The sequence below is a fragment of the Talpa europaea genome, assembly GCF_964194135.1.
Source record: "Talpa europaea genome assembly, chromosome: 9".
Taxonomy (NCBI): domain Eukaryota; kingdom Metazoa; phylum Chordata; class Mammalia; order Eulipotyphla; family Talpidae; genus Talpa; species Talpa europaea.
Window position 1 is genome coordinate 74,736,521 of NC_140076.1, and position 121,896 is coordinate 74,858,416.

General features: G+C 50.8%; 1 protein-coding gene across 2 annotated transcripts; it reads right to left on the bottom strand.

Annotated features, from left to right (window-relative positions):
• Positions 1-23,346: 23,346 nt before the first annotated feature.
• KIRREL1 (kirre like nephrin family adhesion molecule 1) lies at positions 23,347-116,553 on the bottom strand (the record flags this gene model as incomplete). Of its 2 annotated transcripts, XM_084243058.1 has the most annotated exons (15): positions 23,347-23,949; positions 24,183-24,260; positions 24,844-24,983; positions 25,131-25,238; positions 26,483-26,681; positions 28,321-28,421; positions 28,498-28,624; positions 29,255-29,382; positions 29,531-29,679; positions 29,820-29,925; positions 30,809-30,959; positions 34,033-34,190; positions 36,060-36,209; positions 38,106-38,255; positions 116,502-116,553. In XM_084243058.1, 15 exons carry the CDS (start codon positions 116,551-116,553, stop codon positions 23,473-23,475), a joined length of 2,274 nt encoding a protein of 757 aa, XP_084099184.1. In that variant the 3' UTR covers positions 23,347-23,472. The 2 variants fall into 2 exon arrangements, with proteins under 2 accessions (XP_084099184.1, XP_084099185.1); XM_084243059.1 differs by lacking the exons at positions 36,060-36,209; positions 38,106-38,255.
• Positions 116,554-121,896: the final 5,343 nt, after the last annotated feature.

Sequence of the window (121,896 nt, forward strand, 5' to 3'; positions counted from 1 at the left end):
TGCCACTAGATCAGGTTATTGAATGCATTGTTAAAGAAGGTGGTAGATTACTATGTCACAAATTTGGTTTTTTGAGTCTTTCAATAACTGTATTTCAGTGAAATTGGTTTCCTCTGTAATTGTATGTACTTTATGCATTTGGAGACACTGTGATGGGTAGCAGATGGGTGTCAGCAACCTGCCAGTGGGGTTCTGAGCTCAGAGGATGGGGGCCCCACCCAAAATGCTCCTCCTGAAGTTGGCCCGCTGCCTGTTACTGTCCAATCCAGCTCTCCGGGGGACAGAAGGACAGTGCAGACAGGGCTGGAGGGGAAGCACCCAACACTTAAGTCCCTCCAAGTGCCAAGACTTGCCATCTCATTGAATTCTCACAAGTATTCAGAGATCAACATATTGTGCATATTTTAAAGAGAAAGAAACAAAAGCTCACAAAAGAAGTGAGAAACAGCCTACCCTGATTCTGGGAGGTCAAAGTCACATTCTGCAGTGGGCCCCCATCCCCCAGCCAGCTGTGTGCCTGGGGACCAAAATCTCAGAGTCCTCCACAGTGAAGATAAAGCCCTATTCCAGGGCGGATCAATGAAAAACTGTGTAAAGAGCTCAGCATGGTGGCTGGGCCGCCTATCAAGTGCCTGTCACTCTGTAGGCGGTATTTGTCTTTAGTGGTTTTAGAAAGCAGGGACTCTAGGCTCTCTCCCCCATCCATCTCCTCTCATCAGAGAGGATCAAGAATTCGGTTTGTTTTCTTTCGTTCTCTGCAGCCATGACTTCTCAGAGGCCAAGTGGACCTCCTCTTCCTCCTCCCCAGCAAGTAACTCAGGCTGAAAAGATGGACGAGTGAGGAAGCCTGGAAGCCAGGCAGCGCAGAGCAACCCTGGGTTCCCTGGTGGAGTCCCCTGTGGGAGCAGGGTGGGAGGGAGGGCGCGGGAGTGGTGGGGGGCGGAGTAGTGGGGGTGGGGGCGGGGTGGGGGTGGGGTGGGGTGGGGTAGGGTGGGGGTGAGGTGAGGTACGGTGGGGGTGGGGTGGGGTGGGGTGGTGGGGCGCTTGCACCTGCCATGTGCCCGCTCATGAGTGTCATTTATTTTCTTGCATGTCGGTGGGGGGGGAGGTAGCGGTGGTCTCACAAGCTGTACCTGACAGATAATTACACAAAGACAAATTGTGCGCGGCCTTATCCTTCTGGTATGGCAACCTCCAGACTCCGTGCTGGGGCATGTGGAGGAGGGGCATGGAACACCGGAGCAGGAGGTGCTGGACCCGCTGACCCATTACTCACCCGCAATCTGGGGTGGACAGTGGAGCCAGGAAGAACTGGGGTGGCTCTGACCGGAGAGAGGAACACTTTTCTGACCTGGGTGGTGACTCCCTAAGAGACGCAGGAAGAGTCGGTGCCCTCTGAGTGCCTGGTCCAAAGCAGATGGTTCTAACAGGCCAGAAATCAGAACCCAGGGCTGCGCTGACCAGATCGGGGCTTCTCTGCTGCGCCCCCTGTAGGAAGAGCCGCGCAGAGCCAGAGGGGTCGCTCTGCGAGCCAAAGGGGATTCCAGTTTCTTCTAGGGGTTTCTCCTCATCTCCCAACAAATCCCTGTTCATACTCTCCCCACTGTCATCTCCCCATTCCTTCCCCTTCTAGTAAAACCTTTGCGATTGCATGACAGGGTGTTTCCTTAACGTTCCCGGGAGAAACCGTGGAAGACAATGTATGCAGCCCACAAGCCTCCTACATTTTTTAAAATTAAAATGGTGGTGATTTTCACCATAATCTCGAATTTATAATTATTTTATGTTGACCAGCATGGAAGCTAATAATAATAAATCAAAGCTGTAAACTTACTAAGATTTTTTTTGGTTTTCTAGGAAAGAAAAACAGACTGCTCGAGCCAGGGATGCTAAGACTTTAGCTTTAAATCCTGCTAAAGCTGAGAGCCTTGACTCCCTCATCAATAAAATGGAAAAAATAGTATCTTCCTCAGAGGGTTCTTGCTTGGTGCAAGGCATGCTGCTTCCTTCAGTTATTTATTCATGGAGCATCTACTGAGCAACAACGCAGTGCCTGGCGCTGGGCATGACGAGGTTAGGTCTGTATCTTCAGGGAAGCAGAATCCAGTATGTGAGACCTTCTAGGCAGACCCAAAGCAGGGTGATTAGTTCCTCAACGGGCAGGGTTAGGGAGTGCTGCCCTGAGGAGGCTTTAGTGATCAGTGGATCAATCCTTCTCTCTTGGGCCACATTCTTTAGCATAGAGCTTGGCCCCCTTGGTTCCTTAAAACAGATTGCTGCCTGCCACACTCCCTCTCCCGCCAGATCTATAGAGTGTCTCTGGGTGTGTTGCTCATCCTTTCCTCCAGCCTTTGCTGAACCTCCAGACGAGATTAGCTATTCCCCCACCCCCATACACTGACCTTTATCTCATAGTGAAATTGCCTGTGGTTGTCTCTGCACCCCCACCTACAGCCAGGCTGCCTTTCCTTCCCCAGCACCACCCCACAAAGGCACAGAGCAGGCACACAACTGTCACCAAGGGGAGCTGGCCTCTCCTCCCCCATCAGGCTAGTCTGTCATTCTCCAGCTCTCCCTCCCCTTTCCACCCTCCTCTTTCATTTGGCTTCTGCTCACCCCCCCACCTCCCACTCTGCCTGCCTCCTCCCTGCTCCTTTGTTCTCTTTCATAAGATCTGTAACTGAGGAAGGTTCCTCCTTGTCAGGTCCATTCATTCTCCTCCTGCCACACTGCCATGCAGCCAGGGCGATTCTGTCTCCCTCAGCCCTGTGCTTCTCCACCTTCCCTTGTTCCTGCCCTCTGTCCCTAGGGCTGGAGCAGGGCTCTGGCAGGTGATCCCCAGTCTCCCCCCCCACACCACCCCTAAAAGCTTAGCAGTAATCACATTCCTGCACAAGTACACCCCTGTCTCCTACACTACCTCACCTGCACACACATCCCCCACCAACATATATGCTTGAGGTGGGAGGGGGTCCCAATGAGGCGCTACTTTTCCTTCCTTGAAAAAATGCAGGGGGTATGGCCTCCCCGGTGGCGCACCTGCGAAGCTGCCCTCAGCCTCTGCAGAGCCGGTTCACGCACAGACCTCTCCTGCCGCGCCCGCTGCTCCCCTCAGCAGTGTGCGTAGGTCCATCTGCCTGCTCTGCTCCCTGCTCTGGCTCTGGTGAATTCTCTCACCATCCCCCACTTCTGACTGTACCCAATGCTTGTATATATCAATAAATAAATCTTTAAAAAAAATGCAGGGGATACCTGAGTGTGAACCCATGACTTCTGGAGGGGGGACTCTACTACTGGACTGGAATTCTGTATAGCAAACCTCTGGAGTCAGGGTCCTCAGAGGACAATAGCAAGGGTCAGATTCCCCCAACACAGCCCTCCCTGCCCTCCAAGTCACATGTCCTCCAGGCTCTTGGACCACAAGTCCCTGGTCAAGCCCTAGCCTGGCCACCTCTCCCAGCCTGCTGGGACCTTCTGCCTCTGCTTGCCACTCCCTCTTAGCTCCTTGCTCCTGGAGAGACTTTTGGTTTCTCCACTCTGAGGACATCACCTCTGAGGGAAGCTGATATTCTGGTCTTCAACCTCACACCCCTTGGGCCTCTAGCCATCCCAGCCCCCACACCCACTTCCTGTGACTACATGTGCAGCTCCATCTAGTCCCCCTACCCAAGATGGCTGCTGCTGCTGCTGCTGCTGCTGCTGCTTCCCTGCCACCTGCTGGATGCTCTCTTCTACTCCTTCAGGTACTCAAGCACGTGCCTTGGGCAGAGGGCCTTCTTGGATCCTTGAGCAGAGGACACTCCTCTGTTGGGATATTCTGGGGTGATCTCTACCCTGCACAGAACACAGATTAACACAGTTTGTAGATTTCTGAGTCTAACCAATGCATCCTCCTTATTTAGCAGATATGAGAACTGAGACTGGAGATGGGAGGTAAGTTATTCAGAGCACACAGCTCTGAAGGTACATGGCTGTGTTCACTCTGCTTGGTGCTCACACAGCAACACAGATGTCTGCCCAGGCACGAGTTTCACTGCCTGGCATGATGGTGTTGACAGTGAGGGCATGAGGGGGATGAGGGCTGGAATAATTCTGCATGGGGACCCCTGGGATAGCCAGCTTCCAGGTTTTTTTCTGGGCAGCATGAAGAAAACTGACAGCTGAGGGGACAAGCAGCTGGATGATCTAGTCACCACTGTCGCCCAGGGATGACTCCAGGAGGTGGCAGCCTGCAGCCTTGTGTTCTATGTGTTCCCCACCTCCACCTCCGGCTTTCTGGCCTTCTCTCTCTCTCTCTCTCTCTCTCTCTCTCTCTCTCTCTCTCTCTCTCTCTCTCTCTCTCTCTCTCTCTCTCTGACACACACACACACACACACACACACACACACCAGCCTTTGGACATCCAGTGGGAAACACCTCTGGCGATGAGGAAGCAATGGACGAGATCTGAGAAGAGATGGATTCTCATTCTTGGAATTAGTCTGGCATCTCATCCCCTGGAAATGCTGGGAAGGGAGCTGGGGATGTCTTCCTATGGACATAGGGACAAAAGTCAGTGTCATCCAGGAGCCAAACAGTGAGGGGAGCAGGGGGAAGAGGGATGGAGAGACGGAGATGGAACTGGAGTTGGTCTGGGGCTGGACGGGGCCAAGTTTCCCTTGCAGGCCTGCCGGGGCGGGAAGGGATGGGGGTTCTCACCATCCCTGTGCCCCCTGCCGCCTCCCTTACCCGGAGTCCCAGCACGTAGAAAGTGATGGAGAGGAAGGGAGGCTGGGAAAGGAGGAAACACTCAGGCTCAAAGAATATAAAGCAGAAAGAGCGGGAAATGAAAGAAACAAAGGAAAACGCTTAAGCAGCAAAGAGGGCAGCACAAAGGAAGGACGCAAGGGCAGAGAAGCGAGGAGCGCGGTCCTGCCGGCGCCGGGCTCGGGGTCCGCGCGGCCACCGGGGGGCGCCGCGCGCGCATCCCTCCCTCTCGCCCGCCAGCTCCGGGCTCCCGGCTCCCGCTCCCCGCGCCTGCGGGGCCCCGCCACACTCCAGCAGAAGCCATTACAGAGAACAAACTACCTTCTTGTCTCCGAGATGGGTCCCCGGGGCGGAAGGCAAATTGCCTGCCTCGTGCATAATAAACCAGGCATGGAGAGCAGCGCGAGGGGCCCGGCCGCCACCGGGAAGGCAGCCCCGCCGCGGCGGGCCTTGGGTGTGCGCTGCCTCCCTGCCGGAGGAGGCCCTGGAGCGGGCGCCCAGGGTGGAAGCGCGCTTCCAGGAGACTCCCAAAATGTCTTAAACTCCGGGTTGCCCCAGCACCCCATCCTGCTTTTTTCTGTGACCTGTTGGCTTCTCCCAGGAAAACCACACCCAGCCTTGACCCTCTGCTTGGCCAGGTGCCCCTTCCGGAATGGTCTCTCCATGTGAAAACGCCTACTGCGTTTCTCAGCCTCAGTCCCTGCTCAGAGGTTGCATTCTCCTCACTTTGAAGTCTCAACAGTTGCGGTCATGGCTTTCTTTTCCTCCTAAGGCAGCACTTTGTTCAAATGCCTGGCATTTGATGATTACATCAGACACACACACACACACACACACTTATTTGGACACAGGTATGCCTCTGCTGTTGGACTGCATGTTTCTAAAGGAAAGAAAGTGTGATTTACTAATCTCCATGTCCAGAGCCTCAGCCTGTGGTCCAATACTGACCAATCGAATGGATGAGTTTAAAAGATGGAGCCAAAGGCCCAGGTCACCAGCTCATCACAGGTTCTTCTCCAAACTCACCATTTGCTTTCTGCAACCCCCTAACTATATGCTGTGTAGGGGGGAGGCATGCTTTAGATGCTTGCTATAGTTGGGCAAAACTCCTCAGGGGAGATAAGCCATCCTGAGGATTTGTATAAGACGATATTGAGGGAGAAAGCCCTATAGATTGATGCCAGGTCCCATCTGCAAGAAGTTCCAGTCTTATGAGGAAATAAACAAGGACACCCAGTTGCCAAGTACACAAAGAGAGAAAAGAAGGGGAGATGCAGCTTCTCCAGAGATAAGCCAACAGTCACAAACTTGTCTGTGACCCTAAGTGCAGGCATGGGGGCACAGGGAAGGAGCACATAGGCGGAGCTCATGATCCATAGGGGACGGAAATGAGAAGCCCTCCACCCCCACTGAGAGGAGGCAAAGTCCCATATAAATTTTGTTGAATGACTGGGAATTAGGAAAAGATAAAGGGGATGCACAAGCAAGCAAGCTATGGCATGGCCCACAACACGGAAACTAAGGAATCTCAAAGGTGCAATCTTAAAACCCTAGGAAGGGATTTGGCACGAGATGAAGCTGGGGTGGGGGGGGCTGATGTCACCTCATGGAGGCCCACAGCCACCTGTCCATGGGCTTAATTTTGGCCTTACCATCACAAGGAACCCAGGAATGATTTCAGGGAGGAGAGTACCATATCAAATTTGCATTTTAGGGGATCATTTCAGCAACAGAGTTAAGTATAGATTACATGGGGTCAGGCTGGAGACAGAAAGATTGGAAAAGAGGCCCTCATATTAGTCCAGGCAACAAATAAAGGAACCAGAACCAAGACAAACACGCTGGGAATGGCAGAGAACTCAGGTCAGAATGTGGGTGAGGAAGCAGAAGCCTCAGGTCTGCATGACTGGTGGGTGGGAGGGGTGAGGGATGGGAGGCAGACAAGCCTGGATCCCAAGGAAGAGGGAGTGGGTTTTATAGATAGAGCATGTTGTATTTGAGGTGCTGAGGGATATAAACATGTGGATCTGCCGCTCAGAAGGAAATTATGCTGGTGAGAAACTTTTGAGAATCAACTACATAACACTGGTGGCTGGGAGACAAAGGAATAGTGGATATCAAGAGTCAAAAGTGTGGATAGAGGGAGAAGAAGGCCCAGGACGCTGGCGATACATTTAGGGACAGGTAGAGAAAGAGGAGCCAGCCTCTGTGAGAAGGAGCCGCCAGAGGGGTGGGGGAAACACGCGGGGTGACACCACAGAGCAAAAAGGAGTTTCAGGAACATTCTTTAGTGATAGACACAGCTAAAGAAAGTGTCAGGAATAAACTTTAATAGGGACAAAAAAGGGTTATTGACTGTCCTGTCTCACTTACCTGTCAGGGTTATCTCCACCTTTCATTGTCTATCAGCTATTTTACAACCCTGTAGGTTGTAGAAAACTGATAGAGCAAATGACTCTTGTCTATAGAAATGCAAAGTGGTGTGTGGTGGAATGTGATAGATTAGTGCCCTGTGGACTAACAGTTGCACATCTATTTGTAAATTCATTTCCAAATTCCTGGCTGTCCTGGGTAAGTGTAGTGTGTTCGAACATATACCGACTTGCCCATTTTACCAATTTGCTCATTAATTAATGGGTTAAATACAATTTTTGACACATTCATTTTACGTTTGTGTGAAAGTCATGATTTAACCGTTGTTTTAAAAAAAATCATCCTCTGGCAGAAGAAAATAACCGTAGGATTGTTTAACCATAGGATAAAATGACTGTAGGATTTGATGGTTGGAGCAAAATCTGCTTGGGAGGCCTGGCAGGGGCAGGGACTAGGTTGTAGTGTGCTGGCAGTGGCAGGTGGGGTGGTGATGAAGGATTTCAAGAAACTTGGTCATGAGGAGACAGATTAGTTCTTGGCTGGGGAAAGTTTGGTGGTTTGTTTTGTTTTGTTTTGTTTTTGTATTTTTAAAGGCCAGTGATTCTATCACATAGATAACTGTGGGCACCAAACATCCTCTTTAAAATGTCAATACCTTAGTGAGCTGTGCTGAGTATAAAATTAATGACTTAATGATGGGGCAGGAAGGGGCTTGTGACACAGCTTGGGGGAAACAGAATTTGGCATAGTGGGGCGGAAGCCTTCGCTGCAAAGGCGTCTCCTCACTTGAATCTTTCAATAAAGTGAGTCAAATCTTTTTTTCTATGATTATGAAGCCCTGAAATGGTCTGACAGATGCCCTGATTCAATGCCAAGTCTCATGGAGGAAACAGGGTGGTGGAAAAGACTTAGAGTAAAAAGACATAAATTCTCAGATTGCCACAGATTTACCATGAATATATTTTTTTAAAGATTTATTTATTTATGCATACAAGAGCTGGGGTACAGGCCAGAGGTGAGGAGGGTGAGAGGATTCACCAGAGACAGAGTGGGGAACAGAATAGACCGAAGTACACTGCTGAGGGTGTTATAGGACAGGGAGAGGGGCAGCCCAAGCCCCGCAAACCTGCCTATTCTAAATGGGTTCTGCCATCCACCACATCAACACAAAAACATGAGACTTTAATGGGAAGGAACTTTAATACAACTAGGAAACAATACAGGTAAGGCAAAGAATCTAGTTTTTAAATGAAGCACCCATCCCCTCGTGGGTAAAAATCCATCCATATGGGATCGGCCCAGAGCAAGGCTCCAAAGCCTGCCACAAGTCTAAAGCATCTTCCAGTGGGGACCCACAGAAAAGGGTCAGAAACAACCAGACAAGCCCAGAAGGAAAAGAGCAAAATCAACATCAAGATAAAGGCTGCCATTGTCACCTCCCCACGGGTCTCACCCACATCTGTGTCACCCAGTCCACGACCAAAAGACAAGCGCAGTTTCTTCACGTGTCTCTAGGCTCCATGAGCCTTCCCCAGGTCTCCTGGCTCCATCTTGCTTCCTTCCTCAGTCTCTTCTGCAGCTTCTCCTCTCCCTGCTCAGCTCCACCCTCCCTTGGGTGGGGCAGGGAACCTCCCCCTTTCCTGGGGACCACTTTGTTACAAGGGGAGCAGCAGGCGAGTCAGGAGAGGTCTGCTGCGCCATGTGGGCTGCTCCCTGGCCGGCCTGGGATCTGAACTCCTGCTGCAGAGGCTTTGGATAGCTTCATAGTGCTGTGCTTAACCCTTCGCCACCAGGGAGGCCCTTACCATGAATATTGTGCTCAAAAGCAATGGATTCTGGATTTTGGTCAGCACATCATTTGGGAGCATGCTCTCCAGAAAGACCCTCTTGCTTAACCAGGCACCACTGAGGTATTTGGCATCCCTCAAAACCTCAGATTCATGGAATTCTCAATGTTAATGTTTAGAAGGAAACTCAGAGATCCCTGCCTCTAAAATGCCATTCTGGCCATATAAGTTTCAAACTCCTGATGTTTGACTGGTGGAAAAAAAAAAAAAAAGGGAAGGTCGACCTTCAGGGGATTCAGCAGATTGACAGACCTGGGATCCCTGGGTCTGACCTGTACAGTCAGCCCCCAGTCTGAACCCCAATGCTAGGCATTTTTCTCCTCAGCTTACCAGAATCACAGTGTTTCTACTCTTGTCTTGTGGCTCCTTTAACCCTGTGAAGCTTTTAATCCAAGAGGAGGGAATCTGTCCAGCATTGGGGGTCTGTGTACTTGTGCAAGAAAGGGGCAACAGTTACACAAAGAGGTGTGCCCCTCCCTGCTCTGCTGAGAGCTGTCCTTTCATAGGGAAATCTGGGACTCCAGCTTCCTTTAGTGGCCTGCAGCCAGGACCTAAGGGACTGGCATAAAAAAAAAATTGTTTTAATAAGTAAAGAGACTGTTAATAGCCCTTTAGATTATTAGAAAGAAAGAGCTGGAGCCCCAGGGACTCCAAGGCCACATGCTTCTCCCATTTATTTGCTGAGCTTTACTCTGAGCTGGCTCATTGGGTGGTGGGGATGCGGTGTGAAGGAATTCCCTTAAAGGCCTAGTTTCAGGGGATTGTTCTTCTGAAGGTTGCAGGTCATCACATGTATGAAAGTACCTAGCACACTTACTTAAAAATATTAGCTTCTTTCCCCAAACTTCAAGAGGTCTCACTGAAGGAAGAGCATTTTAACTATAGGATAGACTATCACAGAGTGCAAGGTCAGCCAAGCTAGAACAGTAAGTGATCACGCAAGGATGGAGAGAATGTGGGCAGGGGCTGGCTAGGGGCGGGACTGGGGAAATGAAAGGAGTGTGGGTTTTTTCTGAGTGGAATAGGAAGCCATAAGGTTGGAAGCAGAGGAGTGATGTGATTTACATTTTTTTTTTGAAGTTTGATCATTGTTTTATTTTTTTTCATATTTCTTTTTTTTTTAATAAATTTTATTTTTATATTCCCCATACAATTGCAACTCCCTTATTTTGACCCGAATCCCGCCCCTCCCCGCCCCCCCACCCCCCATAGAGTGATTTACATTCTTAATGAATTACTCTGGGGCCTCCCCTGGTGGCTCAGCAGTTGAGCTCTGTGCTATGAAGCTGTCTGCCGCTTCTGCAGCGTGGGTTCCAAACGGCTGGCGAGGGTCCCACATGGCAGGGCAGACCTCTCCTGTCTCGCCCGCTGCTCCCCTCAGCAGTGTATTTCGTCAGTCTGCCTGTTCTGTTCCTCGCTCTGTCTCTAGTGAATCCTCTCACCCTCCCGCACATCTGGTCTGTACCCCAGTTCTAGTATAAAATAAATTAATAAATCTTGATTACTCTGAGAGGCCTCTCTGATGGCACAAGGGATTAAGACACAGCACTATGGGGCTTCCCTGGTGGCGCAAGGGGTTAAGACACAACCTATGAAGCTATCTGCAGCCAATGCAGTATGAGTTCAATCCCCGGCCAGGGAGATACCCACATGGTGCAGCAGACCCCTCCTGACTCGCCCACTGCTCCCCTCAGCAGTGTATTTCAGTCGCTCAGCCTGTTCTGCTCCCCACTCTGTCTCTGGTGAATCCTTTCACCTTCTGCACCTCTGGCCTGTACCCCAGTTCTTGTATAAATAAATAAATAAATCCGTTTTGAAAAAAAAACTAAAAGAATTACTCTGAGTGTGTTATTTCAGTTAAAGACTAATTTTCTAGTATTGATGATGAAATGGAGAACAGATTCCCCCACCACCCCCCTCTGGGTAGAGTAATTGTAACAGGGTGGTCCCCAGGAAAGGGGGAGGTTCCCCGCCCCACCCAAGGGAGGGTGGAGCTGAGCAGGAAGAGGAGAAGCAGAAGAAGAGACTGAGGAAGGAAGCAGGATGGAGCCAGGAGACCTGGAGGAGGCACATGGAGCCTAGAGACACGTAAAAAAACTGTGCTTGTCTTTTGGTCCTGGACTGGGTGACACAGATGTGGGTGAGACCCGTGGGGAGGTGACAATGGCAGCTTTTATCTTGATGTTGATTTTGCTCTTTTCCTTCCGGGCTTGTCCGGTTGTTTGTGACCCTTTTCTGTGGGTCCCCACTGGAAGATGCTTTAGACTTTTAGCAGGCTTTGGGGCCTTGCTCTGGGCCAATCCCATATGGATGAACTTTTACCCACGAGGGGATGGGTGCTTCATTTAAAAACTAGATTCTTTGCCTTACCTGTATTGTTTCCTAGTTGTATTAAAGTTCCTTCCCATTAAAGTCTCATGTTTTTGTGTTGATACGGCGGATGGCAGAACCCATTTAGAATAGGCAGGTTTGCGGGGTTTGGGCTGACCTTCTCCCTGTCCTATAACATAACGATTAGGGAATGACTACGAGTGCCTTAGAAGACAGACTCTGGGAGCATAAAGGATGGCTGCAGAGAGACCACTTAGCTGCCATGATCTTTTGGGTAGGGTCCATGGCCCTTGGCCTGGGGAGAGCAAAGGGAGGCACTGCTGAATGGTAGGGCTTGGAACACATGCTCATTTAACATTCAGTTGTGCGGGCTCTTCCTTCAGTTACTTAAGTAGTATCATTATCCCCATTTTATGGATGAGAAAGCTGAGTCTCCCAAGCTCAGTGACTTTTCAAGGTCACATGGTTAACACAGGGCACTTGGACTTAGTTTCCAGCACTGGGCCCCTGTAATGTCAGCATTATTAAAAAAGTCTAAGTTAGGGCCTCCCCGGTGGCGCAGTGGTTGAGCGCTGGGTTGCGAAGCTGCCTGCGGCCTCTGCGGCGCCGGTTCGATCCCCGGCTGCTCCCAGGCCACCGGAGGAGGGTCCCACATGGCGTGCAGACCTCTCCTGCCGCCCGCTGCTCCCCTCAGCAGTGTACTTCAGTCCCTCTGCCTGCTCTGCTCCCCACTCTGGCTCTGGTGAATTCTCTCACCCTCCCGCGCTTCTGACTGTACCCAGTGCATGTATAAGCAAAACAAACAAACAAATATAATAAATAAATAAAAACATGCCTCTATAAAAAAAAAAAAAAAAAGTCTAAGTTGCCCCACCCCATAGAGCGCTCCATTCTTAGGACTCCCCCTCCCCTTCTCTCTCTCCTCCCCCCAGACAAGCAGCGGTATCCTGGAGACCTAGGTGGTGCTGCTGGGGCTGGGAGCCTCTTATTCCATCTTCTGGGGATTTTTGTTGGAGAATGTTGGAGAATCTGGCACCGTCACCCACTGCAGTGGGAAAGAGGGGTGTTTCTAGAGTCACTGGGAGGGCAGGGGCTCCTGCTCCCTCCAGGGGAGGGCCAGAGGCAGCTTCTGTATTTATTGGTGGTAGGAGCCTCAGGGGTTTGAAGTCTCCCTCGGGCTATGAGTGCTATGGCCATGCTGCTGTTTCCTGCCAACTGTTCCAGGCTCAGACAGGCGGAGTGAGCAGCACGAGGAGTCGGGAAACCATATCATAAGAGAAATGGTTTGAAGAATCAGAGATATTTAACTCAGAAAAGAGACTTCTCGGAGGAGACCAGACATCATGCTAACTCCGCTTCAACATCAACAAGGCAGCCTGGGGTTGGGGGTCCTAGGGCCCAGAGGAGCATTCCCAGAGGCGGAATTACAGTCACGAGTGAAAACTGCGCAGAGGCAGATTCTTGCTCAATAGAAGGGAGAAATGTCTTCCAATGAATCCTGCTAAAATAGTAGAAAAGCCTGCTTTTTAAGCAGTAATAATAAATGAGCAATGCCACACATTTACATCAATTAGATTGAACCACATAAAACTGCTGATGATCAACCAGTTCTGACTTACAAAAACAGCAGTTTCAGATGGTTTGACTTAATACGTTTTTCTGTCTCAGAAAAATTTCCAAAGTACGCTGAGTGCCTTAAGTCCTCACAGGGTCTGCTCCTCACACCTGGCCATCAGGATTCCCATCGCTCTCTCTTCCTGCTCTTCCACTCAAGACCCCTTGCTGGTCCTTGAACCCTGGAAACTCATTTCTGCCTCAGGGCCTTTGCAGTTGCTGTTCCCTCCATCTAGAATATTCCTATTCCAGCTTACCTTTTCTTAGTGCCTTTTACTGATCATTCAACCTAAAGTCTAATACCCCCTCCTCTTGGCTCCTCCCTATGGCCCCAACCTGCCTGAATCTCTCTCCAATGCTCACAAGGCTGACATGTGCTTGTTTATAGTCCACCTCCCATTGTAGTGTAAGTGCCAAGAGAGCAGGGACTTTGTGTTGTTCCCTGCTGTGTCCCCGGGGCTTGGAATAGCGCCAGATGTATGGTAAAAGTTCAATACATGTTTTCTTGCATGAATGAAGGAGTGATTTTTGTCAATGAGGAAATGGAGGCCAGGATGGTCAAGGGATTTCCCCAAAGGCACAGAGCTGGTGCCCAGAGAACTGGAAGGAAGTCGCACATTCAGATTCCAGGCTCCAAAAAACGCTGCCCTGCTTTCTGGTTATCTGGTGTCTCGCTGCAGAGCCCATCTGACTCTGTGGTTTTTGGTCCATCCTTGGCCCCAGTGGCCCCAGAGGTGCCTTCATATTTTGAGATTCTATTCCCTATGGTCAAGCCTCTATTTAGCGAGGGTCTGGGAGAAGCAAGGTTCTGGTCCTCCCGCAAACAGGCATGACTGGGAGCTGGTCAAAGAATGTTGACATGATACTGATTGAAAAGAAGTCCCAACCAGTGATTCTTTGGGGGAGGTGGGCCATTAATCTGAGCCTCAAAATATGAAATATTCCCCAGCTTGCAAATGAATGCAGGATGTGTTTGCATAGCGACCACCAAGAGAGCAGTATTATGTGAAGAGGAACAAAAAGACAAAGCTCCTCAGTTCAGTTCTGGGAGTTGATGGCTCTGCTCTCCCCAGGAGGTTGCCTCTGTGCCTCTAATTACAATGAGTTAAGGAAATGGGAAAGTGAGTGCTGCTGAAGTGATCTTTCTCCTCCCCCAGGTTCCTGGTTTGCAAAGAGCTGGTCTTTGGAATTTAGAGCTCTGGGGGCCAGCAAGATAGGCCTATGGTGCCCAGCTGGATAGACACATTCTTCTAATGTTAGGTCCCTGCCAGGGTTGCTGGTTCATATGCACGTGCGCAAGGTGGGGGGTGATTGTGGCAGTGAGGTATGTGGCTGGGATGCTGCAGAAAGTGGGGGTGGGATGCTGCAGTGTGTTAATAGACCAAAGTAATCAACTCACATCTCACTAGCATTTAGCAATTTATAAAGGGCTTTGCACATCTTATCTCACTGAGAGCTTACATTTTACAGATGCCAAGTCTGGTATCTGGTACCTCATAAAGGTGTGTTGACCTGCCCTGAATCAGAATACCAGGATACAGCTTGGGGATTTTAGCCTTGGCCTTCACATTCCACGCTCTTTTCATACTCACACTCCCCCACCCCCACCACCGCAGTTGTTGTATCGTTTGTGAGGCCTCCCAGGAAAGGCAAAGGAAAGGGAAGGGACAAAACACCCACTGCCCCTCTTTGTCCAGGCAAACCAAACACTCATTCACTGAGTACTCATGTGTTAGTATTCTGCTAAACACCTCTTGTGGGATAGGAACTACTGTTAGTCCATTTCACAGAAATGGGAGGTGCAGAGAGGCAAAATAATTTACCCAAGGTCAAGTGGGGGCAAAAGGTGAAACTATGTTAATCAAGATAGAATATGCTCTGGGCCTCTCCGGTGGCGCAGCGGTTGAGCGCTGGGTTGCGAACCTGCCCGCGGCCTCTGCGGCGCTGGTTCGATCCCCGGCTGCTCCCCGGCCACAGGAGGAGGGTCCCACATGGCGCGCAGACCTCTCCTGCCGCCCGCTGCTCCCCTCAGCAGTGTACTTCCGTCCTTCTGCCTGCTCTGCTCCCCGCTCTGGCTCTGGTGAATTCTCTCACCCTCCTGCGCTTCTGACTGTACCCAGTGCATGTATAAACAGAACAAACAAACAAACAAATAAACAAATAAATAAAACATGCCTCTATAAAAAAATAAATAAGAAAAAAAAAAAAAAGATAGAATATGCTCTGCTGCAGGAAAAAAACAACTCTAAAATGTTATTATTTTAACAAAACAAGGATTCATTTCTCTCTCAAACTACAAATTCATCCTGGGTCCGCAAAGGCACCCTGCTTGCATAGTGACTCTGGGACCCAGGCAGAGGGGGCTCCACTATTAGGAAGCTGCACCATCTGGAATAAATGAGCTTCTGTTGCTCCGGTAGACAAAGACAGCACTGGAGGGTCTCACACTAGCAATTAAATGCTATGGTGCGGAAGTGACAAGTCACTTCTGCTGACAGCACACTGGCCCACACTGGTCAGGTCGGCCTTGCCCAATAGCCAGGGCACCAGAAGGAAAGCCCCGCTGTTAGTGAATGCTGGTGATGCCCATCAGCTGGGCAGGCTGACTTGAGAGTCTATGCTTTTAATCACTGAACTGCATGATTTCATCCAGCATGAAGTCCTCTGGGTTAAATTCCCTCTCTGTATTATGTGCACGAGTCCGCTTTCCTTCCCTCCTGCTTTCCTCCATTCCTGCATTCCTCCAGCACCAACTGAGCTACTAAATGCCAGGTGCTCCGTGGGATGAGGATTATCACACAATACATACTCTCAGCCTTCAGGTGGCCTCATTTTAAGAGGAAAGGTGCTCGTGTATCCTACACAAGCCCCTGAGATCCAAGCAGATCATTATAAATGAGAGGCATGGGATCTGGCTCATCTATCCTGAACCTCACAGGAGGGAAAGTGATTGAGTAGTGAGGCAGACAAGGCTTCCTGGAGATGGCCTTTGAGCTGGGTCCTGAAGATACGTAAAATTTGGAAATGAGAAGGTAAAGAGGCATGGGTATTATAGGTAGAGAAAAGAGCTTGGACGAAAGCACAGAGGCAGGAAAAGTCAGGGACATACCTCAAATAAGGCTTTATTCCTTTTGATTGTGTTGAAAGGTCAGGTAAGTGAAAGACCTGGTGCACAAGGGATTAAGACGCAACCTATGAAGCTATCCACAGCCACTGCAGCACAAGTTTGATCCCTGGCCAGGGAGCTACACACATGGTGCAGCAGACCTCTCCTGCTCCCCTCAGCAGTGCTTTCAGTCTGTCTGCCTGTTCTGTTCCCCACTCTGTCTCTGTACCCTACACCTCTGGCCTGTACCCCAGTTCTGGTATGCATAAATAAATAAATCTTTTTAAAAAAAAATGGATCCTCTGGGAAGGTGCCTCAGGGCAGATCATGGAGGACTCTGAAAGCCACACTTTGGAGCAAGTTGGTGATGGAAGCAGAAGCTCCTGCTTCCAGGCAGAGCACCTCCCAAGAAGGCCTCTTACAGTTCAGCACAGCTTGGTGATATAGGGCTGCTTTTATTACTGTCCTTAGGCTGCAGGTGACTTAAAGAAGGAGGGTAGTCCCTTGTCTTAGGAAGTGGCCTAATAACAGGGATAGGTTCCTGTTGTCTGTCATGTGACTGGAGAAGAGGGTGGGTCCCCGCCCTTGGAGCCTCTTGTGGTGTCCTGTTAGGCTCAAAGTGCCTGCTGGCTCTGCTAATGTGGAGATGAATAAAACGTATCCCATGTGCACACAAAGCAAACAAGTACCCCAACTTATAATACTTGGCCTAACAAAATTCTCCTGGGCGCCCACAAGTATACAACCTTGCCTCCTCTATTTTCTTTCATTCTATACTGCCTGTGTCTGCATCCTAGCATGCCACTTTTTGAAAAAATAGATTTATTTATTTATGCATTCAAGAGCTGGGGTACAGGTCAAGAGGTGCGGGAAGTGAGAGGATTCACCAGAGACAGAGTGGGGAACAGAACAGGCAGATTGAATGAAAGACAATGCTGAGGGGAGCAGCAGGCGAGACAGGAAAGGTCTGCTGTGCCATGTATGTTGCTCCCTGGCTGGCAGGGATCGAACTCATGCTGCAGAGGCTGTGCATTGCCTCATAGTGCTGTGCTTAATCCCTTGAGCCACCAGGGAGGCCTTAAAATGCTACTTGTGACCTGTTCCAGTTCAAGTTACCTGGCTGCAGTCTTGAGTGTCACCCTGGCCCCAGGCTTCTCATTGACACCTAGGCTGGACTCACCTGGGACTCTCAGTCCTGGCTGTTCCGCTGCTTCCCCTCCACTGCTTCTGCATACCCTGGCACAACTCCTGGCTGTGAGCTCCTTCATGGAAACAGGCTGCGTTATCTTTAGTGTTTTTTTGCCAGTGTCCTGTGTCCCTAGCATACAAAAAGTGCCCATGGGTGGTTTTACTTTGCTCTGTTGTTAAATGGATGAGAAAAACAATGAACCTTTGTATTTCTCTAGTTTTTCCACTTTCAAAAACATTATCTGTGGGCCTCTCTGGTGGCGCAAGACGTTAAGCACCACACTATGAAGCAATCCACAGCCTCTGCAGCATGAGTTTGATCCCTGGCCACCCAGGGAGAAACCCACATGGCTCAGCAGAACTCTCCTGTCTCGCCCGCTGCTCCCCTCAGCAGTGTATTTCGGTCAGTCTGCCTATTCTGTTCCCCACTCTGTCTCTGGTGGATCCTCTCACCCCCCACATCTCTGGCCTCTACCCCAGCTCTTGTATGCATAAATAAATAAATCTAAAAAAAAAAAAAAAAACACAACACATTATGGTAACAATTTCAGTTGGCCTTAAATACCCCTGTGCAAGGAGCAGTGAAATCCTTGCAAAGGCTAGTAAACTTGTAGAAGATGGGGTTTCTGAGCAGGCAGTGTGTGCGCATGGGTGTGCGTGTGTGTGAACACCTGCACCATTTGGTTTTCTATTTTCTTTCACTACAAATTGAAAGGCTTGGGGCCTCCCCGGTGGCGCAGCGATTGAGCGCTGGGTTGCGAAGCTGCCCGCGGCCTCTGCAGCGCCGGTTCAATCCCCGGCTGCTCCCCGGCCAACGGAGGAGGGTCCCACATGGTGCGCAGACCTCTCCTGCTGCCCGCTGCTCCCCTCAGCAGTGTACTTCGGTCCTTCTGCCTGCTCTGCTCCCCGCTCTGGCTCTGGTGAATTCTCTCACCCTCCCGCGCTTCTGATTGTACCCAGTGCATGTATAAACAAAACAAACAAATAAACAAATAAAATGCCTCTGTTTAAAAAAAAAAAAAATTGAAAGGCTTGGAGACCTGGTAACTTCACTTTTTACCCAAACCACCGCATTTTAATAAATGAAACCAATCCTACTTCTGTTCCCACTACCAATTCCTTTGGGATCTGGATCTTTCTCACCCCACAGGCAGACTTGGCACAGAACATTGGCTGCTGTGCTCCCCAGAGCATGCAGCCTCTGGCTGTTTGTCCCTGAACTGGCCTCAGGTTTCTGTAACAGACACAGGCTGGTTAATAAAAGGCATTTGCCCTACAGCTGGAGGTGACATAGTCTCTGCAATCTCGACAAAAAAATACTCTTATCTTTTCCCCCAAATCTGGACCACATCAGGCAAACTTTTAAGTAACCACAGCTGCTCATACATGAAATGACACAAAACATGGTACTTTTTAAAACATTTATATTTATATATATAAAAAAATTAAATATATATAATATATAGTGTGTTTGAGACTAAAAATATAGTACATAATATTTAAAAAAAAGGAAAATGAAAAAGGTAGAATAGGAAAAGGTGTGAGGGACACACAGATACACATTGCTAAAAATCTACCATGGTTTGTCCTAAAAATAATATTTTTTTCCCTTCTCTTAATTATCATCATGGACCCATCTATTAGTGGGGTTTGGATGGAGAAAATTCAACTGGAGCCAGAAATGGAGGTTGTCATCCCAAAAATGGTCAGGGTAGAAAATGTGACTGGGGAGCCCTGGGCCTCTTTCTGGTGAACCTAGAGGCAGCCAAGTCTTGTGTGTCACTATTGCTGACAAGATCATATGGAGTTTGATTGTATTGGCAATTTGGCTGCTCTCTCTCCCAGAATTAGGGGTCTTCCCAGGGGCAGCATTTGAAGGTCTCCAGAAGTAAATAGATTAGCCCATGACCCTCCAACCCTTGAAAAGGCAGGTTTAGGGCCAGGAGACTGGCAAGAATGATATTCTATGCAAATTGAGGCTTTTTTTTTTTTTTTTTTTTTTTTTAAGGGCAGACTCTATCTGATCTACCCAGTATGGCCTGTGACTTCTGCGCAGCAATTTCTCCAGGGACAGGGCCTGGAGCTCCCTCACAGTGATGTAAAAAAATGGGATCCACCCCACTTCCCCTCATCTCCCAAACCATGAGTTCTTCCCTCTTCTCCACCAGCCCTGAGGCCAAATGCCAGGACCAGGAGATCAAGGTGAGGCCAATGCTTTTCAGAAACAGGCTGGCCTCCAGGACAGGGGAATGATACCATGGAAGGTTGGGGGGGAGGGTGGCATGGGGAGGAAAGGAGAAGGAAATGGGATACTTAAATGCTAATTTTATAGCTTCTTCACAAAAATAAATGCATTTCCAATTACATCCCTTGGTCTGTGCACTTTGGTGCTGCGTTACCGCCTCCTCCCAGGGTCAGGAGCATCACTAATGCCTTTCAGATGACTCCCTCAACATACAGATCGGCCCACAGAGACACGGAGCAGTGCCCTGACTCAGGACGCACAGCACTAAATGGTGGAAAGCCAGGGTTTCTGAGACTGGCATGGCCTTGGGAGTAGAGCAGAAGGGTCAGGGACAGATGTCCACAGGGCAGTGAGGCATATTTTAAGTCAGTTCAGTCCAACTGGGGTCTTAACTTTAGTGGGTTTTCCTGCAAACCTGAATGGTCCACATTGCTATATGTGGGTCAAGTACCCAAGACCTTAATTCCATTTGAAGGAGCTAGGACTGTGCCCTTAATTCCATTTGAAGGGCCCTGACAGAGTGCCCATGGTTAATGAGGGTGCAGGAGGCCAGAGACTCCAGGTATGTGCTCCATCTTCAGAGCAGGAAGGTCACCCCACAACCATGAGGGAAGCAGCACTGCTGGGACAGGGAGGGCTCAGTGCCTGGACCTGGGGTCAGGCTAACCTTGCTCAGCCCAAGCTGGAATAGTAAGCACAGCAGTACACCTGTCCCTGCCCACCCTCCTTTCAGACTTGTGTTTGGCGTCATGCAAACTATGGCTGGACTTGGAGGGGTCCAGCTTAAGGGTGCAGACTGGACCTACCGTGAGGAAAGAGATGGCTCATCCAGAAGCACAAGAACTCCAAGAAAGATCCAAAGTTTGTCAAAATGGCTGTGCCCTCTTCCCTTTGCAGCTGCCCTTTAGACCCACCCCTTCACAGAGGAGTGAGCTGCTCAGTACATGGGGCCTGTCCCTGGGAATGCTGCAGGGTACCAAGTAGGTGGCTACTCCCATTTCTCCTCATAGAGGAAACTGCTGGGGCCCGGTCACGCAGTGGAGACTCATGCACCCTACCCTGGCACAGACACCTTTCAGAAATGTCATGATTCTGAGTGGGGAGCAGTAGTTACTGAAAGGCCAAAGAATCAACCCATAGTAATTTCACACTGAGGTTTAGGGTGTGCTTCTGGTTACTGTTTGGAATCAAGAGGCTCCAAGATGAAATTCATCCATGACTTCCCTATGAGGTGGTGGAGGCCATGGTGAAAGATTCAAGAGAAGAAACTTTCAACTCCCTCATACCTCACTCTGCTCACTTATGTTCCCAACTCCCAGCCAGGCATGACCAGGCCCCTCCACTCACCAAATGAATGCAGCAATAACATAGTAATTCTAGATTTGTGTGACCCACCCCACGCATCTTGCAGGCCAGAGAACTGGGGGCAGTGAAAGTGAAGAGGTCAGGCCAAAACCACCTGGTAAACAGCAGCTTACACTGGATCTCAGGACTCCCAGCTCAACTCCTAAAGCAAACCGTAAGCATCATCAAAGGCAACCAGGGTCTCCAAGGCAACCACATCGAGCATGAAGACCTTTCTGGAAGATTCTGGCCTTAGCAGAGATCTAGGTCCAAGGCCACCTGCCACTCCCCAGGTTCCGTGTGGCCCAACAGGCAGGTCCCAACTCAGATTCAGGTCAGAACACAGTGCAGGCTGCAGAGACCATGGTGGCTGCTGCCTCCGTGCTCTGCCTGGCGCCTGCATGACATCACCAGGCCCAGGCTATGTGTGAAGAAACAGTAAGTACAGTAGCTCTGCATTAAGATTCCCAAAACTAATGGTTCCTGTGGCATTGGCTGGGTTACCTTGTGACCTTGGGCCCCTCCTCTCCAACATTTCAACAGAACAGCCCCAATACTATAACCAAAAAGGAAGAAAGAAAAAGGAGAGAATGTGAGAATGTGGCCAGATCCTAAACAAAAATGAATGTTTTTGGAAAATTCCTATTTTAAAAGCCACCATCTTTAGATCTTATCTGTTTGGGTTACTCCTGGCTTCTGGTCTCTGTGAAAATAATCAAAATCTATCTGCACTGGTACCTACATTGTGAACAAGACTTCTTACTAAGCTCACAGAAAGAGAACTCAGCAGGAAGGTGTCAGCTAACAGGGGTGCAATATGAGGCCCGGCCGGTGGTGTCAGACCTTAGAAAGGGTTGCAGCAGGTGCAGGGCCACCGTGAGGCTGCAACAGAGCTTTCTTCCTGGGTACTGGTGGTCCTTACCAGAGAGGACAGTGGGAATGTCACCCCACGGGCCCATCGCGAGGGGGAAGATGCCCATGGCTGATGAGCATGTAACTCGTTAAAGCGAACATGACTAATGACTGGTGACCACGGGAAAGGGCAAAGCACGTTCTGGGAATCGCATGGAGGCCCCGCTCCAGCAGCTGAGCTGGTTCAGAAAAGGGAGCGTGGGCTTCAGACTCTGCTGCTTGGGAAGCGGAGCCCACAGCAGGGCAAGTGCCAGTTCTCTTTGGTCAGAAGGTGCTGGCTGAGCATGGCCATGTGGAATGTGTGTATGTGCGTGGGGGGAGCAGCCGCAGCTGCCGTGCCTTCTGTACACCTCACCTGGCCGCCTTCCTCTTACCAGGCCCCCTTACCCATCTGGCCCCTAAACCTTGCAACCCTTGACAGTGTGTCTGGGACTCACAAGTGCCCACTCTGCACAGCTGCCCACACAGGGCCGGTCAACAGAAGTTGGACACTCAAGGCACTGAGTGGAAGAAGGAATCTGATTGGGGGAAAAAAAAAAAAAAAAAAGACACTGAACAACTCAAACCTGTCTAGCAAACATCTCCGACGGCCCCTGCTAGGTGGCCTCCATGCAGCTGATGGACCCAAGAGTAGGGCAGCAGAGTCTGGGGGCCAGGCCCCCTCCCTAAATCCTCAGAGCCCATGGGGTGACAGGTCTCACCACCTAAATGTTTAAATGTGGATTCAAAGTGCTTGGAGGCTGAAGAATAATGGAAGGTGTTAGGAATCGGGTAAGAGAAGACAGGTGATCCTTTCCTTTCCACAGATTTGCATTTGGTTGGGGGGGATTTTTTTTTTTCTTTTTTCCAAATGAGGTTTTCAATGTTTTTCACTGTCTTTGAGAAATAGCCTATAGCACCCTCACCCTCACCCCTCCCAGGCAGGCTTGAGTGAAAGCCAGGGAGTGGGGCGGATCAGGGAGAGGAGAGAGCTTGGGTGGGGTCCCTCTGGTACGGGTTCTGGAAACCACTGTGCAGCATCCTGCTGTCTTGCTGGTGAACAGGGACATGGCTCCTGATCTTTCCTCACCACAGCGCCCCAACTTATCTGGGGCAGCGTGAAGGGGAAGGAAAGGAGGCAGCACGACCAGAGATACCTGGCTCCCCCAGCACGTGAGGGACAGGAGCCCATGGTGGGCAGCCAGGATGACCGGCACGTTAACCCAAGCTGAATGGAGCTTGGCTCTGGCCTCAGTGCTGCCTTAGACAGCTGAAATAAAGCCAGGGTCGCTCTGCAGTCCCAAAGAGGGAGACACACCTAGAGCATGAATTAGTCGGCCAAAGGCCTGCCGGGCCTTCCTGCTTCCATCTGTCTGTGCCAGAGCCACCACACACCGTCCGTCCCCCAGGCCCGAGCCCACACATCTCGCACCACCCCTTGTCCACTTACAGGAGACCAGAGGGGTGGGGTAGAAAGGGAATGCTAAAAATTGCCCCCTCTGCTCTCCACAACCTTCGCCTCCTGTCCCCATGCCGGGCCAGGTGACAACACAGGTCAGAAGAGACACATCCTCCCGAAGAAGAGGGAAGGGCAGGCCCAGGAGGTGGGGTGCACACACAGCACCATCCTCAGGAAGGGGTGTTTCCGGGAGACCTGCTCCCCACCTGCCACAGCAGGACGAGGAAGGCTGGTCCAGGGCAGGAGTGAGGAGCAATGCCCCTGAATATCAGGGAAAGCTGTGAGAGCCTTCTCCTCTGCCCGCAGAGATGCCCGTCCAGGCTCGGCCCTACACGTGAGTCTGCATGCGCTGCTGGAACCGCTGGCCGTAGTCCGAGTGCTGGGAGGTGTAAGAGAACCGTGTGGCTGTGGCATACTTGCCGATGGGGTCATAAGCCTCATAAGGGGTCCGCTCCAGGCCGGAGGGCGGGGCCTGGGGGTAGCCCAGTCGGTAGGTGGGGTACCCTGCTGCCCCGGGGAAGGGATGGGAGTTGAACTTCTCATAGTTCTCGTAGGACAGCTGGCTGGTGGTGTCAGCGCCAGCTGGGGCAGCAGGACCGGGGGGTGTGGGCTCAGGGCCGTAGTCAGAGGCCGGGGCCCGGCTGTAGGTGTTGAGCTGGGCGTAGCCGCTGGAGTGGGAGAGACGGGAGGAGGGGCGGCCGTCGAAGCGGGCAGGGCCGGGGGCACGGTAGTCAGCATAGAGCACTGCCCTGGAAGACGGGCGGTCCTCGTGGGCACGCACATTGTAGTAGCCATTGGTGGGGTCCTGGACGACATGAGAAAAGAGGATGAGGAAGGAGCCCCCGGGGGATGTGCCACGTCTCATCATGGCCCACGGGGCCTCTTCCCCTGGCCCTGGTCTGTCTTCCAGCCAGTGCCTCTCCACCTCCTCTGTTCCTTCACTAAACCTCCCGTCCCTTCCTCCCCAAACTGCCTTCTTCTCCACCCTGCGGGCCATGGGAACCCCATTTTCCTGCCAGCCCTGCTTCCCCTTCCCACCTTCATCTCATACTCCTCCCGCGTGTCGATGGTATCACAGCGCAGGTCCTGCTTCAGGTCGACATCATCCTTAAAGGACTGCAGAGCAGCAGGAGTAGAGAATCAGGAGACAGCCTGCCTGTTTCCCTGCCAGCCCCGGCCTAGCCCGGAGGCAGTGGGTCAAGGGCAGGCTTGATTTCTGTCCTGTCCCTGCAGGGGCTGTGGGATGTGGTGGGAATAGGCCAGAGATTTGGCTCCAGCCCCAGTTTTGCTGCTGATGTGCAATGTGGCCTTGCTGTGCTGCTGGCCCTCTGGGGCTATGTGTCCTCATCATAGTGGAGAGGCACCAGAAAACTTCTAGGGGTTTCCAGCATTGACTCGGTAGGGAAAGCATGGGGTGAAGGAAGATTATGGGAACCCTCCCACCCTCCTATCCTTTGCTGGAGGAGAAACTGAGTGATAAGTTGGGGTGCAAGTGTGTGCACACATGTGAGACTGCACATGTGGTACACGTGTGTGAGGGCGAGCACATGCACGAGATGGTACATGCATGCATGCATGAGTGTGTGCTGTGCACCTGTGTGTGCACGTGTGTGTAAGGACCATGGGAGGCTGACAGAGGGAGGAGAGTGACAGTAATTGAGGACAGGGGTGAGGTGAGCCAGGACGACAGGACACTCACTGAGTAGATGGCCTTCATGACTCGGGTGGCTGTGGAGACGCTGGCAGTGTCGTCTTCCCGGTCAGAGTGCATGGTTAGCGGCTCTCGGTTCACTGTCTCCACCTTGATGTCCAGCTTCCTCAGGGTGACATCCTTGCGGCCTGGCACAGGGAAGCAGCCTGGACGTTTGTGCCAGCCCTGTGGTGGCTGCTTCTGGACCCACTGGGGCTTGGGAGCGCACCTGACCAACCCCCAGCCTCCCCAGTCACTACTGTGGGGATCCTGGAAGGAGAGGGTGCCGTACTTACTGCCTTTGCGGCGCCGGTAGAGGAAGAACACCAGGGCGATGAAGAAGAAGATGAGCAGAATGCCCGCACCGATGGTGGCCCCGGCGATGATACCCACAGGTAACACCTCTTCAGAGGAGAGGAGGAAAGGGGCAGGGGTGAGGATGGAGTCACGCGTGGACCTGAGCTCAGTGCTGACACTTAGGCCACCACCAGCTCTTCTGGCCTCCCTGGACTGTGTAAGGGCCATGTTTCAGCGGAGCTGCGGCCAGTGCTGGGTCAGGCCAGAGCTGGGTGTGAAAGGACGGGCTGCCCTGCGTTTGGTTCAGGCCCGAGTTTCAGCCTGATTAGAGCTGGGGTCATGGTCACGAGTCTTCCCTGCAGCCAGAGCATAACTGGACTTGCCTTGGTGGTCTGTGGTCCCTTCCCAGCCCCTCCTGCCTGCGAGGCTAGACTTCTTCCTCAGCTTCTCTGAGGTCTACTGGCTCCACAACCTTTCTGCCACCTGTGTCCCAACCCTTTTCACAGCCTTCCCCATCTACAACCATGTGCCTTCCCTGTCTGCATCTACCCACTCAGGCCTCAAACAGTCCTCCCAAGCGGCCCCTGCTCCCCAGAAGAGAAGCACTGAAAACCTGCCTCCAGCTTCCTCTCTTCCTGGCAGTGCTCCTTGAGCAGATCCACACAAGCCTCTTCCTTCCAGAAAGCCTCTCCCGCAGCGTCCTGCCTTACTCTGCTCTTCCCACCACCCCCCTGCTGGCATTCTCAACTAAGACTGAATGGATGATGGATCCCAGTTATTTGTCCCTTCTCCCTGGTCAAATGGCTTTTCTAAAAAAAAAAAAAAAAAAGCATGTCTCTTCCTCTTATCAGACTTGGGAAGCGGAAGGTGTGGGCGCTCTTATCAGGCTGGAGGGGCCTGAGGGAGGGCACGTGTCTCCCCTACTAGACTAAGGAGCTGTGAAGAGGTGGGGGAGCCAAGACTTACTGGGCGCTGGCTGTACGCCAGGTGTTCTATAAATATTCTCTCGTTTAATCGTCACAAAGCCCAGAAAGGCGGGTGGCGCTCCTCCCTTTCACAGACCGTTTGACTTGTCTCCACGTGAAGCTACTGCTGCCACTCTGAGTGTCCCCACTAAGCTGCCCGTCCTTAGGGGGCAAGGACTACGTGGTGTCCCTGCAGCCTGTGCGCAGGCCAAGTCAGAGCAGATGATCTGTAAACGTCTAGAACAGTGAGCGGGTTTCCCCAGCTCAGCACCAAGGCCAGGCACTGGTGGGAGCTGGTGGGAGCTGCCTCGTGTGAGCTCTGCCCCAGGAGAGGGGAGCAGCACCCCACTGCTCTGTACCCCGTTACATGGCGGTGCACCCGTCACCTCGCTCTTCCAGCTGGATGATGGCCGTGCCTGGCCCAAAGCTGTTCCAGGCAGTGCAGTTGTAGTGGGTCTGGAAGTCGGCCTCCATGACGTTGTTGATTGTGAGCGTGGACAGCACCCCACTGCCCGAGTTAGTCCTCTCCACTGTGTAGCGTTCCAGGGTCCCCACCTCCAGGAAGTTCTCTTTCCATGCCCAGGCCTGGAGAGGGGAGGAGGAAGGGGTAAGGAAAGGGCAGGCCTCACCTTCATGGCACCCTTGCCTGAGCCCAGACTGAAACAGACCAACAGTCACAACTACTGCCAAAACCTTGGCACTCAACTTCCAGTCTAGCAGAAGCAGTGGCTCCCAAATGTCTAAGGACATTCTATAAAATATAGATTCTCAGGACTTATCTCCTAAAAATAAAAGAAGTGGGGGCCTCCCTGGTGGCGCAAGGGGTTGAGCACCACACTATGAAGCAATCTGCAGCCTCTCAAGCATGAGTTCGATTCCTGGCCGGCCAGGGAGCAACCCACATGGCATAGCAGACCTCTCCTGTCTCCCCGCTGCTCCCCTCAGCAGTGTACTTCGGTCAGTCTGCCTATTTTGCTCCCCACTCTGTCTCTGGTGAATCCTTTCACCCCCTGCGTCTCTGGCCTGTACCCCAGCTCTTGTATGCATAAATGAATAAATCTTAAAAAAAAAAAAAAAAGAAGTGCAGGAATCTCTGTTTTTATAATGATCCAGTGTGACTGATCAGCTGTGGCTGCAGCTGATCCAATGATTCCACATTTGGGAACCCTGGGTGAGGGAGAAAAAGCCCTGGACAGGCAGTTAAATATGTAAGGGCTTGCCTGCGAGTCCCTGTGTGGTACGTACGTCCTCCCCTCTCCGGACCTCTGTTAAATGAAAGGATGAGGCTTGAACTATATGGTGCTCAGGGCCCCTCCAGCATGGACGGGCTGAGATTCTGACTAAACATAACTCAGTCTTCAGCCTGACCTCTCGCCAACCCACAGATGCCCACCTGGCCCACTTGCTGTATGCTCTTGCCACAGGTATACCACAGGCTCGATCACCCTGACTTCCCAGGCTGGCATCCCCCTCTTTGTGCCCCCTCCCTCAGAGTGGAGCCCAAGGGAGGGGAGCAGCTGAGAACTGGCTCTAGTCCAGGGATCAATCCTCCCAGTCCTGCGAGGAGAGGCCCCCGGGAGCCCATCTGCCTGCTGCCTGGGCGGCCGTGGTAATGAAGTGTCCCTGGGCAGCCCTGGAGTTAGCCAAATGGTCATTAAATGTGATGAGGGGTTTGACGGTTAATGGCCACGGAAGGAATTAATAGCTCATGGTGTGGGGGAGAGGAGAAAGGAGGGGGGAGGAGGATGGTGAGGGGACTGGCAGAGGAGGTGGGAGAAAGGAGAGAAGTGTGGACTGGGTGGAGCAAGTTGGGGGGAGCGGGAAGAGGAAAGACCTAGAAAAGATTAGGAGACTGGGGAAAGGGAAGGAAGATGATCGAGAAGAGGGAGCAAGAGTGTCAGCCAAGGGGAGCCAACAATGAATTGGGGGGGCTCGGCCAGCCCCCTACAGCTGTGGCTGCAACCACCTTCCAGCAACCTGTGAGGCACACCCACTTCATGGGTGAGGAAAAGCTACTTTGCTCAGGGTCACAAGATAAGTAAGGGAGGAGGTGGCATTTGAGCAGGGAGGGGACAGAGGGATAAAAAAGTCAAAGGAAGAGAGAAGTGTCAAAAAAAGAAAGGGACAGCAGATGGACGGGAGGTAGAGAGAGCAGGTGGAGTGCAGCTGGGTGGAGAAGCGGGCGGCCAGGGCCCCCAGACCCCAGGTCCGCGTCTGCACTCACGATGCGGTCCGGGGGTGGCGTGCTCCCGATGAAACACTCCACCTTGCCTCCATCACCCCTCACAGCATACTGCACCGCCTCGCTGGAGATGATGGGGGGCCCTGCGAGCAGAAGACACAGTCGGGGCCAGTTGGAGCCACACACCCACCCTGCCCCAGCCCCTCTCAGGACACTCACCGTTCACGTAAAGTGGCACCTCCCGCTCAGCCACCCCAATCCGAGGCACGATGGCCCGGCAGGTGTAGGTGCCCGCGTCTGCCTGGGTCACCGACTTCAACAGCAGCTGGTTACTGTTACTCAGGACCTGGGCAGAGAGAGCAGCCTCGGGTGGGGAGCCAGGAGGCCTGGGCCCCTAGGTCCGTGTGGGCCCCACACCGGAGGCATTGGAAAGAAAGCAGGAAGGGCCACAGTGAATTCCCGGAAGGGAAACAGGCCCCAAGTCTGTGTGGTCAACCCCATTTAAACCACCACCTTTGAGAGAGTGGGCAGAGATGATGGTGGCCAGGGAAGCAGGTAAAACTGCAGCGACACCTTCTGATGCTCTGTTCTAGAACTTTCCTTGCCAAAGAAGCTAGCTCTAAAACCCCTCCTCCCATGGTTTTGGCCTGAACTAGCTAAGGGACTTCTGTATCCAGCTGCAGAATTCACAGTTCTCTAGTGAACCCCTGCCTCTCCAGCAGGAAGCACTCCTGAGGGGTCTCCTGCCCCTGCAGCTGCTCAGCCTCCAGCCGCTGCCCTCCTCCCACCCACAGCTTGCCCCCCCCCAACCACCACTGGACTGGCCACTGGAGGGGTGACTGCAAGCACTGTTTCTCTTCAAATCCCAAGACACTACAAACATCCCAGGTTCAACTTGAAGAAAGCCATGCCCTCCCCTGCCACCTGCCCCCAGGGGCCATGCTCCCAGCACACAGGACGCGCAGAAGTGACTTACCATGTTTGAGTCCTTTTTGGTCCAGGTGAGGGTAAGGGGGGGATTTCCAACCCAGACACAGGTGAGGGTCACATCAGAGCCAATGTCTGTGGTCGTGGGTTTGGGATCAACCACGATCCGAGGAGCAACTGTGGTGGAAGGGAACAAATAGCTGGCGTCTGCAGGCATGGGGTTCAGTCTGCCGCCTCCCTTCCTCCTGCTCTGCGCTCCTGCCTACCCGCGGTGCCCGGCCCCCCACAGGTCCTGCGCGGCCAGCCCAGCCCTGGCAGAACTCACAGTGCACGTTCACTAAGGTGCTGACGTTGGTGCTCCCCACTTTGTTGTGGACCTCACAGGACACAGGCTCCGTGAAGAAGGAATAATCAACATTGGTCTCGTAGCGACTCTCATGGGCATCTTCAATCAAGAAGCCCCCTTTGGCCCACCTGGGGGAGGGGCAACACAGAGGGGCTCAGGCCTGACCCCTCCCCGCAGGCAGCGGCACTGCCCGCCCTGGACCCGCGGTGCTCCTGACTCCAGGGCCTCTTCTGTGTCTCTCCAGGGTGCTCCCCACCCCACCCCGCACCTGTAGCCCAGGATTTCGGGGTTGGCCGTGGCCTGGCACGTGAAGACGACACGCTCGCCCTCCTGCACCGTCTGTGGCTCAATGGACAAGGTCACCGTAGGAGGGTCTGCAAAGCAGGGACAGTAAGTCAGGGGCTTTTCTATCCCTCGAGTTTCTTTTTCTCTCATTTTCTCTTTCTTTTTCTCTCCAGTCACTGCCCTCACCACTGTGCGGTGATCTGGGAATTTGAGTTCGCGTGCACCAGCTCCGACAAATCAGCCCTCTTCCTGCCTTCTACCCTGGAGAGCCTCTAGGGGGCGCGCTCGGGTGAAGACCCAGGAAGAAGCCGAGGGAGTTACCAGTGGGTGTGATGCCCCACTGCGGCCACTAGGCGTCAGTGTGGGCTCGCTTGGTTCACTGAAGGACCGGGTGGGGCATCGCCCACCTTCCTTAGGTGGAGGGGATTTATTCAGCACCTACCAGTAGCAAACTATTCACTCCATGCTCTTACACTGTGTCTCATTTAATAAAGCAGGTACAGCGCCACCCCCCTTATCTGGAGACTTTGGAGCTAGTTGTCTTTCAGAATTTGGATTCCCCCCCCCCAAATTTTAGAAAGGTAACGGTGTGCATAGACTGTTTACTATGTAAAAAAGACCCCCGGCAACACCCCAGAGTTACCCACATTAACACACTCGCAGAGAAACGTGACTAGTTACAGTAAGTGGGCTAAATAAAAACTCCAAGAGCCTTGGTTCAAGTTTCGCCTCCAAATAGCGTCAGGTTTCAAATTTTGGATAGTGGTAAGTCCTGCAAATTTTATTTTCTGCAAGTATATAGAATTGCAAACTGAGGCTCAGAGAGATGAAGTCGTTGCCCAAAATCACATGCTGGCTTTCATGTGCCGGAGCTGCTGAAGCCTCGGGGAGACTCTTCCGTGCTTCTCAAAGGTGCTGTGGTGCTGCCCACCCTTCCACCACCCCTCAGCTCCTCCCCAGGCCCCTGCTCACGGTGGACATCCAGCTCAATGGACGTCTCCTTGCCAGTCGGGATGGCCTCATTCACGCTGCGACACGTGAAGACACGCCCGATGTCCAGGTCTGTGGGGTTGATGAGCAGCTGGCTGACAGTGGTCTCCCTCTTCCCATCCTTCAGCAGTTCCTGTGGGGGCGAGGATGGGGCACAGGTCAAGTTAAAAGCTTCTACTCTGCTGTCAGATTTACTGGACTTGCACTGAAGGACACTTTTTTTTAAGGATTTATTTATTTATGCATACAAGAACCGAGGTACAAGCCAGAGGTGCGGGAGCTGTGAGAGGATTCACCAGAGGCAGAGTGGGGAGCAGAACAAGCAGACTGACTGAAATACACTGCTGAGGGGAGCAGCAGGCTAGACAGAAGAGGTCTGCCGTGCCATGTGGTAGCTCCCTGGTTGGGGATCAAACTCATGCTGCAGTGGCTACAGATAGCTTCATAGTGCTGAGTCTTAACTCTTTGTGCCACCAGGGAGGCCCTGAAGGGCACTTTTGTAACAGGGTGGTCCCCAGGAAAGGGGGAGGTTCCCTGCCCCACCCAAGGGAGGGTGGAGCTGAGCAGGAAGAGGAGAAGCAGAAGAAGAGACTGAGGAAGGAAGCAGGATGGAGCCAGGAGACCTGGAGGAGGCGCATGGAGCCTAGAGATATGTGAAGAAACTGCGCTTGTCTTTTGGTCGTGGACTGGGTGACACAGATGTGGGTGAGACCCGTGGGGAGGTGACAATGGCAGCTTTTATCTTGATGTTGATTTTGCTCTTTTCCTTCTGGGCTTGTCTGATTGTTTCTGACCCTTTGCTGTGGGTCCCCACTGGAAGGTGCTTTAGACTCGTGACAGGCTTTGGGGCCTTGCTCTGGGCCAATCCCATTTGGATGGACTTTTACCCACGAGGGGACACAACAGATTTGGCGACCACGAAGATTTAGGACAGGGAGAGGGTCAGCCCAAACCCTGCAAACCTGCCTATTCTAAATGGGTTCTGCCATCCGCCGCATCAGCACAAAACATAGGAGACTTTAATGGGAAGGAACTGTAATACAACTAGGAAACAATACAGGTAAGGCAAAGAGTCTAGTTTCTAAGTGAAGCACCCAAAGTTACCCGTCCCCGTGGGTAAAAGTCCATCCAAATGGGATTGGCCCAGAACAAGGCCCCAAAGCCTGCCACAAGTCTAAAGCATCTTCCAGTGGGGACCCACAGCAAAGGGTCAGAAATAACCAGACAAGCCCGGAAGGAAAAGAGCAAAATCAACATCAAGATAAAAGCTGCCATTGTCACCTCCCCACGGGTCTCACCCACATCTGTGTCACCCAGTCCACGACCAAAAGACAAGCGCAGTTTCTTCACATATCTCTAGGCTCCATGCGCCTCCTCCAGGTCTCCTGGCTCCATCCTGCTTCCTTCCTCAGTCTCTTCTTCTGCTTCTCCTCTTCCTGCTCAGCTCCACCCTCCCTTGGGTGGGGCAGGGAACCTCCCCCTTTCCTGGGGACCACCCTGTTACACTTTGACCTGATAATCAGCCCCTCCCCTTGCCCAGCCTCTTCCCCAGATTTGGTTTTGTTTTTAATAGACCTTATTTTTTAGAGAAGTTTTAAGTTTGCAGAAAAATTGAGTAGAAAATAGAGTTTCTGTATGCTCTCCCCACCCCTAGCACTTCCGTACTATTAATCAACTTGATGTGTTAGTGTGATGCATGGGTTACAAACAATGAACCAATATCAGCACATTATTATAACAAAAGTCCACAGTTTACATCAGAGTCCACTCTCTGTGTTTTCCAGTTTTCCCCCAAGGTTTTGAGTCTCATTCCTGGAATTATCTGGGTCCAGATCAAGTCCCTCCTCTTCTGGAGAGTCTGCCTTGGCCTCTCAGCCCTCAGGACTCTTCCAGCCTGGACATGCCCAAGGTCAGAGGGTCTTCATGCCCAGCCTAAATCTCTTGGGCACCTGTGTCAGAATGCCAGTGTTGAGTCTCCCCTGCTAGACCATAAATCCTTGAAGGCAGAGAAGGGACCCAGTATCAAAGTCTCACACTGGCTTAGTGGTAGCCAACCTGAGGCCCCAAATATAGTCAAAGGAGCCATTGAACTATTTCCGAATTGCAAACTGACTAAGGAAACTCATCCTAATAACCAAAATAAGGCCCACAATGTGACAGCAATACACAGGTGCCTGCTAGATTGGGATGTACTGGCTCGATGCAGTACGCTGCTCCCTTGTGCTGCTTCAAAGCCCCATCATCTTTACTGAATATAAAAAGGGGGGTGGATAACAAATGGCCACTAACAAGTCAGCTTGTTTGGTTTAGCCAAAATATTGCAAAACATGCAACCCTAGAGAAAAAAATAACAGCTTTCTAGGTGTGAAAAGGGTAAAGCACCACCGAGGCCAAATTCTTATTTCTCAAATGGTGACACTAAAGCCACAGAGAAGTGCACTGTTCAAGGTCACACAGCATGTCAAGGACAGATTTAATCTCTGAGATTGCAGCCTGTGATCACAGGTGAGCCATTGCTCTCCCTACAGGTGAGCAGCTCTCTGCAACACCTGGCAAGAGGCTGGGTACACACATACGTTTGCTCACACTAGCAGATGGAACCCGAACAGGAGAGCTGAATTCTAATTCTAGGTCCACCGTCAACTTCACACATGACCCTGGGCAGATCACTTGATGTCTTTCTCAGCACAGGTTCCTCATCTGTAAAATGTACACAGTGCTCCTTGCCTCACTGACAGCTGGGACAATGTGCCCTGTAGAGAGAGGGCGCAGTCTGACTCAGGTGTCAACCCCAGCTCTGCTCCGTGCCAGCTGTGTGACCTCAGGCAAACACTCACCTCTCTGACCGTCAGCTCCCTCTGTAAGTCAGAAATAACTTCTGCCTTATGAAACTCTGATGGGAATTGAGACTGTCCATGCAGAGCTTAGGATGCATAGTGCATACTGTAGAAGCTTAATCAATGCTGCTATTAGCAGTATTATTCTTAGACTCTGCTCGGCTACTAAATGGCACTGTGAATGTGGGAACTCATTTCTTTTCTCTAGGCCTCAATTTTAGCAAATTGTATAAGGTGAGGACTAGACCAGATGACTTCTAAGGCCCCTTGTCACATCTGCTTCCCTGAGCTCATGGCTAAACACAAGTGGGAAAGAAAAGGAAACTTGGGGTGAGGCCCAAGAGAAGCTTGAGGAGAGGTGGACCTCACCGTGCTGGCCACAGCGCCCTCCTGCTGTGTCCCGTCCCGGAACCAGATGATGGTGGCAGCAGGCTTGGCATTGAAGGCTCGGCAGGTGAGGTTGTGGGGGGTGCCGGCCTGCAGCAGAATTACAGGCCCATCATCAATCCTGGTGTCTTCTGGGGGGACTGAGGGGGAAAAGCAGAACAAAGTCAGTCCAACTGCCCCGAAGACCAAAACCCCTGCCCCTAATGGCACCCCTTCTTTTGCTTCTGCACCCCTTGGCAGGGTGGGTCACCCTGACCCCCTAACTTACAATCACTATATCCATTGCTCCTGTGGTGGCTTCCCCCAAGGTCTGTAGCTGGCATGGCTTCCCAGCCCCCATCCATCATTTTCCCAGCCTGTCCCATTTAACTTGTGCTATCACCCATCATTGCTCAAGGCTGGCCGATGCAGCTAGGAAAGGGCTAGGCATCTCAGGGCTTGAGTGCAGCTCAAGGGACCACGGGACAGGAAGTGGCTCCTCCAGGCTCTTGACACTCCCCTCCCTCAGCAACTTCTGCCCGGGGCAGCCACATAGGTGGGTAGGTGACAGCACTCTCACGTGGACTCACTGAGGCCAAGTTATTTTTCTCTAGAGAGCAGCTTCCTTCCTCAAACACCTTCGATGGCCATTGAGTGCCATCATGTCTAGGCATCTGCGCATCCCAAACCTACATCCTGCTTCTGCTAGTTCTTCCTATGCTGTCCTCACCAGGGAGGAAAAACAAGTCCGCCACAGGCCTCGAGTCCTGGTCCTCGAGGGCCATTGACACCACAGAACTGGGTGTCCAATCTGTACTCATTTTGGCACCGCACATTTTCCCAGACCTTCACAGTGTACAGATCCCCGCTCAGAGAGTGGCAAGGGGCAGCTGCTAGAAACGACTGGCACCATTATGCCACATTGCCAGTGAGAAAACTGACATCCAGGGTCGTGACTTCTTCAGGAGATGGTGCCCGAACAGTCAGATTGCCTGACTCCCAGTCCAGGCCTCTTCCAGACACTTGTCACATTCTCTGCTCCCCTCCTCACCCCCCAAAAAACTTGTATCCATGTGCATCTCAGCTCCTAGCTCCTCTCCACATCCCTCCCATGGATATGTCCCACTTCCGTGGACCAGGTTTGGGGAGGAAAAAGAGAGAGGACAGGACAGGTCAAATGGCGGCAGAAAGAAAGGGAGAGTTGATGACAAAAGGCTAGAGAGAGGTCCATAAGCAGACAGGCCCAGGGAGAGTAGCAGAGCTTGAGGGAGCCAGAAAGACTAATGGAGCCAGAGGTGCCAACGGATGAGGGGCATGGAAGAGGTAGGAGAGTTGAGGAGCAGGACCGAGTTGAGGAGCATGCCTCAGGTCTCACCGCTGCTCTGTACCCCCAGGCAATTCTCTCGCTGTGCCAGTGGCCCCAGGTGGTACCACATAGCCGTATCTGCTCTGTGCCTGTGGGCAGCAGCCTGGAGCTTGACCTCCAGCCTGGACCGCACCCACACCCCTAAATCCCCCAGGTCTCAGCCCTTGAGGCCCTTCCTTCCAGTCCTGCTCCTCTGTTCCCAAGGTGAATCCCAGGAGGAGGGGAGCTGATGAGGGAGGAAAGGAGGCAGCAAAGGGGAGTGCGTGAGGAGCAAAAGGGGCAATGTCTGGGCCTCAGGACAGCTGTGGGGGAAGAGGCTGAGAAAGTGGGGGACCAGGTCCCCATCATGTCAACTCCCTTCCACTCTGGGGGAGCTGTGTGTCCAGAAGGCAGAGCCCAGTCTTTGGCGCAAAGAGGATGCCAGCCCTCACACAGCCCACCAACCCACCACTTAATGCCCATGAGTCTGCTCTGCTCCCTTCTCTCTGGACTTGGCTTTGGAAGAAGGTTATAAAAAGGTATTAGGAGGGAAAACTGAGGAGACAGAGGGATTAGTGGGCCCTGAAAAAGAGAGGGAGAATAAAAGAGGTAACTGGAGAAAGAGAGGGCTGCCAGGTGCTGGAGAGAGCCAGGAAGGAGGGTGCCCTCTGGGCTGGGTCATTACTGAGTACTGTGAGCTTCGCTCTCCGGGAGCGCAGGGCAGCCTCCGTGGCCTGGCACTCGTAGGAGGCATCGTCAGAGAGCTCGGCGTCCGTGATCTCCAGGTTGTATTGCCCGGCATCCGCAGAGCCCACGACCCGGTACCTTGGCCAGGCTGCAGAGACAGAAAGTGGAGCTGCCCTCATCTTAGAATCAGCCCCCAGGGCACATCCTCTCCCCACTTCTCAGCCTCGCAGGCAGCACTCACTCCTCCCTCCACCCTGTTCTGGGACCCCACGGGCAGTCCCAGGTACAGACCCTCCGGTGTCACAGCCTCCTTCTGTGAGGCTGGGAGCCTTACAGCTGGAGGGAGGAGCGAGTGGTGGTGGGGGGCAGGGGGAAATAAACAAGAGCAGATGAAATCGCCAAAGCTGTTTGCAGACAAATGTCTCTCATAATAATAGGAAAGAAGGGAGGGGGGAGGCAGACAGCAGGGAGGAAAGGAGAGGGAGAGAGAGGGAGGGTGTGTGGGTGCTAGAAAATATAGGGCATGCAGCACAGACGGTGAGCTCATGGGCCAGAGGGAGCTGGGGGCAGGCCACAGGGCTCTCCCTCACCAAGGGCAGAATGGACGAGTGGGGTCCTGCCAGCTCTCTGCCAGCTCCCTTAACCCTGTCTCATGAAAGCCATGTCGTGGCAGGGGGCCCTCTGAGCCCCCAAGTCAGTTTCCAGAGCCCTCCTTCCTCCAGGCTCTCTGCAACCCTCACACCCCTGCACTCCTACTCCTTCCCCACCATCCGTTCCCTCCCATTACCTCCCTCTGTCCAAAGGCTATCGATTCTTCTCACTCCATATCTATTGATTGCTCTCTCTCCTAGTTTCTTTCTCTTTCTATCAATAGACCCACCAGATTCATCTCTTTCCTTTACCCAGATTATACAGACAAATTCCCTCTACTTGTACTAAGATATGGAAATAGCAAATAATCTAACCTCCCACCCACCCTGGACAATAAGAATAAAAATATATAATCCTTCCTGTACTTCAATCATGCTCCTGTTCTACAGTGAACAATGTGTTTTTACAAAGTGTATTCTTTTATTTGGTCCACAACTCACAACGCCACTTGCAGGCAGGCAGGCCGGTGTCTGTAACACACGAGTCAACCAAGGCCCCGCGGGTGAAGTGGCTTTCCTGAGGTCACCCCTGGTAGGTAGGGGGGCAGGGCTAGACCTCAGGTGTCCTAACTCATCCACTCTGCCAGGTGCCCTTTCCAAAAAGTATCTTTACTTGTTTGGGAACATAGGAGATTGGGTTTTTGTTGTCCTTTTTTTTTTAAGGACTCACTTCTGCACTGGCTACATAGTGTTTCACAGAGGCCTGTTAAATGAATTAATAAATAAGTGCCCTGGCTGATACTAAAAGGAGTTCTTGGCTTCTGAGCAGATATGGCCTGGGCAGGGGCAGGAAAGGCTGGAGCAAGGCCAGCAGGCATGAAACCCGGTAACACAGAAGGGGCTGTGCTCTCCTGTTCTTTCAGGAGACCCCTCTCCCAGCACCCCCTGTGTCGCCTGTCTGCCTGCAGCTCCTCTCCTGGTATGTCTGTCTGTTTGAAGGTCTCTTGTGTGAAGGTCTCTTATTTTCCCTGGATTTCTTTTTTTTTTTTTTTTAAATTTTATTGTTATATTCCCCATACAATTGCAGCCCCCCCATTCTGACCCCAATCCCTCCCCTCCCGCCCCCGCCCCCCTAAAAGTGTCTCTGGTTCATAGTTTTTTGTTCATTTTGATTTTCACTTTCTTATAGTTATTCATTTTCCTGGTTTTCCCTGGATTTCTTAAGTGTTCTGTTGCCTTCCTTGAGCCAGTCCATGGTCAGGAGGAAAGGCAGAGGTATGGGGTGGGGGGTGGGGGGAAGCAGTGGAGATATTGAACACATACAATGGGAGAGGCTGGAGCGCAGGGAAGGAGTGTGAGAAGTACAGGGGTGTTGAGTGTGGGGTGGATGCCATAGGCAAGGGGAGCAAAGATGGGACAGTCTGCATGCTGGGCTGGCTCGGCGCCCTACTCACCTTTGAGGCCCTGACCCATGCCCAGCGCCAGCCCATCCTTGGTCCATTGCACGATCCCCGAATAGTTGAGGAGCACACAGGGGAGCACGGCCCGCTGCCCAGCCACCACAGTCTGGTCGGCTGGCTCCTGGCTGAAGCGCGTCTGGGTCCCTGGCAAAGCCAAAGCGGCACTGGGTAAGATGAGTGAGGAAGAAGCTGTGCAGGGAAATCACCCTTCCAGGCTCCCACTCCCACCCTGCAACAGGCCAAAGAGACAGCCCAGGGCTGGAAAGGTAAGCTCTCCAGTCTCGGCCTACTTCGGCCCCTTCCTCAGGATGTCACTGCTCCATCTTGACTCATTTCTCCCCCATGGCCAGGGAGGAGCCTCTGGAACAGAAGTGCTTAGCAATCACTGGCAGTGTGTGGCGTCAAACAAAAGCCTTAGAGACTCCTCTAGTCCAGCCATCCTATTTTACAGATGGGGACAGTGAGGCTAAGGGCGCAGAGTGAGTTAGGGGATTGGAACCTGCAGCTCAGCACTCCAGGTCCTGGGTTGCTCCTCTGCCTCTGTGTAACAGGTGAAGCATCCGTAACAAGCCCTCCGGTGGGTCAAACCCCTGCATTCCTGGGACACAAATACACCAGGCCCCGACTTGGACATGTGCTATAGTAGCCAGCATGTGGTAACACACGCTTGCAACTGTGCCAGGGACAGTCCCCAGGAACACACACAGTGAGTGCAGATTCTATGAGCAGGCACGTCCGCACGTCCACGGGGCAGCTGCCTGGGGGGTGATGGTGCACTCCACACAACATAGCTCTGACCCACTTCCCGCCACATTGGCCCTGTTCTGTGTGTTCGCCCCTTGCTCCCTGTGCTGGGGGCAGAAGGGCACACCCCCACACAGGCTCAACCCCACACAGTGGGAGCAGAGAGCCACATGACTTTGTTCCACTCTCCCTCCGGCTGTGGGAGCTACACATGGCTGCCCGGCTGGCAGCTCAGCTTGGCCAGGAGCGTTTGATTAGAGAACTGCAGAGTAATTGCCTTTAATTGTGGAGCCTAAATGGAGCAGGGAATTGGATTGTGGGTTTCTTCTCCCCCACCGCTCACACCCACCCACTCCAACCAACAGTGGTTGGGGGGTGGTAGGACAGGCCTGTGGCCATAAGTATCCTCTTCCTGGGTAGAGAGGGAGATGGAGCAGATGGGGGACAGCGAAGGAAGAGGTCTGGGGCTTCCTAGGCATGTCCCCGATCTGTCACACCACTGCAATCCAAATTGGCTTTTTCTAGAACTCAGGGGATTCCTCCCCCTTCCTTCTCTCTATAGCCCCTATGTCTTTGCAGATACCACAATCCCCAAATCCAGCCCCTCCCCTTTTAAAAGGATTTATTTATCGGGCTTCCCCGGTGGCGCAGCGGTTGAGCGCTGGGTTGCAAAGCTGCCCGCAGCCTCTGCAGCGCCGGTTGGATCCCTGGCTGCCGGGCGAGGGTCCCACATGGCGCGCAGACCTCTCCTGCTGCCCGCTGCTTCCCTCGGCAGTGTACTTCGTCAGTCTGCCTGCTCTGCTTTCCACTCTGACTCTGGTGAATTCTCTTGCCCTCCCGCGCTTCTGACTGTACCCAGTGCTTGTATAAATAAATAAATAAATCTTAAAAAAAAAAAAAGACAGATAAATAAATTTCATCTTAAAAAAAAGATTTATTTATCTATGCATACAAGAACTGGGGTACAGTCCAGAGGTACAGGGGCAGAGTGAGAGGATTCACCAGAGGCAGAGTAGGGAGCAAAACAGGTAGATCCGGGCCTCCCCGGTGGCGCAGCGGTTGAGCGCTGGGTTGCGAACCTGCCGAAGCCTCTGCGGCGCCGGTTCGATCCCCGGCTGCTCCCCAACCACCAGTGGAGGGTCCCACATGGCGCGCAGACCTCTCCTGCCGCCCGCTGCTCCCCTCAGCAGTGTACTTCGGTCCTTCTGCCTGCTCTGCTCCCCGCTCTGGCTCTGGTGAATTCTCTCACCCTCCCGTGCTTCTGACTGTACCCAGTGCATGTATAAACAAAACAAACAAACAAACAAACAAATAAAGAAAGAAAGAAAACATGCCTCTATTAAAAAAAAAAAAAAAACAAAACAGGTAGATCCACTGAAATATACTCCTGAGGGAAGCAGTGGGCAAGACAGGAGAGGTCTGCTGTGCTATGTGGGTAGCTCCCTGGCCAGGCCGAACTCATGCTGCAGTGGCTGGAAATAGCTTGATAGCGCTGAGATTTAACCTCTGCACCACCAGAGAGGCCCAAATCCAAACCTTTTCAAACTCAACTTTCCAAAATTTCTTGCATTCCCCATCATTTCTGTGTGTAAAACCAAGGGGAATTTGTGCATCCTCTTCCAAGATCCTCCCGTCGAAGCCAACAGAAGCAAAGACCTAGTCTCATTCCCTTATCATCTTTTTCCTGCAGCTCCATTTTACTACCTCTTCCAGTAAGCCCTCCTAGATTGATCCCTTTAGCTCCTTGTTTGCTGTCATTCAATCCTGCTGTCACAGCTCGGCCCATGCAATTGCCTGTCCCAAGCTATCAGTCAATGCCCACCTTTCTGTCTATCGTGGGGTGGGGGCAGCAGGTGGGAAGGTGCACGTGCCCTATTGTTACACCAGAATGAGAGCCGCTGCTGAAAGGCCAAGAGCCAGGCTGCCTCCTTCCTGTCACTCACCCTGTATATCTGACATCCACATTGGTGGCTGCATATAAAGGGGGTCAAGAAGGAGGGGTCAGGCTGGGAGTGGACTGATGGCTAGCATAAGGTCTACTACAAAGAGGCAGCCTCTTTTTGTTTAGAGTGCCAGTTCAGCTCTCTGCGTCTGAACTGTCAAGAAGTTAGAACAGCACCCCCACTTCTTGAGCTGCTCCCCAACTCTGCTGACCTGACAGCCCATCCATGCCTTCTAAAGAAGCAAAGGATAAGTTTCCTCCATACTTCCAGGGACTAGGGTGGCAGGTGCTGAGATCCTGGGGGAGGAGGTGGGTCAGGTGAGCAGCCAGCATTATTAATTCAGGCATTGTCCTCATTATTATTCAAATTTATTCATATCCTTGCGCATTTCTCTAGTGCAGATACATGCTGCAAACTCCACACTCACGGTTCTCCTTCCCATGGCCCCCTGAGCCCAAGTCAAGGGCTTGGGAGTGAAGTGGCCTATGAACCCTATCTCAGGGAGGGAATTTAGATTCACAGCTTTCCTGCTGCGTGAGGGCCTGAACTCCCGATCTCGTGTGGCAATCTGGGGAGCACAGTGAGACCTTGGTTCCTTCTCAAGGAGGCAGCTCACCCTGCAGCAGGACCCACGTGGGAAGCTCTTATAGTCGGGTCAGAGGGGCTCGTGCTAGAGGGGGGAGCCATGTGACCTTGGGAGTGTGGCTTCCCCTTCTAGGCCTCCTTCATTCACCTGTACAATGACAAGTCTGGACCAAAAACTGCAAAGGTCCTTTTCAAGAGCGCAGGTTTAGGAGACAGACAGTTCTGCAGAGCCCCTTGCCGCTTCCTACCAGGGGACGGCCAAATGACTTGCTCTCCAAACCTCATTTCATCACTGGTGAACTGGGGGTGATGAGACCCACTCCTGGACTGCTGTGACCGTTAATAGGATGAAGTGTCTGACCTGCCTAGGATGTCCTCTGGCACGTGCCCACTAAATGGTAGCTTAAGGCCCTTATTTACCCTGGGCAGTTAGATAATTAGAGGGGTGATTGGAAGCCTGAGCAGGGCTGTGATAATCAAGGTGGTATCTGTCATCTTAGGGATTTGGAGGTAAAATTCCCTCTTGGTTTAGGTCTGGTTGAAACAATTTAGACTGGAGATAGGGGGATGGAAGCCTGAAGAGAATTCAGAGAGGAGGGGAAGGGAGGGGGTCTCTGGAATTTAACAGGATAAAAAGGTAGCCCTGAGCCTGTGGAAGTCACAGGCAGTGTTTCCTGGCTACCTAAACAGTCCCTGCAGTCAGGCCAGTGCATGAGGTAGAGTCCAGAAAGCCCACCTCTGCTCCCCACCTGGCTGGCTGGTAGGGGAACGCCCCACGCCTGCCTCACCAAGGCCCATCCTCTGCGCACACACTGCAAGCTCAGCCCCAACTTTCCCTGGGTGGGACGCTGCTCCCTCCACTCCTGGGGATCAAGTGTCATCTCCTTTGTGAAGTCTTCCATGACTTGCCAGCAGGCCCACAGAGACCTGAGTAACTCACTCCTCATCACCTCTGCTATAGTCCATCCATACTGCACTGCCCTCCTGCCCAGGGGAAGCCCTCAGTCTGGACTGTTTCACTTAGCCCCAGCCGCTCACCTCGCACTGGGCCTGACCTCCAGGCACAGAGGTGTTCCCAATAAGTCTGTTGATCAGTGGAGTGAGGAGGCAAATGCTGGAGAGAACAGTCGCGCCTTGTGAACCCCATCAAGGACAGCGGCCCAGCACCCACTCTGACTCCACAGGGCAGAAACAGGGTCAGGAGAAGTTTCCCCGGCAGTGAAAGAATTACAGTCCTGGGGGCCCTGAAGCCAAGCTGGGAAGAGTGGGGGAACAGAACTCTGGAAGGTTCTGGTGAAAAGATGGGTGTGGGTAATGAGGAGATGAGGGTCTGTGAGGGAAAAGTGAACAGTTGGGGCAAGCACGAGACAGGGCACAACAGGAAGGGCAGAGGTGTCCTGGTGGTGCTGCAGCCACAAAGGGGCTACTGGGGTGCTGGGCATGTCTTGAGAGGCACCAAGAACCACCAACAGCCAAACAAGGATGTGCACAAACCCCAGACCACACACTTGCAGGGGCACAGAGTGGCGCCTGCACCTGAATCCAGCTTCCAGGAAATCAAACCAGTGCCAAAGAGAAATGCAAGGGCTGGCTTGCTGGGGGTGAGGCTGAGGAGCAGGGTAGGAGGGGAACCAGGATGGACCTGACCACAGGGATATGAAAACAGACCGGCCTCCTGCAGCCGTGTCAACTGCAGGTCATTGGCCACCTGGCAGCTCCTGTCCACAGGGAGTGCGAATCCCTTGAGCATTTTAAAGCAAGGTCCCCCTTGCTTTGATCCCGCCCTGCTGTCTCCAGACACCATCCAGATGTGGGGACTCTCAGGCAGTCACTGGAAAGACAGCAGAGGAGTCTGCTGCACAGGAGCACACAGGGGCTCACACTCACACCGATGGGGCCTGGCAGAGGCTGCGTGTGACAGAGACAAAGACAGACACCCACACAAAGGTTGGGGTAGGGGGGAGAATGGGAGTGGAGGCAAAGCAAGGTGGGGAAAGGAGATCTTGGTTAGAAAGAGGACACGGTAGAAAAAAAATACAGGCTGGAGGAGGAGTTTCAAGGAAAATCACCAGGAAAGCTTTGACACAAAGCCCCTGAGTCCTAGAGACCCAAGTGGGGGCACAAAGGCAGGGAACTTGAGGGTGGCTGGGAGGAGACCAGACGAAGAGAGCAGGGCAGGTCAGGTACATGGTGGCCCTGGTGGGTGTCTGCGCCTACCTCTTACTGGGTTCTCTCCCTTAGACATGTTGCCAAGAAGCTGGGGGTCTCAGATCAGTTACCCCTCCCCCATGTTAGAAGCAGTCTTTCCCACCAGGAGAAGAGAGTCCTAGGAGGCCCAGTCAAGGCTCACAGGCAGGTGAATAGTTGAAGAGAGTGGGAGATGGAGCCAGACAGAGCCTGAGGGCCAGGGGAGCACAGAGGGATGGGGAAATTAGAGCAACAGGAGATACCTCAGGGACTCTGCTCCCTGCACAGGGGAGGAGAAGCTAGAACTGGGAAACCCAAATTTCCCACAACTTCCAGCCCCCACCCCAAAACGCCACACTCCTGGAGGTTCTGACTTGGAATAGTGCCTCCCCTATTCCTCCTCCTCATTGCTGGGGCCTAGGTTATCGCGCTTCTCACAGTCAGCCGTGGATTAAACGTTACTTGTGTGTGCCCGCTTCTCCCACTCTCCTGCGAGCCCCTGGAGAACAGAGATGCTTTGATTTACCTTTTTTGTCCATTCAATCCCAACAACATTCATTAATAATAATAGCTGTAACTATAAGATGCCAACTATATGCCGGCACTAAGGCAGAGAACTTATAGATGTTGTTTTTAGCATTATACTCTGCTGCACAGGGGTGGTTATTATCTTCACTTTATAGAAAAGAGAAACAGGGAAGACTCTGTGTATAAGGCACGGGCATGAGGCGGCAGAGGAGGAGCGCACTGAGACGCTGAGCAGCGCACCACACCGCGGGAACACCCGCGCATCTTCCCAGGGAACTAACTCGCCGGTCCCGCCCTGGGGAGCACGGAGGGTGCTCCCATGCTCTGTGCCATCCCCACTTTCCACCGCAGACTTCCTGCCATCCTCACCATGTCACCTGCTGAGTAGGAGTGCTCCCTGGACCCGGGCTGGTGGGTGCCCAGGAGCCGCGCAGGACTGGCCCGGCAGGCTGCCCCCACAACAGTGGAAATCTTGATGGGAAGATCCTCACGTGGAAGGATAGTGGAACCCAAGTCTGGGCCGACCATCCACAGCATCCAGAGAAGTCCCAGTGATGCACAAAATGCCAACCTTTAAGCCACCAATGCCCACCAGTAGGAGGATAAAAGGGCCGGTCCCTGTGTCCAGCACATCACCCAGGCCTGTTCTCTTAATGGACCCAACAACCCAGTGAGATGGGACCAGCCATGAGCAGTGTCCCCATCATACAGCTGGTGAGTATGGGACCCAGTAGGCAAAGAGAAGGACCAGAACACCTGACTCCCCCAGATGCCGTCTCAAAAGTCCAGAGACAGCTGTCCCCACCTCGCATTACTCCCGGTCACCGTGCAAACTGTCCCCCCGCTCCCAGTGCCTCTTCGTCTCCCTGGACACTATGTCCTCACGAGGACATGGTTCCCCTTTTCTCAGCATCCCATCTCCTCAATCCTGTCATTCTGGGATGACACTGCCTCCCAGCTCTGTTCTCCACCGGCCTCTTCCATCCTCAAGCCCAGCAGTGGGGTCTCAGTTAGGCCAGGAGGGGCCACCTGTCCCAGTCTGTGTGTGAACACATCTCCTGTCCCCCCGGGTCTGTTCCTGGGGCTTCCAGGCTCCCCCACAAAGGTGTGGAAAGGACAGAGATATTGAACCCCATTTTAAACTAAGAACTGTTGTAGAGCAACCCCGATACAAAACGGGGTGCCTGACTGTGGGTCCTCACCCGCGCGCTTAAAAGGACTTATCAATGCTCTACTGCAGGCACACGTGAAAGGTTAATAAAAGGTTTATTGACAAGGGAAGGGCAAATGAGGAAATGTACAGCTCTGGGAGAAAAGTGGGAGACAAAGTTTTAAATGAGTCCTACCCGATCCGCCGATCAGGAATCCCAAAATGGCGCTCTGAGAGCTGGCCGCCAGCCAGGAGCGGTGAAGCCGGGAGGCGAGCGATCGCGAGCCAGAGAGAGCCCAAGGCCCACGTGTTTGGTTTTTTATATCCAACCTGGCTGCCCACTCCACCCTCAGGTCCCGGCACCCTCCCCTTGGTGGTGATGGGATTTGTCTTCCCCAATGTCCTGATGGTTTTAGTCTGGAGTAGGGGTGGAGTCCACAAAGCCTGTATGGGATTAACTCAGGACATCACTTCCCCCTAACAGAACTAGAAAGTGGCCTCCTCATGGATCAGAGAGAGGTTGAGAATGCTTCCAGGGCTCTCACATACATGTTGCATACTGCTTATGAGTCACATGCACTGCACACAAGCAGACATGTTCATCGGTGTGCACGCACGCACGCACGCACGCACGCACACACATCCCTCTTTCATCCAAGGCATGTTTCCTCACTCTGTGTCTGGGCACAGGAGCCCTGGAGACATCCAGTTGGTTCCCAGAGCCCTGCCAGCCAGGCCACGCAGGAATCAGGAGTGGGGCCAGGGAAGCCAGGCGGCAGGAGAGGGGGTGCGGGGTTGGGTCCTGTCTCCCTGGATTTATCAAACGAGCAGTAATGAACCCCCTGGGCTGCAGCAGTCCCCAGGCTCTCCACTCCAGCTCACTGCTGGTTCAAAGGGAAGCCTTTGATTCGCACCGACAGCTCTCAGATGGAACTAAATCTCTCCACACTCCACTCTTCTTCTGCCACTCTCCCTCCCTTTCTCTGCTCTCACATCTTCTGTCTCCCTCCTCCAAGACCCCCACCCCCACCCCCAACACACACACTCCAGCCATTCCCTTCCTGTTCTATGAAAATTACAACAGCCAGAGAGGCCCTCCCTTTGGATTATCTCACCAAGAAAAGAGGATTGCAATTCTCTGGGCTGGGCCAGCAGAGGGGAAAGGAGAAAAGAAAGAGATTTGTACTTCAGATAGTGGAGGAGTGAAGACCTGGGAGAAGGGAGGAAGGAGGTGGAGGCAGGGTGGGCAGAGGGGAGTGCTGGCCAGGGCAGGCAGAGCAGAACAGGCAGGAGAGAAGGCAAAACCTGCTGTGGGTAGAGGGGTACAGAGGTAGAGAAGGAAGGGGGCTCTTAGACCAGAGGCTCCCAGGAGGGCTGCATGAGTCAGTCCCATTGCCTGAATTTTGCCTTATAGAGTCCAGGCCCAAATCAGAAAAACATCAAAATCATGCGACTTCAGAGGCTGTAACCCATTCCTGTGACAGGTAATCAGGTATGACTAAGAGTGAAATCAGGTGATGTGGAATCAGATGAAACCCCCCCCCAACCCCCGACAAGTTTCCAAACATTTGAATTATCTTCCCCATATTCCTGCTCACCAGCAATTATGATATCAAAACACTGCCTACATGTCACAGTTTGAAGTGAACAAGACATAGTGAGCAGTAGGGACTTCAGATGCCTTCACTCAATCAACCCACCGACCTTCACCACCTCCCCTTTTTGGTCTATCTGATCGCAGGAAGCCAAAGTCAAGACAGAAGAACCAGTCTCTCCTCCCTCCCCTACCCTGCTGGGCAGAGCCAACCTCATGTCTATTTCCAGGGCTGGGAAGGGAGGGGGTAACCTGGGAAGGAGGGAGTCTTTCCAGGACCAGATGGGATTTCACAAGTGGCTACAACCTGGCTTGGTGTCGCTCCATGGGCAGAGCATGGAGGCTGGCTGCGGGACTGGCTGGTGCTCACAGTGACAAGCATGTGGCTTTATTGGTCAGGGCTAGTGGATTAGTCACCAAGAGAGGCAGAACAGAACCCTGAGTGAGGCAAGGCGGATGAGCCTAGCGCTGCCTGCCAGAGAGGATATGCATGGGCCAGGAGCCGGGAGATGTGGACTCATCTGCTCCTGACGCTCTAAGTCACTAGCTGTGTGACTTGAGGGAGATCACCTCACTTCTCTGGATCTCAGCTCCCTTAAATGGCAAAGAGGGAACTGAATAACCGGACCCCAAGGGCCTTTCCAGCTCTGATGTTCTAGGATCCCCATGCATCTCCTGCAGCCTCAGCCACACCTTGCTGGCCCTTCTAAGGTCAGCCTGTGTCCTGACCCTGTCAGTCTGCGAAGGAGAACTGGTCTACCAGGTCATCCTGGCATTCCTCCAGCAGGGTGTAGAGGGAGGCCTGCAGGCTGGGACACTATGACACAGGCTGAGAGGACCCAGCTTAGGGGAAGAAAGGTCACTGCTGTGCTATTATTATTATTATTATTTGCTTTTCCCTGTAAGAAACTTCCAATAGGTTCATGGTCTTAAAAAGAGAGAAGGCAAGCAATTCTGGTTGCTGAAGTGACCTATCAGTCCAGCCCCATTCACAAGGATTTGGAACTCCTGAACTAAAGAAAGTAGGCAGGCATGACTGAATACTCTCCCGGTGCCCCATTTGGACCTCCAGAACCATACCCCACTCCCTGCTGTCTGCCAGCCCCACAGCATCTGGGCCAGATCTGACCTGACAACTCCATGCAAATGTGCCCTGGCAGGGGACTGTGATGCTATATAAAGGCAGGACAATGGCATGGGAGTCCAAGTGGCGTTGGCTGTCACAGGTATGACAGGCAGGAGCAGAAAGGGGGGCTGTCAGCTCTGGTGGATATTCAGCTGAAAATATGAATTTCAATTTGGCTTCAGTGGGCAAAGGAAAGGTGGTGGGCAGAGAGAAGAGCAGGTGGCAAGCAAGGACTGAGTTTAGCTAGGAGACAGAGGACAAGAGGAAAGACAGAAAAAGACAAAGAGAAGAGAAAGCAGAAGCTAGGACTCTCACAAAACCAGAGAAGGCTGGAGCAGGCGCAGGAGCTGGGGTGTGGGAAGGGGGTCTTCTACCCAACCCCATTCCAGGCTCAAACCTGCCTTACCCAACCTACTGATGGATGGGAGTGCCAGTTCTGCAGCAGTCCCCAGTCCACAGAGTGGGTGGAAAAGAAACAGAGACACAGGCAGTGACAGCGATGGTCTGTGGGCAAAGAGGGCTGCAGAGGGCAGGAAGAGAGAGTCATGGGCAGAACAGAGCAGACAGGTGAAATGAGAGTTGGTGGCAGGTAGAGTGAGAAGAGGCTGCAAAAGACTGTTTTAAGGTAAAGTCAGGAGGGAAGAAGCTGAGGTGGCAATGAAAGAGACAGAACAAGGCAGGCAGAAAAGGAAAAGAGAACGAACTACATCAGAAAGAGAATCTGCATGTCCGAGACAGAAGGACCTCAATGGCCAGGCCCATACTATCCTGAGGCACTTGGGGTGGGCATGTCTCCAAATTCCTGGTGGCTTCTGAGCCAGTCTCCCAGCTGCGGAAGGCTCCCTCCTCCAGGGCTAGGGCATACCCCCGAACTGCGCTTTCAGCACTGCTGGTGGGGGCACCCCGGGCGGGCTAGGAGCTGCACGGCAGAGCCTCCTTCACTAAGGAAAAGAGGGCCAAGGGCAGCAAGAGGAGTCGTGGAGAAGGCTGGGAAGACGGATTCAAAATGAGAAATGAGAATCAAGAAAAAAAAGTAATGAGACCATCTGGGAGAGGAAAATGAGAATGAAGATAAGGACAGTGGAGCAAGAGGAAGGAAACTGGAGAAGGTGGAGGAAGGGGGAGATGGCAGGGCCGGGCGCGGCGGGCAGTGTGGACGGGGATGGTCTGGTGGATTACCACCCTCTGGCCTCATCTGCAGGTCTTGAGCATTTAGGTCAAAGAAAAGGAGTGAAATCCTTAAGAAATGGAAGGGATTTTTGAAAGGCTGAACCAAGGATAGCGTGGAGGAGAAGGAGGTGGGCTTTCTCTGAGGTTATTCAGGAGGCTGAGGGCAGGGCCCTGGGCGCTTCCTAGACAAGCAGAGCCCCAGAAACTGCTGTCTCTCCACCTCCTTCCAAAGCCAACCCTGGCCCCAGACAGCAGGTGTCCCTGAGGGGGAGCAGTGAGTTACCTGAGTTACCCTTTCATCTCTGCTGCATGTCTTTCTCTGTGCAGACAGGTCTGTCCTAGGGTGCAACCCCATTCCCATCTTTTACACTGACCCTCTCTCTTGCCCCCCTCATGCAGATAAAAGGGCAGCTCCCCACCCCCACAGCAGTGCAAATGCTTCAGAGAGCCTCTCTTGTGACATTCTAATCCCACCATAAGAACTTGGCTGCAGAGTGCACTCTCAGCAGTCAGGAGGGCCCTCCTGAGCACCCTGGCCCTCGAAGCCAGGAAGCCATGCTGGCCTGGCCCACTCTCTCCATAGCAGCCTCCCGGCACTTCTGGGAGCAGTCTTTGGAATAACTTAGAAATCCAGAAAGTTGAAGGCTGGGGCTGCAGGAAGAAGGGCATTCTCCCCTTTACCCAGAAACCAAAGAGCAAGCAGGAAATCCTTGTGATACCAGGCATGGGCTCTTACTTAATGACATTTCTTCATTTCTAAGTTTAATGGGCTTTATCACATTTCTGTATCCCTCCTCCCTGTCCCTAAAAATTAAAAAAAAAAAAAAAAAAAAAAGGTCAGCCGATCCAGGTGTTTGACCTCCATCTCCTTCCAGAGCCAGGATTTTTTTTTTTTAGCATTTCCAGGTGCCCATCTAACTTGGTGAAGCTAGGTGAGCAGCATGTACAGCAAAGCACTGAGGAACACACCCTACTTTGTCCCCAGGTCCCCCTCAGCGCCTCTGAGGAGGTCTGACTTGGCAGACACAGCACAGGTGTATCCCAAGCCACACGGTAAAGGCTGGGACTCCCAGGGTGCAATTGCTTTATTTCTGTAAGAACTTGCTAACAGCACATGACAGTGAGTTCCCTGTCACTAGAGGTGTTCAAGGTCAAGGCTGGATGACAACCTGACAGCAATCGGTAACATTCCTCTCAATTCTGGTGCTTTATGATTCTATTCACACAACTCATGTATTATCTTCTTACATTGGACACACACCTATCAATTTGTAACAGTTCAGTCAAGGTGGGCTGAAATGGTTTGTAGTATCAAAGTTTAAAGGAAGAAATTCTGAACAGAGCATCTGCAGGGAAAAGAACAGGCCAAAAATTGGTCTAGGGTGGAAGTCACGGTATAAGTAACACTTCTGTCCCACAGCAAATTAACCATAAAATCTCAACAAGATAGAGATGGGACCTGACCACATTATGTTGACTTAGGCCTATAGGTTAGTCTGTAGTGATGTGTTGTCTCTTGTCCGAACTTCTTTTAATGAGACTAGATTGCAAACTTCTTGAGGCACTAAATGTACTGTCTTAGTTATGCTTCTTCCAAAACCACTAGGACAAGTGTTTTGCACATAATAGGTGCTCCATAAATGTTTGTTGTGATTATCTGAAGTAATGATTAATGAATAAAGTACCCGCCCCCCCACCCCGAGAAAGTGAATTCAATTCAATAATCGTTCATATAACACATTTGTTCAGTGCCTACTGCACACAAGGCATTGTCCTGGGCTCTGGATCGCAAAGGGCACAGGATGCATGTGTCTTGCCATCGCCCAGCTTACCATCCCAAGGACACGCCCAAGAGACCAGCAATACAGTGTAACGAATATCATGGTGCAGCAGCCTGGGGGACATACCTAAGATCAATGAATAAATAAATTGCCTTTTTTTCCCATAAGTCTGACTTGTGTCTGGCCTTCCCCAGGGTGAGACCCACGTCTGGCTGGGCTCTGTTGCTCTCGCTATCTGCCGATTAGGCACTGGAGGCCTAGCTTGTCACAGAGTGGATATTCAATAAATACATATGGACTCACTGGAATGGCATTGAATCCTGAAGGATTTCAACAGCCAGAGAACTGGTGAGAAGGGCAATCCAGACAAAGGGAACCATGCGAGCCAAGACATGGAGACATCAAAGGCCAGTGAGCTATTAGTTGGAAGTGGCTGGAATTCTGGCACGTAAAGACATTGGGACCAGGGACTTAACTCTAAAAATTAAACACTCTTCTCTTCTGGGTATACCTCAGTTTGTCTCTGCCCTCTGGAAACTCCTAAGCCATGGAGAGCTACTGGACACAAAGAAGGAGGTTCTGATTCAGAAGGACAAAAGTGGAAGCCATGGCTCATGCAAGCTGCACAGACCAGGGTCACCCTGGAAAGGCTCAGCCTGGGGAGACTCAGGACTTGGTGCCGCGTGGCAGTATGAGGGTGTGAGTGGCTTGAGAGTGTGTGGTGGGGGCACCGCGTCCTTGCTTGCACTGGCATGTCTAGTGAGTCTATGTGTTATTGCACGTCTATACACAAGTGTTGATGCGCAGCTGCCAAAAGGAAGAACAGGGCACTTTCTGCCTATAAGTAGGACATTCTAGGCTTTCCAATTAATCTCCATTAAAAAGATTTCCCCCGCAAAGGCACTTCTAGAGGACCCAAGTCGGGGTCGCCTGGATCAATCCTGCATAAAGTAAAAGCAGCTCCCACCGGCTGCTGAATCGATCCATCTAACTTGGTTCATTTTACACGTGCAAGGGGCATGGAATGTTAATTTGCTGCGGGGAGCTGAGGGAGCCTGGAAATGGAGTCTCGGTAATTAAAAGCTGTAGGAGCAGGGTCTCAATATGGCAGCAGCATCACAGGGGAGAGGGGACCCAGAAGTAGGTCTTTGGGGTTGATGATGCTGGGGCCAAGAGCTGGGAACTCTGGTTTTTGTCTGCTGCTGACTTTTCCTGTTCTACCTGACACAGTTTGCCGGTCACTTGGAACACAAATGCCCCAAGAAAAGGGGAAGCCCAGGGAGACCAAAACCATTCATCTTAGCATTCTCAGAAGTTTATAGGACATCGATGGGGGACCTGGTGGTGGGGGTGACCAGTCACGAGCCATGGCTAGGGTCCAGGGAGACACCTTCTCTTCAAGGCCATGCATATTGATGACTCCTGGGACCCGAAAGATTGAGAAAGCCAGGTCGGCTGTGTGGCCTTCTATCCATGAAGGAGACAGTATTTAGCAGAAAGGGGCGAGCAACCTCTGTGTACACAGGCCAGGTATCTCGTTGTCTTCTAGCAGGCTAGCCCCATCCAGGGTGTGCTATGCACCCTTCAAGTCCCCCTCGTCCAGTCAGGAGGCTGTAAAGAAGGTTTCGTTTTCCTATCACATCCAATCAGCCCATTCCATCCTGTGCCCTCATCAAGTTTCTCACACATGTCTCTTCAACTTTTCTACTCACCCCAAATTTCGCTTATCTGCTCTACTCACATGTCTCTTTTTGCCCTGCATCCTGTGTCTGCTTGGACACCAGTGGGGGAGCCATCAAAGGCCCTGATCAAAGGCCTCCTGTGTCACTGGAGCTTCACAAGAGGCTACATGAAGTGGAGGGCTAGGGGCGTGTGGCTGAGATGCTATGAGCATCGGGTTTAGGGGAGACCTTGGACAGAGCAGCCGGCCTCTCCCCTCCGGGCCTGTCTGCATCTCTGATTCTTTCCTTCCCTTTGTGATCTCCCTGTGTTGCCTCCCTGGGGGATGGATGGGGGTGGGTCTCTCCTTCTTCCACTGCTGTTGTCCCTGGTCTCTGCAATAACCTAATGATTTCTCATTTAGCTGCCCAGCCCTCCATGGGGAGAGGCTCCCTTTGATTGCTTGTGACACCAATCTCACAACAAATTTAGCACCTCGTTTCCTGGATGAGCCAATATTCCCCCTCGATTATCTTCCTGCGAGGGGGAGAGGGCGCTGTGCATTCCAAAGAGCAGCTTAGGCCTTCCGGATATCAGAGCCAATCAAGCTCACCGTCCTCTGAAAGATGGATGGGCTGGGTGGGAGGAGGTTCTCCTGGGAGTGCAGGAGAGCTCTGAGGAAGGAGAAGGCAGGAAGGAAGGGCCGGGGGCAGGGAGCCAGGAGCAAGCCCTCAGCAGGCCGGTATGCAGCTTCTCAGAAATGAAGGTGGGCAGGAGAGCAGTCTGACCTTTGCTCAGATGATGCTAGAACTTCCTTCCCAAGCCACTCCTGAAAGCCGGGCATTTCACTGACTCACCCCTAAACCCTTAGCATGGGACTAATGGCGGGAGGAAAGGGACGACCCTGGAGTCCCCCTGGAATGAGACAAGAGCATGCAAGAGCCCCTCAGTGCTGCGTCTCCACTCCAGCATTTCCTGACACCTGGCTGCTCAGGGAAGTACTTTTCCTAACAAAACCACTTGCTCCCGGCTGGGTTTCCAGAAGGTGCAGGGATCCTTTGAGAGATCTGCCCTACATGACTGATGAGGAAAGATGAAAAGAAATTTCTCCAGCCCTAGAGGCAAGTGAGTTGGAGGGTTGGGGCGGGAGGTTCTCTGAAGGGAGTTAACAGAGGAGGAAGGGCAGCAATAAGAGCAGCAGGGGACTTCTGAGGGGCCCTGGAAAATGGATCAAAGGAGGACAGAGGGAGTGATAAGGAAATGTTGCTTAAAGGCAAGAGGGGAGCAAGGAGAGGCCAGAGAACACTGAGAATGCCACTGAAGACAGAGTATGTGTAGGATGGAAGTGTGACAGTCTGGGCCCGTGGGGGGGTGGGGGGCGTGGTGCAAATGGCTCACCTGCGAGTGACTACAGACAAGGGAAGCTGGAGAAAGAAGGGCCAGGTCAGTGCTGAGAAGAGGGGTCACCAGGTTTTGTCTCAGGAATGTGGTGGCAGAAGAGCCACTGGAGGGGGAAGGGGCTGGAGGAGCAGCAGGAGAGGAAGGGGAAGGGGCTGATCACTCCCAGGGTGGCAGATGGTTGCTGTCATTAAACGGATTCCAGCAAGTCCAGGAAGCCTTAGACAGCAGGGAAGAGCTTGGGGACCCAGGGGGAGTTGGCGGCAGTGGGGGGGGGGGGATAGAAGAGCAGAGCTTGGGAGAAGGAATTTACACAGACGTTGCACACCAATCTGGATGGTTACACATGAGCTAACCCTTATTCCTACTTCAACCTGACCCCAAAGAGTAACCCTAAATCAGCCTCAACCCCAACAACAGTTCCAAACCAAACCTAATGATAACCATCCTCCAAACCTAACTAGAACATGAGCTTCCTGAAGGCAAAGAATTTTACATTTCCAGTATCTATGTGCTCTGCAGAAGTGATCAATAGTTGTTTACTGATTAAGCAGGAGCCCAAAACTTTTAGCTACTTTTAACTGGATGTGTTTCAAGCCTGACACTTGCCCTAGCACCCTCACCCTATTACCCAATGTCACACTGTGTAGGTCTACCCCAAGCCCCAGCTCTGACTATGTCCCCGACTAGGATTTTACTTTACTAGCTCTAATCTCACATTTTTTTTCTGCCTCCACACCCTGCATAGATGTGGAGATAGGTGTGGATAGACGTCCAGTTAAAATTCATCTAGACAAACAAAAAAGAGGCAAACAAAAGTCATCAAAGACATCAACTCAGCTAGGAGGCCAGATCAAGTGGAATGTCAGCCCCTGAATTTTTGTACTCATTATGGACGCCTGCTTCTCTTTAACCAGAAGCCCAGAGCTTTCTGGCCCTTTGTTCTACCTTTTAGCCCAGTGACCCTAGAAACTGGAATTGAACAAGGCAGTGAGTTTCAGGACAAAAGGAATTTGATGTCTGGGACACCAGGAAGGGTGAAGTAGGGCTTAAGAGGCACATTTATGCAGAGAGGAATGTGACAGAATAAATGAATGGCCTCTGGTTCAAGAGAGAGAATCTGAATCTATTCCCACTCCCAGGTCTGACCTGGGACTACTTGTCCAGACACAGGTGCAGGAACCCTGTGGAAAGCGCCATGGGAGGGGAGGAACATGAAGGCGCTGAGCTTCTCTGCAGCTCTCCCTCCTCCCTTCCAGGAGCCACACTCTCCACACCTCCCAGGGTCCACGGCTGCAGTGCTGGGAAGAAGAGTCGAGTGTTCTGTTCTTGCTGCAGCCAAATCTGATTATTGGGACATTGTGATGGATGAGCTGGGTTTGGACCCCCAGCTCAGGGAGTGGGATGATGTAGTTAGCCTGTCACTCCTGCCCCAGGGGATGAAGCATTGGGTCCCAGATGCCACCCGAAATGTGCATCCCTCAGGGATGTCTCCCCAACTAGGATTCCTGAGAGACTGCAAATCCGTCTCCAACCATATCTTGATCTAGAGACCTTTGAACACTGAAGCCACTTGCACAAGCCCCCTGAGTTTGGCTGAAAGCAGAATCAGGCACCCAGGTGTGAGCACCCCAGCCCTGGTCAGGACCCCACCACTGGCCAGCTGCCACATCTGCAGGGGGCACTTTGAAGGAGGGGTGCAAAGCCTGCCTCTGCTTGGCTAGGGGCCTCCAGACATTTCTTAGTGACAGCCATGAGCCTTGGAAGCCTGGGGCAGGGCAGGGAGGGAGGAGGAAGAGAAACAGCACAGAATAATAATGAAGGATTTTTAATAACTCGTCAGCTATGGTGTCAGCTGAACAGCAGTGGCAGCGCAACCCGTTGGGAAAACTTTGTGAGGAATTGTCTTCCTAGGAAGTGAGAGGAGTCAGAAGGGCTGAGGGTGAGGGGAAGCATCCTCCTCATCCCTGACACCGCCAAACTTTAGTTAGCATCTGGCCTGTGGGACAGGGTAAAGTGCAACCAGAATCACAGAGGGCCCAGCAGGCCCAGCCCCCTTGGACTTGTGCTCTGGGCCAGAACCGCCCAAGGCCACAGCCCCACCTGGGGACAGGAGCCAGCTATGAGGACATTACCAAGCATGGGCAGACCTCCTCCAGAGAGACAGAGCCCCCAACTGGCTCTACGAAATCAATCAACTGGAAGGCAATTATATGCTTATCAAAAGACCTCTTCTCTTTACCTAATAATTCACCAAGGAATTGTTTGAAGTAGAAGTGTCATCAAAGAATGTTATAGAGGAAAGCCCTGGGTGACTGACCTTTGCAACATCCTCATTTTTCAGGTGAGGACAGTGAGGTCCGAAGATGCTGCAAAGACAGTTAGTAGCAGAGCAGGATTCCCAGATACTAGAAATCCAGGGATCCAGAAAATAACTATGATTTTACAAAGATAGAATTTCCTTATACTTTTCAGGGGGTCAACCTTATACTTTTCAGGGGGCCTGGTACTCCAGTGTGTCAAGGCAGTGGTGCTTTGGGTGAGAGCAATGGGGAACTTGGGGCAACCCATGATAAACATTATAGGTCTTCTCCTTTCCTCAGATCACTCTGGGAGGACTTCCTGGAAGTGGTGGCTGTGGGCTGGAATATGGAGAGATTCTCCAAGACTATTCTGTGATAGATGGAAAATGGCTCAGTGATATGGACAGAGGGGAGTATTCTAAGTCTGTGAAAAGCCCTGGAGAGAAATGAAAAGATGGGGGAACTTATACTCATGTGTGAAAGGCACACATGTTGTGGTGGTGGGGTCTGACCAATTCCAGGTCTCAGAAGGTCAAGGACCCTAAAGCTTAGTGGCTCGGAGCAGACCAGCAAAGACAAGGCAGTGTCTGCAAGAGTGAGCTAGCTAGGCCCCCTGGAAATTCTGATAGCCAGCAGAGAGCAGTCTGTCTCCCCTCCAGCCCCAAATAGAGCAAAGATGGCCTCGCCCCCATTACCTTCACTTCCCCACAGTGCTGAGGGTAGGGATTTACACCTCCATCCCACCCATTCTCAAAAACCCCAGTGGCATCCCCTCTGCATCCCAGACCCTGGCACTTAGCTAGGATTTGATGAATGAATGAAGAAGTACTGGGGACTTCCTAGGAGAAGAAAAAGGAAGGAGAAATGTAGGCCTGTTAAAAGAGGGTGGAAACTAGCAAGGGGAGGCACCTCCATACTCTGGCAGAAGGCCAAGACTGAATGACCTCTTTGCTGTTTCAGAACGAGAAGCTAAGGCCCACGGAGCAGGCCTGTACTGCAGATGAGAGTCCTGAAGTGGAACCCGGCAGCCGGCCCCACAGCCCTGAGCTTGGCTGCCAGCCCCCCTGCCCAGCAGCCGCTCTGGAAGATGTAAAGTGCTATCTAAACGTGATGCATTATTAACACTTTAGAAATCATATTTCACAGCCGCCTGGCTGGAGCTGGGAAATGAATTCTTCCTCCTGCTCTCCGGCAGGGGAATTATTGTTGGAGTTGAATGTGACAGCAGTGACATGTGACCAGGGCCCAGAGCGGGTGGTTCAAGGTGGAGGCCACGGGCACCCACCCGGGGCAGGTCCTGGGTGCTCGTTCTCTGTCAGAAGCTTTGAATCAAACACCCTGACCACACCCAACAAGGCCACCAAGCCAACCACTGCATCTCCCACCTCATGGTGATCAAACTTCAGGAGTTTCCAGAAGAAGGCAGTGGAGCCTGTGCTCTAAGCCCCCTGGCCCCTCTAAGCACCTCCTCAGGTGAAGAACCTGGTGCTGCTCTGGTGAAGAGTTACCAAGGGTGGAGGGCACCCGTCTGATGGAGGAGGCAAATCCTCAGGACAGAGTCAAAGACATAAGATCTGAATGGATGACAGGCCCCACGTGGGGAACTCCCCAGGACAGCAGTGGACAGAGCAGGCTGGGAGGCACGATGAAAGGTTGGGATGAGTGGCCTGGCTGGGGAGAGGCATCCAGCCAGGCCCACTGGCAGAATTGGAAGGTGTTGACAAAAGGGCTAGTTTTGCCCTATAGGGCTGGCAGGAAAGAATGGAGCAGGACTGGGCAGGAGGAGTAGATTCCTGCAGAATGGAGGAACCGACACAGACTGCTAAGCTGCATCCTGTCCTTATTGGAGAATCACCAGCCATGGCAGGAAGGAGCAGAATGGAGAGTTAGAAGGAGGTGAGGGAGAGCCCTGCCTGCAAAGACCAGGAGCTGTTTGTCAGTAAGAAATGAGAGGCCTCTGTGGTAGGTGTGGAAGAAGGGAAGCTGCCAAAGTCGCCGCAGCCCCCACCCTGGGACCTACCCAGGCCTTCCTTGAGGGTGCTGGGCTTCCGTCTGTGTGCTCTGTTGGCGGTGCAGGCGCCTTGTAATTAGGCATGGGCAACAGATGAACCAATTTTCAATTAAAACCTTATCTGCAGGGCGCACAGATATAAAGGCGGGTAGGTTTGATTCTCTTCTAAGCCAGCCTTCAATATTTGCAGTGCCTGGAAGGAGACGCAGGGAGGGCGCCCAGGCAGCACTGGTAACATATAAATTCTGCTCATAATTACATGACTTTCAACACCACGAGATGCCAATAAAGTATTTGCAAGACACACAAATTAACGGTGTGTTGGCATTCCTCAGCCTGTTAGACGACCAGGGCACAGGGAGGGGGTCTGTCTACTAGGCTGGGGGAGCTGGGAGAGCCGAGGATGTCGATGGAGCGCAAGTACCCATATTCAGGTCCTCCGGACCTGCCAGTTTATCTCTGTCAGGGGTACAGAAGGAAAGGACTTCAGTTGTGTTTCTTCCAGAAGGCAGTGGAGGAGAGCCCGAGGGGACAGGGAGAGTGGAGAGTGAACAGCTGTTGGTGACACAGCAAATGTCAACTCTAAGATGCAGGAGGCTCCCCTCCTCCCCCCAGAAGGCCAATGGTAGGCTAGGCACACTGGCTGCACTGCCAGGGAGACAGTGGCAGGTCAGGGGTGAGTGGCAAGTGCTTAGTGCTCAAGCTCAATCAGGTGCCAGCCTGCTTGCATTAATGGGAAAACAGGGATACTGGTTGGCCCAAGAAAGAGGCAGCAAGGAAGGCAGGGAGCTGCTTGCCGATGCCAGGGAGGGCTCTCTCAGAGCAGGTTCCCATGCTCCCCTGTCGCCCCACCTCCACACGCCACAGCACCCCAGCACAGGAGTAGACATTCAATAAAATATTGTTGAACTGAACAGCATCTAGGAAGACAGATGATGAGGAATTCTAACAGTCATTTTGTTGGGGGCAGATTTTAGTAGTGGGGGGCAAAAACATGTAAGCTGGAAGTCAGGAGAACTGGAGCGTTGAGCTCCTGCTTTCCCTTTACTGTCAGGGCCTCAGATGAGCAGGCCTGCCAGCCGGGCTTTTCAGACTGGACAGAGGATCTGCAGGACGCACGCCTCCAGGTCTCGGCTGTGTAGCTCTCTGAGTACAGGGGCCTGGCTGCCTTGAGAAATGTCAGGATGGCTTCCTGGCACTGGCTTGGTGCCCAACACGCTGTTTGGGATAATCAAAAATTAAATAATAAGGGCCTCCCTGGTGGCGCAGGGATTAAAATCTCAGTGCTATCAAGCTATTGGCAGGCACTGTGGCATGAGTTAGATCCCCGGCCGGGGAGCTACTCACATGGTGCAGCAGACCTCCCCTGTCTTGCCCGCTGCTCCCCTCAGCAGTGTATTTCATCAGTCTGCCTGTTCTGCTCCCCACTCTGTCTCTAGTGAGTCCTCTCACCCCCTGCACATCTGACATACACCCCAGTTCTTCTATGCATAAATACATGAAATAAATCTTAAAAAGAAATTAGATAATAGTAACAATGACGCATCCAGAAACATCCATGGACAACTTGTTGGCAAGAAATATTTTTATAACTTATGTGGAAGAGTTTCTGCCAAGTTGAAGCTGTCTCCCTCTGGTCCCCTCTCAGCTCTAGTCCATTCCTACCAACTTTCTTGTTCAGCTGTGGTTCCACGGAGAATGCTGAAACCTCAACAATTGATTTGGTTCAATTCTATTGTATTTTAATCGGCAAGCAAGTATTGGGGGCCTACTGTGTGCCAGTTTATGCAAAGGCCACAGAGAGAAGGGAACTAGCAAGGCAAAACCTTGCCCTGGAGGTGTTTATAATAAATAGCTTTAGTTAAGTATAAGGCTCAGGCCAATCACTAGTTTGGTACTTAGTAGAGAAATGATTAATTCCAATAGTGGGAAAAAAGGAGAGAGCAAATCAGAGAAGGCTCTGTGCTGGGACAAAATTAAGCCTCAAACCAGTTATGGAAGCAAAGAGATCCTGACACAAGAACAGTAAGGACAAAGGTAAGGATGTGTTTGGTGTGGCTGGGGAGCAGTCTGGCGTGGCTGGGTCACTGTGTGTTGTGGAAAGACAGGGTTGTGAGGATTAAAAGTGATAATCCTCTTAAGCACACTTGCAAGCTACATGTGCAGGGCAATTATCAGGTGCTGCATTATTATTGTTATGGCACCAGGAAGCGTAAGTAGACCGGGATCAGATTGTGGCAGGTCTTGAATGCGGTTCATCTTCTCATTCACTCCACGTTTAAAGTGCGTTTACCCTGTATGTATCAGGCTACGAAGCTGGTGCTGGAGACTGGAAGAAGAAACCTGCAAGTCTCCTGTTCTGAAGGAATTTAGAGAGAAGTACAGACTTGAACATATAAATGCAGCACGGGGTTATAGATGCAATGATGAGAGTCTGGAAGGGCTATCACGTGATGCACAAAGAAAGAAACAGTCAATTTGGCTGCAGGGGTTGGAGGTCAGGAGGACTTCGTACAGAGGATAACACTTAGACAAAGATGTGAAAAATGGGATGTGCTCACCAAGAAGATGGGGGGGGGTGCGTTAGGGATGTGGGGGGAAGAGTTTCCCAGCAGAATATAAATGTGAGTAAAGGCTCAGAGGCATAGATTTTTGGTGGACTGTGCATCTGCAGCTAGTTCTGAGGAGGCAGGGACAGGGAGAAAAAGAAAGTAGAAATGGGCCCACAGGCTGGGGCCAGATTATGTAGAGTTTTACATAGTGGATCAAGAGTTTGGATTTTATCACAGTGGTTGAGAAGATTGAATAAAGAATTAGACAGACTACTCTGCCAGCAATTGGAGAGGGTGGGCCCAGCAGGGAGCTGCATCACTGCTCCTAGAGAGAAATTATAAAGATGTAAAACTAAGACAATGGATAAAGAGAAATGGAATAGATATGAGATTTATGAGTGAGGCAGAATCAACAGGATTTAATAGCTGGAAGGATGTGGAAGCTGAGGGGAAGGGGGATTGTTGCCAGCTTAGGTAACAGACAACGGGTGAAGGCAATTATGGGAATCCTGGAGAAGGAGGGTGTGGAGGGCTCCGCAGCCTCCAAGGTCATTCTAAGCCTTCCAAGGTCATTCTGAGGAGCATGACTATCCTGTAGGTGATGGCAGGAGTCTCTGAAGGTGGATTTTAGGAAAATGACTCTTGTACCCATTCTATGGGAGAAGAAAAGAAAATGAGTTAGGAGAAAGGAGAGAGCAACAGGGAGGAGAGAGGGTACCCATTTCCTGTGTCCTTACAGAGAAGAAAAAAGCAGAAGTCAAGTAGAGAGGCAGGGCCTCTGGGGTTGTTGTGGCCATGCGTTGCTTGTTGGCAGTATTGACAGTTGTGAGGATGAAATGAGATATACACATAGCAAACACTTTAAAACATTAGCCACTGCTATTATTTCATTTCATTATTTCATGATATCACCTCCGTCATCCGGGGTCCTTGCTATGGAACCATGAAACCAATAACATTAACAGCCGCCACCTGTGACTACAGGTGACGAATGCTGGAAAGAGGAGCTGGGGTAGGGTCCCCAGGTCTCCTCTGCTTCAGGAGAGGCCACAGGAAGGAAAGGCCCTTCCAGACAGAAGGAACAATAGGGGCATAGCAGCAGCAGGAAGACAAGAAGCATCGAGTACGTGAGCAAACCTTGTAACTGTACTGTGCTGCCTGTGAGTCCCTGGCCTTCCAGTGGCTGGGACCTCCCCACCTGCACTCAGGATAGCTGGGGTCCTTCCTGAACACTGAAGGCTGAGGGGAGGGGGTCTTTGTACTGAGCAGTGGTGAACATAGAGGTTTGTTCTTCCCAGAAAGGCTTATCTGAAGCAGGAGAAGGAAAAGGTACATATGAAGGAGGACATTCTACTCTCAAATTTTCAAGAAAAGGTAAGATTTTTTTTTTAATTTTTTTTTTTTAATAGAGGCATGCTTTATTTACTTGTTTGCTGGTTTGTTTGCTTGTTTTGTTTATACATGCACTGGGTACAGTCAGAAGTGCGGGAGGGAGGGTGAGAGAATTCACCAGAGCCAGAGCGGGGAGCAGAGCAGGCAGAAGGACCGAAGTACACTGCTGAGGGGAGCAGCGGGCGGCAGGAGAGGTCTGCGCGCCATGTGGGACCCTCCTCCGTTGGCCGGGGAGCAGCCGGGGATTGAACCGGCGCCGCAGAGGCCGCGCGCAGTTTCGCAACCCAGCGCTCAACCGCTGCGCCACCGAGGAGGCCCAAGGTAAGATTTTTGAAATGTGCAGATAGTAAGACCAGGAAGGATCAAATGGATGGCAGCTATCTGACTGCTTCCTTCAGAATGGTGGGATTTTAGAGCCAGAAGAAACCCAGAAGAGATGATCTACTCCAATCCTCTTATTTCACGGAGGCCCAAAGGGGTGAGGCGAATTCTCCAAAGTCACAGAGCTGCTCCACAGCAAAGCCAGATGCATAACTCTGGCCTCTCTGCAATCCTCATCAGGTGGCATCTCCGCCCCCAGTGGCCCCAGTCCCTGTCCTAAAGGGCCCTTAAACACGGAACACTTTACTGCAATGCTGAGTGGCCTTCAAGATTAAGTGACTCCTTACTTTAATAAGCAACACTCTCTCATTTTTGCTAGCTTCCAAGTTCTCTATCTGGTGTCTCTGCCTCTTGGGGAACCCTGGCATGCAGGCACTTGAGATGCTTCCTCTGGTCATCAGGGGGCCACTGGCATGAGGGGTGCTACTGCCTCGGGTGCCACACTTGCTGGAGGTGCAGCAGCCCTGGGACCCGGGAATTCTGGCCAAATATTCTACATATTCACTTCAACCACGTTCCCCATGCATACACACACAGAGAGCCTTTTCCCCCACAACCTCTACCTCCAGACACAGAAACTTCACCTCCAGAAACCTGAAAAATTGCCAAGTCCTTGGACTTCATCCAGGAGTTTCCAGGAATTGTCAGCCACCACTCGAGACCAGTTCAGCCCCTGACAGCAGTGTGCTCTGGCTCGGATGGCCTACTCCTGCTAATTGGACTGGTGACCTTTCCATGAGCAGTTAGAGGTCACTGATCGCCTTAGTCCTCTGCCCACTGGCCAGGCACTCATCCTGGACCCTTTCCTCTCTTGCCTCATGCAGGTACCACAGAACATCCCTCCAAAATGTGTCTCGATCTGCCTCTCCCCTTGCACGCCTTCTCCCTTGGTGAAATCTTGCTTATCACTCCCTGGACCAGGGCAATAACTTCCTAATTGGGGCCTCCCCGGTGGCGCAGGTGGTTGAGCCCCGCACTATGAAGCTGTCCGCAGCCTCAGCAGTGCGGGCTTGATCCCGGCCGGCCAGCAAGCGAGAATCCCACATGGCACGGCAGATCTCTCCTGTCTCGACCCCTGCTCTCCTCAGCAGTGCATTTCTTTTTTCTTTTTTTTTTAAAGATTTATTTATTTATTTATACAAGCACTGGGTACAGTCAGAAGCGCGGGACAGTGAGAGAATTCACCAGAGCCAGAGCAGGGAACAGAACAGGCAGACTGACAAAGAAATACACTGCTGAGGGGAGCAGCGGGCATGGCAGGAGAGGTCTGTCGCGCCATGTGGGACCCGCGCCGGTGGCCAGGGATAGAACCGGTGCTGCAGAGGCTGCGGGCAGCTTCGCAGCCCAGCACTCAACCACTGTGCTACCAGGGGAGGCCCTCAGCAGTGTATTTCTTCAGTCTGTCTATTCTGTTCCCAGCTCTGTCTCCAGTGAATCCTCTCACCCTCCCGCACATCTGGCCTGTACACCGGTTCTTGTGCAAAAATAAATAAATCTTTAAAAAAAGATAAATTCCTAATTGGTTCCCTACCTCCAGCCTGGTCCCCTTAAATCCATTCTCCACAGTTCCCAGTATGATCTTTCTAAATTACAAGTCTACTATCACCACCCTGCGTAAAACCCTGCAGTGGCTCCCCACTGACTTCAGAAGAAGTTCAAATTGGGTTAGGTCCTGTCCAACCTTGTTCCCTCTTTAGCATCACCTCTGTTCTCTCCAAAGTGTCCTTTGCCTTTCAGTAACTCCAGTGTCAGAGGTTTTTGCACATTCCAAACTGCATCCTATTTCAGTGCTCCTTTCTCTGCCACCTGGCTCACTGCTCTTGAGCCATCAAGACACAGTTTAAGGTTAGGATCCAGGAGTCTTCCTTAACCCACCAGCCTGGACCAAGGCCCTAGCCCAAGTTCACATGACATGTGCACCCTGATTCTGTGAAGCACTGAACTAGAAGCTCCTCAAGGATAGATGCTGTTCTTTTTAAATTCATATTTATGTTTATCAAGGATGTCAAAATCTACTTTAGTAGCATCTTAACTAACATCATTGAAATGAACTGAACCCAGAGTTAATTTTCTCCTCCTTTCACCTCCCACACTGCTTTGTCCCGCAAATATTTTATTCATTCTGCCTCCTCACTTGCTGAATCAAGGTTTTCTTTTCAAATGTAACCTAAATGCTCCCTCTTCCAGGAAGCCTTCCCTGATAAGCCATCAGATTTCTTCTCCTCTAGATATCTCCAAGTTCAGTTTGCATCTCTAACTTGCCTTCCACTTAGTATCTCTAACTTGCCTTCCACTCCTCTCTGAAAATTAAGCTTTATTTCTATTAAATTGAACTGCTCATTCAGTCTCAAATGCGTCCAATGCTTTGTACTCATCGGGTCCACATCATACTGTTTCCTCCCTCCAGCTGTGGGTGAGGACTGTTGTGTGGGTGGCAGCATCCAGCACAGAGTTTACTGTAACCTGTGCTCACTGCAGTGCAAGGTCCCATGTGGAACTGCTGACTTGTATGTCGATGCTATTTTTGTACGTGTGCAAAAGTGTGTTCCTTCTCCCTTCGTAGGTGTTTCGCTACACCTCCCTGTGTCCTGATTTGGATGACCTCTCTAAGATCCCTTCCTGCTTTGGTGTTGTGTGATTCTGTAGCTGTGAGTTTATTGAGGGCAGGAACTAAACCTATTTCTTTCCCATTAGCTTCAGCTCAGGGAGGCTCAAAAACTCCCATGAACAAAGGCCTTCCCTAGACTGTGTATCTCTCCTCCTTTTTCCTGGGAAGCGGGGCAGACAGCACAGCAGCTAAAGGTATTGACTAGGTAGCCACCCAGTTACTCAACCAGAGCAACCTGCTGTACTCCTCTGAGGTACCTCAGTTTCCTCATTTGTAAAATGAAGCTAATATTAGTATTTCTTCATAGGGAGTGAGCCCAAGGTGAGTCAGTGTTGCTATTATCATCATTACTATCATTGCTCTACCCTTTTTCCTTCCATCCTTGTTATTTACAGCGTTTGGATTTCTCTCCCTCTTTACATCAGAGGAGCCCAGACTGCTAGTCCAGGAAGTTCGAGCAGTCTCAGTTTTAAGCTACTCCTGTGTCCAGAGATTTCCTGGAATGAGATACAAGGCTGAGAAAAAGGGGAAGGTCAGAGAGGAAAGGAACAGAGCTGTGCCAGGTAAAGGACAGGAAACTGGCTTAATCGGAGCAGATTATTTTGTGGGAATCAGACTGGGGAAAGCTCCAGGGGAAGGGGTTTGGGGTATGAAATATTTACAAGAGACCCAGTCTTGGCCCCAAATCACTTTCCAGCACTTTGCTGCTTGGGAAGGGTGTGTGCATTGGACAGGGGACCGATGAACTTGGCTCTGGCCCCAGCTCTGTCTGTATAATAATTACGTGACCTTAAGCATGGCTTGCTGCCCTGAGCCTCGTGAACCCAGCTATAAAACGGGGCGAACAGACTGATCCTGGCAGGGCTGTTGTGAGGATTAAATGTGCTCTGTAAATGATAAAGCACCACCCATCTATCAACCATCATTTTTATTAAGGTTGTATCTACATGGTTCAGTCATCCAGAAAATGTACCTGATAACTGAGGTTCGAGTACCTTTTTAAGCCTCATTTATTTAGGCCAAATAGATTTTCAGTTATCAGAAGGTAGAATATCCTAGCGGGCGTTTATGGCTCCCCTGCCCAGTCTGACCTTTGCCTGAACCCCATCGCCATCCGTCCCCTCCCCAGTTAGACAGGCCCTTGTCAGCACTTCGAGCACAGTCATGTGTCCCACTGCCCTCCTCCCGGGGCCAGAGCGGCTGAGTCTTCATCAGGACTTTGTCCTGGTGCTGGGCTAGTGCTGGTCACATCAGAGGCAGTCAGCATGGATTTCTTGAATGAGTACATAAATGGACACATGTGAGAATGGAATTCTTATTTAGGCTGTGCTATGATTCTCCTCTTTGTAGCTCCTAATCATTGGTGCTAGTTCTTATCTCTGGAGTCTCATAAAATGAATCTAATTCTCCTCCATATGACAGTCCTTTAAGTATGTGAGGAGAGTTATGACATGCCCCCAGAGTCTCTTTTTTTCATGGCCAAACATGCCCAGTTTCTTAAACTGCTATTTCCTCTCTAGGGGCATCCGCATACAAATGGGCTAGATTTTCTCTCCTTTAAAAAAAAAAATAACAAAACAAAACAATGCTATCTTGATCCTGTCTCCAGGTACTGCCCCATTTCTCTGCTCTCCTTTATGGCAAAACTACTCAAGTATAGTTGTATACAGAATTCTCCTCCCATCCGCTCCTGAATTCACACCAGAACTGTTGTAGTCAAGTTGACCTCCAAGCTGCAAAATCCATCGTGAATCCTCATTTCAGTCCTTGTCTTGCCTGTTACCCCTGACCACATCGACCCTTGACCATTGCCTCCCCAGGCTGGCAGGACCCAGTTTTCCGGGTACCCTCCTATTGTCCTGCCCTGTCCATAGTGTCCTTGGTGGTTGCTCCCCATCTTCGGGTTAGTGTGATCCAAGGTCCCAGGGTCCCATCCTTAGTTCTTATCTCTCTCTGCGCACTCCCTCTGTGAACTCATCCATTCACAAGGTTTGAAATACCACCTCCACACTGATGTTCTAGCCCAGCCCAGATCTCCCAGAAGCTCCAGTCACATCCACCAAATCGCTTATGTGGCATCATCAGTTGGGTGTCTAATTGGCATCACTTACTAACACGTCCAAAACTGAGGTCCTGATCATCTAACCCCAAACCTGATCTCCGCTGACAATGACCTCCAGGTCCTTCCTCAAGACTGAACTTCAAAGTCCCCTCTACTCTTCTTTCTCTCTTAGCCTGCATCGATCCTATCAGTATATCCTGGTAATTCTAATTCCAAAATAATTCCGTAAGTGGACTGCTTTGCATGGCCTCATTGGTGCCCCGTTGGCCATGCCATCATCTTGTGACTGGATTACTGCAGTGGCTGCCTAATGGGTCCCCCAGCCTTTCTTCACAGTTTGTTCTTAACACATCAGTCAATGGGATTCTGTTAAAACAGACACTACATCATATCACTCATCTGCTCCAAGCCTACCACTGACTTCCCATTCCACTCAAAGTGAAAGCTCAAGGCCTAGTTATCCCATCAAGGTCCTATTCCTACAAGTGAGTCTTTGTTCTGGCTTCCTAAGGCCAACTTTCTGAGCGCTTGGGATTCCCCCGATAAGGAGTGTCTCTGTTATTCCTGTTCAGCCCTCTGACCACATCTGGGTTTACGCTAATGAGACATGGACTTTGATGGGGGAGTCTCTTGCTGGAAAGTCCTGATTAGAGGGTTGGGGCTTTGGGCCAGAATGACCTTTTTGCTTCCAGGGAGAGGAGAGGAGCCAGAGCCTGAGTTCAATATCAGGGCCAATGACTCAATATTGAAACCCCTGTAACACTGGATACTCACTGAGGGTCAGGGGAGCTTCTGGTAAGTAAGCGTCCCTCCTTACTATGTCTCTTTCCTCCTTCAGAGAGTTTCTCACGTATCACCTTCTAAGTAAGTTTTGCCCCAATCGTAATACTTAAAACTGCACTCTGTGCCACCACATTGGGACTCCCTTTCTCTTGCTTTATTATTCCCCACAGTATGTACCCAACTAACCATATATGTACTTATTAAGTTACTATTGTCTTTCTCCCTGACATGAGCCTGATAAGACTCACATTTTGCTCGTGCATTGTCCTCAACTCTTGGAAAAAGTACCTGGCACTTTAAAAATACTGTGTGAATAAATGAATGTTATGGTTTCTAAAAGTGTTACCACTGTCCTCCTTTCTGGAAGTCCAGCTGGTCCATTTCCCATTAAAGTGGACACCCAAGAAGGATGGGAGCTCGTCTGGCCTGGGCCTTGAGCACTGAGAGGACAGTCCCTGGAGGAGCAGGGCTGGATGTTTCCTTTCAATGGAGGCTGCAGGACAGTCACCTCCACTCCGACACATGGCTGCCTTTTTCAGATATAACGCTCCCACACGTGGCGCTAGTCGGACCTTGCTGGTTTGCGCAAAGGCCTTGTTTGCATGTGTGCTTAGCATGTGGCTAAGTCCTGGGCACTGACCTGGCATCCGGCTCACACCTGCTGAGTGAAGGGATGTGCACAATCTCAAGCTTCTTGCTTTGTGAAATTGTGTCAATGAATTCTTGACGCCTACCTTTATGACGCATGATTATTAATTAACCCCATTTCACAGATGGGAATGTGGAGGCCCAGAGAAATTAAGTAATTTGCCTAATGTCACAACACTGGTAATTTGCAGAGTTGGATAGAAAAATAAGTCTAATCACTAGGTTCTTTGGCAACAAAGGGCATGAACCCCACCACAATGCTGTGCTGCCTCGGGGGTAATGTGCCTATGGGCAAGTGACCCCACTGACCCTCAGTTTCTTCATCTATACAATATGACTACAAACATTAGCTAAACTGAAGTATGCACATTGGTCAGCTTTACTGAATACCACCTAGATGTGGCTATTGTGATAATTATGATTATAAGGTGACATAAGGTTGCTTAAACCTTTTTGTCATCCACACCATGGCTGTCCATCACCTTAAGCTAGTTGGTAGTAGTGCCCTCCCCTGGGAGAGTACAGCTACCAGTCAGCACCTCCGGGGTTCCCAGGAGCCCCAGGCCCTCTTCATCCCCATGCTGGTGTTGGTGGGACTGCAGGGAGAGCAGGGGAGGGCGCCTCACCCCGACACTGCCACCCGCCACCCACCACCCTGCCGTGCCTCCTCACTGCCTCTTCAGAGGCACATTTTATGCTCTGTTTCCTACTCTCCCCATCTGCAGGGACCCAGAAAAGCAGAGCCTCCCTCACATCCCTGGGACTTAATAGTTTTGGGGTACCCAGGTTAGGGGAAGACAATGGATGAAGAGAAAAGGCACTGTACTTGGGGAGCCCTGTCCAACTTCCTGAAGCTGCCCCTAAGGCTCCCCTGAACTATCAGTGTTCCCAGACACAGAGGCCTTTATCCCCTGAAAGGGAGCACTCAGGCAGAAAGACAAAGGCCATATCTGATCCCGACTGGGGAGGAGGCCTCCGGTGGGGGAGGGGAGGAGCACAGAAGGGGCCAGGCCGAAGGTGGAGGTGGATGGAAGCAGGACCGACCGAGGTGGGCAGCCTGGAGTCCTGTGCTTGTCCTCTCCCCATAAGAGAGAGGAGATGCCACTGTATCACTATTTTTATTTTTAAGGAGCTTTCCATCCACTCTTCTCCAGTGTGGACTTGAAGACCCACTCTGCAGGCAGCTTCCTCCTCTCTCCTCATCAGCCACCTCCTCGTGATGGGTGTTGAAGTACCTGCCACACACCCAACAAGCCTCAGGCACAGCCTACTGGTCAGTACGCACCGAGGGGGACGGGGCAGGGCCAGCGCCAGACTGCCTGGTCAGTGGCACCTGATCTGTCTGCATGTATTGTCTCTCCTACAAAACTGGGGAGAATTCCTGCAGGGACTTCAGTCTGCGAGGGCTAAGGAGGTGGTGTGCACGCGGAAAGCACAGAGCGCAACGCCTTCACCTAATGAGCACTCAGCAAACACTCGCCACTTTTACAGTGGAGCTTCGCAGACGATCGAGCGCCTTCCTTTCCAGAGTCTCACCTCATCTTAGAACAGCTCTTAGGAGGGACTAACATCCCACACTGCTTAAGTGGAAACTGAGGTTCTGGTAACAGATGAGACAAGGGCACAGTCAAAGATGGAAATACTCTTGACTATCCCAGTTGCCTCCTAATGAACAGGTACAAGGGTCCCCACAGCATGCCCCGACACCCAGGTTTTGTCTCCCTTACCTGCATGTTCACCTGGAAACCTTACTCAGTCACCTTCTCTCTGACTCAAGCACACGCCCACACCCACACCCACACACACACACACACACACACACACACACACACACACGGGGCTGTAAGGGCCACACCACCACCCTTTTTCCAGGCGTTGCTCTGTGCGCTGGCTTGTGAGGAGCTCTCCTCCCCCAGCCTTGCCCCTTGCCAACCCTGCCACCAGGTACTCCAGGAGAGGCTGGGCACTGCAACAAATTTTCTGAGCTCTATGAAGGCTCTTGAACTTTGTTCCCCAGAAAGAAGCTCCGACCACATCAACTAGCCAACCTCCTCCCCTCTCCAGCTCTCCAGAGCCCTTTCCTTCCACTCTTCCTCACCACGCCGGCAGCTAACACCCTAACATCAGTCTCGGGGTTTTACAAAATCACTACCCCCATTATCCCACCACACAATGGAGGGCAGATTTGCTTACCGTCACAAACACACTAGTAGGTCATGTTGCTGAGACTGGAATCTGGTTCTGGGAGAGGTTCACGCAAGGAAGAGGAAGTAGTAAGGGAGCCCAGGGCACGGAGAAGATCATGCCCTTCCTGGGGCTGGGCTCGAAGACAGGAGAGTGAGTCTCAGGCAGCAGAGGGGCCAACCCAAGCCCCCAGTACCTGCCCAAGGCCTATCTCCCCCAGAAGAGACCCCTCAGCTCTGCAGTCACTCCCACATGGGCACTACCTCCATCCCCAGCCCCTTATAAGTCTTCTAATCCTTCCCCAGGGGATTGCTCTCTGAAGGTCCTGGACCCCTTCCTTCCTCTCAATCCTTACCTCAGTTTGATCATCAATTCCAACTTGGGACTACTTTTTTGAGTTAAATGCCTCTTCTCCTGAATTGTTTCTCCCTTGGTCCTAATTGGTATTACCTCTCCCCAGGACAATTCCAATACCAGGACCACCTTACATCGCTGTCTGTGTGAATGGCATACTGGGGACGGTGCAGCATGAGGCAGACCATGTTCATGGCCTCTTTGATCAGCTGGCCTCCCTCAGGCCTCCCTAGGACCTGTGCTGCTCTCACATAATTCTTACCACAGCTTATTGTGTTCTCTATTTATCTGTCTCCCTCCGGAATTTTATTTAATTCATCTTTGTATCTCAATGCTCATCTGGCTCATAATAGCTGTTCAATAAACGTCAGTTGAATGGCTGTCTGTAGTCTCTCCCTGACCCACACTCACCTGCTGTTCCTCCCCTCCCCTCCTCCCATACTCTGCCTGACTACTATCCCAAAACAGATCAGCGCATGTCTTTCACTGCTTAAAAATTTCTACTATATCCCTGCTGTTTACAATAAAATCTTGAGCTGGCCCCTGAGACTCCATACCAGATCTCTACCCTCCTCTCCACCTATCCCATCAACTGCCCCACACTCAAGTCCTTCCTAGGCTCGGGGGTTAAGAAATTGCTTCTTCTTACTTACTGTTCTCCATCTTCACCTGGACAAATGTTCTCTGTGCTGTAAGATCAAGTTCAACAACCACCTCCACTGAGAAGCCCTCCCTCCTAACAGCCCAAAGTGAGAGGGTCTTCTTATAGTCTCTCAGGGGCCAACATTTACAGAGTGCTGCCAAGGTATTATCTAGTTTAATTCTGCCTCACAATATCCTAGAAGACAGGCATTATCATTCCACTAGTGGAACAGGTGCAAGTAGATTACAAAACTAGTAAAAGATGGAGTAAGGACTGAAACCGGGTCTGTCTAAGTCTCGGCTCGATCTTCTCCATTTCACTGCCTGCCTCCTACCTCTCTTATGGGGCCTCCTTGCTGTGCTTCGCGGCACTTATCGGTTCACATGTCCGTTTCCCATTAGGTATATGGTTAGGGGTTGGCTCTCGCTAATATACTTACATTCCTGGAGACCAAGTCCAGGAATGGGCTCACAGAAGTCCCTCAATAAACACAGTTAACTGAACAGATAAGTGAATCAATAAGCAAATGAATGAACAAACAAACAGAGGGTTACATCACTCCCCCAGGCCCGAGCAGCAATGTAACTGTCCAGAGGAAAAAAGCACAGGGGAGATCCAGGCTCACGGCCTGAGCAGAACCCCTGGTGCATCAGCTGTCTCTTCCTTTGCGTTATAAGCAAATCAACAGCCCTCAAGGAGATGGCATGGTTGCCAAAAAACAAAGCACCAAACACATCAAAACAAACCAAAAAACATAACAACAACACCCAGAGGTGACAAACTCAGCTCCCTATAAAGAGCAAGACAGACACATCCTTTGCCTTTAGGGACCTCCCTCTGAGACGACGCACCAACACAGGTAGCAACATTGAGGCCATTTGGAAAGCTTAGAAATAGAAAATCAATATGTGGCCAGACCACAGCTACATCACAGGCCCGTTAGAAGACACCAAGGGGTGGGAGGCAAGGGACAACTGTGCTCAACCCACACCCCCTCCAGACAGTGGGTGTGTGAACAGTCTGAGTGGCTGGAGGAAAGCAGCATGATGAGCTGGCGTGGGGTTTGGGGCACAAGTTCCAGGCATATGGCGTACGAGGCCCTCGTGGCCCCAGTCACCGGGCTCCACACACGCTTGGCCCTGGCTGTTCTCTGTCCTCCAGTCTACATTTCAGGCCAATGTTGCTAATTGTTTTCTCCACCAGCCAACTGGTAGGACAAGGGGCTATAAATGAAGAACACTGCCTGTGCCATGTGCCCAGCAATTTTACTATTAGCAATTTGATACAGAAAACTAAAATGGTGACAGAAGTGTAGTGTCAGGAAAGGGAAGTCTACTTCCAAGTGATTTTCCCTTTTAATGCTGAGCAGTCAGGGCTCATCTTGGTGGAAAACTCCACCGCCAGCAAGGCCAGGCAGGCTAAGTCTGGGGGCAGGAGGTAATGGAATGGCAGGGCCTCAGTGTGGGAAGGGACAATGGAGAGCACCTTGTCCAGCCTCCCTGAGAATCAGATCCACAGTCCAGAGGGCCCTGCATGTGGTCACCAGGTTCCTTCTGAATCCTCCCAGGTTGGGGAACTTTCTGCTTCAGGAAGCAGCCTGTTTCATTGGCTGGACAGCTATGGCTTCCTTTTAGTCTTCTGTGTCTTACCTCTCTGTAATATCCGTCATCCCTCAGAGCTCAAAACTTGGAGCAAGGAGACACTCGTGAGCACCTACACTCCACTACTATACTTTACTATTCTAGATTATGAAGTTACAGCTCCAAGAAAAGTCAAACCCTTGAGATGCTTCTATCTGGTGGACTGGCCATGACTTCTTGCATTCAACACAGCATCTCTCCCTCTGTTTTCAGTTTCAGTTTATGAGGTCATGGAGGGCTGAGAGCAGTCTCTCCTACTCTACACCAGGAAGCACTCCTCAAAAGAGGAACAGCATGTTTTGAAAGGATTGGCAGATGTCAGTCTTTTTTTGGGTCACCCTGTTGTATTTCCAGCATCATAACACGCATTCTGAGTGGGCACGTTCTTGTTGCTTTACTTGTCTTCTTCCTGCTCCCACCATTGACCAGCCCTCTGCAGCCACCGAGTGCAGAGACTTTTTTATTACTGCCGATCACCAGGGCCTAGAACAGTGCCTGGTATACAATAGTGACTCAGTAAGTATTAGTTGATTTAATGGCTCAAGCAATCAATATACAAGACTTAATTCACATGTGGAAGAACCGATGGGACCTCCATGTAGACATATCCTTCAAATGTCAACACCTGCCAGAGGAAGAAATAGCTGGCCTCCACCCATCGGCCAGGCAGATGGGTGGCAGGCCCAGGAGAGCCTCCCAGGAAGGTTTTAGGCACAGAGCCAGTCCTCGACTCAAGCGGAGCTGCCGACAGCTGGCGTGCAGGTCCTGCCTGGTGTCTAGCTGACACAGCCAGGGACTGTTTGCCAGGGAGGGGCCAGGAGTGAGCCACAGGGAGTCAATCAGCCAGGCACCCAGGCTCAGCCCTGAGGGCAGAAATATGCTCAGGGCCCAAGGAGCAATGTGGGGAGAAAAGAAGTGAGGTTCTTCCTTGCTCTGGAGACCATGTTTCTAGGGCGCTCAGGACAACAAGCAAAAGTCAGTTACCTGGGAACCCAAAGTGAGGCCACAAGAGCCCAGATTCAACTGCAGGGGCAGCAGTCCTGTGAGTGTGGTCAGAGAATGCTGCCTAGGGGAGGAGGTACAGCCAGAGTTAGGTAGGAGAACAGAGATTTGCTTGCTACCAATTTAAAATCATGCTCATTTATTGAACACTTAAGTGTGCCAGGCACTCTGCTAACCACTTAGACACCAATTCATTTATGCTCGCACTCTCCAGAGAGTACATATGGCAAACCCCTTACACAGAGGGAGAAACAGAAGCTTAGAAAGATGAAGTAACTTGATTTTGTCCAATATTAGTGGATGCACCAGGATTTGAACCCAAATGTCAAGGAAGCCAATTCGAATTTGCTGCTGTGTGGCATTAGTGGGTGTTCAAGACATGAGTGGGTCCCTGGCATCAGTGGATCCTCTTGGATTTATTTACCATAGCCAACGACAACTGTACTAGGCCCTATAAAAATTCAAGACTCACAAAATTCACTGTGGATTTGCCAAGGCCGCTGAGACACACATGCAGCCCACCGACCTTCACTGCCCTCTGGCAATTCCCCTGCTCTTGTTTGACCACCCTCACTGGTCTGCTCTTCCGGCCTTTCTTCTCAAACCAGCTTACTCTCTACCCCAAATAGCCTCTTCCCCCACTTCAATCCTTAGATCAGGCCACATGAGTGCCACCAAAAGACCTCTGACATCATGGCCAGCGGGCTGATGGAGGCTGCACCAGGCTCTGTGGGCAGTCTGTTCCTCCATCCGGCCACCCTCTTACATGGGTACCCCCAGAAAACTCACTATCGTCATTCCACGACCCCTTTTGCTCTCCCTCTCACCATACTGGCCCAAGCCTAGAGAGGTCCAGCAGCCCCTCTGATTATTCTCATTCTCTGTGTCCCTTGTTATGGGCTTAATTGTGTACCCTCACCTTTCCCAGGTTGAGCCCTAACCTCCAGCACCTCAGAATGTGTCTGTATCTGGACACAGGACTTTGAAGAGGTGATTAAGTTAAAGTGAGGCCACCTGTCTCCCTCCGGCGGCCACCAATCTGACTGGTGTGCCTGTGAGAAGAGGAAGCTTGGACAAGCAGCACAGACACCTGGGTGGACATACGAAGGTGAGGACAGAGAAGAGGCAGCCACCCGTGACACCCTGAGCTCGGACTTCCAGCTTCCAGGCTATGAGAAAATAATTTCAGTTGCTTAAGCCACCCAGTCCATGACATTTTGCTATGGCAATCTTAGCAAACTAATGCACCCCTTACCGTTTATAAATACAGGCCCCCTACACACTGCTCGGGTACCTGAGCGTGAAGCATGTCCATCATGCTGTGCTCTGCGCATCTGTCATCCTAACACAGCTCCCTAAGCCACCTTAACTGCCCACCACTGTCCCCAACACCTTCACCTGATGTGTTCGCTCAGCTCTACAACTTTCCCACAGAGTCCATGCCAATGAATCAAACCAGACAAAAAGTATGGAACAAATGAATGAAAAAAATAAACACTTTGAAATGCCGTACTCATTGTGTGCTCCAGGGAGCACCATTTGCATTGAAGTGTGTGTTACCTACACCCCTCTGAACTTTCAGTGCCATGGCCAAAAGATCCTTCTCTATCAAAAACCAACCAACCAATCACAGTGCTTGTGGATGGCCCCCAGAATCCCTTAGCTTTACCTGTTGGTTTTAGGGAAGTGTCTCTCCACACCTTGATTCTCTGCATTTGTTGAGGATGGAGGACTGATAGTAAACCCTGCCTGCTCTGGGAAATACCAGATTCCCTTGACTCTGTGCAGTTATGTGAGGCTTTGTAGATTTCTGGGGGACTTTGGGGTGGGAAAATGTCTTTGTAAGGCCAAAGGCATGTTCCTCTCAAATTAATGCACGGCTGCTACTAGGGCACAGCCCGTAGTTAAAGTCATCCAAATACCCAGTTACTGTTATTAGCCACTTGGCTTCAGTCTCCAGTGGCAGGGACATGGCCTGTCTCCTTCATCATTGGCCTTGAGAGACTGTGGACTGGTAAAAAGAGCCAGAACTTTGGAGTCAAACAGCTCTGGTTTGATTCCCAGCTCCACAGCCCTCTCTTTGAGTCTTAGCACCTCATCCAGAAAATAGGGTTAATAATTCTTATTTAATACGGCTCTGTGAGAATTAAATTAAATGGGTCAACAGTAAGTAGAGTATCTAGCAGTGTCTAGAGCAGAGTAGGCACTCAGTATGTATCAATTCTCTCCCCACTGATTTCCCTCCTTCCTTGTGTCTACCCTCCTAGTGTAAAGGCCAGGGTCTTCTTTTCTACCTCCAGATGCCCTTGACCCTCCATTGATGGAAGGAGGATGCCAGAGACAGAGCTGACCTCTCTGCAGGCCTTGCTGTTGGTATCCATGAGTGCAGCTGCACATGGGCAATGCAGGGGGCATCTGGACCTCCCTCTCTGATGCTCACTGCCCAGGGCCCCAGTCCCAAGGGGGCTGTCCTAAACAGGTTTCCTTTCAAAAGAAAAAAGGAAACTGACCAATGGTAAGTAATTGATCCCTTTTAAGAAGCAGGGAGGGAGCCTGAAGAGCTGCCCAACCAGGAGGCAGAGGAGATGGCTCCTACCAATTACTGCTTCATTCCCAGATTCTAAGATATACTACACACCCAAAGAAGAAGAAGAAAAGGATGCAAGAAAAACAAAACAATGGCAAAAATAAAGACAAACACATACGTATAGTTCAATGTGAATGTTAGGTAGAAAATACACACTAGAAAGGATACAAATGTAGGATTTCCCTAGTGTACCTCAATTTCTTTAATGAAAAACTAACATCTGGCAGGATGAGAAACAAATGTGTGATTTGGAGTAATAACTGAGTAGCCCCACATTATCTAAAAATGTGTCTACTCTGACTACTTAACTTATGGATCATCCATAAGGATCCTTGATCCCTGCTGGCTGGGTAAGTGACAACAGATCTAAGATAATAAGCAAGAAATAATACCCCTTGCATTTGATGAACAGTTTTATAAATCACAAATCATTTTTATATTTGTTTTAATTTTTGGACCATAAGAACTCAATCCTAGGAAACTGGGTCTGAGAGAGGTTCAGTGACTTCCCGAAGGTCTTACAGTCCTTCAGAGGAGACTATGGATTTGAACCCATTACAGGGCAGGGAGAGGGGCATCCCAGAACTCTCCAACCTGTCTGCTCTAAATAGGTTTTGTCATTTGTCGCATTAAGACAAAACATATAGACCTCTAATGGAAAGGAATTTTAAGACAGTGTACAATACAGAAAAGACAAAGAATATAGTTTTTAAATCAAGCCCCCAAAGTTTTACCCATTTCCTTGTGGGTAAAAGTCCACCCAAGTGGAATTGGCCCAAAGCAAGGCCCGAAAGTCTGCCACAAGCCTAAAGCACCTTCTGGTGGGAACCATAAAGAAGGGTCAAAGACAGTCAGACAGGTCCGGGAGGAAAAGAGAAAAATTAAAATCAAGATAAAAGCTACCATTGTTAACTGCCCCACAGATCTCTCACCCACATCTGTTTTAACCAGTTTAGGATCAAGAAGCAAGTGCAGGTTTTTTACGTGTCTCTCTGCTCACGTGCCTCCTCCAGGTCCCCTTTTTGTTTTCTATCCTGTTTTCTTTTTTTTTTTTTCCCTGTCTTTTTTATTTTTTTAGCTTCCTGTCCTCTCCGCTCAGCTCCCCTCCCTTGGGTGGGGCAGGGAACCTGGAACCTCCCCTTTTCTTGGGGACCACCCTGTTAGAAACCATGTGACTTGACACTAATATGTGCACTTTTCACTAAATCACGAGAGGAACATAACATCGTGTATTTGTGGCTGACATACACAAAGTAAAATGTCCAGGTAGCTCAGTAACAGATTCGACAACAACTTACTTCTATCTCGGGCATTGCCCAGGATACGGTTAGAGCTTGGGTGTCAGGGATGAAGAATGCCAAGTTCTTGGATAGGAAGTAGAATGGACATTGGGAAGGAGGATCTATGGGAAACTGAGGCATCAAGATCAAAGAGGATAAGAAAAACATATTCTGTCTCTGAAGTGTTAGCTCCATGGTGCCTAGTGACACCATTTGTCAAGGGCCAAACAAGAGAAAATGGGTTCATTCTGTAGCAATAGGCTTTGAGACAAGGATCAAACAGCGTTCTGATTGGGGAGATGGTGGGGATGAATAATCAAATGAGGTGCAAAGTAGGGAAGAGAAGGTGCCAGGGAGCATTGACACCAAAAGCTCACCATCTGGGCGAGAAGTGTGTGTGTGTGTGTGTGTGTGTGTGTGTGAGAGAGAGAGAGAGAGAGGGAGAGAGAGAGAGAGAGAGAGAGAGAGAGAGAGAGAGAGAGATGGTCCATGAGAAGTGGCCTCTCTCCTATATACAGGGGAGTCACAGGAATAGCAATGGGATTCCTCCTCTCAAGGAGCGGGAATCCCCAACCCTGCACTGGGGATGACTTATAAAGAGACGGGGACAAGAAGTAAGGATGCTTTTTGGGGGCTCTTACTCCTCAGAACAGACTGATCTTAAGTTAAAGAGTCATCCAGAGTTCAGCTCTGCTCAGACTTACTGGGAGGACTTTGAGTGGACTTCCTTTTCCACATTCCATTGTCTGCATCTGGTTCCTAGGGAAAATAATTTTTGAATTCTGCCTTCAACACCCTTCTGACACCTACTAATCCCAGAGACAATGAGATGAATTCCCAATTCCCTTAAGCCTATGGCAACAAATCCAACTCAATACGTTCATTTGGGCACTATGTGCCAGGCGTGGGGGCGCTAAGGGGCTATTAGCTTCCCTCGCGTACCCAGTCCGGAGCTACACTACCTCATCTGCCTGCTTATGGCCTATACTTCCTGCTTTGTCCAAAAGACGCAGACTGCACCCCACCCGCCCCAGAATCTCCAGGCCTCTGTGTAAGTCCCCTTCCCATGGGGAGAAAATCCTGCCCCTGACTTCTCCATCCTGCTCGTTTCCCAGCTGATCCCAGTCCCCCAGCTCCCATCACATACCAAGTGATAGTTTTGCTCTATTTTGTTCTCATTTGTCTATTTTTAAAAGACTTTTCAGGTTTCTGAAATCTCTCCCCAATCAGAGGAATTAGTCTCAAAAAACAACTAATTCCTTCCCTTCTGGTTCTTACCACTCTGCCCACAGGGGGCGATCAGTACCAGGAATTCACTACCAGGCAACAAAGTGTTTCCAGATGTTGCCCAGACACTCAGGCACAACAGATATTTATTAAGTACCTACTGCATACCCCTGGGACTTTTTAGTGTTGTATATTCTATTGTCTGATGGGAAACTGATGGCTCTGAAAGATGCACTGACTCACCCACAATGAGTGGCAGAGGGGACTAGGCATAGTCTCTTAGGTATAATCCCCTCTCAGCCCTAGAGACAAAAGCATCAAAGTACCCATCGGGCAGTCCAGACCAGTTTTCAGAACAAGAATGGAGAGGGTGAGGGCGGGAGGGATAAAGGGAAAGGAATAGAAGGCAGAGGGGGTAGGAGGACACAGGTATCTGACATCAGAGAAGTGGTGCTACAACCAAAGGGACCTTTCCTACTTATTATTCTATATTAGGGAAGACATCCTACCGTTTGTTTCCCATTACCGCCTCAATTCCCTTCTCGTTTGGGGGACCTGGAGCACAAAGCTGGCTTGTTGATTGGTTTGAGCTTAATTCATTTGTGTAATATCCTTGTTCAGAACGATGTCTAATTAACACTTTTGTTGGGGGGAATAAAACCTCCATAATCATTAATGAATGGGGGAGGTGTGGGGAGCTTTCCCAGGCTGCAGCCTCCATCCTACCAGGCTGTTTGCTGGCTCCATCTTACAGATGTCTTAATGAGACACGTCTTAATAATGGGATTAGCGCTCACTTTGGACTGGGACAAGCAGATGGAGCTGAAATTTAATAACAAATGCTCAAAGCCACATGAGCCAGCACTCACACCTGGTCCTGGGGACCTTGATTCTGAGCACCAAATCCAGAGAGGGGCACAGGACCAGACCTCCACCCGACGGGACTCTGCATTCTGTGGGATGAAATCCCCAATCCTACTCTACTTTCTGGTTTCCCACCCTCTTCAGGCCTCTTAGATTTGCTTATAGTTTCATAGATTGCAAAATGACTTTATAAGTACTAGTTGACAATTCCTTGGGAACACAATACCAACTCCCTTTAATAGGTGAGCAAAGTGAAGCTCAGAGAAATGGAGGGACTTGGCAAAGGCCACAAATCTAAACATGTGATGGCCCAGAGCAGACAACACAGATCTTCTGAGTCCAAAACCCTGCACTTGTGGGGGCAGGCTTGGCATGCTTGTCCATCACCGGAAAGTGCAGTTGTCCTCCAGAGCGTCCCATAAAATCCTGCTGAGGACAGAAAGAAGGCACCCAGATGTCTGAGCTTCTAGTGTGGAGAAACCATAAAAACTTCCTTGGGACATTCTGAACAGTGTGAGTTGGTGAGGGATCAGTAGCTTTCTTAAGATTCTCAAAAGCATGGGTACTCCCTGGTGGCGCAAGGGGTTAAGCATTGCACTATGGAGCAATCCGCAGCCTCTGCAGCATGATCCCAGCCTCTGCAGTTCGATCCCAGGCCAGAGAGAAAACCACATGGCACAGCAGACGTCTTCTGTACCGCCCGCTGCTCCCCTCAGCAGTGTATTTCCATCAGTCTGTCTGTTCTGTTCCCCACTGTCTTTGGTGGATCCTCTCACCCCCTGCATTTCTGGCCTGTACCCCAGTCCTTGTATACATAAATAAATAAATCTTTTAAAAAAAAAAGATTCTCAAAAGCATCTATGGCCCCAAGTTCACAAGATTCAGCAATTTTGGGCCCCTCATTGACCATGTCTTCTAGTGTAAAAAATATGAAATATGACAAGCTGGGCTGCTAATAGAAGATCCCACCTCTTTCATCTGGGCAATTTTATAGGTCAAGTGTTTAACCTCTCTGGACTTCAGTTTTAATTCCAAAAAAAAAAAAAAACAGGGCTAATTAAACCCTGTCTCGCGGGCCTCCCCGGTGGCGCAGCGGTTGAGCGCTGGGTTGCGAAGCTGCCCGCAGCCTCTGCAGCACCGGTTCAATCCCCGGCTGCTCCCCGGCCACCGGAGGAGGGTCCCGCAGGGCGCGCAGACCTCTCCTGCCGCCCGCTGCTCCCCTCAGCAGTGTACTTCGGTCCTTCTGCCTGCTCTGCTCCCGGCTCTGGCTCTGGTGAATTCTCTCACCCTCCCACGCTCCTGACTGTACCCAGTGCTTGTATAAATAAATAAATAAATCTTAAAAAAAAAAACAAAAAAAAAAAACCCTGTCTCGCTTACGACACAGATTGTGTTGAAGGCCAGAATACAAGAGAAGAGAAATGGTGGCTAGAAGACACAACTACATTGAGATTTTTACTGTTTATCCTGTACGTTTTTGGATTTTACACCCTGTGCATTATCTACTAAAAAAGAAATTTTAAATTGAACAAAAATCCTGTCATTAAGTTATAGAGTGCTTTATCACACAATGTCACGTGTTCTCTCCACAACCCTGCAGGGCAGAGATAATTTTCCCAATGGCATACGAGGCAACTGGGGTTCAGCAAGCTCAGATAAGTTGCCCAATGTCATTAAATATTAGCGGGTCTTTGTATCTCTCTCTCCCCTTCACCCTATATCATAGGTGTTCATTCCATCTTCTAAAAGCTCCGTGTAAGGTGATAAACTTGATGTATATTGGAGAAGAGTCAGTTTCTTGTTATTGCTACAGGAAGGCAAAAAGTTTCCCCATCATTATCTAAATATAGGACTCCCATAGCTACTTGCTTTCCAGCCAACCCAATTGTGCACTGGCAGTCAGAGAATATAGAATACACACACACAGGCTTTGTTGGAGCGGGAGAAGAGTGAATTGGGATGGCGATTGGAAACACACCCCGTGGTCTGGCACAGTGGAGCTCTGCCGAGGCAGCTTGGCAACTTGTTCATTTTGTCCCACCCTAGAAGGCACTTATCCTCGCCTTGCAGTCTTGTAAATACTTTGCTGTCGATTCACGTTATTGTTTTCATTCTGCTGCCTACATGCCCTGAACAGGCTTATCCATGTCAGCTCCCTGGCTTAGACTGCAGCCCCCAGAGGGCAGGGGCTGGGCCATACGTGTCTCCTTATGCTGCATCTGCCAGGTGCGATTATGTGCTTAATAAAGGTTTGAGTAGATGACCACGAGATAAAGGTCATTTATTCCAACTTAAAGAGAAATGAGGCCTCAGGGTAGGGTGATTTCTACCAGACAGGGCTGTGGGGTAGAATACACCGAAGACCTAGGAAGACCTGTAGCCGCTTCACCTGGCTCGAAGAGAGGATTAGCCCCTCTCAGTGTCAGTTTATACACCCACAAGATGGAGGCAATAATGTCTGCTTCATGTTATTATAATGAAAATGAAAAAGTGTTTGTGAAATTTCAGTAAAATGAAAAATGCTCTGTCTGTAACTTAGGAAGAAATGAAGAAAAAATTCACAACTGAGCAAAGCCCTAAGGAACCGGAGCGTCGTGTTTTTCACACTGAAACACCTGTGCTTTCTAGCAGTCATAGGACCTGTCTTGTCCCCTGGACTCCTGGACCAGGCAGCAGGCCTGACACATCGCTGGCAAGTGGGATGAGTACTACAGAGATCCTTGCAAAAACCCTGGTGCCACAATGAAACTTGGATTTGCACCTGCCTTTAGGAACAGTTAAGGAAAAAAGTAGCCCAAATTCTCCCTAACTTTCATTTTTGTTGCATTAACCCATCCCTAGCCATTCTGAGTGGGCAACAACACACCTCTACACATGCCCCAACACTAGGGAAGGTTTCTTCAGGTAACAGAGAAAATAGTGCAAAAGACTATGTAGCAGTATCCCCAGGACCAGATGCGGAGGGGACCCTTGGCAGCACAGGCAGCTCATGGCCCACCGTTCCCACAGGAGCCAGAGCTGGTTTTGTAGGAGGTGGAGGTCAAGGACATTCCAGGCAGTGACAGCAGCACATTCCAAGCCTGGAGGCAAGAGTGAGCAGGCCCTACACAAGGACTTGGCAGATGAGGGTGGGGTGGTCAGCAAGGTGCTATGTTGGACAGTGGGGAGAGTAGCAGCTTGAGTAAAACCGCATGGGCTATGGTGGAGGGAGGTGGGTGTTGGTCCTTTTTGAAGTGGTCTCTGCATTAGCATTCCTTCACTGGGGTGCCCCTGCCCTCCCCTAAGACTGAACTCCTATCCATTCCCCCTGACTGCCAGGGCCTCCCAGAACACCCTGACAAGTGATTTGCTCTTGCTCTGAGCTTTCCAGCTCTGCTGCTCACATGGCAATTTAGCATCTGCTGCCTTGCTCTGAGTGAGTCACAGTGAAGACCTACTATGTGTAAGTACTTTCTGTTGACATAGCCCTCCCCATAGGCCTGTGTTCCGTAAACTTTCCCCATTTCTGAGAAGGGCCTTAGAGCAACATGACCCCCAGGCCAGACTAGCTGACTCCAGTCCTCACCACTGCCATGCCTTGGCCATGAGACTTTGACAAGTCACTTACCTTCCCTGTGCTTCAGATTCATCTTCTGTGAGATGGGGTGAAAAAATACTCATTTGGTAGAATGGTTGTGAAGACCATGAGCAAGAGCATAAACACAGTCGGGTCACCGAAGGGTGCCTGGCACATGGCGGGTGCAGACTGACGTTCAGCATCTGCCCAAGAACTGCTGTGCAGCGCTAGGATTATAACCATGCGTGTCTGACTCCAAAGTCCATGCTCCTTCCACTTGCCCAGTGTTTCACTCGCTGGGATTTCTCCGAGTACACTGCCCCCATGGCTCCCACATAAGCTGCTCGAGGGACAGCACAGTCTCCCATTCACCCAGCATCCTCCATGACACCCAGGGGGTGTCCCCTCAGTGTGAGCCCAGATAAGCAGGTCCAGGGTATTTGGACACAAGAATCAGCTCCTAGGACCCAGCAGAATAGGGAGGCTAAGCCCTCGGCACCTCGAGTTTCACTTGCCCCTGGCTTGCTTTCTGTGCCTTTGAGATTTGGAGGTGAAGCATCAGTACAAGACAGTAATACTGGGTGGGGGAAGGCCCATGAGACGCTAGGGAGAGGAGCCTGCTGCCTGCAGCTCCCTCCTCCTCCCCCTCCTCAGGAGACCTCTGGCTCGAGGGGCTTCCTCAAGAGGAGTGGTGCTGAATGCCAAGTGAAATAGGTGTGCCGCCTCCCACCACCCCACCCCCCTGGCAGTGTGCTGGCCACCAGTGTGAGGAAGCCTGGAGGGGGCAGGGAGGGGCCCCATGTGCCAGGGCGCCAGCTCAGCACCCTGACCTGACCCAGCCTCACCCCCACGGCTCCCACCTCACTCCCCCCTGCCATCCTGCTTGGTGAGGGCATTTCTGCAGGCCTCCTGACCTCCTTCTGTCCAGGAGGATGGAAGCATAATTAGCAGCGCTTCTGCTGGGGAGTGGGAGAGGCAAGAGACTCATTAAGCCAGTCATGCGTGCCTCTCCTGCCACAGCCTCCCTGGTACAGGCCTTTTCTGCCTGCCCTCTCCTCTATCTGCTCTGCTGTCTCCTGTCCTTCCCCCACATCCTGCGGGCCCCTCCTGTTCCCTAGTTCTCTCCTTTTTCTCTCTTGGCTGTATCTCTTCCCCCTTCCTCTGGCCGTTTATCCTCTCCCTTCCAGGTGTCTCTCTGGAGGTTTTTCCCTCCGGTCTCCCTTCCTCCTTTCTCCCACATCACCTGTTCTCTATCCTTCCCATCTCTCTCCTCAACTTCCTAGTCAGACACTCTCTCAGCCTCCATCCTTGGCCCTGTTGTCCTCTGGTCCTGCCCTAGGACTCTCATTTCCTGACTTTTTTTGCTCTTCCTTACACCTCTTTCTTCTATTCTCTTAGTTTCTTCACAGCTCCCCTTTCTTTGTCTCTTTCCCCTATTCCTTCATCCTGGTTCCTGGCCTCCCTTATGCTCCCCCTCTCCCACTGGGTGCCTCCATCACACTGAAAAGAAATGTATCCTCTGAGGAATTTGCTGTATTCCGTCCCTTTCCTGGTGGGAGACAAGAATGGGGGAATCCTGGGGATGGGGGGTGGAGAGCATCCTTTTGACTTTTCTTACCCTAAGTACCTGCTGCCATCAAAACCCAAACAAGAAACCCAGCGTTTCTTGAGGGGAAGAGACCTGAGACTGCCCGTCCACACAGAGAGTCCTTCACAAAGGGCCACGCTCAGTGAGGAGCTGCCCTGGGTCGCCTGGGTCCAGGGAGCCTGCCAGGCACCCTGGGCTGCTCACAGCGGCTGCTGAGCAAATCGGAAGTGGGATCTCTTTTTTTGGTTTGCTTTCCTCAACTTAGGACAAGCAGCTCCAAAAACCTTTGAGGATTTACTGGCTTGGTTTTGCCTCACCACCCTCTCTCCTTCTAAAAATGCAGTTAAATGCTGCCTTCAACTCATGTCAGGGCGGGTCCTATGGAGCGTGGGGGACACCGGCCTGGTCTTAGCGAAAACATCCAGGATCCCTTTGCCAGGTCTCTGCCAGATCTCTGCTCCAAGTTCCCCCTGCAAATAGTTATGCTTTCAGTTACGATCTATAACTGGCTCCAAGGCCTTTGCACCCTCATCCTCCCTGTCTGCCAATTCCTATACTAGTTGGTCACAGTGCCATTCAAAACCCTTGTCTCCATTTTCTGCCTCTCCACTGATTTCCACCTCTCTTTTCCCAGATACTATACCACAGGGATGCCCTTCCCAGAAGAGAAACTTAATATTTCCTTCCTATTTTTCAAACACTGAAACTATACTTATTCCAGGAAGACTTCCTGATTGATTCCATATTAAAGAATGGAAGAGACCTAAGAAATTATTTAACCACACTTCAATTTAGACCTAGGACACTGAATGCCACATCAGCTAAATGATTTCCCTGGCACTTACACAGTGTTAATGGCAACAATGGAAGAAGACACTGAAGTCCCCTAACTCCTCCTCTTGTGCTCTTTCCACAGTAACAAACCAAACTTCTTTCAAATCAGAGAAGTGAGAGTTGCTGGTCTGATCTGGAGGTCGGGGGATTTCCATAACTATGCTGCAGGTTCTCTATCCCAAAATACCTTTCCCTGTAGTTAGTCTCTTTGCTATGTCTGAGGTGGGTATTGCTGGTCTTCAACAAAAATTTACTCCTGAAAGGGAAGTAGCCATGTTGTATTTATCTGTTTCCTTAGTGCCTAGCAGTGCCTGGTGCTCAATAAATGCTTGCTGAATTGAAACCAACTGAATGAAAACAAACTATTGACCATCTAAAACTGCGCCCTCACCATCAATAAGAGGGTGATGCAGGGTTCTGTAGACCAGATTGATAAAGAACAATTTGGCCCATTTGATGAAACTCTCTCCTCAGATCCACAAAGGACAACAGGGCAGTAAAATCATCACTGAGGGGCACAACCTATCCTTTTTTTTAAAATTTTCTTCTAAAGATGTACTTTATTTTATGCATACAAGAGTTGGGGCACAGGTCAGAGGTGTGGGGGGTGAGAGGATTCACCAGAGACACAGTGGGGAACAGAACAGGTGGATTGACTGAAATACACTGCTGAGGGGAGCAGCAGGTGAGTCAGGAGAGGCCTGCTGCACCATGTGGGGTGCTCCCTGGCCGGCCGGGGGATCAAACTTGTGCTGCAGAGGCTGTGGATAGCTTCATAGGTTGTGTCTTAACTCCTTGCACCACCAGCAAGGCCCCCAACCTACCCTTTTTGTCCTTTTCAAGACCAAATAGAGGGCCTCCCCGGTGGCGCAGCGGTTGAGCGCTGGGTTGCAAAGCTGCCCACAGCCTCTGCAGTGCCAGTTCGATCCCCGGCTGCTCCCCGGCCACTGGAGGAGGGTCCCGCATGGCGCGCAGACCTCTCCTGCTGCCCGCTGCTCCCCTCAGCAGTGTACTTTGGTCCTTCTGCCTGCTCTGCTCCCCGCTCTGGCAGTGGTGAATTCTCTCACCCTCCTGCGCTTCTGACTATACCCAGTGCTTGTATAAATAAATAGATAAATAAATAAACAAATAAATAAACAGATAAATAGATAAATCAATCAATCAATCAATCAATCAATCAATCTTAAGGGAAAAAAAAGACCAAATGGAAAGGTTGAGCATTTTAGGCCAGGAACTTTACAATTACTAGGCCCACTTCCTGGCTGGAGGCCCACCTGTGGAGAGGACAGTGTAGAGACTGCATGGGCTCCAGAATGAACTCTGGGAGACCACTGCAGGCCTTGACACTGGGTGGGGTGATCACGCCTGGCTCCTCCCTGTTCCTCCCGGAACAAATCTTAGGTAACAAATCTCAGGTCTCGCCTTGCCTTTGGCACCCACACTGGGTATAAGCAGATACGAGTCTAGGGAGGAAGGAGCAGGCTGGAAACAGCCTGGGGCACTTTAGCAGAGGATCTCAGAAGTCCCTTCAATCTTTAGAGGAATACAGATGTGGAGGGCAAGAGAAGAGCTAGGGGAGCAGCACTTGCCTGGAGACTCCCACGCTCCCTTCCTTCCAATTAAGTCACTGATGCCACCTGCGCCAAAGGCTGTGTGGGAAGTTCAAACCCCAGGGCCTGGGCTTCCCGTAGCTGGCAAAGCATAGGGGGAGAGTCCTGATTTCTGCCAGTAGGGACTGTACATCATCTGTATCAATAGAAATCCTATCAGGGGTGTGTTAAGGTCATTTTATACCCAGAGGAATCCCTCTTAGGCACTAGAAACAAAGGCAATAAGGAAACTGAGGCTGAGGAATCCGGTGGTCTTAGCAATAGTAGAAAAACACTGGAAAGGGAGGGGGTCTCATCCTTAATCTGGTCTTCAGTTTCCTAACTCACTGAATAGATTACCTCTTGGTGGAATAATGGCCTCTCAGGTCCTTCCACAGCTGACATCCCAGAACATAGTTGTGTGTCCGGTACCAGCTGAATGACTGAACAGATAAAATTCAGACTCCCTTCCTCCAGATATTTACGTTTACCACACCACTAATGTCCCACTGGTCTCATCTGGATAATATGGTCCCTTTTGCTTCCTCCTTTGCTTTTTGCCCTTCCCACCTCCACCTGCTCAGAAATCTAAAGGCTGCCTCCCAAACTTCATTATGTTGACTGTCTTCTCCAAAATCCACAATCACTGCCCTCCTGAGAAGCAGGTGTGCAAGGCTTTATAGCTGCCCACCAAGTCCCACCCCTGACCGCACCCACCCAAACACCTGGGGTGGTTTCTTTCTTCCCCTGAGATCCCCTCCTACTGAGCCCTGTACCAGACTTACCTCTTTAGGGAAGTCTGGCCAAACCAACACTGGCTATAACCACATCTGGTATTATTTCCTGTCCCTTCAGTATTTAACAACTGAGGTTGCATTATATTTATCCACAGTTAAATATATACATATGTATATCCTGATAAGTACAGGCACAATTTACCCCTGAAACCTTATAAGAGAACAGAAGGGACTAAGGAAAACCCTTTCATAAAATCCACCACAGCAGCCACACCCACACAAGCTCTGGGGACCTATTCACTTCAGCAGGTAAGGGAAGAAGGTTAAAAATATAAGCAGTTTATATATAAAACAGAAAGAGCTACAGCTAAAAAAAAAGTCTTGGCTTTTACCTCACCCCATCCCTTCCTGCTAGAGGCAACTGAGAGCCAGACTCGTGGAAGCCACACAGCTCCTTCAGCAGTCAGGGAGACAGAGATGGGGCAGCACCCCTCGTCCTAATCCCCCAATCAGCTGAGTTAGCAAAACCAAGGAGTCATTCTGGCATCAGGCATTGGCTAAAATCTGTTCTACTGGTAGAGAGTCTGCCAGGTGTGGTGAAGACACGTTGGGGTCACCCAGAAGGAGTTCTGACAAAAAAAAACGGGACACATGGGTCTGAAGAAGAACCAACATGATTTTAAAATCCCACCCCAAGAAAAAGTTTAACAGCCCCAGAATAAAGGCCAGGATACAGTGTCTTTGACTGAATTGAGGTTTTGGTGGACACACGTCCTGGAAGCCAGCCCACACTGGCCATTTTTAGGTTGCTGCTGAGGGCAGGACCCCGGTGCCCTGTGCTCTGTGCAGCTCCCCTGGATGCTCCGCAATGAGAACTAGAGAGCTGGGACCCCTGCCCCCTCCTCCAGCCCAATAAACCCAACTGCCCTGTAAGGGGTCCCATGGCCACCCCAGTTATGATGAACATACTCACAGCTCAGTTATCCACAGTGCAGAGGGAGAACAGCGGTGTGGATAATGCAAGCCATTTCTTTTTGGCTTTGGAAGGCATGATAATGAATTTTTAGCAACACCTAATTATGTTCTACTGAAGATAATATTAAAAAAGTGTTTGCATTCTCTGAGTACATATTAAGTAATAGTGTGAGGAGCAGACGTGGTTGACTGGAAGAGGAGGCAAACTTCAAATTAAACACTCATAATAGGGACCTGCCAAGTGGACAATCCACACTGAAATAACTAGGATAGCCACTTAACAGCGTGTGTGTGTGTGTGTGTGTGTGTGTGTGTGTGTGTGTGTGTGTGGTAAGCATTGTGCTATGTGCTGGGCAAAGAGGTAAGAGAGGGAAGTCAGACAGGGACACATCCGCTGTCCTCAAAGTGTGTTAGGCTATGAGAGGCAGAGGCAAACAGCTATGATTAAGACAGACTATCAGGGCCTCCCTGGTGGTGCAGGGGTTAAAGACAGTGCTATCAAGCTGTAGCCAGCCACTGCAGCACTAGTTTGATCCAGCCCTCCAGGGAGCAACCCGCAGCAGACCCCTCCTGTCCCGCCCGCTGCTCCCCTCAGCCGTGTATTTCAGTAGATCTGCCTGTTCGGCTCCTCTGGCCTATACCACAGTCCTTGTATGCATAAATAAATAATTCTTTAAAAAAAAAAGACAGAATATAAGTGGCACTGTGACATTCAAGCAATTTGCTTTGGAGGGGAGTAAAGAAGACTCCTGCGTAAGAGAAGCATATCCTGAAGGCACATCCAGATTTCCGAGGGCAAAGGATGGAGGCTCACCAGGGGGAGAAGAGAAGTGCCTTCAGGAAAGACTGAGGTGAGAGGGCGAGAGCACGGGCTTTCCGCTCCCACCCAGCTCTGAGAGGAGAGGGCAGAATGGGGGAGTCGCACTGGAGTCTCTCACTGGAGCAAAAGGAACCCACTGTAAGCCCCAAGACCCCTTCAGATGTGCTCCCCGTTCCACATCTTTTATTTCAACAAGCCGTTTCTTGCTCAGGTTCTCATAAAGTGAGTTGCTTTCCACTGGTTATTCCTCAGAGCTTAAAAAAAAAAAAATTCACCCTGGGAAAAATTCCTGTCCCAGTCCTCAGCAGTCTATTTTCGACCTCAAACTTACTCCATGCAGAGCCAGTTTCCCTGGGATTCCCAGACCTGGGACTTTTTCACAAAGGACTGTTATGCTTGGGGTCTCTCTCTCAGCTAGCAGTCCCTCTAAATCCTTCTAATTTGCTGCTGCTTTAAAACAGCAAGGGAGAAAAGATGGAGAGAAGCCTGCTCTCTTGCTGACTCTCTGCCTCTTTCCCTTGCTCTGCGGTTAGGCTCAGCAATGATCCTACAAGCCTGGAATTTGAGGAATTTCCTGCCCCATGCTCCCTGGAAGAGCTGAGCGAGACCTAGCAATTAGGCCTGGAGTTTCCACTCCTGCCTCTCCCTACTGGAGAGCAGTGCCCCAAGTGAACTGCTCGCTCTGAGGGGACAGGGTGGCCCTAACATTCCAAGTCATCCCCAAAAAGTCCTCCCCACCCTCCACCTCCACCCCAACCACAAAGAGCCTCTGCCAGAACGCTCCACACATCCTTTCCTTTGCCCACCTCGGATTGTAGTATTACTAATACAGGACATACATGCAGTGAATTCATTCCTGAATCCATCTTGTTCTGCAGTTATCCTAGGATAATTCAGTGTTTTTTGTCTGTTTTCCTTTCCCCCCAACACACGAGTCAATGTGCTTCTCAGCTCTTTATTCCCTGTCCCTCTGGTCTTTTCCTCTCCCTCCTGCCCGCTTCTCTTGCTCTCACTCTTTGCTTCCGTGTTCATTATGTACTGACTTGCCCGCTCTGTGCCTTGTCTGGTCTGACTACAGGCTGAGGGTTTTAGACCTGTTCCCGGCAGCACGTCTCTCTCTGGGACCATGTAGTGCCAGGAGGGGCACAGTGCTGGTTCTATGATATGAGCAGACCAGGTAAAGGAGAGTCTTGGAGCCCTTCCGTGGCTTTCTCAGGCTTTTATTGAGCTTTTACATGTACTGCAGCAACCAGGTATATGGCAGGCAGGGGTGCGGGGTGGGGGTGGGGGAGCCAGGAGGCCAGCAGGCCTCCAAGCCCCCAAGTCCCAGGCAAGTCTTCACTCTGGGCTTCTTTGTCCCCTTCTCTCTCTCCTGCCTTTTCTGCTTCTGCTTCTCTTGGTGACTATCTCAACACTGCTGCCATGGCCCACACAACACAGCTTATTACAATATAACAACTGCAGGTACCCCATAAGGCAGGGCAATCTTAATGGCAGGAAGGCAGAAAAGCTTGAAAACCATTTACCCTACAGATTGCTAGAAGGCAGGCCTGGCAGTCTAGGCCTCTATTTCCTTGGTGTAGGCCAGAGATGTGGAGACAGGAATGGGGAAAGATGCTCCCAAGCCATCTGAATGAACCTTATGTAACTTCATTGCAGCAGCAGCCAAAACAGCAGAAGCAAATTTCTCTTCCTAATTATGTTTTGTTCAGGCTAATATTAAAATTGGTTCATATTCCCTGGTCACACATCAATCGATGGCTGGATACCAGGTGCTGGGCCAAAAGCAGTCAGGGATTTAAACACTCTCCACTAATAGTTCTCAAGCTGGCCCACCCCCTGCCCATCAGTGCAGCCCAACCTCCCAAGGCAGGCAGTTACAGGGACTTAATGAGAGATGGGTCCTGTCCCCTTGTTATTCCATGTCCCTTCGTGTCTGATGTTCAATGTTGTGCTGCCTTCCTCATTCTAGTTGTGCCATTTTGACACCCCTTCAATGTTGTGCTGCCTTCCTCATTCTAGTTATGCCATTTTGACACCCCTTCAGTAATACCCCACATCACCCTTTGCTTTTCCCTCATCCTCAAATCAAAAGGCATTTCAAAACCCTTGAGAAGATACTATAGGGGAACCTTGCTCCCCAACCGCTTCTCCACCGCTTAACACACACCCTCTCACATTCTGACCCCAGGTGGGTACCCATCTTTCTCCTTCCTGGTCTCATGGCAATACCGTTATGTGGCCTCCTGTTTGTACCTGGTCTCTTTAGAGGGTGTCACTAGGGTTACCATCACCAGCCATACCAAAGCCTCCAAGGCCCCCCATGTACTTCAAGTCTGCATTTGAATCTCTGGAAACTTAAGCCCTGACCAGTGCAGTGCCCTGGGGCCCAAGGTCTCAAGGCTAAGGCCTTCCATGCCATCACCCAGCTCTGACTCTTGATAATTCTGACCCTGGGTAAAATTAAACTGATCATTTCCCGCTTCCCTTCCCCCTCCTCCTTCCCACATTCTCAGCATATTCTATAAGCCTCAAAAGGAGAAGATTCTCTGGTTAAAAAGGAAATCAAAGCTATTCCAACACTTCAATGGGAATGTTCACTATCTCCAGATTTCCTTCAACTCTCAAGATACTTGCCTTTTGAGGTTGAGAGTTGCTATTTGCCAGTTCCCTCCTCCTCCCCCTTCACATTCCCTTCAAACAAAGCTTTTCTGTCAGGTTTTTGACCCTGATGAAGATTTTTAAACTGGAGCCCTTTTTTCCCCTTTTTCCCCTTCCTCTCTGATTCTGAAGGATCTTTTGTCTTCTGAGCAAAAGAACTGAGAGGTTGGGAGGGCTGCACCCCCACCACCATAAGTAATTGGGGAAGAATTTTTTTTTAAAAATCCTGGAGGATGTTAGTTAGGGAGAAAAAAAAAAAACCAATATGGAGCGATATTCTTTCTCAAAAATTTTGAAAAAAAAAAAAGAGAAAGACCTTGAAAATTATGAAAGCAACAAAAAAAGGACCTTGAAAGAGATGGAGAGGTGACAGAGATAACGAGGGAGTGCTGAGAGAAAGACCTTGAGAAATGCAGGAGCAGGAGGAAAGGGGAGAAGAGGAAATGAAAAGGGCGCACATGGAGAGGAGATGCACATTACTCAGGCTATGCACCCACCAAGCAGTTTCTCCAGCTGAGAGATGAGAGAAAGAACCCAACCCTGCCTTGAAACAATAGAGCTCTCCTCTCTGCAATCCACCGTGCCTTACAGCACCTAGCCACAGTAAATGCTCAATAAATACTGAACAAAACAGGCTGTCTAGAGTTGTTGCATATTTTTTCTTTTCCCTCTAGTACCAAATAAAAGGTTGGGTGAAAAGGAATAGACAGAAAAGAAACAAGAGTAGGCCAACTTCACCTGATCTAGGTGGGGCTGTGCAAGGCTCACAAAACGGGGTCATACTTGGTCAACTTCTTTTCTTGTCTCAGAACTCATCCAGCAAAGCTATCAGCTCTCATTACTCGCAGCACATAGGTTTCTCACTTTGGAGATTATCCCTGGAAAAATCTTAATCCCAGGCAGGTTGGTTCCCTTTGCCACCCAGAAGGTTCTGGTTGTCAGTCTTGGTGTGAGCAGGGAATTAGAAACTCATTTAAATAGCAGTCCAAGTCAACTCTAATAAGCAAAGCAAATCTGATCACTATCATCATCATTATCACTACGATGCATTCCAAAGTTTAAAATAAACAGATTTTAAAAAATCAGTGGTTGTGTTATCCATGTCCAGGTTTCCCGCCTCCTGGGTTCAGTGGGGAGTTAACTACATTTGCAGACAGTCTTTCATCTGGGGGCCTTAAAGAGCACTCTACAGCCTCTGGTCCATCTTTATAGCACCTCTAAGAGGAAGATTAGAGTCAACTAATATTATTTGTTACTTAAAATAGTAACTGACATTTTTAGTAGCTGCTTATTATTTACCAGACAGCATGGTATATGGTTTATATATCTCTACTTATTTAATTAATTTATTTGTTACATAAAAAAGGCAGCATACAGAGGCACATTCAGTCATGACAGAAAATATAAATTAAGAAATTAGGCCATCGGTGGGGATGAAGATGATTAAGCAAGTAGGGAAAGAGATTAAGAACAGGAGAAATAAAGGGAGGGTGAGGTAAAGTTAATATACTAAATATATGCTAAAAGTTGTTGAATGCCTCATCTGGGATGAAATGCAAGGTAAGCTTTGAGTTTCTAAGCAGCCAGTGCAAAGAAGAAAAATTCAAAATTAGTGACATAATTTAAACCATGGTTTAGGAAAAGTAGCACTACAGAACTTTCTTCATGGATCCACATAAAATGACCCTGAGATGCGTAGTATCGCGTTCCTGGGCGATATCCCTACCATAAATACACTAAGGAGTTTCATGGGGTAGAACATTCCCAAAGCAGTTCTTTGAGGGGCTGAAACCATTGCTGTCTCCGACAATCTGGTTTAGCCAAAGGATAAAATTCAGAGTAAGTGGAGGAAAAACGGACTAGAGGTGGGGGATAACAGCTTTGGGGGGAGAGGGGGGTGGGGGCGCTCCTGAGATAGACTAAGACTCCAGCAACTTTGCTATTTTAGCCTTCAGTTCAGAGCTGCTTCCAGAGATGAGAGGAAGAAAAGAACACCAAGTATTCTCTGATATTCACAGTTTCTTAGGAGGCATCTGAAGTGGGGGATTGGGGACATGGGGGACAGGGCTCAAAGATGATTTCCCTGATATGGGGCAAGAGGCCAGCTAGCTGGCCATCCTAATGTCCCAAGTGAGAGAGAGGTGATGAGAGCAGTCATTTAAAAAAAAACTGGCTTTAAAAAAATTCTGCAGGGCCTCCCCTGGTGGCGCAGGCGGTTGAGCGTCCCGCTGTGAAGCTGTCCGCAGCCTCTGCAGCGAGGGTTCAATCCTGGCTGGCCGGCGAGGGTCTTACAAGGCACGGCAGACCTCTCCTGTCACAGGTCAGATGCGTGGGAGGGTGAGAGGATTCACCAGAGACAGAGCGGGGAACAGAACAGGCAGACTGACAAAATACACTGCTGAGGGGAGCAGCGGGCGAGACAGGAGAGGTCTGTCGCGCCATGTGAGACCCTCGCTGGCCGGCTGGGATTGAAACAGTGCTGCAGAGGCTGCGGACAGCTTCACAGTGTGGTGGTCAACCGCCTGCACCACCAGGGAGGTCCTGCACCCTGGTTCTTGTATAAATAAATAAATATTTTTTAAAAAATAAAAATTAAAAAATTAAAAATTCTGCAGAGTATACCTAACCCAAAAAACATCAGCTTAGCTTTTGGGGATTGGGAAGATTAAGCTTGCTAGAAAAATCCTCAGGAACACTCAGAGAGGAATTAGAGGTGACATTAAATACAGATAAGTGACCCTAGGCAAAGCCCTCAGACATCAGAACGCACCTCTCCTCTAGAGGAAGGACCCGGTCCCCCAGCATTTCAGGGCCCTGGAAGGCCACAGCACACAAGAGGCCTGTCTATTTGTGACATCGGCATCTACCTTTTGATATCATGCAAGGGGGAAAAGCCCACAAACTAATTAACCACCTAGTAATGCAGTGTCCAGAAGTTCTTCTGCTTATATGACTAAAGTCTTTTTTTTTTTTTTTTTTTTTTTTTTGGTTGTTTCCTACAAAGACTATTTTTCCTCATAGGGAAGGAGAGAGAGCTTGTCCAGCCGTGGTCTGGGAAGCTGGGACTGGAGTGAGCACGGCAGTCCTGTAAAAGGAAGAAGATTGCAGGGCGGGCTGGTGCTCCCAGGCTGCTTCTTTGAAATCCTCTTGGTGAGTGAGGACAAGGAGCAAAAAGGGGGAGAAGGGGAGAGGTGGGAGCAGGCTGGAAGCTCAGGCCAAGTCCCTGACAATGGGCAGGAGTATGGAACCTGCAGCCTGTTACTTAATTATCTCTGAATGGTTTTTGTTCCTGGCTTTAAACATTTACCCCTATTGGGTTTTCACGGCTTCACAAGCTCTCTATCTCCTTTTCTTTGCCGTTGTCATGGCAACAACTCCAGGCAGTACAACTGCTCTCTGATTTTAAATAAAAGTTGAGGTCTTTCTCTCTCTCTCTCTCTCTCTCCCCCCCTTTTTTTCTCTTTTACTAGGGATGGATGAGGCTTCTCTCCTCCCTCCCTCTGCCCTGCAGTTCCCCACCAACCCCCAGTGCATTCTCCTCACCAACACCTCATCCTCGCCCTTCCTCCTTCCACCTGTCTCTGCTCTAAGCCCTCTTCCATATCTTTGGCCTTCCAAGCTGTCCCTAATCCCCTGGTTGCCATGACAGCAGGACTAGGCCCCTTAGGAGGAGTGGGGACAGAGGTTGAGGAGAAGGGCATGTCTGGAGGTATGGGAGCCGTTCACGCAATATTCTTTGGGGACCACCAATTTCCTCTCTGGGCTTCCATCCCTCTAGGGATTAGCAGGCATTCGATTCCTCATCTCACCCCATCTCCATACAAAGTGGAATGGTCTGAGGAGGCAAGTGAGGCTGGGATGGGGGCGCAGCGGTTTAGGTGGAATTTCAGTTCTAGTGTCTGCTGGGGGGGGGTGGGGAGTCACCGCCTACCTACCCTTCACAGTTTGGTTTTCAGTGGTTAACTTTCAGTTTGTGTTAAATCTGTGATTTTCAAATTGTAGTCTAAAGCCCTTTGAGAAGTTTCAGTACTATTGCTGGAGGGGGTGGAGGGAGAAAAGAGAAAAGGGGGCCTCAGCAGGCACCTGAGACCCCAAACAGACAGTCCTGCTGTCTGGCACTGCAGGGGTCTGCTTTCATGTGTCAGGGAAAGCTGTGGCAGGTCTTGCAGCCATTCTTATCATGAACTGTGGATGTTTCTAGAGGAAATCAGTCTCATCCACCCCACCCCCTTGTTGCCAGCCAGCTCGTGCTCTGGCTCCAACCTTGTACACATGGGCAAATCATGGATTAGGTGGGAACTCAATCATTTCTGAAACGGGCTAGAGAATGAAATACTTTATGTCCCCTAACTCAACTCAACAACATAAACCCTTCTTAGTTTCATGGGAAATGGGTCACTGTTGAAAAAAAGGGAGAAATCGACAATACAGTGACATTTTAGAAATAACTATGGATTGGGAGATATAGACTTGATTTCTAGGTCCACTTCTTCCTCTGGCTAGCTCAGTGGTTCTCATCATCACACTTGCTTCTAGTGAGTAGAGGCTGAGGAAGCTGCTAAACATCCTACAGTGTGAAGAATAGCATCCACAGTGAAGGGTTAGCTGTGTCTGTCTTGAGTTGATCACATTCTGAGTCCAATTTCCTCATTCACATATTATGGCCAAGTCATTCATATAATGCACATTTCCTGAGTCCTCAGCTAGGCACTGCTGTAGGCATGGGGTAGGCGGGAGGGAGGTAGATGTAGAGAATTCCTTACCTCCAAGAACTTTATATTAACTTATATTCACAACTCCCAGGGAAAGGGGGGATATTTGGGAAAGGGAAAATTTGGGGGGGGCAGACCAGGATTTATGAATTCCATGTTATATCATAATTAGTAAAACAAACTTGCAGAAAATCACATACAAAGTCAGGAAGGAAACTGGAATCTGGACCCCAACTACGTCTGACTACAAACCCCAGGATCGATTCATTACTCCACACCACAAAACACAGCATTCAATTTAATAGTAAGGGCTTGAAGCAACTCAGATGCCTTGCCAAGCATTCTTCACAGATTATTTAGTGCCATCTTTACCATCACCTTATGAAGCAAATGCCACTGTTCGTCCATAAGCAGGTAAAGTGACTTCGATGTGGTCTGGATTCATACCTGAGCAGTCTGACTCCAGATCTTGCTCTTTTACCCAATAACTGAAGAGCACTTTGGGGTTCAGTCATCACTACTGAGCTCCTTGTTTGACAGCTGAATAAACCAAGGTCTAAATGTTTGTTATCTTGCCGGGGACAGGGAGTTATAAGAAACAAAGTCTGTAGGTCCAAAAATTAAAGTTGGAGGGAGAAAGGGAGGGGCAGTAGAGAAACAGCTGGTGGTCATGAGAATGAAGAGAACAGCCTCCAGATGGAGAAAGAGAAATAGAGAACTCAAGGTTGGGGGCACGCTGATGTGGGGGCTCTGAAAGAAAATGTATAGGTGTGGAGAAGCCCCAGCTAGGTAAAGAGGAGGCTTCTGAGGTGGCTCCTGAGAATGGCTCCCGGTCATGTCCTCACACTGTCTTTCAGGTCCTTCCTGCCTTCTCCACTTCACCTCCTCCACCTCATAGTTAATCACCTCTCCCAGGTGGGCACTCCTGATTCATTCCCTCACATCAGAACCCACCCTGTCACCCAGGAGGAGAAAAGGGAAAGGGCGGGAGCCCTCTCACCCGGTCCCTCACTCACAGGAACCAGTTTCTGGGGGCATCTCCAGATGCTTTTCTTGACAACCAGCCTCAGCCCTGAGGGAGGGGCAGGAAGACCACCCATGTCCGTCCTCCAGGCCCTGGAGGGACAATCTTCAACTACCCAACACAGAACACCCTGCAGAGTGGGCCCGGGACCTGTGGATCCTTCCAGGCTGCCCAGTTCCTCCTGGAGGATCTTCCAGGCTGAGACCATCTCTTTAAATCCATTTTACAATGAGGAAAACAGGCTCAGAAACCTCTCTGAGGGCCCGACCCTCACTAAGGAGGCCCAGGCATGACTTGTGAAAGAGGCTGGGGTTTGTTTTGTTATTTTTGTTTTGTTTTTAACAAAACAGAACTCAGGGCCTTGGGGAACTTGCAATCTGGTAGAAAACCAAAAGGTCAATGCTTTAAAATGGAGTGTAAACTGAGCCTGTGAGGTGAGATAAAGGGGAGGGTTGTCCAGGAAGGGCCTGGGAGGAGGGACGCCCCAGAGCACTGGCTGGGAGGTGAGGGAAGCTGGGAGGTGAGGGAGGATGTAGAGGGCTCACGGCTCACACAGCCAGGCTCTATCTGTGCAGACTGGATTCCTGAGCCAGGCTCCTGGTGCAGGGCCCTGGTTTGCATTTTTTCCCTTCCCCCACAGTACAGCTCTGGTTGGCCTCTGAGATGATTAAAACCAAAAGAATTTTAAATGTCTGGAATTCACTTTTCACCACTGATGCTTTTGCTTATTTTCTCTCTCTCTCTCCCCTCCCTTCTTATGATTTCTCCTCTAGGGACAGCTCTGCATTTGCTTCACTTCTCTCTTCTGGCCCAGTTTGCTCTGAGATGATTCCCAGTACCCACCAGTCCACTTTGTTTTCATTTGGGGGAGGGGGGGGATGGGGTGTCTCAGGCTAAAGGGAGGGAGGAGGGAAGGGTGGAGGGACCTTGATCTTGCTGGTGAAAGTTCCCAGAAAAAGAAAGAAGAAATAGCTTTCAGGGAAAAAAGATCTGCCAAATGTTTATGTTCCCACAAGACTCCACAAAACCTTTTCATAGACCAGAGCTAAAGTTCAGGGTAAAGCCATGTTTCTTCAGGGAGAAATGCTATCAACACATGCACACAAACCCCACACCCTTGGTCCGGGCTCCCTACCTTCCTAGAGCAAGCTGGACCCTCCCCAGGACAGCAGGCTATGGGGGATGGAGGTGGGGAACGGGACATTTCTGCCCTCATCACCGCTAGTCAGACCAGATCTGAAAATGTATAAACATTTACACACACACAGCACCCCCCCCCACACACACACACCCCGCCCCCATAGCTTCTGAGCACATAATGTTGTCCCAGGCACCCTGCCGCTGGCCTCTGAACTCAGTAAACCAAATGGAGAGAGCGAGAGACACATTCAAGAGGAACCAGTCCTTTTCCTGAGGACTGAGGCAGAAAACTGCAGCCAGAGAGAATTTTGGGGATTAGCCTTCTCATTTTAAAACAAGGAAACAGACTCTGGTCACTACAAAAGGCCACTCCATTAGAGGCGCATGTGGGACTGAAGTCTACAGCCAGCTCGCAGTCCAGTGCTCTTGCCATATTACCTTGTGAACACAGACTTTTCTATTGTAATGCCCAGGAAACCAGAAGCTGAGTCAGAAATTGCTCGCCACGTGAGACTTGACACATTTAACCCTTTGGCATGCGCAGTGGACAGTCTGAGGTCTGTAGATCAGCCCTGCCTGGAGCTGGATGACAATAAGGCCTGAGCTGGAAGAAGCCTGGGCTGGAAAAAACAGCTTGTGAAAAGAAAGATGGCACAGGACAGAGTGGCTGAGGCTGTCCAGGCTTCACTCAACCACATGGCCCAGCAGTAGCACAGGTAGAAATTTGGTGCCCGCCCTTACTGAGGAAGCTGAACAAAGGGACGGACCCCCCTCCTGCACCAGCTTTGTAAAAAACTGACTCTTTTTATGGCTTCTAGTGAGTATAGGCTAGGAGTCCTGGTTCCTGTGCCTGCTCTCATGCCCTCCCTCACTTCCCCCTTTGGTGCTGGCCTTTGCTCAGTGGTCACAAGCTTTACCACCAACTAGACAGACCCAGATTTCATTGGTGTGGCTTAAGCAAATTACCTAATCTCCTAGAGGCACAGTTTTTCTCATCTCTAAAATGGGAGTGAGGAACCAGTAGAGGAGGTCGGTTGGACAGTGGTGAAGGGTAACCAGACCTTCGGTGGTGGGTGGGCTGTGGTTTGTGTATTTATTGAGGTGTGAAGCTGGACTCCTGAAACTTAGATACTATTGTAAACCAATGGTATAGCAATAAAAAATTAAAATAAATACACAATTAAATAATGGAGGGTGATGAGCAAATTATGAAACATGGGGCACCTTACCTGTGCCACAGTGTACATATGAATAAATGTCACGCCTTCCCTCTCCATCGTCCTGTCAATGACCGATCATTCCCCTAGTTCATTTCCATGGGTTTAAGCCCCAGGATGTGAGCCCTGCTCTCGCTTAAATGGAAAAATTCACATGTCAAGAGCTAGGTCCCAATTAGATAGGAGCCCCGCCCTTCCTTCCCGATCCTGCCTTTCCCACCCCAGCCACCTCACTTCCCTTACATGTTCGAATGAACTTCACTTGGACCAGCTCTTGCTCATCACCAAGTTCTCTGCCACATAGACCTTGTTGTGGCCCATCCCAGTCCTAGGCACCCCGGAGAGCTGGAGATGTGAGCTCAGTCTTGGTACCCAGGCAGGCCTCCTCGTCCCTGGCAGGGCCCTTGTGTCTGCTGGCAGACTAGGGGTTCTGGCTCCTGTGCTCCACTCAAGACTCCCTATATCCGCCATTGGCGTTGCCACTGTGTCATTTCTTGCCTCCTGGGTCTCACCCACCCACTGCCCACTGCCCCCCTCCCCCAGCATCTCCCTTCCCACTCTCCCCTCTCTCCTTCTTCCTCCCTGCCCCCTCTGCTGCGGGCTTGGAGCAGGAGGTTATGAAAATGAGCTGCGTGCCCAGGAGACTGTAATTATCTGCTAAGTGTGAAAGCCAGAGTGATTAATTAAGAGATAATAAAAAGAAAAGGAGGGCGAGAGGGGGGCCTCACGGCTTTGCTTTGATGATAGAACCTGAGGTGAGCCAGGCAATTAGGGGAATCTTTATCGAGAGTTAGCTATAATCCACAAATTATCAAGCACCAAATGCTCTGGAGCAGGGCGCATCTCACTCCCGTGGAGGGACAGAGCGACAGACAGGGAAGGACAGGAGGAAGAAGAAGCCAGGGAGCACCGGCTGGGGGCAGGGAGCATCAGGGTCCTGGTTCTGTGGTGAGGGCTGCAGATTGACCTGCAAGAGTCCATCAGGCAGCAGGACCCCAGACTGTGGCTGCCAGTGAAAACAGGTAGCTGCCGGCGGCACCCCCCCCCCCCAAATGAAAGCTGCCCTGCAGGCAGGCTCCACATAGGAGGCAACTCGAAACACCCTCACTAACCATCTCCTCCAAGACAGAAGCCATTTTTATTTTCCTCATCCCCCCAGAATCGACTTGCATTCCCCCTGGACTCCTGGGAACAGGATCTACTTTAACACCCAGCCTCTCCCGAGGTGCATGGCTGCCTGTGCGCGTGGGAGGGTGTCACGCGGCCGGTGTGAATGCTGCAGGGACCACAACTTGACACGGTGATACCACAGCTCTGGGCTCCTAGGGCTCCAGCCCACACAGCTGCGGGCAGCCCACCTCCACAGGCCCCCACTCTTCTTCCCAACATCCCCCAAGGGTGTTCTCTTCTGTCTTCTTTTTCACTGGCTCTTACAATCTCAGTCCTCCCAGCCCAGTTCCATAGTCCCTCCTGTCCTTTCCAAGGAGCCCTCCTTAACTGATGCGCCCGCTTTGGTATTTCATTCCATTTTCTCCTGTGCACATGAGCAAGGTGCAGAAATCCCCTTTATTTAGATGATCTTTGTGAGTGTTGAGACTGAGGAAAATAGGACCCGATGTCCCCCTTAAAATTAGCCATCCTATAGCACAAACTGGGTTTCCTCTCTTTAGAGTCCAGAGCTGGCACTTATTATCCATGGGCCAATGTCCATGGGAAGTGCACACATGCCTTCCTCAGTCAGGAACTCTCCAAAGGCAATGCCCCACCCCTTCTTTTTCTGGCACATTGATGCTACTGGTGGACTTCCCTGTCCACCGAGGCAAGGCTGCATGGAGGTCATCCGTGGGGTCCCAAAAGGAACATTCTCCTCCAGTGCTAGAACAGACCCTGACTTGGAGTAGGCCCACTTCTGCCACCCCCTTTTTCCACCCTGCTTCCTAGGGATATCTGGTTCAGCCTCTCAGTCTTCCAGTGGCAGGGGTGGGGAAGTAGGGTCCTCAGCCATCAGCCGAGATGGAGGGAAGTACACTCCAGCCCTCCAGCACCCTGGAAAGAGGAACCGGGTAGGATGTAGGGTCCCAGCAGGTTCCTGGGTCACTATCCTTCTGCCTGACCAGAGACATCAGGAGAGCGGCCCTGGTGGTTTGCTGGGAAACAAGTCTGATCCCCGAAGAGACAATCTGCTCTGGTTCACCTGGGGCTTCAGAGAAGTCTCCCCTATGGCCTCATTGGACTTGATTCTCTGTTACAAGAAGCCTAGCCTTGAAGTGAGAGAAAATGTTATTTATACATAGAGAATACCAGAGTTTCAGTCCCTCATAAGACCTTATTTCATGTGGGAAGGGGAAAGTTTCATGTCAGACACAAAGTAGAACTTCCTGATTGCCAGGGATTGTTAAACATTAAAGAGAGTGAGCAGAGAGAAGGAGGAAAACTCCTTTCTCTTCAGAAAAAGAACAAACTCTAATGTGTTTGATCAGAGAGGTATTTTGAGAGTGCCCAGTTGTTGGGTTTCTTACAGAATTACCTCTCCATTTTCATCCTTGACCCCAGGTTCCAGGTCCTAGGAAGCCCAGTCTGGTGAATCCACCTCCTTCTTTAATTACCCTGAAATCCCTGAGGAGTTATGTGTGGGGTTTGCATTCATCCCCATATGCTCATGCAGGTGGCTGACCATGTCAGCTGTCTGGGGAGAGGAAAGGATGAGGGAAATTCATAGGAGACCCATCTTGTTTCTCCTAGAGGTTAGAACCCTCTAGATTGAAGGGATCTGAAGGACTGAAACTGAAGGACTGACTCAGGAGAACTCGGAAAACCCAGGTTCTTTCTGGCAGTGCCTCTTTCTCTACAGCCTGGGGCTCTGCTTCAGACCAAGAAGGGAGGAGAGAGTGAGTTAGGTGTGTGTGGCTGAAAAACCATTATGTCCATGGGAGTGTGAGAAACTGATCTGTCCACAGATGGCCCTCTTGCTCCAAATCAATCCTCCTGCCAAGCCTACGTCCCACCTTCCTTCCAAGATCACACAATTTGCTCATGGCCAAAATTTCATGTCAAAGCTAACAGGGTCAGGCCCTGATTAGGTGCTAGGTCAAAATATTTCCCCCTAAATTTCCATCAAATAAGAGGTGGGTTATGAAGACCTTATTCATTAAAAAAAAAAAAAAAAAAAAGAGTGGAAATGACCGACTGACTCAGGCATGGGGGAGTTTCCACCAACATATTAGCTGGTTGCTTTTCAACTTTGCAGCTGGCAGCTGTTGGCATGAGTGGAGACTTGGTGAGGTGGAGTGGGTGGTTGGGAGCTTGTGAGGTGGCAGGAAGGAGGCTGGGCAGGTCTTGGGTAGAAGATCAGCAGGCTGGCAAGCATGGCACCCTCTCCCGTTCCACAGCCCGCTCGCCTAAAACCAGCTCATCAGTGCTCCAAATCAGTGCTCCAATGGTCTCTGTTACACAACTAAGCTAGCTAAAGAGTTCAATGAATTCTGTTTTCTCTTGCTTTCCATTAGTATGTCGAAGATTTACTTCCATGGAGGAAAGTACCTTCAACACTTCAAAGTGTGGTTTGAGGAGCAGCAGCAGCAGCATCACTGGGGAGCTTCACCCAACCTCAGACCTTCTGAGTCCAAATCTGTGCTTGAACAAGATCCCCATGTACTATGAGCAGGTTAACATGTGGAAATCCGTGTTCTAACGCTCTGACTTGAGGCTTCTGGAGATGGGGGTTAAAATAGCCAATCTTCTGTGCGCTGTCCTGGAAGTGCTTTTCCAGGATTTAAAGTCCAGGTGAGTGGTCACTCTCACTGCAGTTGACAGAGGAGGAAGCCAAGACTCACAAAGATGGTGAGGCCCCTCAACTCGCACATTCAGGACTCAGACCTAATGCCAAACCACGTGCTTCCCGTTATGCTGTGCTGCCACTCCAGAGACCATAAATTCAGGATCTCCAAAGCCACCGGTCACCTCCCTCTGAGTAGTGAAGAGACTTATATCTTTAGACGATTATTTGTTCTTCACTCATCCTACTGTCTGCCTTCTCAGACCTCTGTTCGCCTGAGCTGTAAAAAGCAGGCTCTGAGCAATATTAGTAATATCTATGATTTATTGAATACTGATTGTGCCCCAGATTCTGTTCCAGACTTCAGGTTCCTTCATTCAGTCCTCTTAGCAAACTCTCTGAGGTAGGGATTACTGTCTCCATTTTACAGATGAGAAAACTGATGGTTGATTGAAATGACTTGGTCAAGAACACACAGGCAGCAGTCCTTCTGGGCAAGGGGCTGATTTTGCCACAGGCCCTGTGGTAAGGAGGTCCTAGGGCACGTGTGGGGTCACCCAATGCTGGAGTTGGATTAAAAGAGGTCAGTCTTATGACATGACCCTGGTATGAAACCAAAGGCAATGTGCACAAGCAAAATCCCTGAGACACAAGCTTCACAGGCTCCCCTCTTAATTTTCTGCATAGATGAAGAGCAGCAGTAGTGTAGATAATCCGGAAGTCATTTCAACTTGGCTTTGCAATGCATTCAATCTTTTTTCTTTTTTTTTGCAAAGTCAGATTTTCCTTTCTAATTGTGTTTGGCTCAAACTGACATTAAAATGAGTTTGCATTCTCACTTCACCTGCTAGCAGGTGAGAAGAGACTTCCCAGGAGTGTGCAGGGCGTCAGGAACATCGGTCTTGAATCAAACATCCACACACAGCTGACCCCAGTGCCTGATGGAAAACTAATGGCACCAGTGGCAGCAGTCACCCAGAGTGTGTGCGGGAGAGGTGGGCAAAGAGATGCAGACAGCACCCTTGGGAGCCCCCCACCACACCCCATCTCTCTCCACAGTGAGGTCCAGCTGGTATATTTCCAGGGCTGAGGCACAGAGCAGCAAGTCAACCTTTCAGGATTTGGGATTAAAATCCAGGCATCCCATTGTCCAAATGAAAGTTCTGATGACTAGGGTGTCAAGATGAAGAAAATCCCAACTTTTCTCAGGGGCTTCACCTAGCCAGCCTGCCCATCCCTGGGTTTCTGCTCCTTTGAAAGTTCTTCTCCCTCTCCAGTTGTCTTTCTCTATCCCTCTCTCTCTTTCTCTCCCCCACCTCCCAATTCCCCCCATCTCAGCTCCTTTTCCTTTTAATAACCTCCCAGTTAAGTGAATCGAATGGGAAGAAGCAGTTAAAAGCACCTCCTGGCTTGACAATGCTGGGTAATGGAGCGAGCAGGGCCCCAGGCTGTTCCTGGGAGAATTCAGGAAGGAGGGGAAAAGAAAAAAAGAAAACCTCAGCTAAGCTGATTACAAGGACAAAGTTAATTTAGAAATCAGCTCCGTGGGGTGGAAGTAGGGGAGGCAAGGAGGGAACTGGACACAAGAGGTTGGGAGATTTGGGGAAAGTGTGCTTTATATAAACTGCCTTTGTTCCTGGAAATCATAATCCTTGGGAGGGACATCAGCTTGCTCCTTCTGCTCCTTCAGATTCCTCAGCTCCTTCCATCCGGAGCAGGGGGCACAATCAGGGATTGTCCAGAGTCTGGAGATCTTGAGCTGCCTGCATTCCAGAGGCTCCAGAGGCAGCCCAGAGCCTCGCATCTGTGGCGGCCCCTCCCCCTCTCGGACAGTTAGATGTGAGCATTTTTCACATACCTCTCTCACAACCTTTATCTTATAGTATTGTCAATATGTGTTTATAAAACCATCTCCCACACCAGCTGAGAGAGCTCAAGGACAGGGACTCGATTTCACCTACATTTTCACTCCGGGTCCCCAGTGGAGTGTCCAGCCCATGTCCACCATTACAAACACACTTGTCTAGTTGGACACAGGCTCTCCCCGCTGCTGGGAATGCTCTTCAAAGGTTTCCATTAGAAAAACCAGAACTTACTTCCTTACAGGGGTTTTAAAAATCTCTAGCTAAGCCCCCAAGTGTTCATACATCTAATGCCACTGACCCCGCAGGGACCTACTCTGGACTGGCCCTCCGCTGCAGCCAGCTGCTCCCCCTAGATTCTGGGCCATGAGGTCCTGGCTTGGGTCCCATGGGAACAGGTGACAAAAGCTTAGACCCTGCTCAGGTGTCCACAAGGCTATAGGACTCTCCTCTGGGTCATCAACATTCAACTCTGCCTCCAGGCATCTTTATCTTATACTTGAGGGTTCACAGACAAAAAAGATTTCTCATCATTCTAAAGCCTCCCAAACAGGGTCTCAGGTCTGAGACTTCCCAAGGATATTTCTCTAAGGTTTTCTACTCATTGCTGCCTGCTCAAACCCTGATTATCTGTTTATCCCCTACCTTCCACCTCACCTCCTTTCTTAATTGAAGTGGTTGAAAATCTCTACAGCAGCTCTAGCAGATGACGTGTTTAAGAGGGGAGGGTTTGATGAGGAATGAGGTAGGGATCATACCATTATTTAACACAGTCTTTACTCAAAAGAAAACCCAGAAATCCCTGACTCCCCACTTATTCCAGACAGGACAGTGTCTGGCCTGGCTTTTCAAGGTCTTCTGGGGTCTGGGCCCAGTCTACTAGTCTGAGTCACTTCATGTATTTTCCCCCAACCCAAATCCTCAGCACCAACCAGCCCTAGTGGCTCGTGTGCATTCTGCAGCCACACCTTGGCTCAGGAAGTTGGGTCAGTCGGGTAATATTCTCTCTTCCTGCCACATCCACATCCTGTCCATCCTTCGACCCACTTCCTCCTTGGAGTCTTTCCTGGCCTCCTGGGCCCGCAGCAATGTCCCCCGTCCTGAACTCTCCAGCCCAGATATGTACACCAATATCTTGGAACCAATTACAACTTGCCTGGCATTGCTGGGAATCTTTGCACATGTACATCTTAGCCTCTCGGAGAAGAGGAACTGTATAATGTTTTTGTTTGTTTTTTTATTCCCTATAATATCCACCACTATGTTTGTATATAGTACTATGTATTTACTGATTTGAAAATAAATTAATTCTCCCTATTATATGGGAGAAGAAACTAATGTCTACTAACATTAAGTTATATACACTTAAATTCCAAAGTGCTACCCTTGAAGACAGGGATGGCATTTCATTTGTTTTGCAATGCCCGTGGATGGCACATAATGAACACATGGCATGTCTCTGCAGGATGAAGGAACCAAGTCCTTGCTTTTCCCACTTCTCCAGTGAGGATGGGCCTTTCCCACTGCTTTAGTAGACGGCAAGGTACAGAGAAGAAAAGCATCAGATGGCCCAGCCCAGAAGGCTCTCTGATTCCTAACTGGTCTGAGGTGGAACAGTTCTGTGGGCACAGAGCATCAGAAACTCAGATTCCTATGGTCCCTTCCCCGCCTCAAAACCCAAGTCCTACCATCTTCTAGAAAATTCTCCCATCACCTTCCAAGAGCCAGGCCCCTAGAGGAATGAAGCAGCAGTATTATCTCCTGGGAAACTAATGGAATTTGCCAGAGAGTGCTAGAGATTTCCACCCCTACATTTAAGACCCTTAATCCTGAGGAAGTTGGCTGGCTGCAAGGCCCATTTATTTCAATACGATCCCAATTTTGTTAAATGGGCTCAAGGAGGGCAGAGAGGAACGAGGCTTCAGTCCCTGGAGACTACAGAGGTTAATAAAAGTTGCCAGAGAACTTAAATGTGGGAAGAGGGGGAAATTGGGAGCTTGGAGAGAGCTGATGGAGGGAGAGTAAGTGGGATGGGAAAGGAAAGGAGCACCATGAGCTTGGCCATGACTCAGAGCTAGCGCTGGTTTCACCTCAAGCCCTCGAAGAACTCAATCAAGTTCGCAGCATCTATGAATCAAGAGTGTGAGGTGTGGGAGCTGGGACCAGGTGAGATAGAGAAGAAAGAGTTACAGAATGGGGCACCCAAGGGTCCTGATTTTCTTTTTCTTTTTTTTTTTTGTTTATACATGCACTGGGCACAGTCAGAAGCGCGGGAGGGTGAGAGAATTCACCAGAGCCAGAGCGGGGAGCAGAGCAGGCAGAAGGACCGAAGTACACTGCTGAGGGGAGTACACTGCTGAGGGGAGTACACTGCTGAGGGGAGCAGCGGGCGGCAGGAGAGGTCTGCGCACCATGTGGGATCCTCCTCCGGTGGCCGGGGAGCAGCCGGGGATCGAACCGGCGCCGCAGAGGCCGCGGGCAGCTTTGCAACCCAGCGCTCAACCGCTGCGCCACCGGGGAGGCCCGGGTCCTGATTTTCTTAACCTTGCATTGTGTGCCTCTGTCAGAGGAAGTACAGAGTCTGCATGACGAGGCTAAGGAGTGCTTTCAAGGCTCAGGATGGCTGCCACAGCTAGAAGGGAGTGGTGCACCACCGCCTGGCAATGCTGCCCCAGTGTCCTGGTGAGTGGAGGGCCTGGGGTATAGAGACAGATCTGCCCGCATGTGTATGGGAGTGCAAATGGGAGCCTGTGTGGGCACATGCGCAGGGCATGCACGATGGCCAGCTGCACTGGCAGGTCCGCCTCAGCAGAACGGGCGGACATGCTGGTCTGCGAGGGCTTCCTCTAGGAATCATCCCTACCCTACCCCAATTTCCCTGCTTAAGTTCCAGACCTGGCCCTGTCACTCACTATTTCTTTGGGTCTCTCTGTCAACCAATGAAATGGGAAGAATAACTTTAACCTCAAAAAGATTACTGTCAATAATCAGCTACTAATACTTACAAAACACCGAGTGGGTGCCCCACAAAGGCAAATCGCCTTCTCCCTCATTTCAAGCGAGCCCTCCAGACACCATCTCTCCTTGGTGTCACAATGCAGGATCCAGAGTTGGGGGACCTGTCTCCTCCAGCACTGATCACCCATCCCCGCAGCCCTGCTCTTTCAGTGTTACAGCCTCCTCTGGGACAACGCCAAGTGACACTGCCTGAGGCCCGGGGGAGAATCCACACAGGCTATTAGGTGGGGACAACAAGGCTTTCTCAGCTCTGGGTGCATGGAGAGGAAGTTCTCCACTCTTAGCTGAAATGGCTCCCAGAAATTGCGGGGGATTAAGGAATATGCCCCATCCCTTCCTTCCAGTATAACTTCCTCCTCTTAGCAAGTCATCTACACTCTCTGGGTCTCTGTTTTCTCATCTATTAAATGGAGAAACAGTAACGACCTGCCTCATCATAAGGTAATGGTCTATGTTAAATGAGATGGCACAGTTGGAAAAAGTTGCTACAAGTGAAAAGCACTATACAAAGTTAAAAGAGCTAAATGTAGAGGCTTCCCTGGTGGCACAAGGGTTAAAGACGGCACTATCAAGCTATCCTCAGCCACTTCAGCACCAGTTTGATCCCCTGCCTTGCCCGCTGCTCCCCTCAGCAGTGTATTTCAGTACATCCGCCTGTTCTGCCCCCCACTCTGTCCTGGTGAATCCTCTCACCCCTTGCACCTCTGACTTACACCCCAGTTCTTGAATGCATAAATAATTTTTTTAAACAAAAGAGCTAAATGTGGGACAAAGGGGAAAAAGGAGGCTGAGGCATTACAAGTATCTTCCTGCTGATGGATAAGGGGCCAATCTGGTTCCCACCCCCACCGAACAAAGCGGAGGATCAACAAAGCAGACGGATGAGGGCTGGGTATGGGGCTGAGCCCTGGGGAAGAAGGCTGAGCCACTGTGGGGAATAGAAGGAAGATGGCCCGTGCCCCTATAGGGGCCACCTCCATTCTGAAGGGGTGGGGGACTGCATGAGAGACTTGGCAGCAGAGGTTGCCCAGGCAGTGTGGGCCTTGCAGTGAGACAAAGAGTCAAAATCTAACACTGCATGTATGACCTTGAGCAAATTCATTCAACTCAGCTTTGATTTCCTCCACTAACTTCACAAGGTTGTCATAAGGAATATGAAATGCACACAGTAGGAATTCAATACAAAGTAATTCTGATGCTTTGGCACAGAGCCACCTCCTATAATCATTTTTCACCCTATCTGGGGCAAACTGGAGCAGGCCATCAAAGACCCCAGCCTGTGCATCTGCAGGACAGAGCTGGTTTGGAAACCTAGGGTTCTCTCCAGGGCCTCATTAGGCTGCACCCTTGACTCTGTGTAACTCTAGACCTCTCCAGGAGTCAACCTGACACGCAACACAGGTAGTTCTCAAATCTGCGGTTCACGAACCTATAAGGCTATGTTTAACATTAGAAACAAACACAAAATTGCAAAACTTTTTACTTGCCAAGTTAGTCCTTAAAAAAAAAAAATCATGGGCCTCCCCGGTGGCGCAGCGGTTGAGCGCTGGGTTGCGAAGCTGCCCACGGCCTCTGCGCCGCCGGTTCGATCCCCGGCTGCTCCCCGACCACCGGAGGAGGGTCCTGCATGGCACGCAGACCTCTCCTGCCGCCCGCTGCTCCCCTCAGCAGTGTACTTCGGTCCTTCTGCCTGCTCTGCTCCCGGCTCTGGCTCTGGTGAATTCTCTCACCCTCCCGTGCTTCTGACTGTACCCAGTGCATGTATAAACAAACAAATAAAACATGCCTCTATTTAAAAAAAAAAAAAAAGTCTTAAAAAAAAAAAAAAGTCATTTACTTACACTGTCATCATCAAAGAAAAACCATTCAACACCAAAAAATGTAAGGCAAAATTTCAGAGTAAAAGATGGATTTTAAACATGAACAAACTTCCCTTTGTGAGACACTCACTCCCTTTCTTCTGGTTTTCACTCCACTGTGGGCCAGGAAGAACCCTGTCCTAGCCCAGCACTGGTCCCTGCTGGAACGTGGGCTCTCAGGCAAAAGGGACAGGCTTGGAGGTCGGTTGGTTCCTAAATCTACCAACAAGATACTTAACCTGTCCAAGACTCAACTTCTCATCCATGAGATGGGAATTATTACCGAGCTAATCCCAGGGGAGTTGTTGAATAGATTGAATTAGATCATGCATATAGAGTAATTAGCAAAAGGGCTCAGTAAATGATCCATGTATTTCCAGTCTCTGAAATGTTGCTACCCAGGGCTGGTGTCCCTCCTTACTTTTCACCAGAGAGCTGGCTCTCCCCTAGAGCTCCACCTCTTCCTCTCTGCTCTCTCCCATCTCACTTCCCTCTTTGGGGTCTGCCATAACCCACAGCAGGACTAGGAATCTGGGCAGCTGGAGTGAGGACACAGAGGGTCACAAGGGGGAGCTGCACTGACCACAGCTGCCTGCCCACTGATGTCCAGCCTCAAAGTCAAAGGAACAAGCATTTACAGAGTGCTTCTCTCTGTGCCAGTCGCTGTCCCGTGTGCTTTGCATGGATTAACATATCGAATTGGTGGTGCAGCCCTGGGAGGTATTATTTCCTTTTTTTTTTTTAAAGATTTATTTATTTATGCATACAAGAACTGGGGTACAGGCCAGAGGTGGGGGGGGGTGAGAGGATTCACCAGAGACAGAGTGGGAAACAGAACAGGCAGATGGACCGAAGTACGAGGGGAGCAGCGGTCAGGAGCCGTCTGCTGCGCCATGTGGGTAGCTCCCTGGTGGTGGGGGGATTGAACTAGTGCTGCAGTGGCTGTGGATAGCTTCATAGGTTCCGTCTTAACTCCTTGTGTCACCAGGGAGGCCCTTGGGCGGTATTATTTCTAGCCTCATTTTACAGATGAGCAAATTGAGGCACAGAGAAGGCACATACCTTATTTAGGCAGACGGGACTACCAAGAGGCTGGGGTGGGGTCCCACCAGGATGTGAGGCTGTGAGTTAATCACCAATTTAATCCTGCCTTCTCTTTTCAACATGATAGCATTCTCATCAAATCAATCAGTGTTCAGATATTTAAGGGTACTTACTATGTGCTTAGCGCTCTCAGAAACTGAAAGGACAATATAGAAATTGAGATGTGGTCCCCATGGATATAAAGAACCTAGAAGGGCTTCCAGAGACCCTGCAGTTCTCAAGAGAGTGAGAGCCTGGATGACGCTGGCGGGGCTCCCCTGTCCTCAGCTCACCAGAGAGCCAAAGGCAGAGCCAGGCAGCCAGTGTGCTGCGGAGGAAACCAGCACAAGGCAGGAAGGCCTGGATGCCCCTTCTGCTGACCTGGGGTTCTCTAGGGTCCAGGGCTTAGCAAGAGGTACTGTAGGTGTACCTAGTACTGGGTTCACCCCTCCTTTTTGAGTAGAAGGTGGAGTCCAATCAAGGTCAAGGAGAAGACCTGATTTCTGCCTTGTCTCCCTCTGCCTCTTTCCCAGCCTGAAGGCCCACTCTGGGCCAGTGGCAGAAGTGTGGCAACTGAAGTGTGTGGTGCTCAGTGAGGGGAGAGTGGTTCCCAACTACTCTTCTTACCAGACTCATGTTCCCTGGCAGGGTGTAGCTGTGTCAGAAAGCTGAATGCTGGGAATTTAGGAGGCTCTTGGGCCTCTTGCCTTTACTCTTCTCTGCCTCACCAAGCAGTGGCAAGGATGCTGGGGGGGGGGGGGGGGGGGGCGGGGGCGTGGGACCTCTGGAGGCTGCAGGGCTGTTTTCTGCCCCCACATCTCTACCCCCTCCCCACCCCAGGCAGCTCTTGCCCAGGCTGGCCTGTCATCCCACATTGCTCTGATTAGCTATAATCTTTCTTTTTCAATTTCTCCTCCCTGAGACTGGGGAGCGAGAAAATCTCCCAGAAAATGAATAAATATTTCAATTTTCGGCGCAATCAGTCTGAGGAGCCGGCGCATGATGGAAACGGGGGGAAGGATAATGGTTTTCATTTAGATAAGATACAGAAAATTATTTAGTGAAAAATGAAGATTGATGAAGCCCATTGAAATTCTTTAAAATGCGATTTTTATTTCTCTGCCTAGGCTGAATCTCCCTTTTCCCTCTCCTCACTGCTCCCCTCAATTCAACTGCCTTTTCCTCCTACCTTCTCCTGACTTCCCCCCACTGCCCCTCAAGTCCCTGGCAATCCCCCCCACCCTTCCCTCTCTCCCTGCCCCAGGCTCTGACTTAGACTTCTTTCTTCCTAAGGGAGGAGCCTAAGGAGAGGTGATCTTATGCCAGGCCCACACCCCAAGAGTATCCATGACCCCCCAGACCCCACTCCTCCCCTCCCTGCCTGGTCCTGGCTAAGCTTCCCAGGAACACTCGAATGTGACCTCCTCTACCTGCTGCCTACTTTTCCTTTCTTTGGTATCCCCACCCCCCCCATACTTTTGTACACTAACTTCAGGTCTTGCATTCACCCCTGCTGGAGGCAGAGAGATGGGGGCTCAGTTAATCCCCAACTCCTCCCCATTTCCAAAGAGAGAAAGGCAGACAACACACTTTGTTCTTTCTGCCCTTTTCTGTCCCATTCAATCCACATGTCTCCCCTGTTTGCTAACTGCAGCTTTTGTTCCTAGAAGCTCATTGGTATCCATGTTGCTAACATGTAGGGCTGTGGGAAAGGGGCAGACTTCAGCTTGCTCTCCACACATACCAGCACCCACCCAGCTGCCTCCTCCCCCCCACCCCTGCTGGGGCCTCCTCCTCTCCCCCTCTCTCCAGCAGCCTGGCTGAACAAAGTCAGAACTGAAGTTGTCTTCCCAACTTTCTGCCAAGAGTGGCTGGCTTGGCCTCCCAACCAGTGCCAGTCTTCCTTTCCCCCAATCCCACGTCCCACTTACACTACCGGTAGGTGCCATTCCCAGATATGGAGGTGAAGGGGCCAGGGGCATGGGCACCCCATGGATAAAGGTGGATCAAGACCCACTTCCACTAACTCAGCCAGACTTTACCTTAAGAACTGGGGGAGGGGCCTGGTCAGGAGAGGAGGGCTCTGGCATAGGCATAGCACCTCACCTCCTAAACGCACACCCACAAACCTAGGAAGGGAACTCAATCAGGTGATACCTGAGGGTGTTCTATCCAAACTGACTGTCCTCTTCCCATATTTCCCCCCCACCCCAAAATGAGACCACCTCCTCCATTTTGTCTTCTGTACATCTCCATAGGTATCTGCCTATATGAATGTCTGTTTAAGTTTCTTTGTTCACTGGAAGGTTGGTATCTGTGGAAGGATTTCAGTGTGTGTGTGTGTGTGTGTGTGTGTGGTGTCCTTGTAATGCCCGCCTGCATGCATGTCCTGTGTCTATGAGTTTTGATGTGTTTGGAGGCTGATTGTGCCGATATGGGGGAGGAATCGGTCTTCCTCAGATGTGTCAATGTCTTTGTGTACATGTGTCTTATCTCTGTGCAGGGATGCTTGTGGGGATGTCTGTCTCAGTAGGTGAGTAGTCTGTCTCTGTGTCTACCTCTGCCTCTGTCTCTGTGTCTACCTCTGGTGTTTGTGTGTCAATATCTGTGTGTCAGCTCCATTTGGGGGGTGGGGGGGAGGGGCTAGCTCAGCAAGATTAATTCTTCCTTAGAGTCAAACCCAGGAGGCAAGAATCCACTTCCACAGACTCCAGTCCTAGCTGGAGTCTGAGCCCCCGATTTTCACAGTCCCCCTCCACACACTCCGCCCCCACCCCCAGGTTTACCTCAGGGCACACTTAATATCATAGGTCTCTGCCTCTCTCTGTCAGTTTCAAATAAGCCCCATATAGCAACACTTTTCAGAACCCAATGGGGTGTTACCCCCCAAGTGCTCCCTTACACATCAAGCATGTCTGAAGCTGCCTTTGGAACTCCATTACCCACCTGGAGCCTCCTAGGGTAGGGGTTCCAATTCCTCACCAGGGTCCCGGAGGCGCCCCTCCCTTAATGGGGGGGGCAGGCGGTCAGGAGCCCTGGCTCAGATTCAGCGCCCCAAAGAGCTGGGCTGGAGTAAGGGGATTCCCTTAGCAATGTCTTCCGTAGGCTGGGTCCCCAGTTTTCCGCGCGCCTCCCAACCCCCAAATCTGAGATCCCACCCTCTTCCTAGCTCTCCCCAGCTCCAAGACCCTGGCGTCCGGACTCCCGGCCTCCGAGGGAGGAGGTAGCCCCGGCAGCCGGAGGATCCGGAAAAGACTCGGAGCGTTCGGGTCCCGTTTTCACTCCGACCCCCGGCTCTCCCGGCCCCAGCCCTCCGTTCTCCCGCGCAGCCAGAGGAAACAACTTGGGCAAATCAACGGAAAACTCATCTTCGCCACCCCCGCCACTCTGCGCCCCCTTCCCCGGGGTTCCGCGCCGGGACCCAAGCCCAGCCTCGTGGCGTCTGGACCCCGGGGGTGGCCGCGGGCCGCGGGCACCCCAAGGCGCCCCCGTCGGGGTACAGTCCCCGGGCCCCCGGGGTGGGCGCGAGTCCGGGGCGGGCGGGGGGCCCTTACCTTGGGAGAAAGTATCGGAGAGAGTGAGGATCCAGACGAGGAGGCTCAGCATGCTGTCCGCCCGCCGTGCGCCCGCCCGCGGCTGGGGCCCGGAGTTGGCGAGGGAGCAGAGCCGCGGGCTGGGGAGGAGGGGCGCCGAGCCCGCCCCCGCCCGCCCCCCGCCTGCACACCCGCGCACGCACACTCGGCGCACAACTCACTTCCCTTCCTTCAGCGCTTTATCTCTCGGTCCCCCTCCCGGGCGTCCCGTCCCTCTCTCCCTCTCTCTCCCTCTCTCTCTCCCTCTCTCTCTCCCCCTCCCCCCTCCCTCCCGATCCCACTCTCCTCGCTCTCCTCCCCCTCCTTTTTATTATTTCTTGTCTCAAGCTTTATCTCTCCGGGTCTCTGCGCTCCCTTTCTCTCCCCTCCTTCCCTCTCCCGCCCCCCTGACGTCTACTCTCCCGACGGCGCCTCCCCCACGCCCGCCCTCGGCCCCCGACGCGCGCGCACACTCACACCCTCGCCGGAGCTGAGGTGGAAAGAAAGGGCAAAGGCAAAAGGGGTAAAGAACGTGACAATCGCGGTTGCTGCGGCAGAGACGGCTGGACCCCCGTCCTCTCGCACCCCCTCCAAGACCAACACGATCGTAACCTAGTCCCCCGCTACGGAATTGGGGAGGGGGACGGCCAGGGGAGCCTGGGTTGAAATCAAGCCTCTAGCCTGGCGCGCGGCTATGGTGAGTGTGAGTGCGTGTCGGGCTGGAGAGGGTGCTGGCGCGGCGGCTCATAGAGTTAAACACAAACACAAACAAACAAAAAACAACCCATACATAGAATCTAACCCCGAGGTTCCCTAAATTCGAAATTCTCAATTGACTCATGAATTTTGGGGGTGGAGAGGAGTCCATTCCTCTCAAAGCCCACTAACCCAGAGCTGGAGAAAGAGCGTCCCTACAGGGGGCTTCACCCGGCACACAGTGGGGGCAGGCCCTGCAGTGGAGTCCTCACCGGGCACAGAAGAGGCACCCCTGACTCCTTTTGGTTTCCATCTTGGGAATCCTTCCCTCCGGATGGAGAAAGTAGCAATTCACCACTGGCTTTGAAGGGCCACGGAAAGGGCATCACAGAGGGATCTCTAAGCATCCAGGAGTTTGAGATTCTCTGGAGTGGAGAGATGTAGGAACAGAGAAGGAAGGGAAGTCTTGGTGATCGCAGCAAGGGCAGTCGGTAGGGGGTACCTCTAAAGAGCTCAGTTGGGCAACCAGCTCCTCTCAACCCCTAACCAGTGATGCTTCTGCTCACAGGTTTGCGGGGAGGGTGTCTGGACGTCTGGATCTAGGTGATGAGTTGAGAAGAAATTGCAGAAACTGCAGGAATTGCACAACTTTATAGTACTGTTGGTCTATAAAGATCTCCACCTCTTTCTTTCTTGGATTCTACTTCTCCTGGGTTCCTAAACACTACCCGCCAAGATTTCTTCATTTCGGCCCCTCAGCAGAGGCACATGACTCTTGGGTGCCCTCTGCTGATGAGAGGTGGCCACAACTCCTTTCTCTTCATCCATTCTGACCACAGGCTGAATGGGGACACACACATCAGGACACAGAAGCACAGACAGAAAAATACACAAGCTCAACATCAGAAGCACATTATGCACAGACCCCGAGAATCCTTCATATGTTCAAGAATACATATGTGCAGGCAAACACCATTTAAAAATAAAATGCCATACCAAACCCTGAGAAAGAGGAATATAAGCACAAATACATACAGCCACACAACAATGTGTACACACACAAGCTCTTTTCACTTACTCAGTCATTGATCAAGCATTCTACAGATATTTCTTCAGTGCCTGCTTATGTTTCAATAACAATTCTAGGCCTTGGAGATACAGCAGTGAAAAGAATATTGACAAAGTCCCTCCCTTGTAGTGTTCCATTGTGGAGAGGAAAAAGAGGCAGGAGAAAAATATAAAATACACCAGGTTATAGTAAATGCTCTGGGAGACATATGAAAAAGGATAGAATGAATAGGGAATTGAAGTGAGGGAGGAATTGCTATTCTATAGGTAGTCAGGGAAAACTGCTCTGCTAAAGCAATATTTAAGCAGAAAACTGAAGGAACTGAGGTTTTCAGGTACTCAGGCACCTGGGGGATGCATGTAGCAGGTAGGTGGTAACAGCATGTGCAAAGGCCCTGAGGTAAGGGTGTTGTTGGAATATCAGTAAAATAGACTTTCTTTTTTTATTCTGTGTGACAGATCATGGGAGAGAAGGCCATGGTGACAAGAATTTAGGAAAATGTTAAGAAGAAAAGGCCCAGAAGTAAATGAAGAGAATATACTTAATTTGGTGTTTCTTTCCCACCTTCCAGCTACTGGTTTGATGGTGATTCTCAGTGTGAGGAGGGATTGGGCTATCAAAGCCTTTCCTGTCCAGGTTTCCCTATAGGCCTCTTATCACACCTGGAAACCTTAGCATTGAGGGGCCAAATTTCTCCAGCTCTTTAACAGTCATGGTAGTAATCTTACCTCTTTCAACCATCCTTTAACTTTCCTCTCCACTCCCTTTAATCTCAAATCATGATCAGCTTGGTTCACAGCAAGCACAATTCAGCTTTCCCTCTACACAGCCACTCAACAACCCAGACCCCAGGAATTAAGACCCCTAGTCCGATTAGTGACTCTCAAACAATGCTAGTGCCTTGACCCCATTCCCAAATGTAACGGTTCTGGGGTGCAGTCTCAAAGAACACTATTTTTTAAAGATTTATTTTATGCATACAAGAGCTGGGGTACAGGCCAGAGGTGCAGGGGGTGAGAGGATTCACTAGAGATAATGGGGAGCAGAATGATCGGATGTACTGAAATACACTGCTGAAGGGAGCAGCAGGCGAGACAGGAGAGTTCTGCTGCACCATGTGGGTTAGCTCCCTGGTCATTGATGGAACTCATGCTGCAGCTGCTGCAGATAACTCCATAGGGCTGAAGACTTAACCCCTTGCACCACTAGGGAGGCCCCTCAAGGATCACTATTTTTAAACATCTCCCCAATGTGACTCTAGTGGGCTATAGGGCTGAGAGCCACTGCGGCAGGCAGCCCCTGTATTTAGGCATGTCCCTCTGTTGGCCCACATAGTACAAGAGCACTTGTCTCTTGCCTCTACCATCAGCTCTGCTCATTGCTAACCTGCATCCCCTTCCTCTGCTTCTGGGGAGAACTCCAATTAAACACCCTCTTTTTTTTTTATCATCTTTATAGTGCTAATGTTCCATCTAGTTGGATTAACAGAGTCTACTGGGGTGTAATTACATAACTCATTTAACTGGGGGTATCAGAGGCTGGGTCCCTAGTTTCAGAGGGATGTTCCAGAAGGCAGAGCCTGTGTCTTTCCATTAGACTAGACATCCCTCCTCCCCTCACCCGCCTCCAGGATATATTCACTTCCCTTATCAAACTTGGAGTCTTGGAGCTCCTTGGGGGCAAGGGCTACACATGTCCCCTCAGTCTGGGGCTCTCTGAGGACAGGGAAGGAGCTGAGTAGCCCCTCTCACCACCAGAGCAGCAACAGAGTAGTTGTGTAACAGGGTGGTCCCCAGAAAAGGGGGAGGTTCCAGGTTCCCTGCCACACCCAAATGGAGGGTGGAGCTGAGCAGGGAGAGAAGAGGCTGCAGAGGAGACTGAGGAAGGAAGGAAGCAGGATGGAGCCAGAAGGAGCCCTGGAGGAGGCTCATGGAGCCTAGAGACACATGAAGAAACTGCGCTTGTCTTGTGGTCGTGGACTGGGTGACACAGATGTGGGTGAGACCCATGGGGAGGTGGCAATGGCAGCTTTTATCTTGATTTTGATTTTGCTCTTTTCCTTCCGGGCTTGTCTGGTTGTTTCTGGCCCTTTTCTGTGGGTCCCCACTGGAAGACGCTTTAGACTTGTGGCAGGCTTTGGGGCCTTGCTCTAGGCGAATCCCATTTGGATGGAGTTTTACCCACGAGAGGATGGGTAACTTTGGATTCTTGATTTAGAAACTAGATTCTTTGCCTTTCCTGTATTGTTTCCTAGTTGTATTAAAGTTCCTTCCCATTAAAGTCTCATATGTTTTGTGTTGATGCGACGGATGGCAGAACCCATTTAGAATAGGCAGGTTTGCAGGGTTTGGGCTGCCCCTCTCCCTGCCTTGTAACAGTTGGAAGCAAAGCACAGGGGCAGAGACCAGCAAGAGGAGATGCTAATCCAGGTCTGCCTCTTACCTTCTGTGCTACCTTGCCAGTTTCTTTACTCAGCCTCTCGAATCCTGGGTTTCTTCATCTGAAATCAAGAATGATGTAGTACGTACTTTCTGGGGTGGTGGTAAGGATTAAATGGGTCAATAGCCACACAGCCCTTAGAACAGTGCTATGCACACAGCAGATAGTAAATACTAAATATGATTAATCTGGGTGTGGGAGCTCCCCAAAGCAGGGGCCTTTGGAATCCTCCTCCTGCTGGATGGGTCTCCATCTCTGTACTCAGGGCTGTCTGCATGTCTAAGAGGCCTGCTGACGCGGGGGGCAGAGGCAGCAATCCCAAAGGACTTGACTTCACCCAGAAAAAAAGGAGAGAAACAGCCAAATGTTATATATGGTGCTAAGAGAAGTATTAATAATTTTTTGAGTAAAAAAACAAAAAGAGCAAGAGGTCAGAGAGTAAGCAGGAAGGCAATTTATGGCCATCAGCAGGAGAAGCCACCCTGAGAGACGGAAATGAATTCTTTGTCTCAATGAGGGCTGAGAACAGCAGAACTATTCTATAAATTGTCCTCTTTCCCCCTAGAGGGGGCGTAGGATTGTGATCCTGCTGCTTACTGGAGACACAAAAGAGAAAGGCCAAGACCACAACGGAAACGCTGGGTCCCCCAGGGTGAGGACCACCAGAGGTCACCTTGTCCTTCCCCTGCAGCAAAGCCTGTGGCCTGAGAGATGCACCCCTCCCAGCAAGGGGGCTTTCCCTAATTCCTGTTCTACTTTTGTGTCTTACAGCTCAGGAAGTGGCAGGTATGCCCAGATACCCGGCTTTAGGCTCTTCAGTTACTTTCCTCCTGTTCTTCTTTTCCTGAAGATACCCAGCTTTTGAGATGCACAAGAACAAGAACGGGACAGAGAACAGCCTTCATGGCAAAGGGGAGCCTCAGAATCCGCACTCTAAGGGAAGGAGTGGGGGCAGGAAACTGTCTTCTGAGGAGGAATGGCCAAAGTATTTAGGGAGAGATGGTTTGGTCAGGTTGAAGTCACTTGAGGCAGGGGCTCAGAAGCAATGACCTTGGCAAAGACACATTCCCGAGTTCCAGTGCAGCCTGCGAGCAACGGCAAGCTATTCCTTCCCACCCATTTCCACCTTCCCTTTTCAGTGCTTCATATTCCAACTCCAACTTGGGGAGACAA